General features: G+C 45.6%; 2 protein-coding genes across 2 annotated transcripts; one reads left to right on the plus strand and one right to left on the minus strand.

Annotated features, from left to right (window-relative positions):
- Nucleotides 1–28,769: 28,769 nt before the first annotated feature.
- Bean1 (brain expressed associated with NEDD4 1) lies at nt 28,770–77,784 on the plus strand. Its single transcript, XM_027405734.2, has 5 exons — nt 28,770–28,903; nt 39,420–39,526; nt 70,161–70,424; nt 73,775–73,925; nt 75,637–77,784. Exons 2-5 carry the CDS (start codon nt 39,502–39,504, stop codon nt 75,974–75,976), a joined length of 780 nt encoding a protein of 259 aa, XP_027261535.1. The 5' UTR covers nt 28,770–28,903; nt 39,420–39,501; the 3' UTR covers nt 75,977–77,784.
- An 8,615-nt stretch (nt 77,785–86,399) lies between these two features.
- Tk2 (thymidine kinase 2) lies at nt 86,400–108,537 on the minus strand. The gene is made up of 10 exons (XM_027405735.2): nt 108,394–108,537; nt 107,725–107,762; nt 105,381–105,455; nt 102,057–102,110; nt 99,045–99,134; nt 97,200–97,273; nt 91,083–91,171; nt 90,446–90,525; nt 88,732–88,812; nt 86,400–87,748 (listed from the first exon to the last, which is right to left on the minus strand). Exons 1-10 carry the CDS (start codon nt 108,506–108,508, stop codon nt 87,650–87,652), a joined length of 795 nt encoding a protein of 264 aa, XP_027261536.1. The 5' UTR covers nt 108,509–108,537; the 3' UTR covers nt 86,400–87,649.
- Nucleotides 108,538–111,072: the final 2,535 nt, after the last annotated feature.

Genomic DNA, 111,072 nt, shown 5'->3' on the forward strand with positions numbered 1-111,072 from the left:
CCAACTTTTGAAGGTTTGGTCATCTCCGTGCTAGCTTTGGTCAAGACACCTTTCATGTTAAACACCCACAGCTGGCGGGGACTGTTTCAACAAGCTCGAAAGGAGAAAGGCCGATCTTGAGTTTCTCTAAATCAGGTCAAATGAACAAGGCCCTGCAAGAGAGCTTGTCTGGAGAACCCCCAGATAGCTCAGTAAGTCACCTGGGAACAGGTTTGGAGATGCGCAGCTTCCAGGCTTCTCTTTCCAGTGTTCTCCCAGGGGTGGTGCTCTGGGAAGCAGCTATCCAAGGTGCAGGGAGTCAGAGATAGATCTTGGCCAAGTTACAACACCACAAAGCTCACCATCCTTTTAAAAATTTAGCCTTTTTATTTGTTTTTCTTAACTAGATACCTCCTAGTTGTTGTGAGGTTGGCATTTGCTTCCTGGGTTGCCAGTAATCCCATTGCTTTTGTAAGAGAGGTGATTTGCATTCTGCAGTTCTCATGGATGTCACCTCCTCTGGCTGATAGTGCCTCTGCTCTAAGTCAGTCTCCCATGAGATCTGTCCCTACCTTCTTTTCCAAGAGGTTCTTTCAGCTGGCCAGTGGTGGCACACACCTTTAATCCCAACACTAAGGAGGCAGAGGCAGGCAGACCTCTGTGAGCTCAAGGGCAGCCTGGTCTACAAAGTGATTTCCAGAACAGTCAGGGCTACACAGAGAAACACTGCCTGAACAAACAAAGGAGGAAGAGGAGGAGGAGGAGGAGGAGGAGGGAGGAGGAGGAGGAGAAGAAGAAGAAGAAGAAGAAGAAGAAGAAGAAGAAGAAGAAGAAGAAGAAGAAGAAGAAGAAGAAGAAGAAGAAGAAGAAATTGTTCTCCCTCAAGTCCCCCTACTCCCTAATTTCCTCTTTCTTGGCCATTCCATCCACCCTCGGTCACAAGTGACCAGACCCCCATGAAGGTCCACTTTGAGGTCCAAGGTTTTAGTGGATGTCATGGTAGGGTACAGACCCAATGCTCTCTGGAATTGTCTGCCTGTTCTGGCGGCCCTGAGCTCCCAGGCTGAGTAGAGAGGAGCAACATCTCAGCCCAGCTACTCTCCAGGACCAGATCATGATAGCCCTGTGACCTTAATTTCACAGAAGTGGAAAGTGAAAATCCAGAGTGCTGTGCCAGAGCCACATAATAAGAGGCAGAGTGGGGGCTAGAACCTGCGTCCTGGCTTCTTTCCTACCTGGGAGATGGAGGCTGTGCCTGGAAGCACCTCTGCTCTGGCCATTGGGAAATCAGTAAATTCCCACTAGGGGGCGCGCTGCATTTACAAATTCTCGGACCTAACCAGTATCCCAACTTCAGCCACCCTAGTGCAGTTGGCAGGCCCAGGGAGTTCTTTCCTTTGACAGAGAAGTTGTATTTAAAAGAAAGTACTCCAAGTCTAGCAGAACAACCTTGACAGGCTATCATCTGGAAAGGCATGGAGCCACTCCCATGCCCTACCTGGAGTTAGAGTATTTGCAGCTTCCAGCAACCCAATGAACTTGAGTTTATGATTATCACAGTGTACCCCATCACCCTTCTCTACCCTGCCACCGCTCCACCATCCTTGGGTAATGTTGTCAGTGTGCCCCCTACCCAACACACACACACACACACACACACACACACACACAGACACACACACACACACTGAGGGTTCCACTGGGACCAGCAACAGTCAAGTTCTTACATGTCCTCATTCCATGGCTTTGCAGGTCAAAATCCCTCACAAATCCTGCTGTCCTCTGATGACACATAGAACCTCTCCTCTGACTTCCACAACTAAAGTCCCAAGTCCCAAGCCATCCAGCAAATGCCCCTTTCTGATGATCAGTCCAAGAGCCATGGACCAGGTGTATCTACTTTGATATTAAGTGCAGCACCATTTACAAAGCAAAAACAGAAACAGAGGCAATGTTCAGCACTAAGAGCTTGGTTAGGCAGATTGAGTAAGAGCGTTCAAGCTATGTGAGCAGAGGTTGGTGAGAAGGCTCAGCAGTTAAAAGTACCTGTTGCCAGATAGCCAAAACTATCCTGTACAATAAAGGATCATCTGTAGGCATCATCATCTCTGACTTCAAGTTCTAGTAATGAAAATAGCTTGGAACTGGCATAAAAACAGATAGGTGAACCAATGGAATGGAATCGAAGACCCCCGATATCAACCCACACACCTATGAACACCTAATTTTCTTGGGAGGGTGGGGGTGTTTTGAGACAGGGTTTCTCTGTGGCTTTGGAGGCTGTCCTGGAACTAGCTCTTGTAGACCAGGATGGTCCGCCTGCCTCTACCTCATGAGTGCTGGGACTAAAGGCATGTGCCAACACCACCAGGCAAACACCTAATTTTTTTGACAAAGAAGCTAAAAATATAAAATTGAAAAAAGAAAATATATTCAACAAATGATGCTGGTAACTGGCTGTCAACATGTAGAAGAATGCAAATAGACCCATATCTATCGCAAGTAGAAAACTCAAATCCAAATGAATCAAAGATCTCAATATAAATCCATCTACATTGAACCTCACAGAAGAGAAAGTGGGAAATACATTTAAACACATAGGCACAGGAGACCACTTCCTAAATAGAACACCAGTAGCACAGACTCTGAGAGCAACAATTAATAAATGGGACCTCCTGAAACTTTGCTTCTGTAAAGCAAAGAACACAGTCCAGGCTGGAGAGATGGCTCAGAGGTTAAAAGAACACAGTCAATAAGACAAAATGGCAGTCCACAGAATGGGAAAAGATCTTCACCAATCCCCACATCTGACAGAGGGCTGGTCTCCAAAATATACAAAGAACTCAAAAAACTAGAAATCAAACTACCAAATAATCCAATAAGAATGGGGTACAGATCTAAATAGAGAATTCTCAACGGACAATCTCAAATGGCAGAATGACACTTAAGGAAATGCTTAACATCCTTAGTCATCAGGGAAATGCAAATCAAAACCATTCTGAGATTCCATCTTACTCTGATCAAAACAGCTAAAATCAAAAACATCAATGATAGTTTATGCTGGAGAGGATGTGGAGAAAGATGAACACTCCTCCATTTCTGGTAGGAGTGCAAAGTTGTACAGTCACTGTAGAAATCAGTATGGTGATTTCTCAGAAAATTAGGGACCAACCTACCTCAAAACCCTGCAATACCACTGTTGGGCATATACCTGGAGGAGGCACACTCACACCACAAGGACATTTGCTCAACTATGTTCATAGCAACATTGTTTGTAATAGCCAGATCTTAGAAACAGCCTAGATGCCCCTCAATTGAAGAACGGATAAAGAAAATGAGGTATATTTACACACTGGAGTACTACGAAGCAGTAAGAAACAATGGCATCCTAAAATTTGTAGGCAAATGGGCAGAACTAGAAAAAAATTCTAAGTGAAGTAACCCAAAACCAGAAAGACAAAATAGTATGTACTTACTCGTAAGTGGATACCAGACATAAAGTAAAACATACCCCAGCCTACAATCCACAACTCCGGAGAAGCTAGAACCCTCTTCCAGAAACAGATGGAAGCAGATGCAGAAATCCACAGCCAACCAATGGGCCAAGCTCCTGGAGTAAAATTGAAGCAAGGGAAGAGCAAAAATATGAACAAAGGAGTCAAAAATCATGATGGGGAAACCCACAGAATTAGCTGACCCGAGCTAGTGAGAGGTCACTGACTCAGATCTGACAAATGGGGAACCTGCATAAGACCAAACTAGACTCACTTAACATAGGTGACAATGATGTGTCTGGTACTATATATGAGGCCACTGGCAGTGGGTCCAAGACCTAACACTAATGTACAAACTGACTTAGTGGAGCCCATTCTACATGGAGAGACACCTTGCCCAGTCTAGACACAGGGGTGTGGGGGTGGAGAGGTGCCTTGGTCCTGCCTCAACTAGATGATGGGACAGACTTAGTAGACTTCCTATGAGAGGTCTTACCCTCTCAGTGGAGCAGATGGGAGGATGGGGGAGTAGAGGGCATGGCAGGAAAGAAGGGAGGGGAAACTGGGATTGGAATGTAAAAAAATAAATAAAAATAAATAAACAACATGGATACAATCCTCATCCAAAAAAAAAAAAAAAAAAGAAAAAAGTACCTGTTGCCTTTTCAGAGGACCCAGCTTTGGTTTCCCAGCACCCTGGTAGCTCACCACTGTCTGTAACTCCAGTTCCAGGATATCTGAAACGTTCTTCTGGTCTCCGTGGGCATCAGGCACACCCAGTGTTGCACTTACATACACACGTGACAAAGGTTCACACATATAAGATAAAATTAATAAATCTTTTACAAAACAAAATACCCAGCAGTCCTTGCAGGCCATGAGGTGAGCTTAAATTGAATTCAAAATTAAGTATACTACACTCAGGGCCCAGGGTTTTCCTGATAAACATCCACTCCCAGGTTATGACATTCTGAGTAATTTCCAACTTTTCTATTATCAGCATACATTCTTAGAACCAGAGAAACATTTTCACGCTAATCTGTACAGTAACCGAAAAGTGGTGAAGTGTTCAGTTTTTCTCCATCATTTTTAAATATTGAAAGACTTTGTTTTAAAACATTTTTTCTGACTTTGCTACTGATGGAACAATTTTTAAAGTACACTAAGTTGTGTGAGTTTTGTTTTTGCTTTGGAAGTACAGTTGGGTTGTTTGTTGTTTGTTTTTGTTTTGAGACAAGATCTCACCAAGTAGCCCAGGAACAAATTTTCCACTGTTCAGCTTCCACCTCCCTCCTGAGTGCTGGTGTCAGGTGAACTCCTGCTCTCCACTGCTGAATTGCTTTTGAAGTGAATATATTTGACCCCAGAAAGACAGTTTCTGGAGTTTCACCTTCTTGTTTACCTCCAAAATTTTTTTGGAACTTTGTCTGTGGTGCCTCAGTCTCTTCCCCTCTGGAGTTCCTTACCCCTGAATTTCCAGCAATTTTCAGGGTCTATGGGAGGAGAAAGCTGGTTTCTAAGCAGGCAATACCCTTCATCCCAAATAATTCTGCGATGCATAAAAAGCCTAATGTTCCTCTTTGTCTGGGATATGAAAGAAACACTTGGGTGAGTCTCCCTCAGCCTGTTAAGAGATCACCTGTGGTGTCTGGGAAATGTGTGGGTGCACCAGCTTTCAGGGACTTTATGACACTTTGCCATGTTCTTGTAGAGCCTGGACTTGGGTGCAGCTACCTTACAATGCGCCTGAGTCATGGTTGCTGAGAGGATGGTTAACACATTAACCTGGAAGCTATGCAGAACAAGGGGTTTGTTTCCATTTGAGACACTGCACAGATGTGAGTCTTCATGAAAAAAACAAACAAGACTGCGGAGCTTAAAGAGGAGCCTCTCAACAGATAGATAGATTCATAGCTCTGGGCAGGAATTAGTAGCTGGACCAGCAGAGCCCATTCTCTCAGCCCAACAGAGCACAGTTTTGTGAGGTGACACACTCTTCCTGGTTTGACAGGCCTTTCTTCATCTTAGCTCCAAGAGCCTGTGTCTGGAAAGTGCCCCAGCCCCTAGGCCAGGTGTGCTGATGGATCTGGGCATGTCAGTAGCCAGCAGTGCCAAGTGTGAGTCAGTGAACTCCTCACCCACCAGCAGAAGTGTTTCCAGTCTCTCTAAGCCACAATTCCTCATCTGCAATAAGACACCTACTATTCACAAAGCTGGTCTTTTCATGATGTCCCAGATTTTGTGGATGTTTTGTGACTTTTTTTTTTTTTTCTAGATTCAATGTTTTCTTCAGCCAAGGTGTATCTATTTCTTCTACCTGTCTTCAACGCCTGAGATCCTGTCTTTTATGTCTCTTCTGGGTTGGTGAAGCTTACTTCTGAGGTTTTCAACTCTTGATCTGGGCTCCCACAGTCCAAATTACCCTCCTCACTGTCTTCCAAATGCCTACTTCGATGGCCCACTAAGCCCTGCTTAGAGTGTCTGACTGCTTTTGTGGTCCCAAATCCCAAAGTCTACCATTCCTCCAACAAACAGAGGGGGCAGGCCAGTCACAGGAATACACCAGTCCCTGATAGTAACTTCTGTTTTAGTCACTGTCCTACTGCTATGAAGAGACACCATGACCAAAGTAACATGACCAAGGTAACTTATAAAAGAAAGCATTTAGTTGGGGTCTTTCTTACAATTTCAAAGGCGAGATAAACAATATAAACAGACCCTTAACCCCTAGTGAAATAGAAGCAGTAATTAAGCCCCCCCCCCAGAAAAAATGCCCAGAGCCAGATGGATTCAGGGCAGAATTCTGTCAGACCTTCAAAGAAGAATACCCCTCAAATTATCCCACACAATAGAAACAAAAGAAACATTGCTGAATTCTTTTCATAAGGCCACAGTTACCCCCTGCCTAACCCACATAAAGACCCAACAAAGTAAGAAAATTACAAATTTCCTTTATGAGCATAGATGCAAAAATCTCAATAAAATACTTGCAAATGGAATCCAAGAACACATCAAAAAGATCATTCACTATGATCAAGGAGGCCTCATCCCAGAGACCCTAGAGTGGTTCAACATATGGAAATCTATAAATGTGACCCACCATATGAACAGGCTGAAAGACAAAAATCACATGATTATCTCATTAGACACCAAAAGGCCTTTGACAAAAGTCCAACACTTCTTTGTGATAAATATCATGGAGAAACTAGGGATAGAAGGGACATACCTCAACATAATAGAGGTGATTCACAGCAAGTCCACAGTCAGCATTAACCTAAACAGAGAGAAATTCAAAGCATTTCTAATGAAATCAGGAACAAGAAAAGGCTGTCCAATCTCTCCATACCTATTCTTGAAGTCTTAGCTAGAGCAATCAGACAACTGAAGGATATCAATGGGGATACAAATGGAAAAGGAAGAAGTCAAAGTATCTTCTACATGATAGTATACATAAATGATCCTTAAAATACCCCAGAAACTTCAACACCTAATAAATACTTTCAGCAAAATATTATGATACAAAATCAACATACACAAGTAGCCTTCCTACATACAAATAACAAATGGACTGAGAAAAAAAATCAGGGAAACAATACCTTTCAAAATAGCTTCAAAAATATTGGGTAACTCTAGCCAAGCAAGTAAAACAATAATATGATAAAAAGCTTTAAGATATTGAAGAAAAATTTGAAAAGATATCAGAAAATGGAAAGATCTCCCATGTTCATGGATCAGTAATTTAGTAAAATTTAGTAAAAATGGCCATCTTACCAAAAGCAATATACAGATTCAATTCGATCTCTATCAATTCTAACCCAATTCTTCACAGAGCTTGATAGGATAATATTTAACTTCATGTGGAAACACACACACACACACACACACACACACACACACACACGCACGCACGCACGCACGCACGCACGCACGCACACACAAACAAACAAACAAAAAACAGGATAGCTAGAACAAACCTAAATAATAAAAGAACTGTTAGAGATATCACCATCCCAAATCTCAAATTGTACTACAGAAATATAGTAATTTTAAGAAGCATGGTATTGGCATAAATATAGACATATTGATCAATGGAATTGAAGGCCACACCCATATGAACATCTGATCTTTAATAAAGAAGCCAGAAATTCACACTGGAAAAAAAAGACAGCATCTTCAACAAATTTTGTTCAAACTGGATGACTACACATAGAAGAATGCAAATAGACCAATATTTAACATCCAGCATAAAACTCAACTCCAAATGGGTCAAAGACCTCAACAAAAGACCAGATACCCTGATTCTTATAGAAGAGAAAATGGGGAATAGCCTTGAATTCATTGACATGGAAAAAGACTTTCTGAGCAGAACACCATTAGCACAGGCACTAAGAACAACCATTAATAAAAGGGACCTCATGAAACTGAAAGGCTTTTGTATGACAAAGGACACCATCATTCTGACAAACAGCAGGCCACACAATGGGAAAAGATCTTTACCAACTACTCAGCCAATACAGGCTATACCTAAACTATATTTAAAAACTCAGAAACTGGACATCAGGAAAACAAATAACCCAATTAAAAATGGAATACAGATCTAAATATTCCTCAAAAGATGAAACACAAATGGCTGAGAAACACTTAGATGTTCAACATCCTTAGCCATCTGGGACATGCAAATCAAAACCACTTTGAGATTTCATCTTATACCAGTCAAAATGATCATCATCAATAAAACAAATGACAGCTCATGGGGGGAAGGGAAATACTCATTCATTGCAAGTGGGAGTGCAAACTTGTACAGACACTATAGAAATCAAGTGGAAGTTCTTCAGGAAGCTCATCTCAGATCTACCTCAAGATGCAGCTATACTACTCTTGGGCATGTACCCAAAGGACTCTACAGCCTACTATAGAGACACTCGTTCATCCATTTTCAATGTTGCTTTATTCATACTAGCCAGAAACTGGAAACAGACTAGATGTCTGTCAGTGAATTAATAAATAAAGAAAATATGATACATTTACACAATGGAGTATTACTCAACTGAACAACGAAATTTGCAGGCAAATGGATAGAGCTAGGAAAAAAAATATCCTGAATGAAGTAACGCAGACCCCAAAAGATAAATATGGTATGTATTCACTTATATGTAGATGTTAACTTTTAAGCCTTTGGTAGGCATACCACAGTCTATATAATCACAGAGGTTAGGTATAGAGAAAGGGGATGGGGGCGGAGAGGAGACAATTTCCTGAGGAAGGAGAAATAAAATATATAGTTATGGAGAAACAGTCCAGGAGACTGGAATGAGAGGATTAAACAGAGAATGAGAGGGAAGGAGGAGCTGAGGGAGGAAATATTCAGAGGGACAGGTAAAACTAAGGGCCATCTGAGGGGTCATATGGAAATCTAGTACAATAGATACTTCTTAAAATATATACATAAATGAAAGAAATATAAATGGAGCCATCAAATAATGAGGAGACAAACCTCCAACTAGGTATCTCTTGCCACCAAATGAAACCTCCAGAGCCAGGAAGGGGTTACATCTAATTGAGTTGTTGGCCTAAGAGACCCCATAGGAACCCCCAAAAAACAACTCAGGTCAATCCCAAGGCTCTAACACCGTTGGTAAGGTCCCAACAAATCACTGAACACAACTAGAGCCTTCACTCTTACTGAAGAGTTCCTGGTACTGGAAGGTACTCTGAAGGCTACTAGAGGAGAAAGGTAAACACCAACCCAGCTATAAACCCTTCAGTCTACATGGTGACCTGCTTATATGATACACTGGTGCAATAGTAGCACAAAAGTTGTGGGAGTAACCAGTATCTGATTGAATTTAAGACCCATTCCATGAGATGGGCCCATTCTGACACTGCTCTGGTGGCCAACAACCCAGGACTAGATAGGTCATTGACCTAAGGAGAAAGCAAATACTATTGTTCTGCTAAAGGTATCTAGCAATAAAATGACTCCTAATGACATTCTGCTATACCAATTGATCAGTGTCTTTCTCAACCTTCATCAGACAATCTTTCACCAGGAGTATGTGGGAACAGATTCAGAGACCCACAACTAGACAATGTGCAGAGAATGAGAGCACTTAGTACACTCAGTTCTAAATGGGATGTGTCCATCAATCCTCTCCCCTCAGGGTTCAAGGAACTGTGGAAGAAAAGGCAGAAAGACTGTAAGAGCCAGTACGGATGCAGGACACCAAGGGAAAATGTCTTCTAGACATAGCAGGACTGATGTACAGATAAACTCACAAAGACTGTGGAAGCATGCACAGCTCCAAGCCAGACAGGGTCTCAGCACCAAGAGAGGGAGAGTGGACATGAGTCCCATCCCTAACCAAGAAACTATCTCCAATTAACAACAGCTTGCAAAGGAAAAATTAATGTTCTCCAGTGAAGTCTCATTGGGTATATAAACCTCATTTAAGGGCAGGCCTCATGCCTGGCAGTTGATGGCCAATTCAAAATCAACTCAGTAGTAATTTTAAAGATTTTTTTTGTCTCAAAATGCTTTGTCTGTGCATATTTTACTTTACTGATCTTTCACATATGTATTATGGTTTCCAGTTTTGTGTTTTTATGGGTTGTGTCTCTTTCTCTGTATGTGTGTGTTTCTCTGTGTGTGCCTGTGTCTGTGTGTGTGTCTGTGTGTCTGTGTGTGTATGTATGTGTGTATTTGTTTGTTTGTGTGTGTGTGTGTGTGTGTGTGTGCTGCTTGTGCTTTTTCTTTGTTTTTATTTTATTTCCTCTTGCTCTGTTCTGGATTGTTTGGTATTTTGGTTTGGTTTGGTTTGGTTTGGTTTTCCCCTAAAGAGAGAGAGAAAGAAGACAGAGGTGGATGGGTAGGAAGGATCTTGGAGGAGATAAGGAAGGGGAAACTATGATCAGAATATATTGTATGAGAAAAACATCTATTTTCAATGAAAAAAAGCATCCAGCCCCAGCAGACTGCAAGACTTGGCAGCTTTGCCCAACGTGGTTCTGGCTTTATAAAGGGGTTGTGTTGTGGAATCTTCCAACCCAGGAAAGCAGCTGAGGCCAGTAATGTGGCAGGGGAGTTCCTGCATGGAGGCCCAGAGGGGCCATTGCCTCAAGCTGTGTAAGTGAATCCTGGATTGTGTTGGAGAGCCAACAATGTTAGAAATGCCAGAGCCATGGATGTCTGCTGAAGAGAGCAGCAAACAGGGCATGGAACAAGCCCAAGAGAGAAATGTGTTGCAGTCTACAAAGTTGAAGAAGTGGGGGATCAGAAGAGCCATCTCAGTTTGACATCAGGCATGGGCGTACAGGACTTGGAATTTTCCCTGCTGGGGTTCTGTCTTGCATAAGTTCAGTGTTCCATCCTTATGCCCCACTTCCTTCTTTTTAGAATGATAAAGTGTGTTCTGTGCAATGTGTATGCTGGAGGTATGTGATGGCTTTTTTGCTTTTAGCTTTCCAGGGGGTTACAATTCAGAGATTACCTTGAGTGTCAGAAGAGACTCTGGACTTCTTCACAGTCTTGAATGAAAGACTAACGGGGATGTTGAAGTTGGCTAACAGCCATCTATAATGGGATTTGATGCCCTCTTCTGGCCTGCAAGTGTATAAGAAGATAGAACACCATACACATCAAATAAATACACCTTAAACTTTTTTAAATGAAAGAGGACACAAATGAATGAACAGTAGTATACCATGTTCATAAATTAGGAAGGCTCAAAATAATTAAAATGCAAATTTACTCTAAGTTGATTTAGACACTCAATCAAATCCCTGCCAGAATTCTAACAGACTTTTGAGATTGCCAGGTTGGGGCTGGAGAGATGGCTTGGGAGTTAAGAATGGGTGTTGTTCTGCCAAAGGACCAGAGTTTGGTACCCAGCACTCACATCAGGTGGCTCACAGCTGCCTGGAACTCACACTCCCAGAGACCTGACACCTTCTTCTGTCCTCTACTCGTACCTGTGGCTGTATATGCTTTCATATAAGCAGACATGCACACAAACAAAAATAAAGAAATCTTTAAAGTTTCTAGGCTGATTCTAACATTCACATTTAGAAATGTATAGAACCTGGGAGAGGCAAACAACTATGAAAAAGAAGTTGATGGACTTGAATTATCTGGCTCTCATCAGGGTTGACAGGTGGCTCAGTGGATCAAGGCACTTGCCACTAAACCAAACAGCCTGACTTTTCTCCCTGTGTACTGCTTGGTGAAGGAGATAACTGACTCCCAAAGTTATCTTCTGATCTTCATATGTGTGTCATGGCAAGCACACACACACACACACACACACACACACACACACACACACACACACACACACATATATATATATATATATATATATATATTGTAATTTTTTAAAAGCTATAGTCATTAACTCCTGTGTATCTGTGTGGAACATAACAGAGAGTTCAGAAATGACAGAGCCACACAAACCTGTTCAATGGAATTTTGGCAAAAGTGAAGAAAATAACAGAGAATGAACAGTATTTTCAGTGAATGATGCTGGAACATTTGGATACTCCTATACAGGGAAGTGCTCTTACCTGTTGTGCTGTATTTTATACAGAAATTGATACAAAAAGGAATCAAAGCCCAACATGTAAATGTAAAGTGTAAAAACCTTAAAAACTTTTAGAAGACAATGTGGGTAAAATCTTTGGAACCAAGGTGGGTCAGGGTTCTCAAAAGTGACAGTACTTAATTCATAAAAAGAGAGAAAAAATGAATTAAGTGGGGTTTCATTAAAACAAAAAAAAATAGAAGTTTGCTTTTTGAAAGACACAACTCACAGACTAGGAAGACAAGCCACTGACTGTCAGGTGTCTGGCAAACATATCCAGAATATATGAAGCATCCTCTAAACTCAACAATAAGGAAAAGAAAATCCCACTTTAACAGCAGGCAAATAATTGAACAGACACAGAAGGAGATAGATGGGGGCAAATAAGAACACGGAAGTACTAAGGCCCATTAGTCATTATGGACACACACACTAAAGATGCCACTGTATACCTGTTAAGATGGGGAGGGACTAAAATATGATGATGCCCAGTCCAGTTGAGGATACAGAGCCCTGGAACTCTGACTCATTGCTGATGGACACCTTAGAAAACAAATAGGCAGTTCTTATCAAGTAGACAGTGCTTAAGACCAAGGACTCCAAATAAATACTCAAGTGGATTAGCAATCTCTTTCTCTCTGTTTAGACAGGGTCTGTGTAGCCTATCTAGCCTTGAACTCATAATCCTACTGCCTCAAGCTCCTGAACACTGGGATTCTATGCATGCCTTGTCATGCTCAGCAAAATATGTTATACATGGACAAGGAAGCAGCCCTTAGCTGACACCAAATCTGCTGACACATTGATCCTGGACCTCCGAGCCTACAGATACATCTATGAGAAATAAAATTCTATTGTTTATATACTCTGTGGTATTTTATTATAGAGCCTACACAGAAAAAAAGTCAATGAAATACATCTGTCATCCACATATAAACACTATCAAACAACAGAAAGGAAGGCACATTGATATAAAAATTCAAATGAATCTCAAATGCATTATGCTATATGAAAGAATAGAGGGTCAAAAGCCCACATCCTGTCTGATTCTGTTTCTACAATATTCTGAAAGAAAAATGTAGCTGTTCCAATGATTCTCACCTGTGGGTTGTGACCCCATGGGGGTTGCATATCAGATATCCTGCATATCATATATTTACATTACAATTCATGACAGTAGCAAAATTACAGTTATGAAGTAGCAATGAAACACTGCTATGGTTGGGGGTCAGCATATAATGTTTTGGTTGGGAGTCATCACAATATGACAAACTAACTGTATTAAAGTGCCCCAACCTGGGGGAATAATGAGAGCTCACACCCAGATGTGCTGCAGTCACCAAAGAACCTAGAACAGAAAGGTCAGGGGGAACAAAGAATGACAGCAAGACAGGTTTCTGATCAAGCTGCAAATTTTTATTTTTCACAGGGACCTTATATAGGGGTGTCAAGCGGGGAGCTTGGCAGGCAGGGAGAGGTCATTTGAGGCTACTTGCCTGATAACCAGGCTGAGGAATGTCCCTGTGCATGAGTCCTTGAGAGTGCAGGATGTTACCAAGGTTGCAGGGTGCAGGTGTTAGATAGTGGGTTAGAAGGGGGAAGGGTTGCTAGGTAACCTGACCATGAAATGTATCTTTCCTTCTATAAGTTACTTCATGAGCCCAGACGTTATGTATCAGGGAAGAAGGGATTGAAGGCAGCTATTCTTCTAATAATAGTGTATTTATACTGGCAGCTTCTGCCCAAGTCTCTTACAGGTCCAAGGTTACTTTTGCCATGACCCCCAACATTACAGGGTCTTAGCATTGGGAAGGTTGAGGACCACTGAGCTACAGGGACCAGATCAGGATTTCTAGCTACTCTATGTCAGTTACAAATCACATTTTAAAAATCAACAAATGTTTTAAAAGTAGAAAGATATTTGATCAGGACCTGTCTTCTTGTCAAGATGACCACTGGTTGCTTTACTGGTGCACAAGGTTTGAGCACACTAACTTATTTATCTACTCTTTCTAAAACATACATCGAATGGCATGCTAGCCAATTCCTCTGGTCCTTCTTCCTCTTCTCTACTGGCCCAGCCTTCATTCAAGTCCACTTCCTCATCTCTTCTATGGTGTTTTGGCCCATTATCTGTTGCTATAACAAAATATCTAGGGCTGAGTAATTTGTTTTTAAGAGTTTTACTTGAGTCCACAGTTTAGAAGGCTGTAAGTTCAAGGTTAAGTAGCCATGTTGGCCTCTTCTGGGCAACCCACAGCTGTGTCACCATGTAACAAAGAAGCAGAGTGGGAAAGACCTGTGTGCCCAAGGGGCAAGTGCATGGGGTAACAATGCTTTACCAGTAACCACCCTGGGTGGGAACTGACAGAGTTCTCACTGGTCACTTCTAAATGTTACCTGCAATGACTTAATCCAGTGACTTCCATTCACACCACCTCTTACAAGTTCCATACAGGGAACCTAGTTTCCAGTCCACAAATCTTTAGGACACACTCTCAAACCATTTCCAAACCATGGTATTCTCCAACCTTCCCAACATCGAAGCCATATTGCTACACTGATGCATCTTCCAATGTGAAAAGTATATCTTGGGTTCATTTGCTTAAAGCTCAACAAATACATTTAGTTGTTCCCTACTACTCTCGGCCTAATAACCAAAATTCACAGGACTTCAATTCTCCTTAACATTTTATCTCACTATTGTCTACCCACATGTCAAACATTCCAGTTGCATTAAGCTCTTCACCTCCCTCAAACATAAGGTATGCTATATTTTTGGTCCAAATAGTGATTGCTGTTTTCTGAAAAAAAAAAAAAAAGATCACATATGTCTGATGCATCAATGCCCATCTTGATCATGTGACTCAATTTGTCATGTGAGACATGACCTGCCCCCTGCCCATCCCATTCCAAAGTCTCAGGACCCAACACCCAGAAACACATTTTACCTGAAACACCCAGTGGCCACACTTATCAAGACCCCAGAAGATGTTTTTCTAGGCAACTCACAGCCACCACACTCTCCTGAGAACCAAAAAACAAGGAAAAACACACCCACCCAACAAAGACAAGACCAGACATCAGCACCAAGAACTACAGTCTTCCCAACCCAGAAGGCTAAATACCAGTGCACTAACAGCTGGACAATATGTCTCCACTAGAGCCCAGGCCTACCATACCAGGCCTACCTCCAACATAGCTGAAACACAAGAAAAATATCTTAAAAGAGCCTTTATTAATATGACAAAGGTCCTTAAAGAGGAAATGAATGAATCCCTTAAAGAAATCTATGAAAACACAAGCAGTGGAAGGAAATGAATAAAACTGCTCAAGGCATGAAAGTGGAAATAGAATCAATAAAGAAAAGCCAATGAGAGAAATTCTGAAATGGAAATTTTAGGAACTCAAACAGAACCACAGAGGTAAGCCTCCCCAACAGAACACAAAAGAAGGAAGAGAGAATCTCAGGCATTGAAAACACAATAAAAGAAATGGATATGCCAGTCAAAGAAAATGTTAAATCTAAAAAAAAAAAAAACTCCTGGCACAAAACATCTAGGGAATCTGGAACACTATGAAAAGACCAAATATAAGAATAATAGGAATAGAAGAAGGAGAAGAAACCTAGGTCAAAGGGACAAAAAATATTTTCAACAAAATTGTAGAAGAAAATTTCTCTAACTTAAAAACATAAGAAGCCTATCAAAGTACAAGAAGCATACAGAACACCTAATAGACTGGACCAGAAAAGAAATTCCCCTTGGCACATAATAATCAAAACACTAAACATAAAAGACAAAGAAGAATATTAAAAGCTGCAAGGAGAAAAAAGTAACATATAATGGCAGACCAATTAGAATTACACCTGACTTTTTAATAGAGACTCTAAAAGCCAAAGGGGCCTTGACAAAAGTGCTGAAGACTCTAAGAGACCACAGATGCCAACCAAGACTTTCAATTATCATAGATGAAGAAAATAAAACATTCAATGATAAAACCAAATTTAAGCAATACAAATCCAGCTGTATAGAAGATCCAAGGAAACACAGGGAACAAAGAATCCCAGATCAGCAAAATCAAAGGAAGGGAACCATGAATATACGCACACAATCCAAATAGGTCCATACTGATCACCCTGCACAAGAATCAACTCTAAAAGGATCAAAGACGTCAGCATAAAACCCAATACACTGAACCTAATAGAAGAGAAAGTGGGGAATAAATAGTTTTGAACTCATTGGTACAATAAAAATCTTTCTGAACAGAACACTGTTAGCACAGGCACTAAGATCAACAAGTACTAAATGGGATCCCATAAAACTAAGAAGTTTCTGCATGGTAAAGGACATTCAGACAGCCTATACAATGGGAAAAGTTTTTTTTTAACCAATTACACACTCAATAGAGAGCTATTATCCAAAATATATAAAGAATTCGAGAAAACATATATATGCATATATATATATATATATCAAGAAAACAAATAACCCAATTAAAATATAAGGTATAGATCAACATAGAGAATTCACAATAGAGGAGACTCAAATAGTTGAGAAATACTTAAAGAAATGTTCAACATCCTTAGCCATCAAGGACTTGCAAATCAAAATCACTTTGAGATTTCATCTCACACCTGTCAGAATGGCTAAGATCAGCAAAACAAGTGACATCTCATGCTGGAGAGGATGTGGAGAAAGTGGAACACTTCTTCATTGCTGATGGGAGTGCAAACTTGCACAGCCACTAACAAAATCCATATGGACACTCCTCAGAAAATTGGGAATCTATCTACCTCAAGATCCAGCTATACCACTCTTAGGTAAATACTCAAAGGATGCTTTATCCTACCACAAAGACACTTGCTCAGTTATGTCTATAGAAGTTTTATTTATAACATACAGAAACTAGAAACAACCCATATGTCCATCAACTGGAGAATGGATAAGAAAAATGTGGTACATTTACACAACTGAGTATTATTCAACCATTAAAAAAAATGACATCATCCAAAAAAAAAAAAAAAAAAAAAAAACACTTGGCCGGGCGTTGGTGGTGCACGCCTTTAATCCCAGCACTCGGGACAGCACTCGGGAGACAGAAGCAGGCGGATCTCTGTGAGTTCGAGGCCAGCCTGGTCTATAGAGCGAGTGCCAGGATAGGCTCCAAAGCTACACAGAGAAACCCTGTCTCGAAAAACAAAAAAAACAAACAAAAAAAATCGTCATGAAATTTGCAGCAAATGGGTAGTAGCTTGTTAGAAAAAATCATCCTGAGTGAGGTATCCCGTTCAGGAAATGAGCTGTTAAGTCAATAATAACCAAGCTACAATCCATAGAACCACAGAGGATAGGTATAGAATAAGGAACTGGAGAGAACAGATAGATCTTGTTAGAAAGAGAAATAGAATTATAATTATGAGTGGATGGCAGTGCTGGAATGGGAGGATTAAGTGGGGAGAGGAAGGGGAGAGAACATTGTAAGAGGGAATATGGGGAGAGACGGGTAAAATTAAGGGGCACTTGAACAGTAGTGTGGAAAGCTAATATAGTAGAAGAAACTTCTGTGTGTGTGTGTGTGTGTGTGTGTGTGTGTGTGTGTGTGTGTGTGTGTGTGTGTGTGTGTGATCTAAATGAAACTGCCAAATAATGGAAAAGATAGAGTCCCAACTGGCCATCTCTTGTCACTAAAGGAAGCTTCCAGTACTGGAATTAAGTTACATCTAATTGAATTGTTGGCCAAAGGGGCCCTATGAGAATCCCCAAACAACCCAGGCTGTTGCCAAGACTATAGGTTGCTCCCCATTAACTAATAGCAAGGCCCCATTGCTGAAGACAACACCTGCACAATTCACTAGACATAGAGCCTTCACCCCTCTCCTTGCATTCCAGCATCTTGGATACAGAAAGGTACCCTGAATGCTACCAAAAGAGAAATGCAAACACCAAACCAGCCACTAACCCTTTGATCTGCAGTGGTGTGCTATTTGCAAGATATACTAGGGTAATGGTGACTTTTGGAGGTTACCAACCAGTAGCTGATTTGACTTAAGGCCCATCTCATGAGATGGAACCCATATTCAATACTGCTGCTTGGGTGACCAAGAACCAAAGACTAGGTAGGCCATGGACCTAGGGTAAAACCAAATACTTCTGGTCTTAAAAAAAAAAAAAAAAAGGTAATGATAAAATGACTCCTAATTATACTCTGCTGTACTCATACATCAGTGTTGTCTTGTTCAGCCATTACAGAGAAGCTTCTTTCTGCAGCATATGGAAACAAATACAGAAACTCACAGCCAGACATTACACATAGAGATATTGGAACACTCAGCCCTAAATGGGATGTCACCATCAAATCCCTCCCCTCAGAACTCCATGGGAGAGGAGGCTGAAAGAGTCTAAGATCCAGGAGGGAAGGAGGGCACCAAGAAAACAAGGCCCTCTAAATCAACATGGTCAAAACTCATACGAACTCACAGAGACTGAAGCAGCATGTACAGGGCCTGCACGGGTCCGTGCCAGTCCTCTGTGACTTTATTCTGGCTACCAGTTTAGTGTTTTTATGGGATTTCTGAGTGCAAATGAATGGGTCCCTGATTCTTGTGCCTTCTCTTGGGCTCTTTTCCTTCTGTTGGTTTGTCTTAACCAATGTAATAGTTTTTGTTTTATCTTACTATATTTTACTTTGTTACTTTTTTTTAAAAAAAATTAATGAATGAATGAAAACCTAGCCACAGGATTTACAACTGAGTTGTCATTTATACCTACTGGAAGAGGGAATATCAGTTTTCTCCAATGGAATGACACTGGGTATATCAACCATGTCAGGTTAAGCCTCATGTTCAGGAGGAGTTGACCAACATATAATGGACTCCACAGTATTTTTGTCTACTTTTATTAGTTATAATTTGGTGGGGTTTTGTTGGGGGTTTGGTTGTTGTTCTGGATGTTTATTTGAGACAGAATTTAAAGTTGAGTGGGTAGGGATGGAGAGAAGATCTGGAAGGACTTTGGGGAGTAGAAGAATGTGATCAGAATAGACTTAAGTTTCAAAATTGCTTTAAATAATAAAAAGGGAGTGAGAGGAACTACCACATGGAGACAAGAGAGGTGGCTCATTAGTTAAGAGCATTCCTTCTCCCTGCTCTCACAGACTCCTCCAACAAAGGCTGTGTCACAAGGCATTAGACTCTTTGATGGTCTGTCTCCCTATATGGACACACTAAGGGCAGGGCCTTCATCAGATTTATCCCACCACTGTCATCTCACCACCAAACTATAACAAAATAAAAGCACACACATACTAAAACTGTGGAGTCCATTATATGTTGGTCAACTACTCTTGAACATGAGGCCTAACCTGGAGTCGTTAACAATAATAAGAACAACAACAGAAACCAACTAGGGCTCGCTTGGGTCAAATGAACGGGACTATTTTAGAATCCTTTTCCACCCTCACTCAGCAAAACCCAGGTGTATCACGGGAAGATGAGTTTCTGAATTCCATGAGTGAGGCTGTATTGATTGGCACTTTGCCACCAGGGGTGAACCCCATCCTAGATGACCCCTAGATGACTCTGTGAGTCACATGACCCCACCAGTGAGTACCTCAAGGCAATATGACTCAGCATACAGCACCCACCCCCACAGCAGGCCTGGCCAGTGTCTCAGTGTGTGACCCCTGGGAATTGTGTGCTCTTCACCTGCCAGGCCTAGGGCCCCCTCTCTTCAGTCTGTTACCAAGGGGAACAAGAGGGAAAAATGGGAGAAAGATAGGTGGAACAAGGCGTGGAGCAAGAAGGCATCCATGTCCATCACAAGGTCATTGTGCATGCCTAATTGTGTAATCAACCGCAGATGTGGCCAGAGTCTGCTGGACCAGAAACAAATGTCCAAGGTCAAGAAATACTAATCACCGCCTCCTGATGTGCTTCTCTCTGACTCTTGTTCTAGAAAATCCCAAGGGAAGCAAGGGGAAGGAGAGGAGAAAAAAAAAAAAGAGTTCTTATCCACAGTTTGTCTTAAGGGCAAACTTCCAGAAATTTCAGTCATCTGGACGTCAACCAGAAATTGGGAAATAAATAAATAAAAAGCTTCTGTAAAAGTGATCAATACTTATTAGAGGAGTCAAGGCCATGATTGCCAGGGACAAAGGAGGAATTGTCAGAAGTGCAACAGCCTGAAGAGATACAATAGCTGTGAGTGATTTGGGATCCTGAATCAGATTCTGGATCAGAAAAAGAATATTCTAGAAAATTGGTGAGAGTCACATACAATACCCTCTTAATTTCCAGGTTTTATGAACACATTGTTGTTGACATATGTTGTTGACATTGGAGGAAGCTGGGTGGAGGGTATACATGAACTCTTTGTACTCATCTGGTGGCTTTTCTCTAAGTCTGAAAATACTAAAGTGAGAAAGTTAATTTGTATGCAGCCAGCCTGGTAAGGATGATGACATCATCCTACCCAAACCTAGATTTGCTGGTTGTCCATTAACTGTAGCTATTTAGTTATTAGTTAATTTGGTTAGTAGTGATTTTTGCAAAGGGTCTCACTCTGTAGATCAGGCTAATAATCAAACTTGCATAGATCCTCCTGCCTCTGCCTCCCAAGTGCTGGAATTAAAGGCTTATGTTACTATGCATGGCCCTTACTTCCCAGTTTTATTTCCTTTTCTTTCAAGAAATCCACAGTTCTTTGTGAAAGATCCAAAGCTGAGGACTTGGTGTTGAACTAGACCCAGTTTCTGCTCTGGAGAAGCAAGCCTGGGAAAGAGGTGCGTTAACAAGCAAGCCTCACATGCTAGACAGAACATCTGTGTGTTCGGCCCAAGGGATTATGAAGCCAGAGGAGTCTCCAAAGGGGCTGTTTGAATGTCTAAGGTGGCCAAGGAAGAGAGTTAAGATGGACAGTGGCTAGGAAAGAACCTGCTGCCAGGGCCTTGTGGCCTGAAGCCCTAAACAGTGAAGCTGCTGGGGGGCTTTGACAAGGGCAAGGATGGATGGAAGGAAGCTCCTGAGTCTGCAGTTGGGCAAGCATTTCTTCAACATGATAAGTATTGGATCCCCAGTTTGTGGGTTCCTCCACTGGTGCAATAAATCAGATCAGGCTGAATTAATAAGACCAGATTTAATAAACAGGGAAAAGCAAAGCAGGGCACGACCAGGTGACTCTTGGAAAGGCCAGAGAGGAATCACGTGCCAGGTCTGGTGATCAGGTCTTAAATACCCGGTAGGCATGGTCTTAATCAGCTCCAGGGAAGGAGCTGATCCGTGGTGGGCTTTCTGAGGGGCAGGGTCTGGAATGGGAGGAGTGAAGCCAGAGCTGAGATTCCCAGCACAAGAGTCTGAGTCATGGGGAGTTTGTCTGTCTGTACCTTCCTCCAACCCCACCCACAGTTCTGGGGCTCAAACCTGAGGCTGTGTTTGTGCTAGGCAAACACTCTGTCACTGAACTGTATCCCCAGGCCATATTTTTCATCTTTTCAAATTTTTGAGATAGGGTTTCACTAATTCACCTAGACTATCCTTGAACTCTTTGTGTAGCCTATGCAGGCTTCAAACTTGTAATCCTCTGGCATCAGCATCCTGGGTAGCTGGGACTATGAGCATGCACAGCCAGTCCTAGTTTGTGCTGTGCTTTGAAATTGCATATATACAGCACTAAAAAGGGCCAAGCTGACAGTTCACACAGTGATGCTGGGAAACCGAATCCTTAGCACTAGACCAAATGCATGAGCTTCCTTTGCCCACCAGACAGCCTTCCATCTCCCCACCTAAAGGCAGTCAACTACTCCAGCAGGATATAAAATTGTTCCTCAAAATACTACATTCAGGGTACATGTGCCAGGAAACAGCTTCTTACAGCAGCATTTCAAGTTCATCATGGACAGCTTAAAATGACCAGTAACAAAACAGCCCATGACACTCTCCAAGTAGTATAGTTATTGTATGTCAATTAAAGAAAATGACTGGCAGGTATGATAGGGTAGTCTTCTGTACATATGTTTCTCTTATTGGTTGATGAATAAAAAACAGTTAGTCAATACAGAAGCAAGATAGGCAGGATTAGGAGACAAGGAGGATTCTGGGAAGTGGAGTAAGGAGAAGTTACCATGTGATCCCAGGAGGAGAGGATGCATGAGTCTGGTGTTACCAGTAAGATAAGACTATGTAGAAATACATATATTAGTAGTTTTGGGTTAATACTTAAGAAAGAGCTAGCCTTGAGCCGGAGAGATGGCTCAGAGATTAAGAGCACTGTCTGCTCTTCCAGAGGACCTGAGTTCAATTCCCAGCAACCACATGGTGGCTCACAACCATCTGTAATGAGATCTGGTGCCCTCTTCTGGCATCCAAGCAGAACAGCGTATGCATGATAAATAAATAAATCTTTTTAAAAAAAGAGCTAGCCAATAAGAAATCCTAGTCACCAGCCAACAGCTTATAATTAATATAGTGTCTCGAGTGTTCTTTGGGGGCTCTGAGGTGACTGCTACACAGTTAGACTGGGACAATGATTCTAGGAGCTGTCAAATAGGAAGTGCTTCAATTCCCTTGGCACTGGACTCTGGCATTCCCTATGCTGTGTGTCATGGATGGAAACTTTCTTGAATTCCCAGGAATTGACAGAAGCTCTGGCAGAGAAAGTCAAGGCACAAAAGAGAGGCAGGGCAAAACCACCCTTCCCATTGGCCACTCCACAGAGAGGCCATAGGCTACAGATGCTGCAGAGAGATACCCAAGCCTCAGATGATGCTGCTTGAGACTCCTGCTGGACCGTGGTTTTGAAAATACAAGTAGTTTGTCCCGAGATACACAGCAAGTAAATTGGAAGAGAAGGGATTTGAACACGGGTGTCCTGATATCAGCACTCTAGTGTTAGAGGCTGAGAGAACATCTCAATGTTTTCTGTAACTTAGGCCCCATACACTGGCATTATGCACCTTCTGTGTGCCAGGCCAGCCCCTTTCCTCACTCAGTGTGTCCCTTTGTCATTTTCTTATTTATCCTCTGAGATACCATTGGAAAACATGTGCGGGAGAAAACACACACACACACACACACACACACACACACACACACACACACCCGGGGAGGGGGAGCTTTTTCAATAGAAAATAATTTTTTCTGTACTATTATTCATATTCCATCTCCTTCAGAGGGAATCAAACTCCCTTCAAAGCACACACATTGTATGCCTTCTGCTCCCAGGAAACATACCACATCTCTATTTTCCTGTATCAGGGAATAAGTAAGGACACTAGAAAACATGTTATAATGTTTTAAGTGAGCAAATTGGGAAAAATGAAAAACGCAGACAGGAAATAAAAAGTCCAAAATGACACAAAATGCACAATTCCCATCCTTGCCTGAGATTAAATTCCTCACCCCTCCCAGCCCCCACCAGCACTAACTAAGTAGTAACAGTTGCAGAGGGAAGAATTCTATGGCAAGATCTGCAAAATTCAAGAGGTGTCTTCAAATAAAGGAAAAGATAAGGAAAACTGCTGTTCAGAAGAAAGGAAACTATTTTTGTAGTCTGAAAATGCTTGCACAGATGGAATAAATGTTATTTCCTTTGCCTCTGCCTCTTGTGTTTGGAATCCTATGCCGACCTCCCACCCCCACTCCACCTCACCACCTCTATCTTCAAAATGGGAGCCCAGCTCTCTTGCTGAAGCTGGCATGTGCTTGAAAAACAGATATATTATTATTCAATATCAGTGCAGCTAGTTATTGTGGTTGTTATTATTATCATTATAGTTCAGTATTAGAATGCATATTGCTCTGCTGTTCAGAGAATCTGCACAAAGAAAATATCACAATGTGCCCAGCACCTGGGGCAGCAAACAGCAAACAGCACTGTCAGGCTACCTGAAGCTCTTGCCCAGTCACAACATGGTCTGAACAGAAACTCTGCTCAGACCCTCAACCCTGCAGATTCCCTTCCTGCTTTGGATCGTTATATAAATAGAGCCACACGGTGTCTGGCTTCTTTCACTCACCACTGTTTGTCATTTGTCCATTCCGCAGTCCATAGCTGTTCTACCCTCACTCTTGTAGCTGGGTTCAGTCATGTGACTTTACTACAAATTACTCTCCTTTGGGTGGGCAGGAAAATGAAGATGATCATGGGTCGCACACTGTACCCTGAGTTAGCTCTTAATAAATCCTTAAATGACTGAGTTCATAGAATGTCAATATTATTTTTCTAAACATTTTGTCTAGACCCAAATGTAGTCTTTGAAAATTGTGTCTGGCAGCTGATATTATTTTAAACACTGAAATCCATTTTTTGCCTGTTTGTTTTTGGAGACAGGGTTTCCTTGTGTAGACCTGGCTGTCCTGAAACTCGGTCTTGAACTCTCAGAGATCCATCTGCCTCTGCACCCCTGAGTGCTGGGACTAAATGTATGTGTCACTTCCACCTAGCTTAAATTCTATTTTTGTAACCAAAGATATTTCAGTCCTGTGGGCCAGCAGAGCAAAAACAACAACAACAACAACAACAACAACAAAAGCAAATAGAAAACGTGTAAGAAACATGTTTTTCTCCACTCTCTTGTGCAAGTAAGCATTTAACACTTGTTTACAACATTTATTGAGACTTCACTGTGCATCAGAAGCTGTGCTCAACACTTCCTGGGTATTGCCAGTGGGGGCTCCTGACAATGGCCCTGGAAAATAGCTTTGTTTTTCACTCACTGTGTATTCATTGTCTGTGTTTGTCCTTCATCCTTAGGTTTCACTTTGCAGCCATTAATGGCCCCTCTTCCCGAAAGCCCTCAAAGGGCTAATCCAAACCACACTAATTTTCCTCCCTTCTCTGGACCCAAGACTGAAGTATATGCAACAAAAGGGGGAAAAATGTGACATAAGACAGAGCCATCTGAATAGAATACCAAGCTCACTACTGCAAATGGAGGAAGGATTAAAGGATAAAAGTCACAAATGCTATACAAGTATAAAATGAACACATATCTAAAATTTTTATTTAACTTATTAGTAAAAGAACCATTAAAGATGTACACATTGTTCTTTCTCATATGCAGAACCTAGACTTAAATAGATATGAAGCCAGGTGTGGTGGCACCCACCTGCAGCTCCGGAACTTGGGAGGTGGAGGATCAAGGGTTCAAGGTCAGGGGCTGAAGAGATATCTCAGAAGTTGACAGCACTAGCTGTTCTTTCAGGGGACCTGGGTTCAATTCCCAGAACCCACAAGAAGACTCATAACCATCTCTAACTTCAGTCCTAGGGGATCTGATGTCCACATACACAGACATACGTGCAGGCAAAACATTCACACATATAAAAATTTTAAAATTAATTTTAAAAGAAGCTCGAGGACATACTTGAATACATACCAAGTTCCAGGCTAGAATAGGCTTGCTACATGAAATATATCAAAAAGAAAGAGGGAGTGGACAGACTGCTCTTCCAGAGAACTCAAGTTTGCTTCCCAGCACCTATGTTAAGCAGATCACAACTGCTTGTAACTCCAGGTCCAGGGAATCAAATGTTCTCTTCTGGCTTCCTACAGCACCTGCACACAAATACACAAAATAAAAATGTTTAAAATAAAATCATTTTTCTTCAAAGGAAGGAAGGGAGGGAGGGAGGGAGGGAGGGAGGGAGGAAGGAAGGGGGACTATTTGGATTAAGTAGGAGAGATAGGGAGATAGGGAAAGTGATGAGGGTAGGTATGAGCAAAGTATCATGACACATACATGAAAATGTCATAAAGAAACTAATTGGCATGGATTATTACTCTACTTTTTCTTTTCAAATGATGTTATGCCCAATTCTTATGGAAACTCCGAAGACTGGGTATTCATGGACAGCTGTTGCCCGGCCCCCACAGACCTCATAGATAACTCAGTGGACATGAAAAGTTTATATCACTGCCCATTTTCTAGAACTTACAGATAAAACAATGGCTCAGAAGCTGTGGCAAGAACAAAGGACAATATTCAATTTAGAGGACACCTGTTTTTTGTTTTTGTTTTTGTTTTTGTTTTGTTTGTTTGTTTTGGTCTAGTTTTTAAAACCTCTCATTCTTTCCTGACTCCTAGGCCACAGCTCTGCCTACCGCACACAGGCTGACCACAGCCTTCTGAGCAGACATGGTACCCAGTGATACATAACTGGAGAGTGGCTAACGGTGGTGGGCCTTGATCGCTCCATCTGTGAAGTGGGGCGGCTGTGTAGACAAAACTGCTCACGGTCTCAGCACACAGGGAGCTATCCCCAAGGAGAATGGATGTTGCCATACAGCCTGAGTTTTCTTGCCCAAGCAGATGCCGATGCCAGACATCCCTGATGTCCATGACGTGCACAGACTCACCCATTGGCATAAAGGATGTTCACAGACATCAGGATGTCCACTGCAGTGTTATCTACAGGTAGAAAAGGGAAGCAAACTAGGTGTGCAGCAATAGGGAAACAATAAAACAAAATACAGGACAACCCTCAAGTGCAGTGCTAGGCAGCACTTCAAACTGTGACACGGGAGAGGAAAGAGGCCACACTCAGCAAGCTCACTCTATTTAAGGATAGATGCAGAATTATACAACTTTTTTTAAGGAGAAAGAAAATGCAGTATTAAAGTGGGTGGTTTTACTTTCTTCTTTCTCCTTTTTGCTGTTTTGCTCCTGCCCTACTCTAATATGCATTTGTGGATGGGTACGGAGATGGCAGACATGCGGTCACAATCCAACTCCTTTAAGCTAGACCCAGCCTCACCAACCTGACTTGAAACTGCTTTTAGATCTAAGGCACAGATCTGTCAGACCAGAGATACTCAAATGAGAGGGTGGGGAATATAAAGCAATGAATTCTTTGGGGTTGTGGCCTTCCCACTCAAAGTGAGCCACACCCACATCCCATACCCCTAAAACACATGCACGCTCGGGCCTGCCCAAGAGTGATCATTCAACAACTAGGGTATCCATCTGTCATGGACCAACTGATGTCTGCTGTGGTCAGCCTGTGTGTGGTAGGCAGAGCTGTAGCCTAGGAGTAAGCCTCCAGCCCTGGCTTCCTGGTTTGGTCCACTCTCCTCTCTTCCTGGTCTTCCATTTGTTCGTCCACAAAATAAATAAAATGTTTGGATTTGGACAAAGGGCCCACCTGGGTCTTTTCTTAAGCTCCTTCATTCTGACCCCATTGTTCCGCACTTCTCAGCTCCTCCCACTATAACAACCCCAATAAGCTGAGAAGAACCCCTGTAGGTATGGGAGGGACCAAGGACACAGTCAAGGAGGCAGAGTCCCAAATGAACAGCTGCCCAAGGAGGTTGGGAGGGGATCTAATCCTGACTCCCCACATGAAAGCAGGAGCATGGTGCCTAAGAGAGCTGAGGTACAAAGTCATCTGTTTTCTCCTGGAGGCTGCTCTGTCCCTACCTCCCAGTTGGGACCTGCAGCTGGCTTGCTTCTCTTCCACAAGGTCCCCAGGGCTCCTCTGCTTCCCCAAGGTTTTATCATCAACATGTTCAGCTCTTTGTCATCATGTTTTATTTTTGAGAACCATTTCCCAGGCAGTGGTAGGAGTCAGGGTTTCAGGTGTCCTTGCTTCTTTAAACCTCAGCTCACTCATCAATAAAACGTGTCTTTGGAGAGGGTGGGCAATGACTCAATTCATGGATTTACTGATCAGATTTACCAAGTGCCACTCTATGTAGACCCCTCACAGTCACACCCAGACTTAGCAGACCTTGCAGGGCTCTCCTAGGTGAATAAATAGTCAAAATGATTCTATCAGTAACTGTAGAGCACACCAATATATTTAAATGTGCAATAAACAGGGACCTTGTGGTAATGATGGAAAAGAAAGGTCTGGGGATGGGGATGAGGATGGATTGTGAATGGGATGGGGTGGGATGCGGTGGATGGGGCATGCCTGGTGCTCCCAAAGGGGGGTGAATGCATGGAGTCGCTGGAACCCTGGTCCCTCCCCTGAGCCAGGGATCTTCCAAGGCAGACTTGCATCCGCTAAGACTGAGCACCAAGACAGAGGGCACTGGGTGGGCAAGGGGTGAAGAAAATAGTCCTGCTGGTAGCTCAGATTGGAGGCCTTGACCCAGCCTACGTGAAGAGAATTCTAGCAGCTGGGAACCAGAGGCCCTGTCAGGCTCCTCTGCCCATCCTAAAGGCCAGCAGGCTGTGTCCCTCCTGCTGCCACCACCCTTTGCTCTCATCTCTGTCCAACCTGTCTGGCTGTTCTTCCCTGACATATGGTTGGTCCACCCTTCTCTGCACATGTCTGTCTGTCCACCCTTTACACGTTTGCCCATCGCATTGGCCTCCCTGCATCCCTGGGCCTCCTCGCCAATCTGCCCCGCCCGCCCGCTGCTGTGTGGGTGTCTGGCTGGCTGTGCGCAGAGGGGCGCGGCTCGGCTCTCCCACCTCCCCCGCGTCCCCATCTCAGCAATGACCCGGGCCGCGCTGCCACCCAGCTGAGACCCGGGAGCCGCGCCGCCGCCCAGGAGGACCCAAGAGGTTGACAGTGGCGCAAGCGGCGGTGCGGGGACGGCGACGGCGACGGCGACGGGTGGCGAGGCGGGGCTGCGACAGGGCAGGGCAGGGCAGGGCAGGGCAGGGCCCGGGAGACCGCCAGCGGATCTGTTGGAGGTCTTGGGCGCAGGTCCGCTCCGCCGGCTCCGCCGGTGCGCCCCGCCCCTGCACGCACAGCAGGCCCAGGCGGAGAGGAGCGGCGCGACGTCCCAGCCCAGCCCGAGCGCCTTGGCATCCGAGCGGGAGCCGGAGCCCGAGCGGGACTCGAGCTGGAGCCGAAGCTGGAGCCGGCACTGCGCCGCACGGAACGGAGCGCGGCAGCCAAGCCGAGTAAGGGGCGCGGGGCACGGGGAGGGCCGCGGAGGGGGTCCCGGTGGCTTACGCACGCGGCCGGGGACGTGCTGGGCGGCTGGGGATGCGGTCCGGAGCAGAATCTCGGCGCGCGCGGAACTAAGCGGCTTCCTGGGACTCCTGCGGTTCCTGCTCCAGCATCCCCGAGCCCCCTGGGATATGTAGGGAACCCAAGGTCTCCCGCCTGCTTGAGATTCAAACGAGTATCCTCCAGAGGTGGAAGTCCAAGACAGGGTCCCCAGCCCCGCGCCCTCGGTTTGGAGGGTCGCGGACCAGCCCACTCAGGAAAAGACTCTAGGGCGCACTCTTGTCTGGGGTGAGAGAGAAGGACTGAGGTTCTATGGAGTTTGAGTCTGAACCCTCTCCCACCACCTTAAACCAGGAAGTTTGACGCCCCATCGCGCGGGTCGTCTGAACCATTGCCCTTGATATTGTAGCGCCTAGAACAGAAGGACCTTCCCCGCCTCCCCTCGCCCCCCGCCCCCGCCCCGGGTAGGGCAGACTTTCCCAAGTGCATCTCTTGGGAAGGATCTGAAGCTGAATCGGAGGTGGCGGTTCCGCTGATGTGCAGTGCTGAGTGGCACTGCCACCTCTTTCCATGTTCCTTCCCAAGCTGGGCAAAGCCCGCTCTACCCCAGCTGACTCCCGCAGCCCTTCCTGGTTGTCCTTTGGACTCTGCTGTCCGGGAACAGGCACCGGGTAGTGTCGACCCTGGACTACCGTCCTCAGCCACTCCAGTGCCAGCATAGGCAGCCAAAGGCTAGGAAGAGAATACAAGTGATATACCAGAGAAGCGAGAGTCCAAGTGCACCTGAGGGCCAACAGAGGTCCCTTTAGGTTCTCAATTATAGGACTGCATACTAGAACCACTGACTTAACTACCGAGTGCCTCAGTTTCCCTCTTTGGAAAGTGGGCATGATTCTGTTAGTGGACTGTGCAGAAACTTTGGAACCATAAAACACCCTTAGCTGATTCCCTAGTTCTGTGATCTTAGGCAAGACACTTGACTTCTCTAAGCTTGTTTTCCTCCTCTGAAACACTTGGAAGATGAATCCAGATCATTAGCTGATTCTTCTGGGGTATCAGACATATATCGAATACTTGACTACATTTGGCCACAGGTGTCATTTTTCTGAGACAAAGTGAGTTTCCCTGATGTGGAGGAACACGATGCTGCTCTCTTTTCCACCCTCTAAGACAGCCTTTGGCTCCCCCGGTTCTATTGACAACTCATTGCAAAGCAAGACTTTCCTTTAGCCTCTTCCTCAGGCACTTGCTGGCATCCTCTGCCCTGTCCAGACCCTCTCTCTATGCCTCTGTCCAGGTTGTAAGATGCTCACTGACTACAAGAGGTGCTCTGCTCTTTTCCCTTTGGCTAGTACTTGCTGCCCAAGGCTGGTACTTGCTGAGACACCCCACATGATTGTTCATACTCTGTACAAAGGAATCTGCACCCCTCACTCGGTCCACTCTGGTTTTGGTAAAGGGAGGATTGCCTTCCATGGTGTGGCTTAGGTGAGCCACAGTGATGGTTCCAACAGGTAACAAGAAGCCCAGTCAGTGAGACAGAGAGGTTACCATGAGTCAGAAGGGTACCCTCTGTGATGATTCCTTGCTGACTATGTTGTGTCTGTCCCGGCCAGTAGCTCACCTAACAAAGGAACTGGAGCTGGTGACAGACAGCATGGTTTGAACTGCCCTGAATCTGGCCAACTGGAGCCTTGGGCCCAGAGGAGACCAGTCAGATGCCCAGGGCTTAGGGAAAATGTGAGCATCCGTGGGGGAGGGGGACATGAAGGGTATAGGAGGCTAGGAGAATTGGTGGAAAGAAAGCAGAGGACAAACATGTCCCTGTCACCTAGAACTGTAATGAAATCAGGAAATGTGTCCACCTGTTGCTGGACAGAATGGCTGCCTCCTTGGTGTTGTTCTCTCAGAAGTCCCTCTTTCCTTCTTTTGTAGCCTCCTCCACCCCTCCCCCATTCACTCACTAGGGTGTCCCATTCCCTGCATCTTCTATAACCCTCTCCCCTCCTCTTCCCAAAGGAGTTCATCAGAAGCTAATTAGGTTTGTTCTGCTTCTTCGCTCAGTATTTGGAGCACAGCTGATAGGGACAGTATAGGGATGTGGGATGATCATGGGTCTTTGATAATAATCAGCTGGACACCCTCAGAGGACATCACTGTCACTTGAAACCCTAGTCACAAAAGTGTGCCAAGCACTGGATAGGACACAGGAAGGCACTGATCAGCTCACAGCTTCCTAAAAGGGAAACTGAGGCTGGGGATGCTTGCCACTTGGCATGTGAGCATAAGATAGAGTTGTGGCTGGGAGCACAGCTCTTGGAGCGAGAGGCCAAGTTTACAGCATTTGATTCTGGGCAGGTGGCCTCCCTTTCACAGTCTCAGCCTTGTCTTGAAAATGGACTGAGTATTGATTGCACACCTGTCAGGACAGTTGTGCAGACTAAAGAAATAATGCATGGAAGGCATATGACTGTGTCCGGGGACCGTGGCCAGGGGCCCTGCCATGTCTGTGTTGTAAACACTCCTCACACTTGATTTTGTAAACATAAGCATTGTCTCTTTGATTTCAGACAACATCATTCTGGTAGAGTCGGGGGAGGGGGGCACATCCTATAATCATCCCCACTGTGTCAGTAAAGAACACTGAGGCTCTGGAAGGTTAAGGACGGAAGCAGGTATGGAATACTTAACATCACTTTGACTCTCTGCAATTTTACGCGAGTTTGTGAAATTGATAATTAGCATAATTTTAACTCCAGTGACATGCAATTAGTTATCGAGATGATTCCTCCATGGAGAGCTTCAATCATTTTGTGTCTGAGAGCTGAAAAATGAAGATGCTTACTGTAAATCCATGGGCTATCTCATTTTTAGACGCTCCTTTTTTTCTCTTCAAACAATGATCAAACCCATTTAGTCAAATTGACTTAAAAGAGCAGTCTCCCACTCATTATCTACACCTCTCCAGTTTTCCCTGCAGCATTTATCACCTCCAACATCTATAGCCCTTATTTGTCTATTACCTTCCCTCAGCAACATCACTCACTCTGATGTCTCCTGAGACTAGAATGGCACTCAACATTTAGTATGCTTTGCAGAATCATAAGGTGTCTTGTGAAACAGCAGGTCTGATATTTTTGTTATTCTTGCCAAGTGTTCAGACTGATTAAAAACAAAATGTTACAGTAAGGGAGACACCATTCCCTCAAATATTTGGCAAACCCCACTCGCTTCAGGAGCTGGAAGAGATGGCTCAGTGTTTGGGAGAGCTTGTTGCTGTTATGGCAAAAGACCAGAGTTTGGTTCCCAGCACCCATACAGGGTGGCTCAGAGGCACCTGTAACTCCAGCTCGACCAGATCTCATGCCCCCTCTCTTCTGACCTCCTGGGTGCACACATGTGCACACATGAGCATCCGTACACACACAAGCACACAGAAAAGGCTTGCTTAAGTATCAGGGATAATGTGCTGATGTTAAAGGGATGAAGATTACAGGGCCTGGTGATGTGAACTGTAATCCCAGGCACTGAGAAGGCTGAGACAAGGGAAGCATGGGCTCGTGGTAACTCCGGGCTACAGAGTGAGTTCAGTGCCAATCTAGGTTACTTAGTGACAAAAATAATTAAATAAAAAAAAGATGTTTAAATAATCCGAGGTTTTCAGGTAATGTGACTCTGTAGTAGAACACTTGTGTCACGTATACAAAACCCGGAGATCAATCCTCCATACCACAGGAAAAGATCATTTTTCAAGTGTCTTAGTGAACCTCCTCATTAGCATTAGATGACAAGCCAACTTAAAAAAATCAGTGACAAAAGAAAAGTTCAAAGGCAAATTAGCATTAGCCTTTTTCAATGAACTGGCATTGACTTCTTTATCCAGTTAATTTCTACTACAAAAGGTTCTTTTCTGAATCTTCATTTGGATAATTTTTCCGATTATGAAATCAATATGTTTCACTGTAGAAATTTTCAGATACCATAAAAAATATAAAATACATGAAAAACTCTCCTTAATCCCTCCAGTGTATTCTATTTCTGTCCTAATCTTTTGCTGTGTGTGAATGCCTTCACTGGGATTTTCTTCTACAAAATAAGGATCATGCACAGATCTGCAGCCTGTGGGATTTTTTTAAAAATAATCAGGATTCTTTTTACATTTAACATTATACTGAGAGCCTATATGTTATTAAAATTTTTGAAAAATGATTTCATGGCTATATAATATTCCACTATAATTGCATACCGTAATTTGCTCACTCTGTCCTCTCTTATTGGTGACCACATTGGGATTATGTCATATTTCATTGTTATAATTAATACCTGCCTGAGTCTCTTCTGATGTCAGACGTCACGGAACCCGAGTCAGGCTTCGGTATACTCTTGGGCAGGACCAGACCAGCTAGCAGATGGCCAAGTTCATGAAGTTGCATACGACATCAGAACTCTATGTTTTGGCCACAGTGGTGGGATTTGAACCTGTAGAGCAGTGGTTCTCAACCTGTGGATCATGACCCCCTTGGCAAACCTGTGTCTCCAAAAATGTCTATATTATGATTCAAAACAATAGCAAAATTACAGTTTCAAGGTAGCAACAAAAATAGTTTTATGGAAGGGGGACACCACAACATGAGGTGTATTAAAGGGTCACAGCATTAGGAAGGTTGAGAACTGTTGCTATAGAGGAACAATTCTGGTAATTTAGGGGAAGTAGAGATCCAAAACCTCCAGACAGATCTTGACCAATCCAGTACAGCACACATGTGACCAGATGTTGTCCAGAGAAGTTGAGGTGTTCACACACCCTATAGCTTAACAACATCAGAACTCGGGCACCCACCATCAAGCTTCAAGCTCCCCCCCCCCCCCGTCCCCCCCTGTCTCCCATCCCCCCATCCCCCCATCCCCATCCCCCCCCCCCCCCCCCGTCCCGCTGCTGCTGAGTTCACTCTCCTGCCTTTAACCACAGGATAAACAGTGTGTGACTTAGCAGCACTTAAAGAGGCATGAACCTCCTGATTGAGGAAGTCCCCAGCTGGGTCCCTTCCTGTGACAGGACAAAGTTCTGTTGCTGGTGTTAGACCTGCTGGGGTAAGAGTGGTACATCTAACCAAGTCCATGGAAGTTTCTCACTCCCTTCCTGCTCTGAGTGATCGCATGCCCACCCACAGACCCAGGGAACAAAGCCCTGTGAGATGACATCATTCATTCACTCAGTAGTCACTGTGCACTTCCTGTGGGCCAGGCAGGGTGCTAGGTCATCTATGACACTTACACCTACGGTCTGCAGTTCTCCCCTCAGAACCATGGTCACCACCTCCCTTTCTCATCCGCTTGCCTCAGATCCGCACTTCTGTCAAACTCACCTGCATTTTCCTGCCCAGGGCATTTGAGCACTCTGCTCCACTCTACTGCGGTCCTCCCGCACCCCCCCACCCCCCGCCCCCCGCAGGGGTCCACCCCACTGGCTGACTTTCTCTTATCTCTGCTCACCTACCACCCTCCTACCAAGGCCCACTACAGCTGCTTTATCTAAATGTACAGTGCCCCACCTGCACACCTGTCATCCCTGTCATCTAACATGCATGTCATCTAACATGCTCTGTCTCCCCTGTCATCTAACATGCATGACCATTACCATTGTAGTTCCACCTTTAGTGGGAGAGGTGTGTGTGAACACCGACAGTCAAAGACTGGCTCCATCTGCAACTCCCAAGAACTGGTACACAAGGAACCAGTGAGAGGCCTCTCACCCACAGCCTGTTGTTCAGGGTCACCCTAAACCCAGAGAGGTCTTCCACAAACGACAAAAGCTGACCCTGTGGCTACCCGGCTATGAATCTTCCTAGGAGCCCTCTTTGGGCAGGGTGGCTCACCCCCTGCCAGGCCCCTTTCTGATTTCGTATCTCAGAACTGTTAAGTTGAGGTTCATATTGAGGACTTGGTAAGCTGACGGCATGGGACAGCAGTGGTCAGGTGTGTCACATGGCCTCCATGACGTGGCTAGAGCTCCAGCCCATTCCCAAAGCCCTTCCCTGATTGCTGTTGTCCTCTTACATGAGGCAGCTGGCTTGTGGATCCAGCTCCAGTCTTGGTACTGAGTCTCCCCTGGAACTATTCCCTCCAGTAGATTCCATACCCTCCTCCATCCAGGTCTGGCTGTCCCACGAGACCAGAGAGGAGGTATTCCGGGAGCAGGAACGTAAAGGAGGGGTACAAATGATGTGGTCTAGCCAGGCACCATTCAGCCACTTCAAAGCCTGCTGCGCTGCCTGCCCACCTTCTCTTGCATTCCCAGCCAGACAATCCAGTCAGAGATGAGTCACAGCAGGAAAAAGCTGAGTCTCTGCTGCTGGGCTCAGGGAGAGGCGGGCAGGGTAATGGTGACTTTGAATGGGCCCACACTCACCAGGACAGGAAGGGTGTACTCCCTACAGATGGAAAATCATGGTCTCAGCACACCTGAGCCAGGCATGTCCAGATGTTCTCAGCACTGTATCATGGCTTTGCAGGGACCTGGATGGGTACTTGTTCACATGGACACCATACATCCAGCCCTTTTCTCCTTGGGGACCACAACAGAGTTTTTCCCAAACAAAGTGTCCGATGCACCAGGCATTGGTTTTCCTGTGAGTCACTTGGAGACCCTCTAGTGGGCAGAGGAAGGAGAAAATAGACTGGGAGGTTGAACATTTTGCTGCTTCTTTAGAGTCCAAAGAACCTTTCTTGCAGGCTAGGGGTAGGGATCAGGAATAGAGTGCTTGCCTATCATGCATGGGGCCCTAGGTGTGGTGGCACACATCTGTAACCCAGTGTTCAACAGGCTGGAGCAGGAGGGTCTTGAGTTCAAAGCCAGCATGGGCTACATATGAGACCTGGTCTTAAAAAGTAAAAACAGAAACTAGAAAATTTCAAAAGATAAGAAAAGCTGTTTTTTATGTTGCCAAGCATCTAAGGGGACCCCTTGAAGTCCTGGATGGGGAGCATGCTGGAGAAGTACAGCCAGAGGCTCTGTGTAAAGTGTTAGCTGTGGTTCACAGTGCAGGGAATGGTGACCCTGGCTGTGACAAACATCATTGTCACAATAGGCAACAGGGTATGTGGAGATTAACAACTCTGTAAAGAAAAATCCTGCCTTTTGGCACATGGAGTATTACTTGAAGGCTGTCTCTGCATAATACCATACCTGATACCATAGTATCAGGCTAAGGTTGGCTTACGCCAATATTCCAGGTACTTTTGAAAATGTCCTCTAAATTGAGCTCCAAGCTAGTGTGCATAGACCATGATGCTCTTCCATGCTCCCAAGATGCTCTGTGTCTAGGATCATTTAGCGTCGACTTGAAGGATGTCCACATGCTGGGGAAATGCTCCCTTGTTACTGATCTGTCACCAGTAGTCAAGGAAGCTTTATGAAGAGATCTTGAAATCTGGGACTTGATGGCACCATAGGAGTTCTCCAAATAGACAGGCCAGGAACAACATGCTAGGAAGAGAAAACAGCCCTGAAGTCCAAGAAACCCACAGTAGTCTGATCGTGGGCTAACTAGAACACCAAGGGCAGCAGATCTCCATGGATGCCACAGGCAGCAACTGAAGGATACCAGATGTGGCAGGGTCCCTGTGCACACAGCTCCTCCTTGATCTCTTTTTTGTGACCTTGAGCAGGAAACCACCTTGAGCCTCCATTTCCTCATCTGCAAAACTGAAATGACTTTCTTCATCCCTAAGGTCCTGTCCCAGTAGGGCAGGTGACTCTAAGTGGCACTTAATAAGTGTTCTGCTAATGTGAACCACGTGTGTAGAACCAAGTGTCCCCAGTCTCCCACATTAAGACTGTCTACTTGACTGAGTTTCCAACAACATGTGATACAAGGATTCTTGAACTGTGAGACACCCATCCCCCCCATGCCCGGAGAATCATCAGCCTTTACTTCAGAGTCTCCAGGTTCAGTGAAGCAGCACCCTAAGGAAAGCCCCTCAAGAGAAGGTCTCCATGGCATTTGGTGTCCCCAGGAGCAGCACTACAGGAAGTACCTTTAGCATCCACTTATTAAACATCTAAATTATCCCAGTGCACTGGAGAGTTTGGAGGACCCAGGGCTGTGGATGCTGGGTGAGGAACTGGACATGTTCCTGAAGGTGTCAGGGGGCTGTGGAAGGGGCTTGAGCAAGGGATTGACACATCCATTTATGTCTCTAAAAGAGACTTCTCAAGGATTGGAGAAATGGCTCAGTGGATAAGAGACTTTCTCTGTAAGTGTGAGGACATGAGTTAGGATCCCAGCACCTGCATTAAAAAAAAAAAAAGCCAGCAGTGGCCATGTATGCCTTAACCCCAAAGCTAGGGGTGGGGATAGACATGATTTCTGGGGATTGCTGGCTCCAGGTTCAGTGAGAGGTGTTGTTTAAAGGGATTAAGGTAGAGAATGCTAGAGCAGGACACCCAATGTCTTCCTCCGGCCTCACACATGTACAAGCATGCACATGTGCACATGGGGCCTGCACACGGACACACAAATCTTTCTGAAGCAATAGGATGAGTTGTCAGCTCACTCATATGCCCTCCTTTACATACACATGTGTGTATACACACACAGACATAGTAACCCCTGCACATCCACAAATGTGAACACAGACATCAGTTCTCACATGTTATCTTTGAAAACAAAGGTCACAGGCCTTAAAATTCTTCTTTAATCGTCTGGTGTGTAATTGGTTCTCTTAGCAGCCTGGGAGATCACCTCCTACCCTCCCTCCCCAGGTCAAAACTCTCCTTTGGTTTCTATGGAGACCAAGAGTGAATGTCAGGCCAGCCTAGGGTTCACACTGGGAAAGCTGAACAATGTGAGAGGTGAGTGGCAAGACTACCTACAGAGGTGTCCCCAGATCAGCTGCATTCCTCTTGCCCCCACAGAGAACAAAGTGAGCACTGTGAGGCCTGTCACACACACCGGGTACTTCCAAACTTATCCCTGCTTTCCCAGGAAGGATGCAAGTTTCAAGGAGATGAAGCACTTTGGCCAGAGTCAATGCCAGGAAGTGGCTGCATTGACTTTGGTATTATGAGATCAGAGAGAAGAGCAAGGCAATGCCAAGGGAGTTCTCTTGTTCACTTACTAAACAGAAAAGCCAGTGTTTTCATGAAATGTGCTCACCAATGGGCTCCGTCCAAACTCTGTGTCTGTGTGGAACAGAAAACACGTAAAGGGGGCTCCTAAATGAGGTGAGGCTAAGAACCTCTGGGGCTGACTCTCTCATAGGTAAATTCTGGCCATGTGATGCAATCTCCAGTGTCAGGGAGAGTGCATTTTAGGGGGCTGGAGAGATGGCTCAGAAGTTAATAGCACTGGCTGCTCTTCTAGAGGTGCCATGTTTGGTTCCCAGCACCTATATGGTAGCTGACAACTGTCTGAAATGCTAGGTCCAGGGGATTCAAAATCCTCTTCTGGCCTCTAAGAGCAGCAGGCATACAAGTGGACCCAGACATATGAGCAGGCAAAATGCCAATCCACATAAAATAATAAAACTCTTATAAAGTGCATTTTAGTTTCTGAAATCAAGTGTGCCACTTGATAAAATGTAAAAGCCTATGCTGTGTCCTTTGGGGACACACAAGGAGGGATTGACTGGGTTCAAACCTTTAGTGGCATGAGAGAACATTGCTCTGAAAATATTTCACCTTATAAAGTAGTATTAAAGAGACCTGGCATAGCCAAGCTACACTGAAAATCCAGGTGTCACACAGAGTTCATCTGAGAATAGGTTGGGGTAGAGGAGAGGCATTTCCTTCCCACTGGCTTTTATTTCTAAATTGGTGACCTAATGTATTAGGTACCTTCCAAAGGGATGTGCTGGCTGCTGGGGTATGAGAGAAAAACAGGTCTGGAGTCTCACCTCAGCCTGTAGTTGGCAGCTGTGTGGTCTTGACCAAGCTACAAGACTTCTCTAACCCTCAATTTCCTCATGTACAAAATGAGGAGGAAAAGAGCACTCTTGGTTCTCAGAACAAAATCAAATTTAGTTTGAGCTGGGAGTCAGGGAACCCCCTCCCAAAGCCAGCCATGAAGCCTTGAGCAAGCTTCTCTCTCCTCTGGGTGTTTCCCCTGTGCAATGAGCACTTTGGACCAGTCTTTAAAGATCTGCCCAGCCCTGACAGCTTAAGGCACTACATACGGTCTATGGAGGATGTGGGAACAGTGAGTCTTCCACAGTAGAACTCCACGGCATCACACTGTACTCCTGGGTCCGCGTAAGAGACAGATCCACCCTCCACACATCACTGTGACCCCAACACCCACTCACCCTACCCCTGTACCCATACCTTGTAGCCCAGGGACCCCAGCCTAGGAGCATGATTATAAGTCTCACTCCACCAAGTAATGGGCTAAGTGATGTAAAGGCACAGCCTGTCGACATGGTAGGTGCTATAGGCATCCCATCACCTGCCTGTTTGTGTCTCCACAGGTGAGTGGAGGGGCTATCCCCTCAAGAAGTCAGAGCTGTGCTCGTGGGCAGGCTGGCTCCGCTGTTCTGCTCCAAGGATTACATGTCCTTCAAACGCCCTTGCCCCTGTAAGTCTCTTCTTTGTCCAGCTACTACAAAGCTAGAGGGTGGGGTTACAGGGATGGCATTGGGATGTTTGGCCAAGGCATTGAGGAGAGTCCGACCAGGGTTAGTGTAGAGAGACTGGGCGGTGTGGCAGGCGGCATGGGACATCCCAACATCTACAGTGGGCTCCTGGAAACTGAAAGTCACTTTGTCCTGTTCCCCTGAAGCACAGTGATGCAGTCTCCCCCCACCCACAACACCATGGCCAAGTACTTGTGAGAAGTGTTGGATGAGATGTGTTAGAAACATTTTGCCACTGTCAGCCTTTTTAGGACCTCTGGTGTGATGGTGTGATATGGTGTGTGGTTTCTGTGGGAGACAAAAGCCTTAAGTTCTTCCTACTCTTAAATAGCCACAAACAATGCTTCATGGATTTGGGTCCTACAGAACAGTTCCTTGGGGCTGACTGCTCTAAGGAAACCCATTCCATAGCTCTCACCAGGAAGCCTCCAGTGACTGAAGAAAATGCATGATTTTGCCTTTAAGAGTCTTCCCATGACTCCCAATGTGAGGAGTCCATTGGTAGACTAGCCAGGTGTCCTCTTGGAACTCAGGACAACAGCCTCTGTAGATCCTCCAGCTTGGCCTCGACCCTCTCAGGCAACCTTCATGGCTCCACAGCAGAGCATGCTTTCTCTCATTACACCCCTGAGCTCCCCAAACCAGCGTCACTTGTAATTTGGGGAGCATGCCTAACTGCCTATCCCTTGTTGAGAAGCTGTGAATGTGTGTTGAGGTGACATCAAAAGATGACTGCCTGACGCCTTGGTGTCCACACTCACTGGATGACTACACCTCAGCTCTCACTAAGGTTTGCTTAAGTTTCTACCATGAGTCTGTGCTGTCCTGGGCTGAGCATATCTCTCTCACATAGTCACAGCCCCAGAGGCTAACTCCTAAAATATTGAGGAAATGCCAGTGAAGGAGGGGGAGGAGCCTGCATGTCCCATGCAGGTGGGATTCAGCCAGAATCTAGGCAGGGTCCTCACCGTTTACATTGCAGGGTATGGAGGCTGTCTGTGGGCTCATCTGCCAAGAGTGTATCTAGACATGGTGAAGCTCAGCCAGGTGCTGGACACCAAGGGGAGAGGTGGGGTCAGTGGGACTATCTCTGATGGACTTCACAAACCCAGAATATCCAGATCACTATTGTTACCACTGCTGGGGCAGAATCTGGAAATGAAAGTTCCTGTCCCAGGCCAGCTGCTGTTGGAGGCCTGAGGATAATCTGCCATGCAGAGGACTAATATGGCCGTGTTCTTACCCCCACCCTACTGGTGACACAAGAGACTGGGAAAGAAGGAGGCTAGGAACGCTGAGTGTGACAGGCCTTTTAGAGTGGCTGCCTTTTGTGCTAATAGAAGCCATGACCTCCAAACAGCTCTGCCTCCTCCGGAGGAATCAAGGTTATGGTCACAGGTACTGTAGGCCACGAGGAAGCAATGCCTGAATGTTTCTGGTCCACTTCTCTCACCTGCCACATGTCAGGCCTAATGCCTGACACACAGTAGGTGCCTAATAAGTGCATGTTGTATGAATAGTTCCATAATCAAGCACTGTGGGTGAGAAGCTGCAGGCAGCTATGGGGAGTGGCAAGTCTCAAAACTCCCCCAGCCTATCTAAGCCACACAGCCCTGCCTCTGAGATGAAGGGGTGTCTGAGCCCCTAGGCCTCCAAGAGCTTGGAATACTGTGGGGCTCCAGGGAGCCTCTTTGCCTCACATTATCCAGTCAACTTTTTCCTTTTCTTCAAAGTCACTTGAGAATTGCCCCATCTTTATCTGAACACTCAGTTTATTTCACTTCAGCATTTCCTTGCCTGGACCATGCCACACCCTTTTGCATTTGCTGAGTCCTGTCCTCCAAAGCTCAGTTGCATCTGACTTTGTCAATGGCTTTCACCTTCTTGACTTCTGACCCCTTTGAGGTTCTTCTCGCCACTCTGTTGTCCACCCTGTCTGTCATGGCTCCTTTGGCAGTGGAGAAACTGCACCTTTCCCTGTTGCTCAGCCCCAGGGTCCAGCCCAGCCCTTCTACTTGTTCGGCACAGCCAGACTCATCCTTGCTCTGCTTCTGGCTGTAGCCCCTGGGCCAGCATTTCCCAGGCTGTCTGTCCCAGCTTCTTCCTGGGTCTCAGGAGGGATTGGGGGGTGGGGCTTAAGAACCAGGAGCCAGGCATGTGGAGCACACCTGTAACCCTAGCACTTGGGAGGATCATCGCTAGCTCAAGGCCAGCCTGGGCTATACAGTGAGATTCTGTCTCAAATTTTTAAAACTTAAAAATAACAAAGAAAATAAATACTTAGGAGCAACCCCAGGAATAGCCACATGGGGCCACATGCCCCTTCTTTGTGACACCTCTTTTCCAGTCTGGAGCTGCTCCATGCAGTGAGAAACCTGGCAGAGACCACCATACCTTTTTTAGTTCACCTGATGATCTTGCCAGGTTATGCAAAGATGCTGCAGCCATGAAACCTGGAAAACTCAGAGTAGGAGACAGTTTGTTCCTGTTCACATCTCCACACCCCTGGCCACTGTGGTTTAGAAATGCAACCCACAGAAAGAAAACCAAGCCCAATGGTTTCCCATCCAGCAGTCAGGGCTTGTGAGGTTTGCAGAGTGGACAGTTCATGACTTCCTGCAGCAGAGGGCAAGGTGGCAGCTATGCCATCCCTGAAAACAGATATGCCAGCACCTTCAGACACTGGGGATGTGGCATGATTCTCTGGCCTTCTGAGAGTTGGACAGACATCAGTCATAAGGGGCTGGGCAGTAGGTCTATTGCCTCCCAACCCCATCTCATCTTCAGATACCTTAGCTTTATCTCTGCTCCTTGTGGGACACCTCTCAGCGGCAACCCCATTGGGTTGAGAAGATGGGCAGAAAGGCAGCGAGAACAAGAAAGAGGAGGACAGGGGAACCCCATCAGGGAAGCCTGAAAGCTTCCTGCTATGTGGCTGGAAGAGGAAAGGGGGTTCCTCGGCTTGAAGTCATGTGTGTGAGCCTTTCCCAGCCTGCAGAGGCCTTGTCTGGAGCTCTGAGTGGAGGGCGTCTGGTATCCCTCAGGAAGGCTGCCGGTGGGGGAATCCATTCCATCTGGCCTCTGCTAGGCAGAACAGCCCAGGACTCCCTGGGGACTCAGGCTCTAAGCACAGATGCCACAGAGCCTCTTCATTGTCATCTAGCAGATGGCAGCACCATGTAGCTGCCTGTGTGGGGGCAGGGTGCTTTCTTATGGCCTCTGGGAACAGATCTGAAAGAGGGGTTTCTTGAGGAGGGGTACTGAAGCCTAAACATGTAGCAAAACAAAATGAAGGAGGGGGAGACATAGCACACAATCTATGGAGAAGTCATGTAGGTACACCACGGTCAAGTTCGTGATGGCTGTCCAAGGCCTGCCCAAAATCACAACCTGGCAAGGTGCCCCATGTCTATGGTCCCCCTCGAAGTGAGAGTAATGTTGGGTTGGAGTATGCAAGCATCCTAGCACAGATGTTTGCCAGCTATGTAAGCCAGGGAAAACTACTCATCTTCCCAAACACTCAGTTTGCTCATCTATGAAATGGACATGGTAGAGTCTTATAGTTTGCTGCTCAGATTTTAGGTGCCACGAGTAGAGTTGAGCTTGGTATCAGGCTCTGAAAAGATACTCAGGAAACCATCCCTCTGCCTATGTCAGTATTAGCCATGTCTTTAATGATGGAGATGGAGAAACAGAAGGTAGGGCTCTAAGGGTAAATTTAGGATTTGGACCATGTGTTTTATTACCTGAGATTATTAACTTAGAAGGAAGACAAGGTTATTTGGCTCATGATTCGGAGGTTTCAGCCCAGGGTCAGCTGGGCATGATGCTTTGGGTCTGTAATGAGGCAGAACATCATAGCAACAAGTGTGTGATAGGGGAAGGCTATTTGCCTCATGACAGCAAGGAAACACTTGAATTCCCAATATCCTCTTCAAGGGTGTATCCCTGGTAACCTGACTCTCTCCTGCTAGGCCCTACCTCTTAAGGGTTTTACAACTTTGCATCAACACGTGGGCCTTTGGGAGACAATCACAGTACAGTGGTTCTTTGCTTGTTGTCACAGTTACCTCTGCCACTGTCAACATAAGGAAGGATTTGAGGACAAGAAGGGGAAATAATGGAACACATTCAGAAATCTGCCATTTCTGTACCCAGAGCAGACAGCACTAATTAATTATGGTACTCTTTCCCAAAGAGCCTGGGTGCAAACCCATAGTCACTCTAAACACATGCGGTACTACCCAAAGATCTTTGTCCATCACTTGGGGAAGCAAGTATCAGGGGGAGAGGGACTTTAGCCAGTTGTTTACCCCTGGGTCTCAGTTTCCTCACCTATAACACACGAGTCATGAAAGTATGCATGTAGAGGGCTGTGTGAAGACACAGAGAGGTAGCTTGGAAAGCCCTCATAAGGCCTTAGGATCCATATTTGCTGTGGCCCCCTCACTTCCTTGAAGAAGTTCTACAAAGAAGGGCCAATGTGCCCATTCCACACATGAGGAACCGGAGTCTTAAAGAGGAAAAAGAATTAGTCAAAGTGCTACAGCTGTATCATGGTGGGGCCCAGGAGGTGATGACAGGGCATAGGACAACGAGATTAACAACAGAAATAAAATGGAAAGTGAAGCCGTTGGGATACGGAGTGGATGGGAAGAAAGGACTCATTAGTTGCCACTGTGCTTGGGGCTGAGGGTGTGGAAGGACAGGTCTGCTGTTTGCTGAGCTGGGGAACTCCTGAAACAGCTGGTAAATGGACTGAGCCAGACTTGAAGGCACACTGTGTCTGAGATGCTGTGCAGACACCAGGGTGGAGATGCAGGCAGACAGCTAGACATATGAGCCTGGAGTTCAGGGGTGAGTCTGGAGCTGGAGCTGTAAATTGGGGAGCTGTCAGTGTATGAGTGCTGGCTGCTTAGTTGTGAGAAGCTGGATGAGCTCACTGGCAGGACATGTGTGGGACGGTGGGGAAGAGAAGGAACTCAAGAGTGAGCATTGCCTTGGTAGAGGGCCCAATGATTGCCACACCTAGTGGTCTTGCCAAGGGAAGTATGAGCCCTGGAGTTGTCACCCAAAGCCATGTTCGTGGAGAGGATGGCGTACTCTCCAGCCAGGGGATGAGTAAGCACACCGCTGCTCCTCTGCCAAGGGCTCCCATGAGTTAGCCACCCTTACACTCAGCTCTGCCTCACCCGGAACTGTGCCCAGGGCTCAGGAGGGGCTGGTCTTCCTCTGTGACACCACCACAGAAATAAGCACCTGTCTGCTTCAGAAACAAGACAGCAGGTCCTGTTGGGAAAACCCACCCTCCCAGAGACCCTGAGTCCCTTGAGTCCCCAGGCCATCAGCTTCTGGAGGCTGCTCTCTGAGCCCACCCCTCTTCCCTGAAACTTGAGGGCTCCTCCCTCTGTGGCTTTTGAGAAACTCATCCTGCTCAGCACCCTCCATAGCCCTCACCCCCACCCCTCACCCCTACCCCTTGCCCTTCACCCCTACCCCTTGCCCTTCACCCCCACCTCTCACCCCTCACCCCCACCTCCCATCCCTCACCACAAACCCTCAGCCCCCCTCAGCCCTGCCTCTCTCCCCTCATCCCCACCTTTCCCCCCTCACTCCCCACCTAGGCTTCTGGCCCTGCATCCCTGGATGGCAGAAAAGGTCTTCAGCAGGAAGGGTCGAAGGGTGGACTGTAGGAGCCCAAATGCAGTGGTAGCAACAGGTCTGAAAGAGCCAGGCTCAGCCAACACTGGAGCAAACCTAGTTAACTCATCTGAACCTCTGCTTAGCCTCTTGTGAAATGGGATAACTGGTCCCAGTGTCCAATATGACCAGAGGTTTTGGTGAACACACAGAGTGTGCTCAGTAAGATTGATTCCTTCCTAACTCTCAGTCCCACAGTCATAGCCAGACCTACACCCAGACTTCCCTGCAGGGCTCTCCTGAGACGCCCCTCCCTTCCCAGCAGCCCCAGCTTAGCACAGTGACTGTCCTTCAATTTTGACAGGCTGTCATCAGGAGTCCCTGCCCCCACCAGTTCCCCTAGCTTTGTAATGTCAGCTAGATATAAGCGCTCTGCAGGACCTGACCCTCCTGAGGCTCTGCACCAACCCCCTCTCACCACACTTAAGGAAGCTGAGTGGAGAGAAGCATCTGGATCAGGTCTGTGAGTGGCTGCCCCTTCAGTATCCTGCCACACGAGAGTGAGAAAGTGCTCCAGGAGAGTCTCCAACTCTGAGTCTAGCACAAGACCAGACTCCCTTGACAGGGAGACTGTGGCAGAGCTGCTTCAAGGGACAAAGGCTGTTTACAGCAAGGTCCCTGCCCTCAGCCCCACTGCATGTGCACAAGCCCCCCCCCCCACTCCTCATCCTCACTAAAGGGGCCAGAGTCAGTCAGAGAAGCCTACCTTCAGCTCCTGACTGGAGCAGCCCTCATCCCTCTTCAAGCTTCGGGCAACAGAGTACCCACATCTGCAGGGAGCGCTGAGCCTCTCCTACCCTCAGTCTCCAGGGATTTTCTTTCTTTCTCTTTTTTTTAAAGCAGAAATGTCAGGCAACAAGAGCCAATAATTTAAAATATTTAGGGTTTTGTGAGCAAATGGTTAAAGTATTGGTAGCTTAAAATCTCCATGGTGGAAGTGTTTACATCAGGAATTGTTGAACTACAACTCTGAGACCCTTTCTTCCTTCTATCTTCCTTTATTTTGCTTTTCTCCCTTCTCACTTTCCTCTTCCCTTCCTCCCTCCCTCCCTGCTCTTTCTCTAATCATTCCTTCTTTTCCCTTCCTTTCTCTCCCCCTTCCCTTCCTTCTTCCCTTCCCTCCGTTTTCTCTTACCTTCGGGCTTTCCTTTCTTTTCTTCTGTGAAAGCTGGTTTGCAGCACTCCACTAACTTGGATGTGCTTACAGAAAGGTACACCATCACCAGAGTACAGCTTAAGAATTCCCACAAACTGAGCATGCTCCTGCTGGGGACACAGTCATGCCTGCATCCAGAACTCCTTCATGTGCTTCTCCACTCACTATCCTGTACCAGTGGCCACCACAAATTAGTGTTGCCTATACCTCAAACTTTATTGGGATCATACAGTATGTTCTTTTGTTCAATATTGTGTTGTACACTTTACCTACCTTATTGAGTATAATTGTAGATCACATATTCTCACCACTATGTAGTATTCCTTTGTGTAAATATACTGCAAGCCACTTATTTCTACTCTACTGGGCATCTATGTATTCTCCAGTTTGAGATGATGAATGAATGGCCATGCTGTGGTTATTCTAGTACAGTTATGTCCAAGAGAACATCCTTCAGAAATGAAAATGGTCTCCATCTTCAAACAGCCTACTTGGGGCTGTTTATTCTGAGCATTCAAAGTGCGGCTAGTACAACTAAGGAACTGGATTTTAAATTTTAGTTTGTATCGAGTAGCTGTCCATGGTCATCACACTATACTACCCAGTTCCAGTGAACATAAAGAAAAGGCATCCCACCTAGGAGTGGGAGCTTGGACAGCAGGATATACACATGCTTAGCTTTCATAGGGAAAAGCTAAACACTTCCAAAGTGTCTATTCCAACCTGGCCTCTCACTAGCAAATCTGAGATTTCTGACCATGGTATACCTTGACAACAGTGGGTGTAGTCTATGTTTTTCATCTTAGCCATTCAAATAGGAAACTGAGATAGTGCATGGTGGTTTTAGTTTGAATTCCTAGTGACTTAGTGTAGCACTTTGAACACTTTCTTGTTAAAGAATGTCTCGAGTCTTTTGCCCATTTTCTACTGTGTGCTTTCATTGCTGATTTCTAGGCACTCTTTATGTATTGTGAATGACTAACCAGCTAGATATATTATTTCAAAATCTTGCTGCCTGGGGATCGCCTCTGATTTTCACCATGGTGTCTTTGGGTTAATAAAGCATGCCTATTTTTTCATCCATAAAACACAGGTTAATTTTCATATACATAAGTATTTAGTTTTATGCATATTTATCAGAACTTGAGATTGTGAAATATCTTTTTGTTCTCCTTAGGAGCAGAGAATTTTATCACTGCTGTTCCAAGAATAAAGTTCTGCAAATGTGGAAGCCATGTTGAGCACTTTCAGTCTTGTAGCAATGTTGTAGAAGCAATGTAGTATTGTTACTGACGTTTCAGACTTCAGTAAACCCATGCATAAGAACATTTAGGAGAGCACTTATGAAATAATTTAAGCTTTTTCAGAGCTTTCCCACTTTTCAAGGGAAAGAGGGATCCCCAATTCTTTAAAATGTTTACAGTGATCCTGACATTTTAAGGACATTAGAGGACATGTGGCCATTACACATGCGTAGTATGTCAGCAGCACACTGTCAAGCGTGGGGACAGTGGTGTTGTGGAGGAGTGAGATGATCAATTATACCTGCAACAGTGATGTGCTGGCCTCTCTGCCAAGCGTAAAATCCAATTATCTACAACAACATGACTATCAGTGGCCCAAACAGTGCATAATTTACAACTGAATTTGTATCTTCAGAAACCTGGCAGGTGTCCTTTTAAGTTCTTTTAAAATATAAATTATACTGAATGTTAAGGAAAAACCCTGGACGTAAGTAGAAGGGGAGACTCATGCTCCCAGCCTGGCTCAGTAAATATTTAGCTGTCCTTCCCATGTCAGGTTTTGTTCTATCTTAGCTCCTAAACTGGGATTTAAGAAATGAAAGATCCAGCTGTTCACAATTGTCTTCTCACAAATGCCACGGGTTCAGCAAGTTGATAAAACACATTCAGAACAAAGGGGCACACAGCACCGTCCCTCTTTCCTGCTTGACACTGGCTTTGCTGTAAATGAGAATGCAAAGACATAAAGACCAAACAAGGGTCTGTCAGTTTGTTAGTAACTGGGAATGTGCCTTTCAGCTGCATGAGTGGGGTTGAAAGCAACACAGTCAACTCTGAGACAGGTAGTGGGAGGTGCCAGAGGCACTGATGGTGTGAGCCATCATTCAGAGAAACTCTGGGTAAACAGCACACACTTCCTGTCAGCTGTGGCTGAGGATTGCATATTTCCGTCTGAAAAGGATTCCTGTGGGGCTTTTGCTTATCATTTGAAGAAAGGCTGTCTTGGGTTCTCTCAATGAACATGAAGCCTAGGTTTGAAAATTGGTTTTCCTGCATCATCACAGATGTGTTTGGCTGTTAGTGCTGTTTGACATTGAGCTGCTGTAATGGATAGCATGACTAATCGCTTGTGTATCCAGTGAAGAACAAGCCTGTTAGGGTGAAAAGCTAATCACAGAAAAAGGATGATTCTGTGAAGATGAGGGAAAGGATTGTTTGGTGTACCAGGATCTGTTAAACCAGTAGACACACAGCTCAGAGGTGTTCTGAGGGCCCTGTGAGCACATTGTTAATGATGGATGTATTGAGAAGTCTTTTTTCAGCATTCCTACCCACTTCAGACTTGACCCTGACCCTGTTCACATCTCAGTCCCTGGGCAATCCTTCAACCCCCTCACCACCCTACCCCTCCCAATATGCAGCCCCAACTCCCATGGGAGTTCTTTACTTCAATGCAGATCCATTGTACATTTTAATAGTTAGAACCTTCTGTTTTTTACTTATAGAATCTAAAGTCTTGAAGGTATCCATGGATCTTTTCCTCTTCAAGTGTTATGGTTTTGCCCTTCAATATACTTTTGTTTGGTTTTGCTGCAGTGGATGTTGTTTCAAGACAGGGTTTCTCTGTGTAGCCCTAGCTGTCCTGGAACTCGTTCTGTAGGCCAGGCTGGCCTCAAACTCAGAGATCCACTTGCCTCTGTCTCCTGAATGCTGAGACTAAAGGTGTGTGCCACCATGCCTGATAACCATTCACATATAGAGCTGCATCTAGGAAATATCTTTAGGTTTTAAGTTTTAATTCCATATTTTGAGCACCTGTTATGAGCCAGGCATCCTGCTAGTCAATGTGTCTTGATTAGCTTATATCAAAGGACACTGCTCCAATTACAGAGATGAGGCAAGAGACTCAAAGAGCTCAGTGGCGACCACAGACCAGAGGCAGGGGCAGGATTTGAACCCGTGACTTTTGATCTTGCTCTGTAACTTGGGCCTGGCCTAGTTCTCTTCCTACCTTCAGTACATTACTAACCTGTGTGTGGTAACTGGGGGAACGTCTGTGAATAAGGAGGCAAAATTTTATCACTTTTAATGTGTTCCAAACCCAGATATCTCAGAGCCCTAATCCAGGTCAGGACAGTAGGGGCAGCAACTGTAGGAGCTATAATTCCTCCCCATGTGTAAAGGTGTACAGGGGTTGGAGGAGATGGTGGGACATTTTTCATGTATCTTTCTCTGTCCACTTTAATTACACTATTGCCAAACAGCACATTTTGTATGTTTCAGTCGTTCTGAATGTGTTGCTGCTTATGCTGTAACCAACACATCCCAAAGAGTGCCCAGATGTGCTTGGATAGAGCTGCAATCTTCCACTGGTAAAGTGTTCTTTAAGTATCAATCATGGCAAGCTGGTTGCTAGTGTGCTTCAAGCCTTCTGATCCTTGCTGAGTTTCTAGACAGCTGTTGTATTCCTTATTGAGGCTGAGGAATTGAAGTTCCCCTGACTTTTCATTCCCGTAATATTCTCTTACATGTTTTGGGATGCTCATGGTTTGGTACAATTATATCTTCCTGATATACTGATTTGGCACTAGCAAATGTCCTTGTCGCCAGTAATATTTCTTGCCTTAAATCAAATTTATCTGAAATTAGCATAATTATGTCACCTAAAGCCAGTGAGATGGTTCAGTGAGTAGAGGTTCTTGCCTCCAAGCCTCACAGTCTGAGCCCGACTCCTGGGACCCACATGGTGGAGGGAGGGAACCAATTCCCACAGGTTGTCCTCTGACCTCCACATGTTGCTGTGGCATATGTATATGTGCACACACAGAGAGGTTAGATTAATTAAATAAGAATATTTTTTTAAAAAATCACGCCAGTCAGGTATGTGGTGCACCTTCAATCCCAGCACTCAGGAGGCAGAGGCAGGCGAATCCGTTTTGAGTTCAAGGTCAAACAAGTTCCAGGACAGAGCTGTTACACAGAGAAACCATGTCTCAAAAAGCAAACGAACAAAAAATCACGCCCACCACTTACATGGTGCTTCTTCTCTCATTGTTTTATTTTCATCTGATTGGGTTTTTTGTTGTTGTTGTTGTTGTTTGTTTGTTTTTTTTTTTTTTTTTTGGTTTTTTCGAGACAGGGTTTCTCTGTGTAGCTTTGGAGTCTATCCTGGCACTCGCTCTGGAGACCAGGCTGGCCTCCAACTCACAGAGATCCGCCTGCCTCTGCTTCCCAAGTGCTGGGATTAAAGATGTGCCACCAACGCCCGGCCATCTAGTTGTTTTTTAAATCTAAGTAAATGTGTTTCTTAAGGTCAGTGTATAGTTGACCTTGCCTTTTTATTTACTCTGGCACTCTCTGTTGCTTAAGTAACTAACCCATCCATATGTATTTACAAACACAAACTAACAAAAGCATAAATAATGGAATAGTACATGGGGCATTTTGTTTCCTTTTGTCTCATGTTTCTTGTCTATGTGTTCCTCCTGTACCTCTTTGCCCTGAAGTAAGCATATTTAATTTACTGGCTGTATTCTTCTGGGATTTAAACAAATTCTGTTAGTAACTGTTCTGTATCCCAGTCTATTTCAGAATAGTAGTTAACTCAGTCTGGTAAAATAGGGAAACTTTGATCTAATGCATCTTCTCCCATTTTTCTGTTTTTTATCATCATATTTACCACATCCACATATGATGTGAACATATCAAAATGGCATTATGATTTAATAATTGTACAACCTTATGTCTTTAAAGAAGCTAGAGGAAGAAGTGAGGGGGCTGAAGAGATGGATGTCTCAGCATTTGCTGATGGGTTAGAGCACTTGCAAAGTGCCTGCTTCTGGCCTCCATGGGCGCCCACATCTGCTTACTCAACACACAGATGCACAAACATACACATCAATAAAGTATCTTAAAGAGAATAAACAAGAAAGAATATACTTACAAAATCTTGTCTAATTTCCTGTATATTTAGCCTGGCCAGAAGTTTGCATCTCCTTCTTCCTGTGGATGCAAGCTAACCCCGCTGTCACTTCTTCCTCAGCTCTAGTGTCTCTTGCACAAGTCTACCAGCAGCAAAGCCTCTTGCTTTTGTTTATCTGGAAATTCTTTTATTTGTTTTCAGTTTTGAGGGGGTTTTGCTAATACAGTGCTCTTATTTAATGATTAGCTTGACTGTGCTGTTCCACTGCCTCGGGTGCTCTGTGATTTCTTATTAGCTGTTAACCACCAGTCATATTGGTTTCTCCTGTATGTGGTTTCATGTTTTCTCAGATTTTGGCCTTCAGTAGTGTGACTGATGTGTTGAAGTGTGGATGTTTTTGTGTTTATTCTACTTGGGATTTTCTGAGTTTCTTGGCTATGTAGAGCACATTGCCAAATTGGGGAAAAATTGATGTAAGTTTCTGAGGCTCTGGTCTCTATCTTCTCTCTCTCTCTCTCTCTCTCTCTCTCTCTCTCTCTCTCTCTCTCTCTCTCTCTCTCCCTCCCTCCCTCTCATCCCTCCCTCCCTCCCATCCCTCCTCTGCTCTTCACATTGAATGGCATTCTGTTGATTTATTTTCAAGTTTACCATTTCTTTGGCACTTGAAATCTGCTGATGAGTTCCTCTAATGATTTCTTACCATTGTCTTTTCCGTTACATTTGGCTTTAATAAGAAAAGAAAAAAGAAGGACAAGGTTTCATGTACCCCTGGATGACTTTAACTATGTAGCTGAGTGTCCTAGTTAGCTTTACTTGTCAACCTGACACAACCTAAAATCATCAGAGAAGGGAGTTCTAATTGAGGAAAATACTCAGATCAGATTGGCCTATGGACTTATCTGTGGCAGATTGTATTGTTAACTGATGTAGGAGGACCCAGCCCACTGTGGGCAGCACCATTCCCTTGGCAAGTAGACCTGGACTGTATAAGAAAGCAAACTAAGTATGAGCTTGTAAGAAAGCAAACAGTATTCTTCTGGTTTCTGCTTCAAGTTCTTTCTTGAGTTCCTACCCTGACCTCCCTCAATGATTGACTGTAACCTTTAACCTGAAATGAACCATTGCATCCCTAAGTTGCTTTTGAGTAGAGTGTTTTATCACAACCATAGAAAGTTAGAACAGTGAGGATGACATTAAATTCCTGGTCCTCCTGGCTTCAGTTCCCAAGTGCTGGGATTGCAGGTTTGCTTCACCTTGTCTGGCTTCATCTAGCTTTCTACTATGGTTTACCAAGATTCTCTACTCCTTGGAGAACCGCAACCATATTTTCTTTAAACTCTTTAAACATGACTTCTTTATTGACTTACACATATCAATAATTGCTTCAAAGTTTTTGTCTATCCAGTCTGAGATCTAAAAATACTCACAGACAGCTTGTATTGACTGGTTTTTGTTTGATTTTTATTTGATATTTTCTGACTATACCTCATGTTTTCCTATTTCTTTTTGTGTGTTTGTTGACCACTGAACATTTTAGGTACTATAGTAACTGTGTAATTTTACTTTTTATGCCATAGGAGCTGTTGTTTCTACTGCAACATACAGTTGCTGATGTTTCTACTTGGATTTTTCTTTCTTGGTTATAGTCTTAAGATTTCCTTCCTTATAGTTGACAGGTGTCTGCATGGCTCAGTGTTCACCCAAAGAACAGTTAGAGGTTGTACTCCAATGCTTTGAAATAGTAAAGCTTATTTACCTCCTCTGCTGGTGACTTCATAGTGTGAGGCCTAGGGAAAATGCTGACTCCCTGGCTGCCCTTGTTTTCAGGTCTCAGCAAGCTTACATCTCTTTGCACAGAAGTAAAGACTGTATCAGCCTAAGAGATCCAGGCTCTGCTCCACTGGATCCCAGGCAGTAGTCAACCCCAGGAGATTTGGAGGGCCTCCCAAGCTGTGATGATTTGAATAGGAATGGCCCCCATAGACTCATGTGCTTGGCCTATAGGGAGTGGCACTAGAAGGAGGTGTGGCCTTGTTGGAGTAGTGTGCCCTTGTTGGGGGAAGTGTGTCACTGTGGTGGTGGGATTTGAGGTCTCATATGCTCAAGTTACAGCCAGTGTGGGACTCAGTTCACTCCCTGTTGCCTGTGGATCAAGATTGAGAACTCTCAGCTCCTTTCTCCAGAACCATGTTTGCCTGCAGGCCACCATGCTTCTACCATGAACTAAACCTCTGAAACTGTAAGCTAGCCCCAATTAAATGTTTTCCTTTATAAGAGTTGTTGTGGTCATGGTGTCTCTTCATAGCAATAGAAACCCTAATTAAGACACAGGCCCTTGAAGCTGACTCCCCGTTCAGTTGCCTGCTAGCCCACTAACCCATTTTTGCTGCACTCAGGGCCACAACTTGAGGCTAGTATAGCAGCAACCTTGTTTATCCACCACCGAGACCACTGCTTAAATAATAGCATTCTAAGGAAACTATACTTCCTTTTATTCACAGTAGCAGGGAAGCTGCTAGCTTTCAGAATCTGTCCCATTAAGGCTGACAGAGATGTTAAGGAACTGTGGGAAGCAATCCCAGGCAAGAACTCCACAGATTCTCACTGTTCTTTGCCCAAGTGGGATTGAAATGGCATTCTGACAGTTGTGTCCAGCCTTTGTAGTTGTGTTTATGGAGTGTCATGTAATATACTTACATGGTCTTGTGCAATTCACAAAAACACCTTCAAACATAATTACCTTATTTGAGAGATGAGGACATTAAGGTATGTAGACAGCCAATGTCAATAACCAAGGATTTTAATCACTGTATTTATTACCTGCAGGACTTCTTCTCCCTAAAGCTTTTGGACCTTTTAAGTTTTTGGTGGGGGTGGAGCAGACAATACTCCCATGTCAATGTGAATATTCACCTCTGCAATAGCAAATAATGTAGTGGAGATCTACACAGACTCTATAGCTGACTCACAGAAATGATTTTCTTTCTTGCTTAGTGCTAATTACATAGCACAAGAAAGATAAGGAAAGACCAGTTTCTCTTCATGTTGAAGTCAGTTTCAGGAGTATATCTGAGTGTCCTGGGGGCCAAAGCAAAAGGGGCAAAAAGAGTCAGTTATGCAGTTCCCATGCTCTTTTGTTTTGTTTTTGCATTTTGTTTTTCTTTTGTTTGTTTGTGACAATGTGTCACCTAGCCCAGGCTGGCCTCAAACTCATTGTGTGGCAGAGAATGATCTTGAATTGGTTCTCCAGTCTGCCTCCTGAAGGTTAGGATCATAGTCACATGTGCCAAAAATTTGAGAGCAAGATTTTTTTTTCTGTGTGTCAGCTTGATGGGGGAAGTCTTTCTGTGTATATGTTTGTCTTATTGGTTGATAAATAAAGCACTGTTGGCCAATAAGAAAGCAAGATAGGTGGGGCTAGAAGTTGAGAATTCTGGGAAATGTAGTAAGGAGGAGTCGCCATATGATTGGTCGCTAAGGCCAGTGTCCTAGATCAGATAAGTCTTTATAAAATACATAGATTAATAATTATAGTTGATACTTAAGACAGAGATAGCAGATAAGAAATCCTAGTCATTGGCCAGCAGCATTGTACCTAATGTAAGTCTCTGTGTGTTATTCTGGACACACCCCCTGGTGGCGGGGCTCGGGCAGTTGGCAGAAAGATTTATTGTTACATCAGCTCTTTGGGGGAAAACAATGATTTTATGATATTCATATCCTGAATATGTTTTACATTGAGTTTCTGTTATAGTTACCTTTAATTACCAACTTCACAGCGTGTACAGTCATTTGAGGAATTGTCTAGATCTGTAGGCATGTCTGTGGAGGATTGTCTTAATTATTAATTGATTGGGGGGGCAGCCCTAGGCAGGTATACAAGAAAGCTAGCTAAGCATAAGTCTGTAAGTAAACTAGCAAGCAGTTTCTGCTTCAATCTCCTGCCTCCAGTTACTGCCACATCTTCCCTCAGTAATGGGTTATGACCTGGAAGGATAAGATGAAATAAACATTTTCCTCCCTTAGTTCTCATAGTCAGAGAACATAGTCATTGTCACAGCAATGTAAGGAGAACTAGAACAGATATGACAGGATGGGGGGGCAGGACCTGTAGTGACATGCCTCTGATAAAGCTGCTTCCTAAATCAGTTACCTCAGTCTGGGCTCTGAGGCGGGAGGCCACAGTGAAACTCCAAGAAGACAGGACTTGAGAAAGCCTTAGCCATCACAGCTCTAGGCTTGTTCCAAGGACTGAGACCTTTGCAGTACAGAGGTCTGTGGATGACATTGCATCCACACGGTCACCAGTAATCTTCTCTCCCCCATGTGAGACAGCTGGTGGTCATCTGCTGCATTTGTAAATTTAACATTTTATGGACTGAATATTTATGAGCTCCTTTAAATTCCATGTTAAAGTAAGTGGTCATCTTTCTGTCATGATTATAACCCTCATAATGCAAGTTGGCAGGGTAGAACTAATCCCCTGGCTGGGTGGGTCCAGCCAGTCCCCTCACTCCTCCAGATGCTTCTCAACCCATGTCCACACTTATCCAGTATACACGGGGACTCTACCAGTGTTACAGGAACCTGGTTTCTTAGGACTAGAGATGTAGCTCAGTTGTAGAGTGCTTGTCTAGAGTGCAAGAGGCCCTGGGTTCAATCCTCAGCACTATGAAAAAGAAAAGAAATGCAGAGCCACTTCTACAGGGAGATGAAAGAGAAGAGGGGGACACTGGAGGCCAGTGATGAGGCTAGCAGGAAACTGAGAGCAGATGTAAGTTCTAGACAAGTATATCCTTCACCACAGCTCAGTGTGTAATAGCAGCTGACTCAGAAATAGGGAAAGTGGCTCAGTGGACTTCCAGCCAGTGAATAAATATTTCTGCAAGCCTGAAATAAAATATTTCCAAGTGACAAAGAAATGGGATTGGGGTATATGGAGAGACATCTGAGCTCATTTTAGTGTGTTTATTTGAGAGGCAGGATGTGTCTAAATAGCAGAATAAATCACTCTGAACTTATGCTTAGAGAATCATTAAGGGCTTGTGGGTGGTCACGTATATTTTCCCAGTTATATTTGAACATGGTAGTTGAAAACCTTCTACTTGGCAGTGGAGTGGTCTCTGGTTAACTCTGACTTGTAGACCAGATGGGAACAGAGTTGTTCTGCTGAAATGGGACCAGGAAACTCCATGACACATCGAATCTCCTCCTCTGCATGCCAAGACATCTGTTCGGGAATCTATTGCTGTCCAGTTTGAGAGATTCATTTTGGTCTGACTCATAGTTAATGTTACAATCATAGGATGTGTATGGAATAAACACTTGGTGAATATTGGTGAGGGACGCATGCATGAATGGATAATAGATGGGTGGGTGAGTGTGTGGGTGGATGTATGGATAAATATAGGTAGATGGGTAGGTAAATGAGTGAATGAAGGGATGAGTAGATACATAAATTGATGGTGGATGGGTGAATGACGGGTAGGTGGATGGATTGATGGACAGATATATTTAGACGGAAGTTTCTGTCCCACCTGATCACACAGCCCTTTAGTCCCAAATAAACACACAGAGGTTTATATCAATTATAAACTGTTTGGCCAATGGCTCAGAATTATTATTAGCTAGCTCTCTCTTAATTATTAACCCATTTCTATTAACCTGTGTATCTCCATGTAGTCTTGACTTAAAGGTGATGTTCAGGTCTCCTACTTTCTTGGCAGCTACATGGCATCTCCTTGACTCTGCCTACTACCTTTCTCTATCCCTGTTTGGATTTCCCACCTGGCTAAATCCTGCCTGCCCATTGGCCAAAATAGTTTTATTCATCAACCTATGAGAGAAACATATTCACAGCATACAGAAGGACATCCCCCATCAGATATAGGTGGGTGGATGAATGATTGATGAGTGGATGGATGGGTAGATGAACAAATAGACAAGCAAATGGTGGTTAGATGAGTGAGTGAAGGAATGTGTTTATGGATGGATAGATTGATAAATGAATGGATGATGGGTAAATGGATGAACAGATAAGTGGATTACTAACTAGACGCTGAGAGAATACCTAGATAATGCCTGAGAGGGTGGATACGTTGTTAGTTGGGTCAATTAATGGAGAGTCAGTGAATAAGTAGACAACTTTATGCTTTATTTTACCATAATCTGTCCCCACTCCTGATGTCCCAGACACATCTTGTTATGACATTAGTTGGCTTCCTATCGAGATACACCCCCACTGTAAAAAGAACCCTAAACAACTGGTAGCCTTACCTCACCCTGTGGTCTAAGGCAACACTCCCGCTCCTCCCTGGAGTGCACCCTCCTCCCTGAGCTCTTTGTGACTGCCCATGCTCCTCCCACCTCTCATCTTGTTCTGCGTGTTACCCTTTATGTCCTTGAGATGTTTCTGAATTGCCCAGCCCTCTGGCATCCTTGTGTCAATATCTGTTCCATGGCTGGGTATCAGTAAGTGAGCTGAGATGCCATTCAAGACACGGAAGAGGAGATGTAAAAGGGTTCAAGCCCATAAGCCTTCACACTCTGTCCAAGTCCCCACAGGGAGCTGGGACCTGTCAATTGGAAATAGAGAAAGATGGTGCCTGTGTCATGTTCCCTCCATCCCTTCTACTGACTGCATAGCTGCTTCCCTGAGTCCAGACTTCCCAGGGAAGTGCACCTGTGACAAATGCCTTAAGGATTTTTGTGACAGGAGCCATCAGTCAGATCTGTGTCCTTGCTTCCTCCCCTTCTTTTTCTCACCAGAATCTCTGGGAGAACCGGCAGGAGGATGGTGAAAAACACTGACTCAGCACCCAGTGCCTCTGCACCTTCCCCACGGCCCCAAGGCTCAGATAGCTTGGGGCTATGAGGAGGATCCCCTATACTCATTGAGACCCCTGGGATGGTCAGATGTACTCAGAAAGGATTTAGCAGCAGCAGTATGCTACTATGTCCCTGCCCAGCCTAAATCTTCCAAACTGGAGCCGACCTTGCCCTCCACTGCCTAACAGGAGCTTGAATCTCATGACCCCCATTCATGGTTGTTACCCCCCTCTCTGCCATCTCCCTTCACCTACCCTGCAGGGAGAACAGTTCCAGATAGACAGCAGGTGCAGAGAGGAAAATGCTTAAAGTCCCTTAGTAAGTGAGTGTTAGAGCCAGATTAGAACATATGCTACTGCCCCCCCTTACCCACCCATTGTCCCATTGTGCTCTCTTTTCCTGATGTCTTAGTCTATTTGCTGCAAAACAAAAAACAAAAAACAAAAAACAAAAACAGAATGCCTGAGATTGGTTACTTTATAAATAAAAGACATTTATTTTGGTTCCTGGTTTTGGAGGTGTAGAAGTAGGGCCCTGGTGTTGGCTTCTACTAAGAGCCTTAAGAGGTGGGGAGGGAGAGAAAGGAGGGAGAAACAGGGAAGAAGAAAGGAAGTGAGAGAAGGGAACTTGGAGCCGTGTTAATTCTTTCATAACAATTCTATAACTCACTCCTATAAGACCCAACTTGCTCCAAGACCAACATTAATGCCTCCTAAGGATGGTGCTCCATGACCTGTCCATTGAGCCCCACCCCTTAAAGACCACTATCTTTCACTACTGTTACTTTGGGGCCCAAACTTGCAGCACATAAAGCTCTGAGGGAAACACCACCCAAAATAGAGTGCCTGTATTGTACCTCACTGCTTCAGGAGCTGCCAGACAAGCCAGACAAGCCTGGAATATTCTTTAGATCCCAGACCTGCACACACTGGGAATATGATCTTAAGCATGGTACTTCAGTCCCTAAGATGAAGTGTCTTACTCTGCAAATGGGGTGACAATCACATGCACACAGATCATTTAGTACCTTCTGAGTTAATGTGACTCCCAGCCCATACCTGGACCATCAATCTAGAAGCACCTGATTTGGCTTCTGCTTGACACACTAGTGGCCCATGGATCCAGGTACCACCCCAGCCCTGTGGGGCTTGGAACCCCCTCTGCAGAACAGGACAATACTAGAGATGTCTCCAAAGCTCAATCAGAGGACAGGTAGGTGGAGCCAAGAAACTCTGCAATGCTAGACTGTGGCATAAAGTCAATTGGCCTGAGCCAATGTCTGTGCTCTGCCCTGCATGGTGTGGGAGGCTGTGCTCAGCATCCTGTATCCCTAGCTCCATGCTTATGTGGATGCTACCTCCCGCCAGTATCAGATACAGCAGCCTCTTCCCAAGTGCCCTGCCTCCCATCGTGTGTCTGCCAGTCTGCCCCCCCCCACACACACACACACTATTCTGCAGCCCAAGGGCTCTCAGAAAACACTATCATCATGCCACTTTTTCCCTTGGGCAAAGGAAAGCCTCCTAGTTTGACTTTTAAGAGCCTTCATGGTCTGGCCCTGCCAGCCTCTCCAAAGTGACTCTCCACCAGTCTCCTCTGCAGCCCACGCCTCTTGTGATGCACTGACCCTCATCGGAGGCCTCAAGGGTCTGCAGTTAATCACGAACTGGTGGTCTCTCTTAGATTTGAGCTCTTTCCTCAAGACTTGGCTACAGTTGGGCATGGTGATACACACCTGTAATCTCAGCACTTGGGAGGCTGAAGCTAAAGAATTGTTAGTTCTAGGCCAGCCTGGGCTACGAAGTTAGACATAATGTCTCAATATAGAAACAAAATAAAATAAAACAAGCAAAACCCCCATAAGGCCTGATGAACTCTCTTTAATGGACACTCTGGCTTGCACATGTCTGTGGACTTATAATTGGACTGTAGACTTGGGTGAGTAATAGACAGGAGGATAGGCCAATGGGTGAGTAAGAATGACCTAAAGCAACTCCTTCATCCTCCTCCAAGGCGTGTGGGGCAGTGAATCACTGATTACACTTGGTGCCATTCAGGTGGCTCCTAGGCTTTCTTTCTGAGCTAGCCCTAGGCAGAGGGCCATGACAGACAGAAAGGATATGTGCCCACCCTCCAGAGGCTCCAAACCAAGGCTTCTCAGATCACGGGTTCCTGGTTGTAAAAAGAAATCTTGTCCCAAGCCCTGATCCCATCCCTTTAACCAGCCCTGTGCCTCTTAAGTGTGTGGAAAGACAGCACCCACCTCTGGAGATCACAGCACAGATTAAATGAGCTAAACCTTGTGCAGAGTATTTTGCATAGCAAATGCTCATCCTGTGAAATCTCCACATGATCAGCAATTGCAAGTCACCCCAACGTCCCGCTGTGCAGTCCAGAATGTCTCTAGATGTTCTGGAACCAATCCAGAGGTGGAACATCCACAGAGCGGTGGCTCATGGCCCAGCACTGTACAGCTGCTTCCTCTGTGTGTACCTGCCTTAGCTACATGAGCTCCCACCTTGGAAAGTTGGTATTTCATCAGCAATGTTCTGCTAACTCAGCCTGAGTAAGCTGGGGCCATGGCCTGACAACACAAAAAGTAGCCCAGAAGCCAGGAATGATTTTAGGAGAGATTTTCCTTCCCCAAGAAACCATGGGCTCCCAGGATCCAGCACTTAGTATCCACAGACCTTCATCTGAATATAGAGCAAGGGGGCTTTGGCTTCCCATTGACCCAGATCCCTGTCTGTGGTGCTCTGAATGTTGGAGAAGTTCCTTAACCTCCCCGTGGCTGTTTCCTTACCTGTTGCCTGGGAATCCCATCATTGTATTAAATAAGATGATCTGGTGGAGCCACACAGTAGGTACTCAGGAAACAGCTGCCACTCCTGCTGGCTCTGAGGGATGGGGACAGATCAGGGAATTGTATACATGGTGAGGTGGTGTTAATTTGATCATGGGCACCTTTGGAGAAGTTGCCTGGAGAAGAAGTCAGGGGCTGAGACAAAACGCTTTGTCCTCTGTCCTTGCTGCAGCTGGTTTGAAGGGGGCTGTCATGTTATTGCTCTGCAGTCAAATTTATCTTCTTGATAAAATGGCCCTGCATTTGGAAATTGCAAGAGTTGCTCCCATAATTTAAAGCAGAACCTCCTCTGTGGGTGATGGTGACTGGGAGATTAATTTCCCAGCCAGCCATGAAAGAGACAGTGGTGCCAAGTGGCTTCCTCTGCAGGCATGGGAGATGATGCCACCTCCCACCCAACCCGTAATGAGTCTAGAGCCGAAGACAGGCATGGTTCTCATCTCCTGCAGAAGGTGGAGGGGGTCATCTTCAAGGTGCCCCATGGGGCTGACACCTTGTTGGCAGTTGGTTCATCACACTGAACAGGACACACTCACACAAACCCCTCTCTTTACAGTCTCGGCATCTGCAGCCCTGACACTAACAGCTTTCTAGTATCATGTGCATCTGCTTTAGATCAGGGTGTGACTCCTGTGTTTCCAACCCTCCCCACATCTGGGTTCAGAGCCACACTGGGAGCAAGATTTTTGCCCTCAACTCCCTGTTCCCCAGTAGTTTACACCTCACACACCACAGTCCCTGCCCTTGACTCTGAAAGTGAGAGCAAGGACATAGCCATTGGTTTGGGAGGGGCAGCATGGTATATTGTGTCACACTGAATGATTGATGGCCAGAAGCGACATTTCATAACCAGCTCTAGACAGCTCCTCATTGCATGGAGTGCTGCATTGGAAAGGATGCTAAGGCTGTCAAACAGGAAGAAGAATCATGATCGATTAGTAGTGTCTGTCACTGACATAGACAAGAAATAGTGGAAGTCATGCTACATATTAGCTCTGAGTTGAGATCAGACAGCACAATTTAAAATGATCCCTTTGGAATGGGAGTGGGTGGGTGGAGGGGATTTTTATCTTTCATCTGCATCTTGAAGAAAAATAAAAAACAATAGCTGACAGTAACAATGAGAAGCTGGCATTTCAGCTAAAATTCAAGCTGTTAAATAGAAGAGAAATTGGATTCTAGCCTAATAGGGAACAGAGAGCCAACCAAGTCCAAGGCAGTTCATTCAGTCATCCTGCAGATATTTAATGAGCATCTATTATGTGCCTGGCATTTGACCACGTACTGCAGATTCAGTGAGTCAGGCTAGACAGATGGGAAGTCTGTCTTTAAGGGGCAAACAAACTAGTAAGGTGGCCAAGGAGCCCAAAGACACGATATCACAATAAATAAACAAGAATAAGTGAGACATTCGGAGATCGTGATAAGAGTCATTTGCAGACAGCAACATGCTTTCTATGCTGTGTGGCTGGGTAAAGTCAATCTGCCTTGTTTATGTGTATGAGGCAACTAATGTTATAAAACAAGAGGTTCCTTTAGCTTACAGTCTCGACAGTTCCAAGTACAAATAGCATAGGGAAGCCTTGGCCACTCCTTGACTGCCCCACCTCATGATGTGGTAGGGAATGTGTGTTGGTGCACACATCTCTAATCAGAGAAAAAAGTGAGAGACTCCACCAGAAACTCTCATTGTTTCTGGAGGATGTATCCTCAGTGACCTACAGATCTCACATGAGGCCCCACCTCCCAAAGGTCCCACATCTATCATTAATACCACTGGATCTCCAATTTGGCAGTCTCTGAGGGTGTGGGTTTTAAGGGAAAAATCTAAAGATTGAGAAAGAAGAAGCTGTGTCCCATCTTTGGGGTTTGTTATGATATTTTGAATATTAATTTGCACAGATGTGTTTTCTTTTGCCTGGTATATTCAAAGGAGGAGGTAGCTGGATCATCTGAGATCATGTTTAGTCATTTGGGAAGGACCAGAGCACTTTTAGAAAACAGCCAAGAGCATGTACAGTCCCACGAGCAGTTTATAAGATTCTCATTCCTCTGCATGAGAGGAGAGGAATCTACCCCACTGGTTAGAGCCATCCAAGTGAGTATGAAGCCCATCACACTGTGGCTGATTGGCATTTCAGCACCCTTTTCTTCTTTCTTTTCCTTTCTTTCTTTCTTTCTTTCTTTCTTTCTTTCTTTCTTTCTTTCTTTCTTTCTTTCTCCCTTCCTTCCTTCTCTCCTTTCTTCCTTCCTTTCTTTCATTTGTTTTCAAGGGTGTCTGTCTTAGTGTTCTATTTCTGTGAAGAAACACCATAATTATGGCAACTCTTTTTCTTCATCATTTTTTATTATTCTACATACTGACCAGTTTTTCCTCCCTCCTCTCCTTCTGCTCCTTCCCTCACCTCCCCGTCACCTCCCATCCACTTCTCCTCCATCTCTTCTTAGATGGGGTAAGGCCTCCCATGGGAATCAACAAAGCATGGCACATCAAGCTGAGGCCGGACCAAGCTCCTCCCTACAGCATCAAGGCTGAACAAGGCATCCCACCATAGATTCTAAAGATCCAGCTTGTGCATCAGGAACAGATCCTGGTCCCACTGCCAGGGACCCCACAAAAGACTAAGCCAAACAATTGTCACCCAGATGCAGAAGGCCTAGATCAGTCCTATGCCGGCTCCCTTGCAGGTTTCCCCATCATGATCTTGACACACACACCCCTTGCTTATACAATCCCTCTACCCTCTCTTCAACTGGACTCCCAGAGCTCAGCCCAGTGCTTGACTGTGGATTTCTGCATCTGCTTCCATCAGGTATTATGAAGGTTCTATGATGATAACTAGGACAGTCAACAATCTGATTGCAGTAGACCAGTTCAGGCACCCTCTCCACCATTGCTAGGAGTCTTAGGTGGGGTCATCCTTGTGGATTCCTGGGAGCATCCCTGACACCAGGTTTCTCCCTAACCCCACAATAGCCCCTTCTATCAAGATATCTCCCCGTCACTCTCCTGCTCTAATCTGCCCACAACTCAACCATCCTGATCCCTCATGTTCCCATTCCCCCAATCCCCTCTCCTCTATTCCTTCCCTGCCCCCACTTTACCCAGGACATCTCATCTAATTCCTCTTCCCAGGGAGATCCATGTGTCCTTCTTAGGGTCCTCCTTGTTACCCAGCTTCTCTGGGGCTGAGGATTATAGCCTGGTTATCCTTTGCTAGTATCCATTTATGAGTGAATACATACCATGTTGTCTTTCTGGGTCTGGGTTACCTCACTCAGGATGATTTTTTTCTAGTTCTATTCATTTGGATCATAGCAACTCTTATAAAGGAAAACATTTCATTGGGGCTGGCTTACAGTTCAGAGGTTTAGTACATTATCCTTGTGGTAAGAAGCATGGTGGTGTGCAGGCAGACATGGTGCTGAGAGGGAGCTCAGAGTTGTATATCTAGATCAGTAGGCAGCAAGAAAAGAGAGGAAGAGACACTGGGCTTGGCTTGAGCATTTGAAACCCAAAAACCGCCCCCAGTGACACTCTTCCTCCAAAGCCAACAAGGCCACACCCCCTAATCCCTGTCAAATAGTATGACTCCCAAATGACCAAGCATTCAAATATATGAGCCTATGGGGACATTCCTAGTCAAACTGCCATAGTTTCACAATAAGCTGAACTGGAGCTTACTCTATAAACCAGGCTGGCCTCAAACTCATAGAGACCTACCAGCCTCTGCCTCCTGAGTGCTGAGCCACCCACCCAGTTTATCCTTTTTTTTTTCTTTCATTTTAGCCCATTTTCATGTGTTTATTGGCCAGTTATATTTTAGAGACGGGTCCATTCTGATCTTGGATTGCTTGGCACACTCTTTATATTATTGCTGTTTTAATAGTTCTTTATATATTCTAGACTCTCATATCCTCTGAGATAGCTACTTCACAAACATTTCTCTCCCATTCTATGGTCTTTTCCATTCCTTCCTAGCTTCCTTTGGTGCAAACAGATTATTAAATTTTATGTTTATTTGTTTTTCTCTAGCTTCTGAGAAAAGAAATCCAAGAATTGTTTGCCAAATCAGAAATCATGAAGTCAAGCATTACTGAACTCAGTTCACTAGCATTGTTAACAGGAGGTTTTGATCTATAAATATTGAACTATGCTTTTTTTCTTGTAATGCCTTTATTTGGTTTTGGTATCTGGATAAGGATGGCATTTTATAATGAGTTGGTAAACATTCTCACCTATCTATTATTTTTGAGAATTCTGTGAAAATTGGCATTATTTCATATGTGTGTATATATGCATAATTATTACATATATATAATTATTTTAACTATACAAATGAATTGCATTGTATCCATTCATATATTGTGTAACTGTCACCATCCTCTCTAGAACTTTCCTCATCATCCAAAACTGAAACTTTGTACCTATTAAAGTTATTTATTCTTTCAATGTTTGGTACACTTCACCAAAGGAGAAGTATTGTGCTGGATTTTTCCTTGTGGGATTGTTTTTATTAGTCATTCAGTCTCTTCACTAGTGAGAAATCTGTTGAGAGGTTCTGATTATCCTGGGTCTATTTACTCAGTTTTGTATATTTCTAAGAATTCGTACATTTCATGCAAGATATCCAAGTTCCTGGTATTTAATTGATCCTAATATTCCTTGGTAACTACATTTCTGTAGGGTCTGTAGTAATGCCCCTCTCTCATGTCTGACTTAGTATTTTGAACCTTCTCCTTTCAGCCTCCCTTCCCTGGTCATTCTACCTTAAGACTCTTCTATGTTGTTCATCTTAAAAAAATATATGGCCTCTGACTTTCTGTATTATCTTTTGTGTCTCTAATTTCACAAATTTCTATTCTAATCTTTTTTCCTTCATTCTTCTTACAGACTTCAATTTGCTCTTCTCTTTCCAGGATTCTAAGGTAGAAACTATTTGTTGACTTGAGATCTTCTTAAAAAGTATATAGTCACTTAAAGCTGTAAACATCCCTTAACCACTACATTAGCATCATCTCACAGGGTTTGTTATGCTGGTTTTCACTCTAACTCATCTCAACATAAGCTTGAATTTCCCCTGTGCTTTTCACTCTGATTTGTAATTTATTTCTTGATGTGTTGCCTAATTTCATTTTTTCCCAGATTTTTTTCTTAAATTAGAAACAAGATTGTTTTACATATCAATCCAAGTCCTCCTCCCTCCCCTCCTCCCCTGCCCCCCACTAACCCCCCTATCCCATCCCCTTTCTGCTCCCCAGTGAGGGTGAGGCCTTCCATGGGGGATCTTCAAAGGTGTCATATCATTTGAAGCAGGGCCTAGACCCTCCTCGTGTGTCTAGGCTGAGAGAGTATCCCTCTATGTGGAATAGGTTCCCAAAGTCCATTCGTGTACTACCAGAGGCCCCATAGATTAACCAGACCTGCTAACTGACACCCATGTTCAGGGGCTCTGGAACAGTCCCATGCTGGTTTCCCAGCAATCAGTCTGGAGTCCATGAGCTCCCCCTTGTTCAGGTCAGCTGTTTATGTGGGTTTCACCAGCCTGGTCTTGACCCCTTTGCTCATTTTTCCTCCCTCTCTGCAACTGGATTCGGGAGTTCAGTGTTTAGCTGTGGGTGTCTGCTTCTGCTTCCATCAGCTACTGGATGAAGGCTCTAGGATGGAATATAAAGTACTAACCAATAATTTCTACATACATATTATTTTCACAAATTTCTTTGTGTTATCCACTTCTAATCTTCCATGTAATCAAAGAACATAGTTTGTATAATTTCCATCATTTTAAATAAATTGGAGCTCATCTTACAGCCTAGCAAGCATATGGACCATTCTGGAGAATGTCCCATTGTGCTAGAGAAGAATGCATATTCTGTCTGGCAGAGTGTTCGGTGGGTGTATGTTAGGTCTAAGTAGCTTATAATTTTGTTTGAGTTTTATATTTGCTTTTTGTTTTCTGCTTAGTTGTTTGTTGCTTAGCTGGCTCATTCATTGGTTTGTGAGAGGGTCTCATTATGTAGCTGAGGCTGACCTTGAACTTATGATTCTCTGTCATTACTTCTCAAGTCCTGGGATTACAGGTCTGTGCCACTACACCTGGCTTCTACCTACTTTTATAGAAAATGGAGTATTGAAGTTCCAACTATTGTTGTACTGTGTCTATTGCCTCTCAGCATTTTAGCCTTTGCTTAATGTATTTTGGGACTCTCTTGTTAAGTGAATATATGTTCATAATTTTTGTGGCTTCCTGGTAGATTAACCATTTTATTATAAATGACTTTTTGTTTTAAAGTCTCATTTTCTTAATCATTATAGTCACTCTGGCCATCTCGTAATTGTTTTCATAGTACATATTTTTCCATTCTTTCACTCTCAAGTCTGGTTCCCAAATGAGATGCCTAAAGACAGTAACATAGTAACGGTTTTTGCCCAGACTGAGAGCCTCTACCTCTTGGTCATGTGGTTAATCAGATCACATTCAGGATGACAATTGATACAGCTGTATTTATGTATGCCATTTTACTTTCTGCGTGTCTCATGTCTTTTCCCCCTCCATTTCTACTTATGGCTAAAACTAAATACTTTGGGTGTAATATTTTGATCCACTTAAAAGATTTCCCACCATATTTATTTAGTGATTTTTCTAGGGCTTACCACATACCTCTTACCAAAGACACCTCATATTTATACAGACTTAATCCCAGTAAGAATTAACTTACACTCTTTCATAACTCAGTTCTTTCCCCTCCCCTAGTACTCGCCCCCCCCCAGCTTCTTACCCATCTCCTGTCTTAGTGAGAAGAACCACAGCACAGAGGGAGCTTGCCTCAGTTACACATTGGCATGTGAGTTATCTAATATCTTTGAATCTTGATGTCCTTGGGTTAAATGGGAAGACCTGGATGAACATAACTTCAAAGATGGAGTGAGATCTTAGCCCTGAGCTTACACATTATTAGGACCTCTGAAAATTGGCCTGTGTTTGTCCTCACAGAATCCCAGAAATCAATTTACATCAGCATTCTCATGTCAGGAAGTGTGCCTGTGAGCTGGAGAGATGACCCAATGGTTAAAGCACTTGCCACACCAGCTTATGGCCTGGAGTTTGGATCCTCAGAACCCATATAAAAGCTGGGCAGGTGGGGAGGCCATATAATCCCAGCCTCAGAAGTTAGAGACCAGGAATCCCCAGAGTATACCCTGGGCTACTGAAACAAGCTGTATCAGTGAGCTCTGAGTTTGATTGAGAGACCCTGCTTCAATACATAAGGTGGAAGAGTGATAGATGATGATCCTGGACTTCAACCTCAGTTTCCACATGCATGCATCTCCATGCTGACACACATGTGCGTACACACACACACACACACACACACACACACACACACACACACACAGAGGAGCAAAAGAGAAGCATGCATATCTAGTTAGGACCATGGGGTGCACATCCCACCAGGGAAGTTTATAAACTGACCTTCAGCAATCGAGGTGTAGGTATCAGGCATGGATAACAGTGACACATCCCCTGCTGACGATGATCAATGCACTGCAGAAGCCCCCAGCGTGAACCAAAACTGCTGCCAAGCATGTTCTAATGCCAACTAAGCTCCCAAATTCTTCCTTTACCCAGATGTCCTTGCTGGGGACTGAGTGTGGTGGGGCTTTAGGGCAAATGCTGGGAAGGAATTTGAAGTGAAAAGCAGCCACCATTGAATGGAGGATGCAGAGACCCTCACATAGGATGAAAAGCCTTTTCGTAGCCATCTGGGCAGGTCACCATTCAAACTCCACTTGTTTACCACCCAAAACAGAAGCCCTGGGCCTCCAAAGCAACTCAAACCTTCCCTGGCATTCTCTCATCTGGTCTCAAGTTTGGATCCACTCACACCATACACATATTTGGCACTTTTGGTATACCTGGCCTGGTTGCTGAACATGAGGACACAGGATTATCAAATCCACAGCCTGGAAACAAATACAATCCTAAGCAACAGTGCACCTAACATGGGCTGTGGGCAGACAAGTGGAAACCCCTCTCAGAACAGGGTCCAGGAATGACCCGACTTCCCACCATGATTGCCATACCCCTGATGTCCACTAAGTCTGAGAATCTATGTCCCACTGTTGCCCAGAGGTTGGGAATACACCTCAGGAAAGGCTCCCATCGAGGGCCAGGTATGTTAGAGAGGGAGCTCTGGACTTGGGAGTCACACTTCTAGCTTATCTCAGCAACAGAGTAACTAGTTAGCTGTGGGATGGACTCTTCTAACACTGAGCCCATCCCCCTTGTCTATGATGAGGGACACCTGTACCCCCAGCCTCAGCAAGCTGGAGGAATTTAGTGGTAATCACTAAGATGATGGTCATCCCTGAGTCATGTGGCAGGTGCCTGTGGCTGCTCTGGCCGATTTTCATCCCTCCCTGAGATCCTGGCCCCAAATCCTTATACTCTACTATCTGCACACCTCTTGCTTCTCCCCAAGACTTGGTAAAGATGTTTCAACCTGACGTCTTGGAAGAGAGTCCTAGTCTACTACTAAGATTCTTAGGTTTGAGCCTCAGCTCTGCCTTGAGCAGGGCCATTGCCCTATCTGAGTTTTCCTATCTATGGGCTAGTTGGGCTTCCAGAGCAGAAGGTGCAGAAGAAATGAAAGAAGATAACCTATAAACACCAGAAGCCCCTACAGAGAGTTGGGTGGAGTTCAGCTTCCCTCCCCCACAGCAGGAGCAATCAAGGTGAGAAGCCTGATCCTGACTATCCTCCATTTATTTAGGAATAAACTCCCAGGATGGCAGGGTTGAAGGAGGAAGGTGTGTGGCAGGCCTGGGACCCAGCTCAGTGTCCCTTCTCTCTGTCCACAGTAGCACGATACAACCGCACCAGCTACTTCTACCCTACCACATTCTCGGAGAGCTCTGAGCACAGCCATCTGCTGGTGTCTCCAGTGCTGGTGGCAAGTGCTGTCATAGGTGTGGTCATCACCCTCTCCTGCATCACCATCATTGTGGGAAGCATCAGGAGGGACAGACAGGCCCGGATCCAGCGACACCACCATCGCCACCACCGTCACCATCACCATCACCACCGACGCCGGCGCCGGCACCGAGAATACGAACAGGGCCAAGGTGAGCTCTGGTTCATGCTACTCCTGCCACTGTGACTGACTTAATGAGGTGTCCAGAGGTGGCATGGGGTCAGGAAAGTATCCTGGTCCATCAGGAATAGCTCACAGGTGTCCACTGCCGTGTCCTGTACTACATGAAAGGCCTGTAGTCTACCAAGAGAAGGGAGAGGCTGAAGGCCAGATGGAGAGTGAGCCACGCTCCTCAGCCATGCCACTGCTGTTTCATGCTGTGCTGACACAGGTCCAGCTAGCATTTGGATGGAAGAAGGATGGATGGATAGAGAGAGAGATGGATGGAAAGGATTTGTAAGTAGGTAGATAGGTGGGTAGGTGGATTGCAGGATGAACAGAGAGATAGATGGTTAGGTGGGTGGGTGGGTAGAGAGACAGGTAGATAGACAAATGGGGAGATGGGTGAGTAGAGAGATGGAATGCTGGGTGAGTGGATAGGTGAATGGAGAATGGAGAAATAGATAGGTAGAGGAGTGGATAAATAAAAGGATAAGCAATGTAGGCACGTAGATGGATGAGAAAGGGATGGGTGGGTGAGTGGGTAACTGGAGATGTGGATGAGAGGGGAAACATGAGTAGAAAGATTGATGGGTGAATGAATGCATGGACAGAGAGAGGAACTGGTGGGTGGACCAGGCCAGTAGAGGGATGGGTGCATCAGGGATTGAATACACAGATCTATGGACAGATGAGTGGAAGGGGTGGGTGGATAAATGTGTGTGACGGGTGTATAGACCGATAGAGAACTGGATGAATGGGGATGGGAGGATGGAAATGTAGGTGGATTAAGTGGCATGCTTGAGTGAGATAGATGGGCTGGGTGAGTAAAGGCTGGAGAGATGGATAAGTGAGAACTTAAGGTACAGGTAGAATGTGAGCAGGAAGAGTGGGTATATAAATGGGTGGATGACAGGATGATGATCAGCGAAAATGCATCACTGAGAGCCCACAAAGGAAAAGCAAATTATTTCAGGGTTTCTTGTCATACAACAGTGGTTATTGGGGCAGGGGGACCAGTCCCAGAAGTGTCCATCTTGTCAGAATGCATTAACTTTTACAGAACATGGCCACTAACTCTATCTCATTCCTGGTAGAGACCACCAATGATCTAAATGAAGCACAATGGTTTAATTCTGAGACAGTGTTTCATGGCAGGAACAAGGGCCACAAGAGTCTGCACAGGGGCAGCCAGGGTCACTACCCAGAGTAAAGGCCACCTGCCCCCACTTAGGGGAAAAAAGGCAGGCTTGGCCCATAGAGTGTGGGACCCTAGGAGCTTCTCACTGTAGCTGAAGCTTTGTGTGGGACCTGAAGGGCCTTCTCTGTTCGAGGTACCAGGAGGCTGGGAGCAAGGAAGAACCAGCTGGGCTGGGCCACCTGTTAGCAGTTAAGGAACACCTGAAGCTAACACATAAGACTAGTGGCTAAGAGCACCTAACATGCCTGGGGCTTCCTTTGCATTATCTCATTATGCAAAATCCTCCTCCCTCCTGACATTCTTGAGTAGTTAGCTCTGTTCCCACCCCCAATTTGCTGATCCAAAATTGAGATTGGAGCAGTTGAGCAATAATCCTGGGCCATCCTCTTGCAAGAGGCACCTTAGAGATATGGGCCCTGGTTGCTGTCCTGGGTGCACTCAGACTGACCCCTACACATCCCTAAAGGGCCAACTGTGGGCTCATGACCAGGTCCAGCAGACACTTGGATACCAAGAGCCCTTCAAACCTAGATTGTTTCTCCTCTGGAAAAGTCTAGAGGGAAGCAAGAGGCCAGACCTTAGACAGGGAGGGGTGTCAACTGTCAGGGAGCCATAGCCACAATGGAAGAAAGATGGCCTGTTAGTGACATGCTCTGAACTAGCTAGGATTAGAAAGAAGTCAGCAGGTTTGCATGAACAGGCAAGGAAGCTCAGTAGCCCAGGCCTCAAGTCTCCCCAGGGGCTAAGCTCTCCCTAGAAAACAAGAGTAGAACCAATGCCAGGCTGACATGACCTATGCTCCCGTGAGGTGCCCAGGTGCCACCTTAACTATCCCCCACCCCAGGATGGTGCTAAATGGACCCAGTAATCCCTCATGCCTTCCTGCCCCTCCCTCACAGCACCTACTGCCCCCTCCATGCACCTGACCATGTTCCTTCAGCATTTACCCTTTCGAACGTGCTTTCTCCTCTGCCCACTGCTCTCAAGTTGCCCGGGCCTAACTCAAAGGCTGCTGACCTCCTTTGGCAAATATCTCCATCCCTCTTTATCCCTGCCAGGAAAGTGAAATGGGAAACCCCTTCTTCCTTGCCCTCATACCCATACATCCAGTCTCAGTCACAGGGGTAGCATCCATGAGAGTAGAGCCTGTATATGGTCCACCCCACCTGCAACCAGACCAAAGAAGGTTTTCCAGAGGCTATAGAAGGAGTGATCTTCGTGTGTCTTTGTGGCAAGACTTGGAACCAGGGTGAGGACTATAGTTCCCAAGCTAGGGTGGGTGGGTGTGTGTGTGTGTGTGTGTGTGTGTGTGTGTGTGTGTGCAACATGCACCTCTGCAAGTGGATCCACCCTGCCTGACCCAGAGACTCTTCTGAACAACACTGGCAATGCAGGGCCCCGGCTCCAGTGCCCAGTGGCCCCGGCCTAGTTTCTTTCAGTTGTTTGTCTCATCTCTCCTGACTTTCTTCTCCCTCGTTGTTCCAAAGATCCCATCTTTCAGCTGACACCTGAAGGGGGGTTCATCTCAGCTCAGCTCCTCTTGCACAGCCTGTTACTGGGTTTATTTTTTGCGTATGTGCTCATTGTAGAAAATCTTAAAAATATAGGCAATATGGAGGGTAAAATAAGGGTCATGACCTGCCAGATGGACAGAGCCACCAATAGTGAATGGATGTTTCTGCAATATTTTCCTCTGAGAGTTTTCTTGGTTCTCATGCATGATTCCAGAATTGGACCTGTGGATATCGTTCCTGCTCTAGATTCTTCCATTGCTGTAGGATCAAGAATAAGGAGAAGTTTGTATAGGGAGTGGGAACTAGTCTCTGGAGTCACATGTGCCCTAGCACACACGACTCTTCTCCCACAGTCCTGTACTAACTTATCAAAGCTTAGCAGATACCACCCAGTGCTGAGACTGGCCCAAGCTAAGCTGTCATCCATCCTCCTCAGGACAGGTCCAGCCTCATCTCCTCCCTGTGACCCCACTCCCAGAATTGCAGAGTGCTCACATTCAGGCAGTGGGTTCGGGGCAGAGGCAGCTGTGCCTGGTAACAGGGTGGTCATGGGGGACTTCTGAGCCTCAGATGGACTACTACTGTGAAGGAAGTCCCTAGCACTGCCTGTGCTTCTGTTCTCTGCAGCATCTGGCGGACACATGCTCAGCCACTCCAGCCACAGGATGCCCTATGCCTGTAGCCCTGCCGAGGACTGGCCCCCGCCCTTGGACATCAGCTCTGATGGGGATGTGGATGTCACAGTGCTCAGGGATCTGTACCCAGATTCTCCACCAGGGTAAGGAGGCCTCATGGTGGGGAGAGAAGTGGACCCTCTGGATAAAAAGATCTCCCATCTCAGGGAAAGAACCTGAGTTTCCTGTGTGTAAATACAAAAGGATCCCAGCAGGCAGAGCCACAGCCTCTGCCCTCTGACCAAGCAAGTCCCCTTGAGGATGGACATGACTCAGGAAATGTCACCAGGATGGCCTACAGAGACCAGCTGAGATTCTTCAAGCTGATGGTTGGTGGGGAGGGAGCCTTGTAGTTTTGGGATGGTCTCATGACAGTTTTGGGGAGCCCTATAAGTTCCTCCAGGGATCTCCCTGGAGGTGAGAATGATGGGATGTTCAGGATCATGACCATGGAATCAGTGTCCATTTAGGGAGAAAAATCTGTTGAGCTTCTCTTTGAGACACCAGCAATCCATGCCTATCCCCAGATCAGACTTTCTCACACATTGCAGGTGCAGCCACAGTCACCAGGCTTGGCTAGCCCCTGTCATGTGTTGGGTGACAATGGTGTTCATGAGACCCTGCCTTTCCAGTCCTGTGCCTGCCTTCTCATACTCTTGCTTTAGGCCATCCAGGTCCCAATCTCAGTTAGCCCTAGCAGGATAGGCTTTCATTAGCCTGCCCCTGTCTGATACGAACCTAGATAGCTCTAGCTCACAGAGAGCCCTGCCTCCTCCCACACCTCTACATCAAAGTAGCCTGCTGGCCCTGTCCTTTAGATGAGCCACAAGGACAGAAGAGCACCCTATGGAGCCCAAGTCCTTCCCCATACAGGCTAAAGCAGCTGAACTCCTTGGAGGACAGGGAGATGAAGTTCTCAGGGTACATCCTCAGGAGCTATAGGCTTCTGGTCCCACTCTCAACCTTGCCCCCCAACTACCTACAGTGCCTTCCTCTCACCAAGAAAAATCCAGTAAGTTGGATGGCCCATCCAATTTCACACAAGGAAATGGACTGTAAAGCTGAAAAGGAAGAGTTAAGTATACTGCTCAGGAGACTTGGGACAGTGGTAGGGCAAGAAGGAGTATAGAAGGAAGCTTGCTGGACACTAAGCCTCTGTTCTTGGAGTGGGGCATCTGGAGCCCCTAACTCCTACACCTGGGACAGGAATTATCATGGACAGCCTTCACTGAGGGCATGGCAGCCCAGGAAGTGACAGTGCCTTCTTGAGTTCTCCCAGCCACCTGCAGTCATTATCATTTAGAGCAGGGGATCAGAATCCTGTCATTTTCTCCCTGCAGACCCTGTATCTGGCTAATATGTCATTTTCCCCTCCCACCAGTGACTTGGAGAGAAACAGTAGATGCTTTTAGCCCTACAGCCATGGCTTCAGGGACCCCGGGGGTGCCTTCCTAAACCTAGAAGACAGCAACGGAGACATTTCAGGGGATCCTACCTGGCCCATTCATAGTGCCCAGCCTGGTCCTAGATCATGGCTGCTCTTGCTTCAGGGAATCTAAAACCCCCCAGAGAGAGAGGTGTAGGGACTTGCTTGGGTTCATATGTGATGTGAGGTAAAGTCGATCCAGGACCCATGTCTCAAGGATTTCAGACTGTCTTCCCTAGGGACTAGTGGGGTCTCATAGGAGCCAGCATGTGTGAGACAGGCCATCTTTCACAATGAGGGCAGTTCCTCACTACATAGAATAGACTCTTCCGGACCTGCCCTAAGGTCTAGGGATCCATAACCCCTGAGTGAAAACTCTTCTCTCACAGCTATGAGGAGTGCGTGGGACCAGGGGCCACTCAGCTGTACGTCCCCACGGATGCACCACCACCCTACTCACCGACTGACTCCTGCCCCATGCTGAATGTCGCCCTGGACTCAGGCAGCGGCCACAGCCACAGCCAGCATCAGCAGGAGCAGAGGACCCATGGCCGGAGTGGCCTCCACACTGTCTCCATGGACACGCTGCCACCTTATGAAGCTGTGTGTGGAGCAGGTTCCCCATCTGACCTGCTGCCACTGCCAGGACCAGAAGCCCAGTCAACTAACTCCCAGGGCTCCCCCGCCCAAACCCAGGCTCCAACTGCCAGCCCCAAGAGGATTGTGTGAGTGACCCAGCACATAAGTCCCACTGGTCCTTCCAGGCTACCCTATCTTCTCCAGGCACACAGGTGCACACATAACTCATGCACATGCATATATATGACTACACACATACACTGGCATACCCCAAGTGGACACACTGACACATACCACACACATAAAGACGCCTGCATATACACAGGTCCCACTACCACAAACTCACCTGGGAAGGTTTTCTTTAGATGAAGTGCCCCCCATTAGGTGTCTCTCTGCACCCCCCACCCCCAGCCTTGAACCTGGTGGTAGTGCCTCTCTAAACAGTGTGGGCAGAGGTGAGGTAGGAAGCCCTACTTCCTTCCCTCTCTCCAGCCTCCTCTAGGATGTGGCCACAATCTGATTCTCCTGCAGAATGCTTGGTCCACTTCCTGCCACAAGCCCTACCCCAGGGTTTTTCCCACTGGGAGCCAAGACAGGTCCCAGTGAGGCCCCACTGTGCACTGTGCCTATCTTTTAACTCCAGGGCAGAAAAGCCACAATGCCACCATCCTGCCACTTACAGAGTGGAGAAACAGGTCTGGTGACTTAGGCGTGACCTGGAGGTCCTCACAGCCCATTGAGCCCCTTGCTATCTCAATGTCTTCAGTTTGGCGGTGCTAGTGGGGTTAGCTCAGACACCCACCCCGAGTTACAGGAGGAGGACAGGCCCTTGGATGTGTGTCAATAGAGGAGGGTCACAGTTCTTCCCATGTCCATGCCAGGCTTGGGAGTTCAAGGAAGACAAGGTATGGGTAGCCTCAACACAGTGCTACTTAGACACTACTCAGGGGCACAGAAGGGCCCACTGCTCAGTAAGTGCCCAGCCAGCCCTGGCAGCCTGAGCCCAAGAAGTCCTAGGCTAACCCAAGAGCCGGTGCTGTCATCCACGGTGGCAGCTCACAGCTGGGGACTGAGTTGATGAATTCTGGCCTTGTCTCTCTGGGGCATACACAGAGACAAACATAAAAGGAATACAGACCCCACAAAAACAAACAAACAAAAAACAAAAAGCACCATGCCACTATGAGAAGATGCCATCATCCTGTCACAGAAGCAAGTATGTGGAGACAGCTGGTTGGAGAAAGATTGGTATTAGCCTGTGAACTCCAGCAATCTCCATCAAAGACTATATAAGGTGATAGAGGTGATCTTGGAAGACTCAGCCTGCCAAAGGTTGTGGCTAAGCGTCTTTGAATAGTGTCCTGCCAGCATTGCCGGTGACAGGGAGCAAGACACCTGCCTCCCCGACTCCCCACTTTTTGTCACTCATCCCAAAGCAGCAGACCCACCCCCATTGAACCTCCTCCCACATTTCAATTTCTCCAATGAAGGGCTAAGAAAATTCAGCAATCCCTTTCTTAAGCAGAGGGTGACAAGGATGGCTATCTTGAATTTTATTTTCTATAGAGATAGCATTTATTCTGATGCAGAATCAAAAGGGACCCACTCACAGGTTCTGTAGCATCCTTTGAGTAGTATCCTAGAGTGATGACCTCCACCTGGGAGAGGGAACCTTGTTTACAAGCATCTCTGCCCACCTTTGTGATGTTCTGCTTTCTAGGCAAAAAAAATATTGTACTGTATCGCCTTTCAAATGCACCCCAGGGATGAGACTCTTTTAAGAAATGCAGTCTGTTTCTGTGGCTCTGAAAAGTGCTGGGGGAAGAAAAAACATCCCTGCCCATTCATCATGATGGAGGGCTCTACAGGACAGCTTTTCTCCTTCCTAGATTAAGCTGAATAAGCAGCAATGTATCTTTTCTTGTTCAAAATAAATACATCGTATCAACAAAGATGTAGAGAGAAGTAACACTCACTTTCAAGGAGTCATGGGGGCCCTGGAGGCTCCTGATGGCTGCAAATTGAGAGGAAAAGAACCCCCTAAATGGAAGCAATCTTAAATCTGCCACTGAATTCTGACATGCCCAGCTGGCTACTGCTCAGGTTTGAGCCAATGAGACCAGGTTGTACTCGTGTAGACAGTAGTGTTTACATAGTCAGGCTCACAGGATTTCTTCTCTGTTCTCTGCTTTTGTTTTTTGTTTTTTTTTTTTGAAACAAGATTTTGCTGTGTAACCCAGCTGGCAATCCTCCTGTCTCTGCTTCCCTAGTTCCTGGAGACACCTATTAGTCTAGACTAGCCAAGTCCCTAAAACAACCTGTCTCTACCTCCCAGCCCGTGCTGTTGCACCTGGCTTTTTGTGTGGTGCTGGGCATCCGAACTCATGCTTGCACAGCAGGGACTTTACCCACTAAGCCATCTCCTTAGACTCCCCCCCCCCCACTTTTTTTGTTTTTGTGTGCAACTTCTCTGAGACCTGTCTGATGTTAGTGTGAATACAATGAGCCTCCAATTTCAGGACTTAATTAAGAAATGGTATACGGACAGAAATGTGCTTTTTGCTCCCCTCTGCAGAAACACTCCTCTTTCCTATGGCCGTTCAGACAGAGAATTTACCTGGTGACCTCTTTACAGATGGAGTCTGACTTCCTTTCTTGGACAAGTTTCCCTTCTGCTAGAACCCCAGTGCACTAGCATAGGCCTAGCCACCCAAGATCACGCCCTGAAAGTGGGGTGTCATCCAAACAAGCAGAGGAGGGCAATTTTGAAACGGGTCCACAGGCTCCTTCTGGAAATCCCATGTCCCTGCTGGAGAAATGTAGGTCGGCTGTCCAGCACTGTCCACTCTCAAGCCCACACTGCCACCTGCTGGCTCCCTGCCACCACTGTTCCTTTTCACAAAGTCCACCCTAGAAGAATGAGGAAACTCCTGCCACGGGACACTCAGAGCTCTATGCTGAACTTGACACTTGGATCCTGGGCATGTCTTCTGCCACTGAGATGTTCTGTGAGGTTGAACCTGTTGTCTCATTTTCTTGAGGAGACTCTGTCCCTCAGTCATGGTTTCTGGGAATTCCTGTTGGCTACGCTCTCCTCTCTATATGTGAAATACTTCCCCCTCTGTTCTGTATGTTACTGTGTTCCATGCTGGGGCTCCTCCTCCTTCATGGTGATGGTGTCCAGCATGTGCTGACTCCCTCCCAGACCACCTCCACTGACACTCATTCTAAACACAAGTTCTGGAACTATCAGCCTCTTGGTTCTCCCTCTCTCTTCCATCCACACACTCCTTGGGCTGTGGGCATCACGCTCAAGACTCTGCATGATCCTACAAGGAGTCTGACTCCTCTCCTTTCCAGGAAATAAGGCCCAAGGAGAACAGCTGGGTGCCTAGAATCCTCAGAGATGAGATGTGATGGTCTACCATCTAGATGATATGCCAGGAGGCAGCAGGACCAGATCCTGGAACACAACCATACTGTCCAATAGACTGGCTAGAGAGGTAACCTCAGGGCAATGAAAGGAGGGAAGGAAGCTTGAGAAGATGTGGGCCCCTGAACTTTATCCCACTGGCAATCCAAGAGCCACTGCACGTCATGCCTTGAAATCAGGCTTCCTGAGGTGACCTAGCCATGTCACTCACACCTGGCTCCCAGAAGCACTGTTTGGAAGCTTCTCTTTACAGAGTGTTGGTTCCTGCCATGCAGACTCTTGTGATCAGAGGAGGACTTCATATAGAGAGGCCACAACTGTTGGCAGGCAAAGTGACTGAGTCATTATGGATGGGAACTGAAAGTCCCAGGCTTTAGATAGATCCAAAGGCCCCTGACACAGCTGAGTGACAAGCCTCACCCAATCCAATGGGGAAAAATAAGACACTAGTAAGGCTACAGAAGTCCAAGGGCACCTCGTGCAACATACACCATCATTGGGTTAAGTGTGCATTCATACAAACCAAGTTTGTATAGCTAGATCTCTGTCTGTCTGTCTGTCTGTCTGTCTGTCTGTCTGTCCTCTTCTTCCCTCCCCCTCCCTCCCCCTCCCTCCCTCTCCCCCTCCCTCCCTCTCCCCCTCCCTCCCTCTCCCCCTCCCTCCCTCCCTCCCTCTCTCTCTCTCTCTCTCTCTCTCTCTCTCTCTCTCTCTCTCTCTCATGGCACCATTACTTAACTCTCACCTCCTGTGGCTTCATACACATTTACTCAGACAGCCTTGGTGCCCATGCTAGTACCCCTTGTATTCAGGGCTTCCATATGCACAACCAGGTGTTGCACACACTGAGGTAACCCACATTCATGCCCAGATGTTCCCATCCGCATCCTCTGACACTAGCATGGATGTCCGGGAACTGGACATGAGCAGAAAGGCAACAGCTTTATCATCAGAGGGAGAATATTTATTGTCCTGGGTTCTGTTCTACTGAGCTGCATATTTCCCAAGCCCAAGTTAACCCTCTGGAGCCCAGGAGTCCTTTTCTAGGCAAGGCTAGTGGACCTGAGCTTGGAGGCTAGGTACACTTTTGCCCACAAGGCTATAGCATAGCTGTTTGCCCAGCATATCTCCAAGAAATCCCAAGGTGGTAGCCGTGTTATTAAGCCTCAACCACAAAACTGCCACACTCAGCATGACACCTTGGGGTCTGGGGAGCAACTGTGGAGTAGTATAGGTTGGTATCTATTGAAAGGGAGATCTTGAGCCCCTGACAGGCTCTGAGCGCTAACCGTCACACTCCCCTTTACTCAACTGCAAGAGGCAAGAAAGAATACTTACTGGTTCGTGTAACTACATTGTCAAGTGATAAATCAGATTTGAGGCATGGCTGGATCCAGAAAATCCAAGGATATGGGTTAGTATATAGTCTCTCTGGACTCTGACTACTACACTGCCTCCATTCTCCCACTGGAGAAATGACAGTAGACACACCATGTCTGAATTGGTTGGCTCCTGAGTCAAAATGAAGAGAGACCCTCTCTCTCTCTGCCAGAAATCAAACATAAATACCTCACAGAAATCTGAATGGCCTGAACAGGACTCTCCTGGAAGCCTCTAAAGGGCTGTGGCTGGGGGCAGGGCAAGGGGGTCTCTGATTATCTCTGGCCAGAGAACATATGCCACTCTGGGAAAGAGGAACCAAATATTCTATCCTGAGATGGGTTTTCCAAGAAAGGGGATGAGATAAAGAGGACTATATACTCACAGAACACCAGGCTTTAGTCTGTTTCCTCTACCCTACCCATCATCCTACCCACATGTCCGTGTCCAACCTACCACTCTACCCATCTTGGCCCTCTCCACCATGCTCTACCCATCCTGGTTCTACCCACCAACTGTCAGTCCTAGTGATTGCCTACCAGGAGTCGATGATGACTACATGGTAATGAGGAAAAATGTCCAGGAAGGCAACACAGGAGATGATTGCTGACCATGGTCTAAAGCAGATGGAGAAGTCAGAATTGGCCTCCAGCTAGACTGAACTCACTAGGTAAAATTTTGAATCCATCCTGACTCTTGTGAGAGGAGGGCAGAGAGAGAGCACTGTGCTTAGAGAGGCTCAGCTCCAATGTCCATTGTACCTAGCTGTAGGGAAATAACCAGACCCCACACTAAAGCCATTCTATGAGTTATTGAATGTGCAAGAACTTCACAAGAAATACAGTCACTCACAGTTACTATACAGCTTTGCTTCTGAAGAGACACATAAATTTGGGCAAAGGTCTAAGGCATGGATCTGTGACATCACATAGAGCCTGGGGCTACAGTCCAGGGACTGTCTTCTCCCTCAGGACTCTCTCACTGGAACTCCTGTCTCTCCTCCTTCCAGCCTCTCTCTTCCTGGACTGTTCCTGAGTGTCTTGAGTTGTCTACCAGAGACTGGGGGTCCAGGGTCAGGGCTGGTTACTGTCCAGAGAGTGGTCCAGCACAGAGCCTAACAGGGGTGAGTGGGGCCTTGGAATAGAAAACTGTAACAATATGCAGTTCTATTCTTAAAGAAAACTGCCCTTCCCCTGGTGTTATGCATGAGCTTAATGACAATTAAGTGCGGAGTCTCAGACCTGGGACCCTCTGCCCAGGCAGCACCTTTAACTGAGTCTCCCTCCCTTAGAAGTTCAAGTTCATAGGCTATACAGGGACCTTAGGAGCTGTTGAAATGAAGGTCCCCCAGTCTCCCAAAACCAAAGCCATTCTTGAATATCCCTTGTCCCACCTTCCTCCTAATCCCCATTGTTCCCGAAAAGCTAAGCACACTAGTGAAAGCAGTTTCTCTTGAGGGCCCAGAAAGTACAACAACAAATACACCAGGCTGCAGCAGGCCAATGTGGAAGCAGGTGTCAGGCCGGAAAGCTGCCATGGAGAAGCAGGACATGTTCAAACATGGGATGCCAAAGAGGGGAGACTTCAGGAACCATGCCTGGTGTTTTCACTCCCCCTTCCAATCACAGCCTACTATGAGAACTAGAAGAGGTGAGTGGCTCTTAGGTATGATGGGTTCCCAAGTGCTGAGAACTGAAATGTCCATCTAGGTTGCGGAAAACAGTTAACTTAGTAAGAAATAAAAAGAAAACAGAATAAATGCACAAAAGGGAGGAAACAGTCTGCCAGTTTGTGAGGTCTGGGCTAGTGAAGGGTCACTCCAGTCTTCTTTTTAAGGAACAAATTTGCTTGGAGCCAAGGAATGAAAGGAAGAGATAAGAATCCAAACATGGTGGTGCGTGTCTGTAAGATACCTGAGTTTCAGCAGGAGGCCAGAGAATCGGTTCAAAGCCAGCCTCAGCTCCATATTGAGTATAAGGCCAGTCTGAGTGGCATGAGCCCCTCAGAAGCAAAACAAACAAAAATAACAATAGAAGAAGAAGAAAAAGGAGGAGGAGGAGGAGGAGCAGGAGAGGAAGAGGAAGAGAGAAAAAGGAGGAGGAGGAAGAGGAGGAGGAGGAGGAGGAGGAGGAGGAGGAGGAGGAGGAGGAGGAGGAGAGCTGAGACTCATTTTACACCTCTCTCCCACATAGGCACTTACTTCTTGGCCCAGGGACTATGCCCTTCAAGACAATGCAAGGACCTAGAGTCCTGCATATCCCCATCTAAAAGTCTCCCATTCTCAACTACAAAGTTTCACGGTGTTGGACAAGTACAACTTTGAATATCAGCTAGATATTGAGATGATAGACCAAAGAGGGACTCCCTTCCCATCCTACCCCTAGAACCTGTGAATGTCCTACCTTACTGGTGGTCAGGGCTGTCAGGGTGGGGTCAGGTATTTCAAGGTTCTTAGCCTCTTATCCAAAGAACTGAAAATAAGGGCTCATGCCAAAAATAAAAATAGCAAGTAACTTTAATCAGAGCGAAGTGATAGTATAGATTAGAGAGGGACGTGCTGTCATGAGTGAGAATACTCAAGGCTCTGATTATTGTTCGGGGCTTCCTTTTATGGTACCCAAGAGATGAAGCGGTTGTGTCTAAGAGGTGGCGTAAGGGTGATTCTGTTTTAATTGATGGGCTTGGTCATCGAATCATCTTTCTGCTGTGCATACCCCTTCCATAATGCATCTGACTTTCATCGTACACTTTCATCATATGCATAGGCATAAGAAGGTAAAAGTAGAGGATTCTCCCTAAAATACTCCAGGACACTTTTGCCTTATCCTGCATGTACACCCAAAACCAGCCGAGGCCAGATCAGCCTTTCTAGTCTTCATACCGAGATGCACTGGGAATATATTTGAATAGAAACTGTCTAATTGCTGTTGAGGGAGGAGGAACTTATCCCATTGCTTCAAGGAGAGTGTGTGCAACTTGCCACAGGTCTGGTGAGCCAACATTGCTGGCTACGTGATTACAGAGGAGTGTGTGCACAGTATGTGCATGTAAAGCAGCCGGGCCGCTTGTTGTTACTGGAAGAGGGAGGTGTACCTAGCTTATCCCACAAGAGCCTCAAGTTACTGAACTCCTCCCTAGATTGCCTGCTTCACTTTACCTGGCCAAGGAGCTTTGAAAAACCAATTGACTTGAGGATCTTAGGAAAAAACAGGATTTACAGTGAACCCAAATCTGATTCCCAGCCTCCACATCCAGTGGCTCACAACCACATACATGTAACTCCAACTCTACGGTATCCAAGACCCTCTCTGTATTCCATGGGTCCTGTACACATGGGGGGGGGTACCATACACATATGCTGGCATATACATAATTCAAAATAAAAAAAAGTTTTTATTTAGGAAGCCAGAGTCCAAGAGGTTGAAAGTTCCATTCATTTCTTTCCCTCTAAGAAGTCCATACCCCACTTTCCTGCTACTGAGAAATCCTGGAGGTAAGGAGTAAGGGGACCTTGCTTAATAGAGTGTTTCCCAAATGTATTTGGTCACAGATCATTTTTCACAAAAGGCTATTTGAGAAGTGACCCTCCAAGGTGCAGTTTGTGAGTCTGACCAGATGAAGGAATGAGGGCTGAAAGAGTAATAAGTATTGGATGTGAGGAAAGCAGCAAGGGAGGAGAGGCAAGGAGGGCTCTCTCAGTTTGGATTTTCCTCCACAGCAGTACTCAGCCCTGGATTTGGGTATAAGTGGCTCATTTGAGAGGTGACCCCAGGAAGCACGTGACGGAACTGGGGTGAGGAAGAGAGGAGACTCAGCAAAGGGCACACCTGTGAACATTACCACCCTGAGCCAATCCCATAGGGGATCCTGAGAGACAACACAGAACATACCTCACCTATCCACAAGGGTTGCCCTTGCTGGTCCTTGGTTAGTGAGAGCTTGGCCTGGCCTGGCCTGGCAGCTACCTGGCTTTCCAACAGTGCATGCTTCTGCAACGGATAAATATCTCAAGCATAAGGCATGAAGAGCCTTAGCAGGTGACATCCATAGCAGGCTGGGGATAGGGTATGGAGACATCAGTGTTCCTGTACCTTTCTTTTGCATTGGTCTTGGGGTCAAAGCAAGGATACTCTGTCTCTTCAGGGATGCCAGCCCCTTCCATGCTCTACCAGCCACTCAAGGGCAGCTCTAGGTAGTGATGCCCTGTGTCAAAGAATGAGACCCTATAGCCTACCATGTGCTACCTGCCCTTTTCTGGCTATGAGATGTTAGTGCTGGTAACTGCTCCATGATCCCTAACCCTACCAGATCTGCCTGATAGATAGCAGTGATCACTGAGCTGGAAGGTTTCTACAAACAACCCTAGCCACTGCTCAAGATGGTTTCCCATCTGAGGTGTCAAGGTACAAGGACACCAGGCTCTTCCTGGACCATGAGGACTGTTAGAAAACATGGTATTTTAAAAACAAACACATGGGGCTGGAGATGGCTCAGTAGCTCAGAGCACTGGCTGCTCTCCTGGGCCCCCAGGTCCAATTCCCAGCACCCACATGGCAACTCACAACTTCTGTAACTCTAGTCCCAAGGGATCCAATGCCCTCTTCTGGCCTCTATGGCCACACATGTACATACAGGCAAAACAAATACATAAAAAATAAAGAAAAATAATATTAAATTAAAAATGAACATACAAGCTAGATATGGTAGCACATGCCTGTAATCCCAGCACTCAAAAGCCTGAGGCAAAAAGACTACCGAGAGTTCAAGGCCAGCCTGGGCTATATAGTAAACTTGAGACCAAAAAAAGAAAAGAAAATGAAAAAGGAAATTAACATCAGGGCTTAGATGTAGAATCCATTTGCTATCAGAGAGTAAGAGAAAAATCACATTTTTCCCCCAGACAAGTGCTCTGTTTGAGCAGAGGGGCAAGTTACTGGAGCTGTTCATTTGTAAATTCTAAAGATGCCCCCCATGTCAGGACTGCTGGTGCAAAAGCTCTTGCCTTTCTCGGGTTTATGGTTTATCCCTGTTGGACTGCTGGTACTGATGGTGATGTATTGTGTTCATGATTTATTAAAGTTTGCCTGAGGATTCAGAAAGCAAAGTCAGTCACAGGCCATAGAAGCCTTTAATCCCAGCAGCCTGAAGCTAGGAGGTGGTGGTATACACCTTTAATCCTAGGACTCAGGATTAAGAGATAGATGGATCTCTGTGAGTTCAAGGCCACCGGATCTACACAAGAGTGAATCAGTCTAAAAGGGAATTAAAGCTCACACCTTTAATCCCAACATTAGGGAAGTATATACGACAGAAGCAAGATCTCAGAGAGGGATTCATTGTCCAGCCATGCTGAGAAAATACTATAGTCTAAGGCTTGGTGAGCTTGTAGAGACAGGATCAGCCCATTCAGCCTGAGGTAGAGGTTAAGAACCTAGTGGCCAGCTGCTTTGCTTTTCTGATATTCAGTTTGAAGTTTGACCCCAATATCAGTCTCTGGGTCTTACACTTTTTCATGTTACAGGTCCCCTTAGCTGCTATCCCTTGTACTACAGAAAGGGGCCAAGAATTGATCCCAACAGGAAGGATCACAGCTGGACTCTTGGCCCTCTCTGTGGCCATCAGGCACTTATGGAGAGGCAGAACAGGGCCAGCTGGCACACTTTGCCAGCAGCCCACCATGCTATATTTCTCCAGAGTGCACAGTAATCATTCCCCGAGTCTGCATCCAGTCTTCTCCAGATGCACTCCACCAACTCCAGAATGTTAAGAGCAGCAAGGACTTTAAATGCCTTTATTTGCAAAACCTGACTTTCCAGTCTCACTGTCCCCAGAGGAATGGTCTTTCTTTCTTAGTCTCGATTGGTTCAAGCAGCAGCTGCACCTTTGGTGTGTAGCTATGGCCCAGCAAAGCTAAGATACTTTCTTTTTTTGTTGTTGTTTTTTGTTTTCTGGGTTTTTTTGTTTTTTTTTTTTTGTTTTTTCCGAGACAGGGTTTCTAAGATACTTTCTGATCCAACACAGATGGCTTCATGGTCTGTGGTCCAAGACATCCACTCAGATGGAAAAACAGTTCAAAACAGTTAAGGCCACTATGTCTCTCTCCATGGGCCACAAATACTCAGTAATTCCAAGGGGCCTGCTCCCCACACAAGGACAGGAGAGTGATGGGGCCTTGGAAGCCCAGCTGACTGCTCTTGGCCTCACTCAGCACAGGGCAAAGTGTCCAAGTCCCAAAAGTCTTTTGTCTGACACAGAGTGACACAAAATTGGCAGAAATCTGGGAAGGGCCTTCATCCTCAATAACAATGGCACCATCCAAGGGCCAATGCAGGATTCCCCTATGGACACTGAGATATGGATGACAAAGGTGTAGAAGCTACAGAACCTTCATGCCAGGAAATACTGGGCTCAGGCCAAATAACAGAGGTGTGCTAGAAACTAGTGATGTCAATTCTCCTTGAACTTTGCCCAGTAGTGAAATGTAATGGGATCCACATACTGCCAGCTCTTCTCACAAAGAACAGGGTGGAGGGGAGTACAGGGAGGGAAAGTTGAAGCTCAGAACAGCAGGGCTGAGGGGAACAGCTCAGGAGGAGGCAGCCCAAACCAGGTGTCTGAATGGTGCCAACTCCGCTATGGCTGTGTGACCTTGAAGAGACCCTGCACCTCTCAGAGCTCCAAATCCTTAACTGGGATAGAAGACTGTGTTCTCTTGCCCAACTGGGTGGCCTGATGCACAGCAGCTAGAACAAAACCAGGGACTCAGCAAGTGTTTTTCCAAAGGACTTCAGCCTCAGGAAGCCACCAGGAGGAGTACCAGGGGGAATGTATGCTGCAGGGATCTGATAACAAAAGCGATTTGTCCCATAATGAAAGAACCATAAGGACAATAGATCTGACCAAGTAACACAAACACTCCTAACAGTAGATTCTTCCAAATGCTCCTAAACAGCTAACCTGGCCCTACTGGGCTGTTCCTGGCACTGTCTTGTAGACTGCGGCCATGTCCAGTCCTACGGGCCATGCTTCCAATTCTCTGGAGTTAATATCCGGGCCCGGTTTTGTTCAAAGAGTTCTAACATTTTCTCCAAGTCGTGGTCAGCCTCAATCACCTGGAAATAAAACAAATAGGTCACAGGCTACACTAAGTGACTCCATCTCCCCTGGGGAGGTATAAGAGGCTGAGAGATCAAGAAGGGCAAAACCACACAGCCCCAAGCTTCAGGACAGTCTACACTCTGAACTGAATTTTTACCTAAGAATCCATCCTGTCATCAATGCCTTTTCTCTTCATTAGAACTGGGTGTCAGGGGGCTGTGCTGGGCACTGAAGCCAGGGACTCAAACATCTAGACAAGCTCTCTAATACTTTGCTAGTTCCTTAGTCCCCTCGGTTTTTCTTTTCCCAGTGAAGGAAAACAAACTCTGAAAATCCCCACAGTGAAGATGTCCTTTGCCACAGCCTTGCTACCTGCTTCTCAGAGCCAGAATGTCTATGTGGCCCATAGCCCAAGGCCATAAACAAAAGCTCATGATCCCCTATTGGACATGTGACTGCCTCCAGTTGTAACGGCCTGCCTAAGGTAGTTTAGAAAGAGCAAATTGAAACACAAGGCATAAACAGTAGTGCACACTGATAGGGAGGACACATCTACCCTGTGCTACGAGAGTTACTACAGTCAGCCCAGGAACTAAGAGGTGCAGCAGTATGGTACCTCTACACTCTCAGCACCTCCTGAGGGTGTCAGTGTGACAACTAAGAACAGACAGCCATTAACATGCTTTCTGAAGGCACTGAGTCACCTAATCATGATGAACAGGCTCTGTATCACCCACCAAAGAATGGGTACCATCATCCCCAAAGGTCCAATCTCAAACCCATATCAAGAGGCATCTAGGTATTTCTTTGCAGTGATGTTATGTTGGGTGACACGTTACTAAAATAATCAGGCTTTTCTCAAGTCTGTCCAAGTGCCTCTGAGCCTGTCCAGAAATGGGGGCAGAGAAAGAAAGAACTCTTTTCTGTGGCATGGGTGATATCTCTGGGCCTTCCTCCCCATAGGAAAGTCTCTACTCCAGGAGGGACATTAACTTACCAGAACAGGGGCTGTAGCTGGGAAAAGGCTACCGGTGACCAGCCACTCCTCATAGAGGTGGTGAATAGCACTGAGGTATTCCTGCCACAGAAACACAAAGGCTGTGGGGAGTGGGTAAGGAGAAAAGCCCACCCACCAAGGGTCTCACAGGCCTACATGGCAGGTCAGAATTCTCAAGGACTATTAGGAAGTGACGTGAACAAGGAGCCTGTAACAACCAACATGGCTCTATGAAAAGCGTGTGGTTTAAATGGTCAGTGAATCCCCAACCACCCACTGGACTTCCCTAGCCAAGTTTAAAAGCACACTTGCCTGGAATCTCCCATTTCTTGCCATTTCTCTAGTGGGAGACCCAGTTCCACCATGTGGAAGTGTACAGTTGTCAATGACAGGTGTCCCAGCACTCAGTAGCCACTACCCCTTCCCTCTGGCTTGTCACCAAAAGGATCTAGTTGAACCTCTCCCCTTACTACATTCTCCCTGTGGACCACTCATTACAGAGACTCTCCAGCCCACAAAGACCATTTCTGTGGGGCAGCACAAGGGAAAGGAAAGGAGACAGATGCCCCCAAGCCATTGTTACCTCCATGCTGGGAAGCCCTGCCCACATGCACTCTCTGGCATTCAGCCAGTGTATGCTGACTGTCCCAGCACCTCCTCCAGCAACATTCTGCCCTCCATTCCAGAAGCTGGCCCACAAACCATGCTGCTGCCTTCTTACACACCACTGGACTCCCTCTGAGCACTAGGAACCAAGTTTGTCCTAAAGACCTTGTCAAAACCATTATTCAACCCCTTGGACAATGGCTTGGAAGGACTCCAGATGTGGCATTTCTTGGGAATATCTGAGTTGCTGAATAGAGCACAGAAATGCCAAGCTCATCACAGCACAACCTAAGCTCAGTTCCATGGTGCTCCATCATCTATCAGTCCCATCTCTGAGACTTCAAAGGAAATGCCCAGGGCAGGCTTGGACTGTCATGGCTGGTCCAAGGCAAAACTCAGCTGGGCTTTAGGGATTAGACCAGCCTTTCAGGGCCCCAGCCCAGCCCATCTTGCATCCAGAGCATCATGATGTCTCAAAAGAGCTTGCCAACCCCCTGTCTATCCTTCAAGGGCAATCGTCCACATAATGGTCTAATATTACCCAAGCAACTGCTAGGTGCCAGGCTCAGGACATATGTTGAGGACAGAGGAAGTAAGACCAAATCTAAAAGTGTTCACAGTGTAAAGAAAATTGGGAACAAACACTGTCAATATGCTGTCCTTCAGGCTGTCATTGTAGGAGGCTTAGGGGCAAGAGAAGGGCAGTGGAAGGAAGGTTGGGGAAGTGACATCATAGCTAAAGACAAAGAAACTACTGTACAAATGCACATTTGCATAAGTCTACAGGAGTGTGCATGCGTGTTTGTCTGTGCATGTGTGTGAAGACAAACTACTATACTACAGTCAATGTGCATCTCCATGGTGTGCATGTGTTCATGCATGTATGCATGTACACATGTATGTGCCCCTCTAATCATGGGCGTACAGAAGCCTGAGTCAGAAACCACAGGAAGTAGAGAGGCACCCACAAGGACTCTAGCCACAGAGGAAACTAGAGTTTGCCCTCGGTCTCACTTCCTGTTTCTTGCTACAGATAACCTTAATGATACCATGGTGGGCAAGGAGGGGAGGGCTAGTAGGAGAAGTGGAGGGGGTTCTAGCCTCTTACCATTGGAATGACTTTCTCCTCTTCCCTGCACCTCATCTTTAATCTCTGGTAGCAGATTTCAGGAGTGGTTCGAAGATAAACTGAGATTTAAAAACACAAGTGGCTCTGACTGCTGTGCCCCTGGTGTGGGAGCAAAGACAAGTACAATACAAATGCTGGAGTGGAGAAACACTACCTTAGCAATGGCAGGAGCCTCGGCCCAAGCCTGCTCAGTCTCCCCCTAACCCCTGTGTGACCAACAGGAGTCTTGACCCTCAGCCCCCAATCCCCGTTCCATTGCTATGTCCTCAGTATCACTGCAAAGCTTAAAGGAATGCCATTCCTACACAGGACCTGGCAAGCCACTGACTTCAGCCACTGTCCAGTTTCTGTCCCTTCCCACACAAGACAGAAGAGCCATCAGATCAGAATAGAACAGGAGCCTGGAAGTCGTTGACCAGAAGAAAGAAGGCCAGAGTTCCTTCACAGGAAGAAGAAACCCCTAAATTCTGCCTGCCTCTGGGGAACTATGATGGAGAAAGAATCATGGATGGCAGGTGTCCCTGCCTGCTGTCTCTGCAAGAGTGGAACCTAACAAATCAGCCCCAGCTGTGCCCAAGGGATCCTCTAAGTAGGGGACAGGGAGAGACAGTCTTACCTATCAGATCAATGGGGACATTAATGTTCCTGATGATCCAATCAAACCATTCAGACAGAATCACATACTCAACTTTGGGCATCTTCCCACTGCAATGAGAATTCAAAGGTTTTTACTCACCCAAGTATTGTGTCATTTCCCCAAAGGAACCAGGGGTGGCTTCTGTTTAGAACAGCACCACCAAGAGCAAGTTGTACAGTGTGGTCCACAAATGACGGCCATGCAGTACTAACAGGACCCTGAACAGATGTCCTTCCACCACCAGGTTACAGGGGCTAGCACTGACTGGTGGAGACTGCTTTCGGAATTGAGCTCCAAGCAGATAAAAGCACTTTAGTCTGTCCTGTGAGCATGGAGAAATCATTCAAGTTGGGAGTGGATCGGCAAGTCATTTTTACTCCTAAAACTTTCTTTCTATGAAAATATTCATGGATGCTTGCCATACACTGTTTAGCCGAATGAGAAATGAAGCCTTGGTCTATCTCTGCAGCAGGAAAGCACACAGTAGCTAAAGGATGGTGTAGTGAAGTCATACACAGACAGGGAAAAGGCTATGAAACTAATGCTCAATGAACACAGGAGATTAAACTGTACACATATGCCCCGGCCATATAAAAGAAGCATACATCCACACATTTGAAATGACTAGACCAAAATGCTCACAGTGCTTTCCTCTGAGTGACAGAACTACTCAACTACAGCTGTAGATGTTTTCCTTTTGCCCCTTTCAAATTTGAACAATGCACTAGTACTCAAAAACAAGAGTCGGGTGTGGCATTATTATGTATTTTAGCTGTTAAATCTTAGAAAGCAAAGCTGGGAAGGTGGCTCAGTAAATAAGAGTGCTTGCTCTGCAAGCATGAGTGCCTGGGTGCAATTTCCTATGCTGCAGGGTGGGGGACTAGACATGAATCTGTGTGCCTATAAACCCAGAACTGGGTGCAGGGACAGACAGAGCCCCTGACCAGCCAGTCTACCCAAAAGGCAAGCTTTGGTTCAGTCAAAGACCCTATCTCAAGAGAATAAGGCAGAAAGTAATAGAGCAGGACTCAATGTCCTCATCTGGCCTCCACACTTAGATATAATGAGAGTATTGCACACAAATGCGCATGCACACACACACACACACACACACACACAGAGAGAGAGAGAGAGAGAGAGAGAGAGAGAGAGAGAGAGAGAGAGAGAGAGAGAGAGAGAGAGAATATGAATAAGGGGGACAAAGAAAGAGGAAACCTGGCTTCTACGTATGGCATTCTTGAGGCACCCTCTGCCTAGAGAGGACACAAACACATACAAGAGTGGTCACAGCTAGAGGACACAGGCCAGACAATAATCAGGGAACTTGCAGGCCCTGGAAGAGAGTCTTTTCTTTGAGTGTCTTCTACCTGTATCATCTTGTGGGACCCACTCAGCCTGGGTATGACCAGGTTGGCTGCAAAGAGAATAGGTGTCCAGGCTGTGTGCTAGAAGGGGAGGGTCAAGACAGGAGGGAAGAAGAACCAGCTGTGGCCCTGGGGAGGAAGAGGAAAGGTGGTCTCTAGCAGGCTTTCATTTGGGTCACCAAGTAGCTCCCAAATCATGACATGGAAACTATCAATTATGAATGCTTGGCTTATGCTTGTCCTACTAGCTCTTATAAACTAATTTAACCTGTTTCTATTCATCTATATGTTGCTTCAGGGCTTTTTACCTTTCTTTTATTTTGTATGTACCACTTTTCCTGATTCTTCCGTGTCTAGCTGGCTGGTGGCTGCCTGCCTGCCTGGCTGACCCCAGGTGTCTCCCTCATTGTCTCTTTTCTTGAGTCTAGCTAGATTCTTCCTACTACTTATTCTCTCTGCCCACCAGCCCCACCTATCCCTCTACTGTCTAGCTACTGGATGTTCAGCTTTTTATTAGGCCAATCAGGTGCCTTAGGCAGGCAAGGCAAATCAAATGCAATATATAATTAAACATTTGCCACATAAACAAATGTAACACATCGTTGCTTAGTTAAACAAATGCAGCTCATCTTTACATAGTTAAATCAATAATCCACAAAAATGGTAAAAAGCTGGAAAACCTTTTTAGACCCAGGCTGTCTAGGAGATGAGGCTCTAGGCAGCCCTGCTTTGGAAACAAAACACAGGGTTCATCACAGTCTGGAAGAGAACACTCTCCCCTGGTCCCTGTGACCACCAGGATGCCTTCTGTAGAGCAGAGTGCAGCAAAACAGAGCAGCCCATGAGAACAGCGGGGCAGGTCACCAGAAGCCCTCAGCAAGGAAACCAGAGAAGGTGAACACACTTGAGGCTAGCAAGCCTCAAGTAACTGGGGAAGGTGGGAGGGGGGACTCCTATGTCACTTAATGATGGCTATTCTTGGTTGTCAACTCAACTACATCTGGAATTAACTAAAACCCAAGTGGCTGTGTGGGATTTAAGTCCTCACATTAATGAAGTCACGTGAAATGGAAACACCCACTTTAATCTGGATATTTTGAGGTGGGAAGATCCACCTTGAATCTAGACCACACCTGCTGGCAGCCTATACAAAAGATATGGAAGAAGAAAGCTTTTGTTCTTTGCCTGCTTGCTCTTAACTCTCTTGGGCACATCCATTCCTTCACTGGCATTACAGCCCATGTTTTCAGGATTCCTGAATATACTTAAAATCGCCTGAGACTGCCAGCCTTGCAAACTGAACAACTACTAGATTTTTGGACCTTCCACTGGTAGACAGCACTGGTGGTCTGAAAGGAAAAACAAAAAAAAGTCTCCATAGGCCCATAGGGAATGGCACGTTTAGGAGGTATGGCCTTGTTGGAGTAGGTGTCAATTTCTTGGAGGAAATGTGTCACTGTGGGGGCAGGTATTGAAGTCTCAGAAGCTCAAGCCAGTTCTCTTCCTGCTGCCTGACAATCCAGATACAGACTCTCAGCTCCTTCTCCACACCATGTCTACCTGCACACTGTGATGCTTCCTGTCATGATGATAATGATGAAATTGTAAGCTAGTGCTAATTAAATGTTTTCTTTTTAAGAGTTGCTGTAGTCATGGTGCTTCTTCACAGCAATAAAACCCTAAGACAGAAACCATTGTTGGACTAGCTGGACCATAGCCTGTAAGCTATTCTAATAAATCCTGTGTGTGTGTGTGTGTGTGTGTGTGTGTGCGTGCGTGCGTGCGTGCGTGCGTGCGTGTGTGTGTGTGTGTAGAGATGGAGGGAAGGAGGGACTTATAACCCTGACTAATACACATTGCAGAGGGGACTCTAGAATCGAGTACAAGCACCAAACATAAGGTAAAGACTGTGCCCAAGAGCTGGTGAGGTGTGAGGACAGCTGGCTGCCTCCTGCCAGTCCCTCGTCTTCCTTCTAAAGTCACTATGACTTATTCATGGCCATCCCACAGGCTCTAGTGCTTCAGAGAAAACTGGTCCTACCCTCAACTTTAGGGAGGTCCAGTGAGTTTACTGGAATAAATTCCTTGGTTTCCCCAAGTCAAGTGATGGGTTCCAGAAACGAAGCTGAGCCAATCTAGTACAGTGTGTGTCCCTATCACAAGGACCCAGACTGGACCAATGAGGCAGAAGAGTCTGATAGGGGTATACTTCCATAACTATTTTGTCACCATGACAGGTTCATAATGAGGAAAGGAGTAAGACAGTGGGAAATACAGAGAGCCAGAGCCAGAGCGTGCTAGGTAAGTTTATGTCGACTTGATACAAGCTAGCAAACCTCCATTGAGAAAATACCTTCATAAGATCCAGCTGTAGGGTATTTTCTTAATTAATGATTGATGGGGGAGGGCCCAGCCATTGTAGGTGTTACCATCCCTGGGCTGGCTCTATAAGCAAGCAGGCTGAGCAAGCCATGGGGAGCAAGCTAGTAAGCAGCACTCTTCCTGCCTCCAGGTTCCTGCCCTTTACTTAGATTCCTGCCTTTACTGCTTTTGATGTTGAACTGTTATATGGAATTGTGAGTGAAATAACCCCTAACCCTCCCCATGTTGCTTTTGGTCATTGTGTTTCATCAGAGCAATAGTACTAACCAAAACATAGAGATACCAAATTAACTCATCATCTGAGCCAGCAATGGTCCCACTGTTCAGTAGACTTTGTACCACGTTTCTATTTAGTTCAGCTAAAAGTACCTGATACTCAAGAAACCAAATCACAGGCTGTGTTGTGCCACCTGCCTGTAATCCTAGCACTTAAGAGGCTGAAGCAGGAAGATCTCATGATTGACAGCAATATGTAAAAATTCATAGTCCCAGACTAGCCTACAATGCATAATGAGATACTAACTCAAACAAATTAAAACAGAAACCTGATACTTAAATACATCATTTCCTGTTGTTTTCATAGGACCTTGCAGGCCAGTTCCAGCCCAAGCCTCACCTTCAGTCCCACCTGCTCTCCACTGCATTAGTTGCCCTCCCTACTGTCAATTGTGGGGCTAACCTGGATCAGGTTTCTGTGGCCTGGCCTCCTGGTTCTGGTCGAGGGCAGGGAAGGTGGGAGGACCTGCCTGTTGTGCCAGGTGAGTCAATACCTTGTCCCCAGCTGGGCCTCACTCCATTCCTCTACTCCTGTTCTTAAGAAAGGAGAACCAGGCAGTCTTGTAAAATCTTTGCAGTCAATTCCTCAGCTTACCATACAACTGCCTGTGTGGCCTCTTTAGACATATGTTTCCAGGCTACCTTCAGCTTTGCACTGCAGCCCAGTGCCTACAGCTCAGAAATTTCTGTTTCTGGGGACAGCATAAAACCCAAATCTTCCTCTTCAGCATTTTACACAAAGATCTCAGGTTACTGTTAGTAAAATTGCACTCGTTCTGCCTCCCACAGTCACCAGAAGAGGTGGGCTTCTCTTTTGGGGTGCTCTTTACTTGTTCAAGGCCTCAAAGGCAATAACACTTAGAAATTGTGCTTTGAGGAGATGTAGAACCCCAATGTTTGTTTGTGGGCTTTTCCAGAAACCCAAATCTTCAATTACACATTGCAAAGCCAGACCCTCACCCCAGATCCTCAGCAAAGGTTCCAAGAATTCTGGGAAAATGATCAACCCAGGACTGCCACGTAGGCCTTGACTAGCCCCCATCTGTAAAAGGGCTTTCCACCACCATCATTAGCAAGTCTTTCCCTTGGGCAGCTCAGGAAATGGAAAAACAAGCTTCTGGGCTAGAGTTGATCCCCAAAAACGCCAGTACCCAACTGAGCTCCCACAGGTAAGAACCAAGACATTTGTTCTAAGTATCCTGTCTCAAAAAGCAAGGTAGAGGGCTGGAGAGATGGCTCAGTGATTAACAACATTGTTGCTACTGCAAAGGAGCTGGGTTTGATTCCCAGCAAGTACCCACATGTCTGTAACTCCAGTTCCAGAGGATTCAATACCGTTTTCTGACCTCTGTGGACACCAGACACATAGTACATATGCATACATGTAAGCAAAAAACCACTCACTCACTCATAAATTTGAATAAATCTAAATTTTTTAAAGCAATATAGATAGCTATTGAGGACTAACATCCAAGGTTGTCCTTTGGCCTCCATGTGCCTATGCCTACACACACACACACACACACACACACACACACACACACACACACACACACACACTTATACACACATCTATAAAATCAGTGGTTTAATTAATGATGGACTTTTGTGGAATATTAAAGATGTGTTATTCTTCTATGCTATAGAATATTTGTTTACTGATGCAAAGATGTGTTGCATTTATTTAACTCTGTGAAGCCGCCTGTCTAAAACACTGATTGGTTTAATTAAGAGCTGAATGGCCAATAGCTAGGCAGAGAAAGAAATGAGGGGGGCTGGTTGGAAGGGATAATAAACTGAAGGAGACAGGGAGAAGCTAAAAAAGGAGAAGGAGAGAGGACATCAGGGGCCAGTCACTTAGCCACACAGCCAGCAACAAAGTAAAGAAAGACATATAGAATAGAGAAAAGTAAAAGCCCAGAGGCAAGAGGTATATCGGATAACCTAAGAAAAGCTGGCTAGAAGTAAGCCAAGCTAAGGCGGAGCATTCATAAATTAGAGTAAGTCTCCATGTGTTTATCTGGGAACTGGGTGGCAGGGCCCCAAAGAGCAAAGATTATATAAACTACAGTACCTTCTATACAGGTTTTCTACAAAAATGTATCTTGCGCTGTAAATTGACCTTTCCATCAACCGTACAGGTGACATCTAAAAGAATGGAAAAAGTGATTTACTCTCAGGTGAAGAAGGATATAGAAGGCCCTGAAAACTTGTCCTACTCCTCTTGAATGTCCCTTCTATCTTTGCTAAACATAAGACTGTGAGGAGAAAACAATAGGATGGCAGAACCCAAATCTGGCATGAGGCTCACTGTGTGTCTCCCTCCATCCTGACTGACCCATCCTGAAGTTTAGAGGACAAAGGACAGTAATGGCAGTAGTGGAGGTGGGGAGGCGCAGCTAGGGCTGCCAGCCACACTGCACCTCTTTCATAGGAGAAGGGAGACTCAATTCGGATATAGAACATGCTAGCAAAGCTGCCAAGTACTTTCCAATTGACACAGTCTGGTGAGTGGAACCCTGAGATAGGGAACTTGCTTACTTGAGGACCAAGTGTCTGAGACAGGGCCCCTGAAGGCAAGGGTTGGGAGGCATTCTGGAGGCTCTGCCTGCTGGAACTGGGAAGTTCTCTGGCCAGCAGGGAAGAGGATGACTGGACATCACCTTTCTGCAAGTTGCTCACACCCTTTGTGGATCATCTTTCCCTTCAGCTACTACATACACCCTTTTGGGTAGCAGGAGGAACTTCTACCCTGACACCTAGTGGACAGACACAGTGTGGCCCACAGCAGCCACAGGCACACTCAAACCTGCAAGCCACTCTCTCTCTCTGCTTACCTATATGTCCTCCAGGGTCTCTGTGCACCATCTTTCCTCCTCTCCTTTCTGTACGTGCTGCTCCTCCTATCTTCCTTTGCCTATCTTTTTCTGGCTCCCTCTTCAGCCATCTCTCTCCTGCTCAGTCCAACCAGCTCTGTCTCTGCCTCCTTAGCAGGTATCCACCCATATTCCATAATATTCTCATATCATTAGATATAATTTAGATTGCCCACTCAGGCAAAGCAGAGCAAACCAAGGGGAAAGGTGATAACTGTAGATGCTCTACTCTCTATCATTTTGGGAAACATTTGAGGAAGGAGAAATTCATATTTCTATTCACATCTGTCAACTTGAAAAGATGCAGATTTACATCAAAAGAAGAATGTTACCTACAGCTATAGGTAACCAGCAGTTTCGATCAAACTGCTCAGTGTAATTACTGTGCCAATAAAAATGGCTATAGAGGTATCTTGCATCCTATATGGAAAGGCTCTAGCTGTGTATAAAGCTTTGCCAATAGGTGTCAGTCACAGTCTCCCTTGCCACCTTATCTCCTAAGACAATCTACCCCTGCTGAAACAAGGGCCGAAGTAGCCCTGAATATTGTGTCCCAACACCTGGTTGAACCAGTGCTAGTCATTTGTGACCCAAGGTGAATCAGATTCTTTCAAGAATCTGAAAGCCAGTCCCCATGAAGGTTTGATTGATAGTTCTTAAACACACAGACACACAGAACATGCATCTGGGAGTCCTGGACAGCTGGATAAAGCATAGACTGCTAGACCTCAGCAGATCTGGAGAGGGGCCAGGAAATGTACAATCCTAACAAATCCCCGGGTGACAGTGCAACTGCAGTCCAGGGAACACATTCTGGTTAAATGATACTAAGTCTATCAGTGGTCAGATTACAAAAACATGAGCTCAGGAGGCATCAGGACAGCCACCTGTGGGGACAGGAGACCTTGCTGTAGTCACAGAAGACGGTACAGCATGAAAGCCAACAGACTTCCTCATAAGACTTCCCTATCTGACAACACCCTAAACTTGAAGGAGGAAGGATATTTTGCTTGACAAGGATGGAAGTGAGATCTGAACTGTACCTGAGGACGAGTGTGCTGGTCCAACATAGTGAGCTGCACGTACGTCTGCAGTGCAAGGCCCCATCGACTGGCATTGTGGTACATTAGACCCTGCAGAATAAAAAACGGAACACTTTGCATCCAAGTGGCAAGTGCAAGCCCCAGATCTACCAGTCACTGAAAGCCATGTGCAGGAAACCTACATGGGCAGAGCTGGGGCCAGAGGTGGACTCAGGACAGCTACAGGGCTCTCAGTATAGGGTGTGAATTCAATTATAGAAGAGTCCCCCAACAGCAAGACCAGGATGACCTCTTTAAGGAACAAGCCCTCATTCATAGTTGACATGGAGTTCCCCTGTGTTCTATTCTCCACCCAGCAGCCAAAGCGAGCTTGTTAATGTCTCCCTCTGCTCCAAACCTTCTAGGGACTTTACATTGCATTCAAATCAAATCCAAACCCCCATCCTGGTCCACAGAAATCCACTGCCATCCTCTTGTCTCTTATCCTTCTTCCTCTGACCAATCAGCTTCTAGCCACACAAGCTTCCTTAGTGTTCTGCAAACATGCCAAGCAGAAGCCATCTCAAGACCTTTGAACCCACCTCTTAACTCTTCCTCCAGATGTCTGCAGTGCTCCCTCCCTCATGTGTGGATCTCTGCCCAAATGTCACCTTACCAGAGATGCATTCTCCTATCTACCCTACATAAAATAGAAGCCAGCTGCAGTCATTCTGTCACCTACAGGTAAAAACACATCCTCCTCCAGTCTGCTCACTAAGAATCTTTTGCTTCTCTCTCTGCAATGTGTGTGTTGTGTTTGCGTGGAGAGGGGAGGAAAGACCAGGACTTACTATACAGCCAGGTTGTCAGGAATTCAAGATTTTCCTGCCTAAACGTTCAAGAGTGCTGAGATTATAAGCATGTGACACTACACCCAGCTTCTTTTCTGCATTTGTTTTGTTTTGTTTTTTTCATCTTGGTGTAAACTCATGATGCTCAAGTGCTCAGCATTGAAAACTAAAGGCTTCCCCTAATTATGGGTGAAAGGAAAATCTCAGCAAAGTCAGCAGCTGGACGATTGTAGAAACAAGTAACAAGTAATTTTCTGCATCACTGACCAGCATGGTGAGCCAGTAACTGTCACACAAACATCATTGCTCTTCTGACCAGCAGAAAGTTGTGGAAATATATCTGATGATGGTGATAACACCTTCATAACACAACCTCGTGAGACTATATTTCTGATCTCTGAAGTGTCTTCTCTAGTCCCAGACATCTGAAACTCCAGTTGTCTTATTTGATAATTAAGCCCTAGTTCCTCTCTGGCTTCTAGAAAGTATGAATGGGCTTTCTCTGTTAAACCCAAAGATGGGGCTGACAATCCATCTACTTCCATGTACACACAAGTGAAATTCTTGTCATAGCTCTGTACAATTCTTATTCAAGGACTACAAGCTTTTGTGATATCTAGCGTTCTTTCACGAGCTGTAGCTGTCTTCACAGCTTCCTTCACCACCCATCATATTCTTTCCGTGTTTTGTTTCAGGTATTTTTGTTTTGTTTTTTGTTTGGGTTTTTTGTTTGTTTGTTTGTTTGTTTTGTACCTTAGTTCTCCAGCACATAGCCTGTCACAGTACAATGTAGAGATTCTAAGACTAAGTGTTTCCAGACCAGGGAACTAGAAACTATAGATTCTTTTTGTTGCTGTTGTTGTTATATTTATTTTATTTTTACATCCCAACCACAGTTTCCCCTCCCCCCATTACTTCCCCTACCCTACCTTCTACTCCCACCCACTTCTCTTCTGTTTCTCTTGGGAAAAGGGCAGGGTTCCCATGGATATCAGCCAGCATGGTATATCAAGTTATATCAAGTAAGACCAGTATCTCCTCTCATGCTGAGGCTGGACAAGGCAACCCATTAGGAGGAAGGGTCCCCAAAGCAGCCCGTTTCCATTGTTAGAAGTCCAACAAATAAATCAAATTATATAACTATCACATATATACAGAGGGCTTAGGTCAGTCCCATGCAGGCTCCCTGGTTGTTGGTTCAATCTCTGTGAGCCCCTATGATCCTAGGTTAGCTGATTCTGTGGGTTTTCTTGTGGTGTCCTTGACCCCTCTGGCTCTTACAATTAATTCTTCCTCTCACTCTTCTGAAGGATTCTCCAAGTTCCATGTAAGATTTGGCTGTGAGTCTCTGAGTGAAGCCTCTCTAATGAGAATTCACCCACCACATTCCTGTATCTAACTGTTCCTTCATCTCCATACTGATACTAGTGCCAGGGACCAGAGACTGTACACTGCTCAGTGTCCTAGCCTGCAGACAGTGTCTGCCACATAGAAGGTATGTGATAAATGCTTGCTGAAGGAATGAGCAAGCAGATAGTAAAGGTTAGGCAATGCAGCTGTGTTCTGGCAAACACCAGGCAGCACAGTGGACACAGGTGATGCTGCTGTGGAACTGAGTCTAATGAAGTCCATGAGGTATTGCCAGAGTACTGAAAGGTACTGCTAATACTATAGTTGTCTTAGCTGAGAAACACTAAGCACCCCTAGAACATGGGATGGAGCCCAGAACCAAGATCCCTTTTCTCCTCCCCTCTACTAATGTCTGCTTTCTCTCCATTGTTTTCAAGCAGGCAGCATGGGGCCTTGTGAGTGGAGGAGGGAGAAGAGGCACATGCACATTATGGTCCCTGCTGTCCAGGCCCTCTCTGGGAAGGAAGATAGGTGGCTTCAGGTTAAACAGGGGATCCATTACTAGATAATATAAGCCCAAACCCAAATCAGAGGGTCATCCAGAAACATGATGACCTAGAACTAGGTTCAAGGAAAGCAAAGCCACTTGGAACCCTTAAAGACAGCTGTTAGGAGGTTCCTGGGCTGTGCACACCCACCAGGCCTCAGAAATCCCTGGCTTGCCATTCTCCTTTCTTCTGGATCAGCTACAGTGGGGACAAGGAGTGGGTGTGCCTGGGCACCACCATTCCTAGGTATTCAAGGGAAGTTGGGCAAGAAGCAAAGAACTTACCAGAGGGTTGTGGCCTCGCACATTTCTCCACTTGAGTACAGGCTCCATTAACACCTGCAAGGAAAGAAAACATGCTGTGACAGTGGGCCAAGTTTAGAAGACAGACAGACAGACAGACACGCACTACTATCTGGGTGCCAAGCATGGGCCAAACAAGCTAGGCCTCTGAAAGGCCATAGCTTCTAGGTGGGGCCTTCCTGTGACTTCCAGATGTGACCTGTAAATAACTGAAAACCAGCTCAGTATAAAGAGGAGTAGGCTTACCAAGGTCCACCAAGCTCTTCATAGCCTGGAGACAAACAAAGGTGGTATCCCTGAAGTTTCGAAGCCTGAGCTGGAACCTGGCCCCAATACACACTACTGTATGGGTCAGGGCTCTCTCTCTCTCTACAGGGGCAGATCCAATTACATGAACACAGAAATTGACATACAAGAAGGAGTTCATTAGCAAAACTGGCTCATGAAATTGTGAGAGGTCATCTAAAGCTGGGATCCTATGGATATAAGTAGCACAGCTCAGTATAGGTCCAAAGACTAAAACCAGGGAAGTCATTGGTTTAATATGAAGTATGACGCCAAGACCCTGGAACCTGGGGCCTCTGGCTAAGTCCCAAAGTCCCAAGGCTGGAAAACCTGGAGTTTTGATGTCCCATAGCAGGGAGAAGAGGAAGGAAATCCTTTTTTTTTTTTCCTTTTTTGTTCTTTCCAGACCTGTAGCGAATTATAGGAGCCCATTCATATTCCCTATTTAGTAAGTTCACCAATTTACATATCAGTCTCCCGGGGGAACCCCTCTAAACATGTGCAGAAATAATGCTTCAGTAGTTGCCTAGGCTCAGTACCTGCCTCCTTATTCTTGGGTGTGTGCTGCAAGACCCTAGCGGATGCCTGAAGCTTCAGATACAACAAGTCTGGTACATGTTTTTTGCTTTTTGTTTTTTTTCCCTATGCTAGGCAGAGGGATGATTCACATGGCTTCATTAGGTATATCATGTTACAATGCATAATTTAAATTTTATGAACTGTTTAAATCTAGAATGTCCTACTTAGTATTTTTAGATCCCAGTTGACCTCAGGTAACTAAAACCACAGAAGATGAAACCACACCTGAGTGTGGAAGGCTGCTGTGGTCTTTAATTCAGTCAAGCTGTCACCTAAAATTAACTATCACACTATATAATTTTTATAAGCCAATTATCCTTTAGTTTCCTCTTCTCAACAGAGGTAACAGGGCTTACCTCAGAGAGGTTGTGCATATTAAGCATGGAATCAATTAGACAATACCATAAACACTTAACATGGTACACTGGATGTATAGTAGCGATTGCTGCTGCTACTGTCGTTAACTGGCTCCAAGGTCTATAGTAAGAACACAGCACTTTTCAAGTTTATTGAGAGGTTCACTACTCAAGACAAGTGCTCTAACCCTAAGATACCCTTTTCTGGTCCGATGATTGATGAGACATATCATCCAACACTGATAGCTGGTATTAACTGCCAGGAGAGGACACAGCACAAAATCCACAGAGGAAATGTACCTGGAGGGAAACAGGCTAACCTCCCAAGTATCCTTGCTCAATAGAGCCACAAGACACACCACTTAATTTTCCCAGCAACATGTTGTGACAGCACATGGGAAATGCTGTCTACCAGGGAAGCTGACCTAGATCTGGGAGTTCAGGGACATCATAGGTACACAGGCTATCACTGCCTTGAACACACCAAAACCCCAGGTTCCCCACAAGCAGTGTTTGCATCTAGGCACAGAAAGCTCCTTTCTCAGGCAGGAATGGTGGGAATTCTCCCTACACTTATGCTTCCATGTGCCAGCCAAGGCCAACCTTATGAGAAGACCTCAAAGCAGCTGTCCAGAGCCTGCTATGATGACTCTTCTCTGCACAACAGCACATGAACACAAACAAGACCAGGGCTGGAAAACAGTTACTATCTTATCAAACCACATATATCTTTAATAGAGGGAGCGAAGGAGGAAAGAAGGAAGGGTAAGAGGGAAGCAGCAATAGTGGGAAAACTGTAGGGTCTGCAACACAGCTTCACCATCCCTAATCTGAAATCAAAATGCTTTAAATTCCCAACAGACATTATACTACTGACAGAAAAGTCCATACTTAGACCTCACATGACAGATCAAACACACAAAATACTAGTCCAGGCTACGGAAATTACCTTCAGGTCAGCGTATAAAGTACACAAATGAATATCCTGTTTAGACTTGGGTCTCACCTCCAAGTCATTATATATTACATCAAATATTCCAAGGTCTGAAAAACAATCCAAATCTGAAACACTTCAGATCCCAAACATTTCAGACCAGAGATACTAAATCTGTAACAATTTACAGAGATACAATACACCAAAACCTAGAAAAGAGAACGAGGGTCACACCATGGAGAGAGGTGACTCTTAAACATCTTTGAAGTTATTCTTAGTGGCTGAATTTTAAATTAACTAGAAATATATAACTAGCTGTACATGGTGCTACTTACCTGCTTAGACACGGATACCTGAGAGCTAGACTCAGCAGCCTGCCTTCTCTACTCCCACACATATATTCTTCCTATATAGACATCTGTACATGCATTGCCCAACACAGGAGTCTCAAGCCACATGTAACTATGACCTTGAAATTCGACCACAGATGTTCCTCTATTTACAAGGGGGCTATGTCCCCACTTGAAAAATAGATCAAGTTAAAAATGCATTAAATAAACCAGGCAGTGGTGGTGCATGCCTTTAATCCCAGCACTGGGGAGATAGAAGCAGGTAAGTCTCTGTGAGTTTGAGACCAGCCTGGTCTAAAGTGAGTTCCAGGACCGCCAGGACTGTTAAACACAGAGAAACCCTGTCTCAGAAAAAAAAAAAAAAAGAAAATGCATTAAACATACTAGACTACCGAGTATCACAGTATAGTTTTTACTGAATGTATACTGCTTTGGCAGCACTTTATAGACAAAAACAAAACAAAACAAAACAAACAAAAAACCCTAAACTGAACAATCTTAACTTGAGAACTATCTGAGGTCCAAATTGAGGATGCTGTGTTAAATAAATGCCAATTCCCAAGGATTTCGTATAAAACACAGAATGTAAACAGTTCATTTATCACTTTAATACTGTCTTCATATTGACACACCACTATCTGGGGTCTCATAGTGCTCTTTTTGCTTCATTCCATGAGGCTTTCAAAACCACTAGATCACATGGCTGGCATCATTCTTCTGTTAGACAGGGCTATTTGTGCTCTGCATAACTTACTGCACTGAAGCATTTCAGGTTCCTTCAAACCCAGTGTGAGTGCCATACCTCAACATCTGTTGTATTGGAGAAGAACTCCAGGCATGTCGTCTTCCCACTTGCAATATTGCCCTCAACACAAACCTGGCAGAAGACAAATGTACATTAGGAATAGAAATCAAGCAGCCAGAAGAACATGAGGGAACAACTAGGTTAGTGTAAATAGCACACTTGGTTCAGTCTAGGAGTTTCAGTGGCAAGCCAAAGCCCTGCCTCAGGAATCCCCCAAGGTCCCACTTAGCAGTAACAGAAAAAGCAGAATAAGGGAAAGCTAACTGAACCTACACCCTAGGTATGATGGCTGCCACCTGGGGAGGTATGCCCTACAATTCTAAGGCTCAGCCTGGCACCCCTGGTGATACAGACCAAGTGGTTTGGTTCCAGCAAATCACAAGGGGTGCACAGTTCATCATAAAACAAACTGGTCCTTAAGAACACTCTCACACATCCTCTGGGTCATACAGTAGCCTGTTACTTCACACCCAGGCTGGAAGTACCCACAGATGTGTCGTGACTTGCCAAGGAGATAATCGAAGCAGGTGGGTGGAATTTATACCCAGGCCCAACAGACCCCTTCTCATGACCTTACATGGCACCTGTCACATTCTACATATAACACCTGTCGCAACTGGCCACCACACCCAATATAAAACTCCCTAGCATGTACACTGTTGATTGGCAGCAAAGATCTCCAGCCTTGAACCTAACAAGTATCCAGAAATGGACAATAGACACTTCCCACAGATGCCAGGCCACGCTCTAATCGCAGGCCCCTGCCAGTTCATGCCTTTAGGACCCAGAGTAAATACAAAATAAACCCAAGGGAGTATGTGAAAGGCAAGAAGAAACCCCACAAGGCACTGTTGGGCCTTTCATTGCTGCTCTCCCCTCAACACCCAAAAGGAACTCAATCTGGACATCACTGTACATCTGACACTTCTTTCCTGTTCACTGCAAGGACTTCAGTGCTATTCAGAGACCATTCAAAAACACTTGCCCCTATTCCCACCAGAAAACCCTGAAGAGATGATAAATATAGACCTCGAATGTGCTCAGCCAGCGCTCCACCCTCTTCCCCAACCCTCTCATAGTGGAGAGAGCAACATATAAATAGGATCACAAGGAAAAAAAGATCACGAAAAGAAAGGCTTTTGATATTTATTTATTTATTTATTTATTTATTTGCAAGGGTTCACTCTGTGGAGACTAGCCTGGAACTCATAATCCTTGTACATCAGCCTTCTGAGTAGGATTACAGGCATACATTACCCAGATCCTTCCTTTATGAGTGTACTCATGTGTAGGCAGGTATATGCACTAACACATGCACATGTAAAAAACAGACTCCCCCCACCCCAGTACCTTCCTCTATCATTCTCTACCTTATTTTTTGAGGCAGGGTCTCTCTGAAACTGGACCATATACAATAGCCACGTTATCTGCCACTGGGATGACAGGCACATGCCGTGCTTTTTATTCAAGGGCTGGGGATCCAAACTCGGGTTCCCATACTTATGAAACAAGCACTTTTCCCTCTGAGCCCTCCCCACAAAGCCTCTGCCTGGATCCTTTTATTTATTTGTTTGTTTGTTTGTTTTTGTGCAGCCCTGGCTGTTCCAGAACTTTTCTGTAGACCAGGCTGGCCTCAAACTGACAGAGATCCACCTGCCTATGCCTCCCCAGTGCTGAGATTAAAGGCGTGTGCCACCACCACAGCCTGTGCCTGGGTCTTTCTTAAAGTGATGTCTAAGAACATTTGATGAGGGGTGTATGCCCACAGAAGAAATTTAAGTCATCACACAGAAAATACTACCCATAATTTCAATGTAGAAATAAACACAGTTACTTTTTGGCCTGTTTCCCACATGCAGATTTCTCATCTTTGAGTCTTTCAACTGCTTGATGAAGACTTATGTGTGTACCACTTCATATGCAAAGTGCTCACAAAAAGAAACAAAGAAAGAGGAAAAAAGAGAAAGGAAAAGAAAATGTGAGGGTAAGAAAGAAACAGGGGATTACAAAAATAGGAGGGCATGCTGTCAAAGAACACAAGCAGTTTAACGGAAAGTTCTGTGCCTGTGTCACAACTCACTCCACTGTCCTCCAGAGGACGAGTCCAATCTCCAGCCATGGATGAGGATGTACCCCACATCTTTCTCTGGTGCTGAGAATGGAACTTACCTTATGCTTGCTGAGCATGCACTACCTACTCTCATTTTCACGGTTTACTTGTTTTTTTTTTTTTTTTTTTTTTTTTTTTTCACTGTGTGCACATATTGCTTCGGTCTCCGGCTCAAAAAAAAAAAAGAAGATATTATGCTACACTGGAGAATGCATGCAAAGAGGAACTTACCACTGCTTTTTTCTCTTTATCATTTTCTCTATCTTTATCTAAAAAAGAAAGGAAATCGACGTTTCAATTATTCACTCTTCTCTGTGCTAATCTGATAACCACACAAAGGTATTTTTATGTTTGCTTCTTTACTTAAAAATGTTTGCCATTCTCGGGACCCTCAGTAGTTGGGTCTTGTATGTGACACTGTACACCATTTGTGCTTGCTTACTTTCCTTCGCTTGGTATATTCTACTTCCCGTTTTCACCTGTATTGTGTGCTCAGAATCTTCACAGTGGACACAAGGAATGACCTACACCCACAAGATTCCGAAGAACGGACGGTGGCCTAAGGCTTAGGGCTGGGACCCACGTAGTCTGTTCTCTAGGTCAAGGCTGGCAATACTGCCAAACTCCAGCAGCAGCCCGAGGCCAAAGGAAGAGGATCCCCACTGCCAGCAAAGGTGGGAAAAAGCACCGCCCTCTAGGTGCGCAGGCACAGCGAGCTGGCTAAAGGTAGCTTCCGCCCCACCTAAAGAATCTGACCAGGAAACAGGAAGAGAAGCAGTGTTTGGACCCCAAGTGCAGGTCCTCACAGTTCCTTAGGGCCCCGGGTAAGTCCGGTGACTTGCAGGGGAGGGGGAGGGGACCAGAGCAGCCCCTACGACATGGCACAAAAATACTAGTTACCCGGAGGCCAGGCGCGGTGAGGTGCCCACAGCTGCCCGGTACCCGAAATGAGGCTTCCGGAGCTTGCACTACGCAGCGAACAGGCAGCCCAGCCTAGAAGAGGTCGTAGCAGCATAGTCCCTAGTAGACGTGCTAGCCCGACTTCCTTCCGGTGTGCATTGGAGCCCCGCCCCACCCCTCTCATGGCCCCGCCCCTTAAAGGGTCGTCACGATTTTTCTTCCTCTAGGCTAGACAGAAAAGATCCAAAGTGAGGATTATACAATATGCAGACGGTAGAATGTGAGGAACCAAAAATTAAAATTAATAGAAGTTTAAGAACTTGGGCCCTAAAAAGGGAATGTCTAATGGTGAAGAAAAATTTAACTCCTTAAATCAGGAGTGCCATGGCTGGCACCTGATCCCCTGCTTTCAGAGAAGGGGAGGTAACTGCCCACCACTCCTGTTAACATTCCTTTGCTAATTGCTGGTCATAAAGATTCCCCAGCCCAGGGGATAACTGACAGACCCTCCGTGGCCCTGTAACCCTGCAACCCTGTGCCCTGTCTTATCTCACTCAAATGTATCTCACTTAAAATATATAGCTACTGATTTACTCTGTACTTTGTATGACCTTAAGTAACCATGGAAACTCTGAAATTTGTGGCCTTCAACCTTATGGTCTGCCCCCTCAAAAGCTTCTCATTTGGGCTGGTTGGGATCTCATTTGCCTGCCATGCAGTGAGATCCTAGCTGGCCAGCTTGAAATAAAAAGAAACCGTTTGCTTTTGCATCAGAGTGTCGGCTCCTTGGGTTAGTCTCTGGGCTCCAAGAACCTGGCACAACAGAAGGCATCCCTTACCTAACTAAGCTTAGAGAATGGGTGGATAATAATGCTGGGAACTGATAGGTTCATTAGCATGTAAGATTATTTCATTGATTGCCTGCTCTATCCACACCTGGTACACGCTGACTCACAATGTCCTGATTTTCCTTTTAACATTTCTGCAGGTATACATTGTCATTCCCATTTTCCAAGCTCATCCTTAAAGAATTGGGCTTGCTTAAAAGAGCCCTAGGTTTAATCCCCTTCATCACAAAAGCAGAGGGACTAAGGTGGGGAGCTGAGATGCAAGCCATTGTTTCCCAAGTCCACAGTCTTTGATATTTCCAACATTTGAACTATAATGTTGATCCCTCAGGAAGGCACAACCAATTCCTTCACTGAATGGACAAAAAAAAAAAAGATAAGAAGAAAGCATGCAACAACCCCCACTTGTAATCAGGTAGCAAAAATAAACCCATATGAGGTGCAGCTTGCACCTGGCCCAAACCAATAAACCCAGCTGTTGCCACCTTGACTGTACGTGGCAGTTACAATGTGTAGGTAGAGAAGTTTTCCACTTCTAGGTTGCAAGATGCTGGCAGAGAGAAGGAAGACATTTTCAGTTTCTGCCTTACTCTTTTGATCCATCACCAGAAGCCATCACCATAACTGAGTTTCCTGTTTATTTGCTAGGCACCTAGAAAAGACAATTATAACCGTGAAAATCAAGGTCAACATTTTTGAGAGCATGTGGGTGAGTTTGCTGGTAACTGCTGATCAGATTCAGCAGAATGATCAGGTCTTAGCTGGGCAGGGTCCAATGAGGTCTAAATATACTGGAGTGATATGCTGGTTCATTCTTTTCAACTCAACACAAACTAGAAACTCCTGGAAAGAGGGAGTCTTAATTGAGAAACTGGCTGCATCAGATTAGCCTGTGGGCGTGTCTGTGGGGCATCTTCTTGTTGCTAACTGATGAAGGTGGAACTACCCACTGTGGGCAGTGCTGTTCCTGGGCAGGTAGTCCTGAGCTGTCTATGCAGGAGCAAACCAGAAAAAGGTAGCCAGTAAACATTTTTAGTTCCTCTGGTATCTGCTTCAGTTTCTGCCTCCAGGTTCCAGCCTTGAATTCCTGCTTTGTCTTCCATTGGTGATAGGCTGTAGCCTATAAGCCAAATAACCCTTTTTCCCCAAGTTGCTTTTGGTCAGTGTTTGATTTCTCATAGCAACAGAGACACAAACTAGGACAGGTGATGACCCAATTATTCAAGACATAAGAGAAGTGACACACACTTCCTGTGTCTAAAAAATGATTCAAGATGGTGTAGTCCAGGCTACACTGGAGCACTTTATAAACTGAAGGCTTTTCTAGCTGTGGGACAACTAACAGCAGTGGGAGGCAAAAGTACTCTAGAGACAGACTTGTATATTCTGAGAGCAAGGCCAGACTTGCAGGACCAGGCTGTAAGTTCAGGCTACATAGTCTACAGCTATTGATGAGTACCCACCCCCCAGGGACCCTGCAAGGAGAGAGTAAGACAGATCCTTGCTTTGTAGAATTTATATTATAACTGGTACATAATTGTCCATATTTACCAGATACCATCTAATGTTTCGTAACATGTGCACATCGTGCAATATTCATATCAGGGTAAGTCTGCCTCTTCAAAATAATTTCTGTGCTGAAAAAATTTAAATTCATTTCTTGTAGCTTTTAATTTTCTCATTACCCATAGTTAATCAGACTAACAGAACACAGGGACTTTTTTCTCCTAAGTCTAACTTATTACCAGTGAATCATGCGGATATGCTGATAATCTAGATGAGCTACCAAAAAATGCAGAGGAATGATTGGCGGTTCTAGACAAGATAGCCA

Source organism: Cricetulus griseus, chromosome 3 (genome assembly GCF_003668045.3).
Source record: "Cricetulus griseus strain 17A/GY chromosome 3, alternate assembly CriGri-PICRH-1.0, whole genome shotgun sequence".
In the NCBI taxonomy this organism is placed as follows: Eukaryota; Metazoa; Chordata; class Mammalia; order Rodentia; family Cricetidae; genus Cricetulus; species Cricetulus griseus.

What these genes read in the sequence shown, in the direction of transcription:
- Tk2 (XM_027405735.2), bottom strand. Translation starts at nt 108,508, where the DNA reads ATGCTGCTACGACCTCTTCTAGGCTGGGCTGCCTGTTCGCTGCGTAGT. An exon ending in ATAAAGAGAAAAAAGCAGTG is followed by an intron (nt 105,456 to 107,724) that starts GTAAGTTCCTCT and finishes GTCTTCTGCCAG; the next exon opens with GTTTGTGTTGAGGGCAATAT. An exon ending in GTAGAAAACCTGTATAGAAG is followed by an intron (nt 91,172 to 97,199) that starts GTACTGTAGTTT and finishes TTCTCATTGCAG; the next exon opens with TGGGAAGATGCCCAAAGTTG.
- Bean1 (XM_027405734.2), top strand. Translation starts at nt 39,502, where the DNA reads ATGTCCTTCAAACGCCCTTGCCCCT. An exon ending in AGAATACGAACAGGGCCAAG is followed by an intron (nt 70,425 to 73,774) that starts GTGAGCTCTGGT and finishes TGTTCTCTGCAG; the next exon opens with CATCTGGCGGACACATGCTC. An exon ending in TACCCAGATTCTCCACCAGG is followed by an intron (nt 73,926 to 75,636) that starts GTAAGGAGGCCT and finishes CTTCTCTCACAG; the next exon opens with CTATGAGGAGTGCGTGGGAC.